Source organism: Ursus americanus, chromosome 1 (assembly GCF_024610735.1).
Source record: "Ursus americanus isolate L20-20 chromosome 1, mUrsAme1.1.p, whole genome shotgun sequence".
In the NCBI taxonomy this organism is placed as follows: Eukaryota; Metazoa; Chordata; class Mammalia; order Carnivora; family Ursidae; genus Ursus; species Ursus americanus.
This window is the reverse complement of record NC_142127.1, coordinates 53385406-53529584: the sequence shown is the minus strand read 5'-3', so window position 1 is coordinate 53529584 and position 144179 is coordinate 53385406. Positions and strand designations below refer to the sequence as shown.

General features: G+C 36.3%; 1 protein-coding gene and 1 long non-coding RNA gene across 2 annotated transcripts; one reads left to right on the top strand and one right to left on the bottom strand.

Annotated features, from left to right (window-relative positions):
• Positions 1 to 48728: 48728 nt before the first annotated feature.
• Positions 48729 to 113103, bottom strand: MTX2 (metaxin 2). Its single transcript, XM_045806164.2, has 10 exons — positions 112874 to 113103; positions 88374 to 88421; positions 87140 to 87186; positions 66093 to 66165; positions 62655 to 62731; positions 61294 to 61386; positions 60749 to 60787; positions 60231 to 60356; positions 59080 to 59156; positions 48729 to 49276 (listed from the first exon to the last, which is right to left on the bottom strand). The coding sequence occupies exons 1-10, from the start codon at positions 112911 to 112913 to the stop codon at positions 49093 to 49095; spliced, it is 804 nt and encodes a 267-aa protein (XP_045662120.1). The 5' UTR covers positions 112914 to 113103; the 3' UTR covers positions 48729 to 49092.
• Positions 113104 to 113177: 74 nt separating this feature from the next.
• On the top strand, positions 113178 to 129506 carry LOC123798017 (uncharacterized). Its single transcript, XR_015724209.1, has 3 exons — positions 113178 to 113276; positions 118239 to 118308; positions 127827 to 129506. It is a non-coding gene; the product is annotated as an uncharacterized LOC123798017 (long non-coding RNA).
• Positions 129507 to 144179: the final 14673 nt, after the last annotated feature.

Genomic DNA, 144179 nt, shown 5'->3' with positions numbered 1-144179 from the left:
GGATATGGGGAGAGATTTTACATTTCTGTATTTATGTGTACTACTTAGATCATCTTCAATCTTCTGTTTGATATACATAAAGAACACGGAACACCGTCTCCATAGGTAACTGTGCCTATGATGGGCACTCAGTTAAGGAAATTTAGAGACAATTCCTCTAGACACTATACCCAAGGCACAGCCTCGGCTGCCCCCAGAGCTGAGGGAGGGCTGACAGTGGTTGTTCTAAACCTTCGTCCATGGAGGAACCCCTTGAATGTTGCAGGGCCAGTCACCGCAACTCAAAGAACCCGACTGATGACGGCTCTACAGACTGGGTTTCGTTACTGCTTCCTGCTCTTTTGCCCTTCATTTAACAACAACAACAAAAAAAGCTACTGTGCATCGTTAACAATGGGACTCTAACATAGTACAAAGAGCTGGGTACTGTGCAAGTCTTTACTAGAAACTGTCACTGTAAAATCTCTATATTTGCGTTAGTGCAAAACAGAGCAACTCTGACACGATCGAGCTCCATTCAGCACCCTATTTCTTGTGATAGCAGAGCTTATCTCAGGAATAGAGAAATGCTTGCTATCAAAGTGGACATTTTTATTATCAACTTCAATCTGCTATTTTTGAAGAGCTATTTTTGTCTCCATACAAACAGGATATGGAGTACAACTTTCTTTTGTTGATTAAGTGCCAGTGTTTCCTCTTTTGAGTGCAAGTTGCCTGAATGGCTGGTTAGTGAAAAGGAGAATGGGGTGGCCTCTGAGAAACACAGAGTCGGTTTCTAAGCTTCAGAATGTTCAAAGGAAGAAAGAGTAACACAAACTACTAGTTAAGGATTTGAAAAAAGTACTTTTAAACACCTAAATGATTTAAAATTTCAGAGTAAGAAAGAATTTCCACACTCCAATAAAATATCCCTTCACTTTAAGGGATTCCAGTGGACATTGTATTTAAGCGGTTTAAACAGTTTTTGCTTTTAAAATGTTTACATACATGGGTACCTGGGTGGTTCAGTTAGTTAAGTGTCCAACTCTTGATTTCGGCTCAGGTCATGATCTCAGGGTCATAGGATTGAGACCCTAGTCAGGCTCCATGCTCAGTGGGGAGTCTGCCTGAGATTCTCTCTCACTCTCTCTTTGCCCCTCCCTATCCCCTCCCTGCTTATGCGCTTTCTCTAAAAATAAATCAATAAATCTTTAAAAAGTTTACATCCTCATAAGGTTTAAGATACCTAATTTTAAAGATAAAATGCCTGGCAAAGTCCTCCAAGTCTCAAAGAAAATGATCAATATGACCAACTGACCAATTTGCTTCATGTGTAGCAAGTATACTCTTTCTTCAAGGCCCTTTTTTCCTTCTTACTCAGGTGGCCAAACCCTGGCAGGTCCCACTGTTAAAATCTCTCATAAAATATCTCTTGGGGACCCTTATCATAATTGTATTTAAACAATTGTATACTTCTGGTTTTAAGAGTTTGTAGATTGACTTTTCTGTTTCCCCACATCCCATCTGAAAACACCATAAAACAATAGGAGAAACAAGAAACAGAAACACAAACTCCATCTCTGATGAGAGCGGGAGTCATCTGAAACCCCCAGCCACAATATGCACATGTGGAAAGCAGGTGAAAGGTCATAATTGACTTAAACAAGCGAAAAGTGAAAAGCTAAGTGCCCACAGAGAGACACACTGAGGAGAAGCCAGCCCAGCCAACAGAATCTCCAAACTGGGAAGGTCTCAGGAATGGGAAGCACCAGGGGCTGGGGAGTAGGAATTAAATGCCCCATGAAAGCAGAGCATTGGGCTGACATCAACAGCGCAGTTGTTCACTCCCTCCTCTATCTTGGATCCTCACCTTCACCCTGCAAGGCCAGGAGATGGGGAGTGTATTCTCTGGAGAAATGGAAACAGACTCAGGGACACAAGGCACAGCAGAAAGCAACGGAGAGATGGCCGTGACTGCTCATCTTCATATTAAACAGCGAGATGCCCGGCTCTTCTCCCACCTTCCTTCTAAAGGCAACAGTCAGATTTATACACCTTTAACAAAAGGTTATAGCCCCTTAATGGAAAGCCCCAGAGAACAGACCAATATGTAGTTATATCTGGGGGCTTGTCAATGAAAAAGGCAATTCACAGTCTGATTACTCTACAGTGACTCTCACCAGCTAAGTTTCTCACATACAGTGTCTCCAATCTTAAATATATGGCCCCCTATGTTCTCAGCAATTTTCCTTTAGGAATTTTTTCCTCAGAGAGCAGACAGACAAGTGGACAAAAAAATGCGTCTACAAAAAAAAACCTAGCGGAACATTACTTATAATAGTAACAAATTGGAAACCTGCATGTTTCCAACAATAGATGCCTGGTTAAATAAATGTTGTGACCATTAGAAAGGGTCAATATATGTATTGACAAAGAAAGATACTAAGGGCCTAGTGATAGTGATAAAAACCAGGTTTCAAACACTGTATGTTATAATTCCATTTATATAAATATGTTTATATATGCATAAAAACATGAAGGATATTTAAAAATAGGTCTCTCTAGAAGGCAGAATTATGAGACAGTTTTCATTTCTCTGCATTACTTGAATATTTTATCAAACTTATATAAGAAAACCAAAGACAATTCCTATTTAGAAAATAAAATGTTACAAATAATTTTAAATACGGCCCTTGATCTTAATTATAAACTTATAGCCAAGAAATACCAGACATTTGAGAAAATCCTCAAATATGCCAGACAGAAATGTAAACCAATAAACATGGTGGCGGGAAGAGAGAACCTCTAAGGTGAGGGAAACCTTGCAGGGAGCAGAAGAAAACAACCAAAAAAATACAATTAATGTCTTCAGGGGGAAAAGAGAAAATATTGCATTCATGACACAAGGTAAGGCTCTGAAAAGGGAACAATAAAGAAGGAAAAGCTTTAGAAAAGAAAAATAGGGCCACCAAAAGCAAAACTCCAGTAGAAGGACTAGAAGACAAAGTCAAGAAAATCTAAGGAAATAGACGAAGAAAGAAAAACATGAGAAAATTAGAGTATCAGTGTGGAACACTGCACAGCTGATCATTAGAACGGACAAAAAGAAAGAAGAGAAAATTCTCAAGTAAGATAAGAAACATTTCCAGAGCTGAAGTTTATAAATCTGAAAAGTGAAAGGCCTTCTGAGAGCCCTAGTATCATGAATGAAAAATGTCCACATTGGGGAATTTTGGAACACTAAGGATAAAGAGAAGACCCTAGTAGCTTCCAAAAGGGAGAGTGCTAGACTCGGACAGAGAAAGGATCAGGAGTGAGACGGCATCGGATGCTGGAGGGCTGGACTCAATCCCAGAGGACGATGGAACAAGGAAGAGCTCTTTCCGTTTAGAATTCCGTAACCAAATTATCATTCCAATGTGAGGGCAGAAGAAAGATCATGTAAGAGATGCAAAATATCAGAACGATTACCTCTTCCACCCCTCTTTATCAGGACCCTTTGTCGCACAAAACAAGTGAACAAAACAAGGAAGAGGAAAACCTGATTCAAGAAATTAGGGAATCCAACGTAGGCAAGAGGCCAAAGAAAATCCCAGGACACATGCCCCAGAGCAACTGGTTCAGATTAGAGCAAGAAGACCCAGAATCCAGGAAAGAGGTTTTCAAGGAGAAAAAGTCAGAGGGGCGGGTGTAGTGAGAACTTGACGATATTAGATAGATTAATTCTGAAGGAAATGGGACTGAGCAACTGTAAGAAAGGATGGAAAGACCTATAACTGGGTAGAAAGAAAACAAATCCAGTGACGGGCAAGGGACTGAGTAACTCCAGGGAATGTGAAGAGTTACATGATAGGAGAAATGTAATCACGGTACACTACAGACAACGATGCTGACCATCATAATTTTATAAATTCGGAAATGCTGATCTAACCGAAAATAATGGGGAAAGACTGGAGGGTGGTGTAAGCGAGCTAGGTCTTCAACAGTGATGAGTAAAATTGATGACTCAACAGAGAAAAGCATACACTTACTTAGAAATACGGAAGTCCTACCAGAAGAAACAAACCAAAGAGCAGAAGGTAGTTGAATGATGGGGACCAGAGCATTTCATTACATAGTAAATAAGACCATTCCTCTTCATGGAAGACTGTTATAGCTTTTACCTAAAGACGAACATCAGTCCTGATACTCTACTACAAAAATTCAGCCTTAATTCTATACTTTAAAAAGTAGACTATCACGTCTTTATTCAGCGTTTAATATCCAAAGGCAAAGAAATTCCTCCCATCCTGCCCCTTCATCACAGGCCTGCAAAGTCTTCTCCACCAAGATGAATTGGCTCAGACCAGACACTCTACTAGCCTGAATAAAATACAGATGTGCAACAGTCTCCAACTTGCATATGGATTTGTTGCAGAAATTCCTGGGTCAGTTAGTTGTCTGGAATATAGGAGTGTTTTTTCTTCCCCACCTCCACCCCATAAGACATGTTTTAGATGATTATTCTTCTCAGAATTCTGCATGGTAGCTTTCTAGAGTCAATGGGATGGGGGGAACCATAAGTCAGAGTAGGTTATTGTTAAGACTGAGCTTCTGTGTTGGATGGTGGGTTTATGGACACTTAGTATGAAATTATAGTATAAATCATAAAGTATAAATATGGTATAAATCATATAGTATAAACCATAAAATTATAATAAGTAAGCAATAAAACTAGGACCAGTGATAAAAGTATGTTATGAACCAAAAATTATCAGCCCATTTCTATGTACCTAAAGCCCAGTGGAGAGAAAAATATATTAGCCCCATATCTTGTTTAACTGATGATAGAACAGATGGCCCATTTGCCCAAATAGTCAGCAATTACATGCAATACATATTTATTTTTAATAATATTGTTCAGTATATTTTTTGGGGGTTGACTTTTTTTAATTTTTTTATTGGAGTATAGCTGATACACAAGGTTACATTAGTTTCAGGTGCATAGCATAGCGATTCAACCTCTCTATACTATGCCATGCTCACCACAAGCATAGCTACAATCTGTCACCAACCGTACAACGTTATAACACTTCCATTGACTGTGTTCCCTATGCTACACCTTTTATTCCTGTGACTTATTCATTCCATAACTGGAATCCTGTAGCTCCCACTGCCCTTTACCCATTATACCCAACCCCAAACCCCCTTCTTCTGGCAACCATCAGTTTGTTCTCTATATTTACAGGTCTGATTCTGTTTTTTGTTTGTTTACTCATTTGTTTTGTTTTTCAGAGTCAATAAATATTTATTAAACATCTCCTAAGGGGTAAGGCACAAGCAGTCCTCTGGTTATGGTAATCAAGACAGACATGGCCTGTGCCCTCTGGGCACTGAAGAATCACCCTTCTCTTTCAGAAATCAGAAATTATATTTAAATATATGGACCATTCCAAATGTGTTAAAAACATACACATAGAGTTCTTTTATGCATCCCATTGCTGGTCATCAAACAAAAACGAAAAGCAAAAATAAAATGGTTTAGAAAAAGGGTACTGGTTTTAGCTTGATTGTGGGTACTTGTGAGCAGCAGATTTAATTAGGAAAATGGAGAGTTCCAAGAAGATCCAAGCAGGGGCCTCTTCTGAGGTCCCAAGAGCTGATGATGCGAGTCCTTCCCCCACCCTTGACACAGACATCCTTAGTACTGCTTTAAGTTTATTAGTCAAGAGCAGAGGCATATTAGGTCACAGATATAATGAGTACATGTTAATACTGAGAAAGTAACTAAAGTCTCTAAATTCTCCTCAAAAAGCAATTTTCCCCATGATTTCTTTATTTTTTTCTCTCTCTTATACACCTTTTTTTTTCCAGAGTTTCTAATTCTCTCGAGTTGCTTTCTCTCATCCTGAAAGATGAAAAGATGGAGGCCAGAGACGTTAAGGAACTTGTCTGAGACCACACGGCTATAAAGCGATGGGTTTGATCCGAGCACTGTGGCTCCAGAGTCCGTGCTCTTAATTAGGACCCCATGTAACTCCTTGAGCCTGAGACACAAGGCCTAGTCTCTACCCTCCTAATTCCCGGGATAATCAAGCTGTTTTTCTATCAGAAGGCAGAGAGAGTGTGGGTGGGACAAGTACTTCAGATGAGCCGAGAAACTTGCCAGCCAAGCAGACGGACGGAAACTTAGAACAGCGATCAGGGAAGGAGAGTCCTGGGGGACAGGATCTTCACACAGTGAGAATCAGGTACTCCATGGCCGGAACAAGCACGGGGTTGGCCAGTGCTAGAGTCTCAGGTAGAGGAGGTGACTCCAGTCCTGGAGCCACTCACAAATAGGAAATAAACCCGAAGTGGAGGTTAAAGGCTGCCTGAACTGAGAAGCGGACACTCTGGCTATCTGTGGATGAAGCACTTTGGAAAATGAAGCCAAATCACTCTCATCAGAGAAGCATATAAATAGCATATACAGACCTTGGCTTCTTTTCAACTCAGTGAACGTTCATAAAGGCCATCTATGAGGAAAGCGTAACATTCGACAGAATGAATTAAGGAGCACGGCCCAGATTTTTCTCACCTCAGCGAGGTGTTTACATTTAACTTGACTGTGGGCTTGGTATGCATGAGACATTCAGTGGGGACCTCAGCCACCAAGGGCCCCTGAGAGCAGCCTGCAGCCACTGTCTGCAAACTGAGAGCAGCCGGGCTTCTCGGAAGCATCACCAGTTGGAGGGGAAAGAGATAAATAAAAGGGGGGAAAAACAGAGGAACCAAAGTTAGTCAAGATAAAAGAAATCCACAAAGGAAGGTCAGCCACTCTAAGAATAACGGTCCTGCAAAAACAAAACCAGGCCAAATATAATGTCTCCTACCTCAGCCAAAATCATCTGCCTTTGCAAGTCAGCGTGATGTTCTTGTATTTTTTTTCTCCTTTATTCCCTATAGGCTCTTCTAAGGTAGGCCATTCTCTGTGAGAAGATATATGTGAGCAAGGTTTCATTTGACATCTGTTTTCCAACTATTAAATCTGTGGTAGTTATTTTTAGAACAAAAGATAGTTTAAGAAATAATTAGGTGCCCATATGTGATACAGGCTACACAGCAGCAAATGTTCTTAGGATTATGTCTTAAAAATTCAAACTGAAAAGTAGAAAAAAAATAGTGTAGATTTGAAGTTTATCTAAAGGATCACTTTTTAAAAATTCAACAATATAATGTATCGGTACCTCAATTTCCCCATTTGCATACTGCACTGTTGTTTGCATAAAATGACTTCGCTGACCCCTCCCCGCCCCCAATCTGTGAGGCCAGCATGATCAGTTGGGTTTCCAGTAGTGGTGATGGATTTGCTCTGATCCACCCTCACCCTTTCTCCCGTTTCCGCCCATGATGAATGGGCACCATTACAAGATGGCGACTGGGGTTAGGAGTGCAGCCTAGAGGAGCTCATCCCCATGGGGGAATCAAAAGCTGGACCTTGGCCTCTTTTGTGTGGTTCTTTAACCTACTGAACTAATCAGCCACAGAAAAATAAGGATGCTTATCACTGACTTGCCAAATAGAAGTGCTATGAGAATATATTAAAAAAAAGAAGAAGAAAGGAGAGAGATCTTAGAAGCTTTGCTTCTATAGAAAACAGCTATTTAAATACCAACTAATATTATCATAAGTCAGAAACAGGCAATGGCAATAAAAGCTGTTTCTCTAAGTCAACAACTGGCTGGAGACTACATGTGTCTACAAAATGAGTTTCATAAGATCATGCTTATTTTAGAAACATCAATACTAAAACAGCAGTAACAGAAAGTGTTTTTCCCCTTAGTTTAAGCGCTGCTTGGATATGCATTATATCCAGCCAAGCAATAACTAAACAAATTCTTCTCTTAAATTTCCCCCAAGTTCAAGTATATGGCTTTGAGCACACCACAAGCTTTATAAAACAGCCTAGCTTTAAGTATGCAATAATCGCTCATTTCCTGGCCATTAATTCAGACATCATGCAATCACTCAAAGGCATCCATTTTCCTTTGCTGCTATTTTGGGGACTGCTGCCCTATTGTCATCCCTGCCTTAGACCCCTGCCTTAGTCGTCTTTTAATTAGAGCCAGCGAGAGCGACAGGCGGAGTCAGCCTGCTGAGGGTGATCCATCACATGGCTCTCTGCTCCCTGGCCTCCTAGATGACAGTTTATAAACAGGACATCTTGGGTATCAAGATAGCTGCTTAAGGAAACAGAAGAACAAATGGTGACCATCTTGTAAGTTACTTCCCTGAGATCAGTCTAGTCCAGGGCTGTATTTACTGACTCTGTATTTTGATGAAACATCCAAATAAACTTTACCAATGATGACTATTGGGAGAAGCTTTGTCTAATCTTGCCTTCAAACACACTGATGTCATAAGCTAACAGTTGTCCAAGGTGTTAACAAACATACTTCCAACTGAGCAACTGGGACTATTTTTAATGGATCTGCTTTTTAACCAAACCCTGGCTGTGTTAATCAACAGCAAAGGTACCAGTCCTGGAAAAGAAGAAAATAAAAATCCACACTCGATATTGGTAGGTTCTTTCACTGCCATTATAGAAATCACTACTTCTTAGCCCACAGAGATCTACTACTCAAAAGTAGTTTCCAGGTAAAACTAAAGGACTGACTTACGTCTGCTGACATCTGTTATCCCAGAGAGAAGACCTATAAGACCCAATGTTATATTAGGCTGTAATTCAACTCTACAACCCTGGGGTGAGCTGGTGCACGTTCTGGGTACTGGGTTAGACACCCAGCCCTGCACTGGAGAAGCTCACAGCTAGAGGGAGTGGTGCTGGTGAGGCTGAGGGGAACAGCATGACGTGTGCAGAACCAGCAGTGTACTGAGGACGATGCTAAGAGGCTAAGGCTAGAGCTGCACTGGCTAGATTTGAGGCAGCTCTTTCACATACTGTGGAGCGTGACCTTGGATGGTTTACTTAGCCTATCTGTATCTCAGTTTCATTGCTGTTTGATGTATTTCTTTCCAGTCCTCTGAGAGTGTGTGTTTTGTAATCTTACACACACAAGAGTTAAAATCTTAATTTTTGCATATTTAGATCTTATTTTATATGCTTAAGAGTATAACAAAAGCATTTTTCATGTCAATATTATTTCTCATGCCTGTATAAGAATACAACATACAAATATGCATTAACTTGCTGAACACCTATATTGTTTCCATTTTTCACTATAATAAATTATGATAAATATTTTTTCCTACCTTCCCAAAGAGCTTAATAGTACTGGATTGAAATATTCCATGAAAAATTTTAATACCTCAATAAAACTGTCTAAAACCCAATCGTTTAGGAGGTAATTATGCCATAACTATTTTATTCTTCTTTAGCTTGGTCATGTTCTATTCCATTTTTTAATAATAATGCAGATTTTACAAAGACTGTACAATAGAATCCAATTCAATATTAAACAATGAATGTTGATTTGACCTCCTACTGTATTTCCAGGCATTGATCTAGGCATTGAAGATAGAGCAGTGAACAAGAGAGACCAACCTCAGATGGTAACTACACTCGTGGTGAGCACACCGTAATATATAAACTTGCTGAATCACTATGTTGTACACTGGAAGCCAATAGCACATTGTGTGTCAACTTCTCTGTTAAAAAAAGAAAGAGAAAAAAAAGACAGACCGACCAACCTCAGTTTTCATGGAGTTTACCGCCTAACAGGGAAGACAGAAAAACAAATGCACAAGTAAACATAAAGTATGTCAGAAGCTGGTAAGCGCCATAGAGAAAAAGCTTTAGAGAGACAGGTCGGACCTACAGGTTGGGGAAGGTACTATTTTTTTAATAGAGTAGGCAGGGAATAACTCACTAAGAGATGATATTTGAGCAGAGATTGAAGGAAAAGAGGTGGGAAAGTGGTTCAGGCTGAGTAAACAAGAAAGAGCATGAAGGCCCACTGGCTGGAGACAAGGGCATGAAGGGAGTATGACAGGAGATGTGTTTCGAGAGGTAGCAGGGGCCAAATCATGTCTGGCCTAATAGGTCTTTGTAAAGACTTTGAGTTGAGTTGGTAGACACGAATTCCTAAAAGATGCTTTCATACACATTCTGAAAGTATCCACTTCTTTCTAAGAAATGACTCCTAAGATATGATTTGCTATGAGTTCTAGCTGATGTATTTTTATAGGACTTCTTCCCATTCTAATCCATCAATATATGTCCTATTGGACTCATTCTTATCCAAATGACTATTCATGAGCTCAAGATCTTTATTTTTGAAAGTTTTGTTGTTTTGTCAAGAAGAGAGATGTACAGTAGTCCCCATCCCTCCCTTACTTGCAGTCTCGCTTTCCTCAGTGTAAGATACTCATAGTCAACCACAGTCCAGAAGCAGATAATCCTTCTGATGAAAGGTCAGAGGGTCAAGAGTAGCCTAACACTACATCACAAGGCCTATGTCATTTACCTCACTTCATCTCATCGTGCAGGCATTTTACCATCTCATACCATCACATGAAGAAGGGTGAGTACAGTACAGCAAGGTATTTTGAAAGAGAGATACCACATTTGCTTAACTTTTATTACACTATGTTGTTATAATTGTTCTATGTTGTTATAATTGTTCTATTTTATTGTTGTTAATATCTTACTGTGCCTAATTTATAAATTACATTTTATCATAGGTATGTATGTATTTTTTAAAAATAGTATATATAGAGAGAGTTCAGTACTATCCACAGTTTCAGGTATCCACTGAGAAGGTCTTGGAATGTATCCTCTGTGGACAAGGGGGAAGGACTACTAAATAAAGGCAAAAAACGAAAAACAAGTAAAAGTAAACATTCTTCTGAGTCCAAAATTTGTTTCCATAGAGATCAGAATTGGGACTATCTGATGTTTTATAAGTGTTCTGCAAGAGAGCACAAAAGAAAGCTCCCAGAGTATAGACAACACTGAGATAGCTAAAATGTGAAGTGCTGATAGGAGCAAAGTACTAAGAGAATCTCCCAAAACTCTGTGATTTGATATAAAATTGAAAGATGAGAGTCAGCATTTAGAGAAGTCATGCAAAATGTTCCTATGAAACTCCACAGTCTGGGCTTTTAGTCTTGGCAAAGAGTTTAAGGGCTTCTCTTACACACACTGCCCCCTGCCATCTTCCTGCAAGCAAATAAGTGAATAAATGTGGATGGTATCAGAAAATATAACAAATAAACACTATTTCTTTCAATAAACATGTTCTGAACATAGACTGTGTGCAAAGCACTATGCGTGCTCTTGGAAATGCGAAGCTTCTGGTCTTACACAGTAACAACTTGGTGGAATGTGATGAATTCTCTCCTAGATGCACCAACATGAAGCTATATGGAAAAAGAACACACAGCCTAGAGGGCTGGGGTCAAGTAAGGTAAAAGAAGTGGTGGGAGTTAGTTGAATGTAGATGGCTGGAAAGGATTTGGTGTCCCAGGAAGAAAAAACTACAAGAGATAAGGCCCATGGGGAGGCTTTGGGGGTGTTGATGAAGCTGTTCAGAGTGGCTGGAATGCAGAGATGGAGAGATGGGATCTGGAAGTGATCAGGGGTGAGAGGTAAATACTTGCTCTTACCCTCTTGGGAACAATGGTACATCCACGTCTGGAAAAGTGTATACAATTCTGGCCTCATATTCAATATCCACGCATGACCAGAAGCTTAGATAAAAGGCAACTAAAATGATCGTGTGGGTGAAACATTTCTCATAGAAACAAATACTAAAAAAAATTGACTCCCTATCCAATAAAGGCTAAAAGGAAAAATGTACCAAAATCTATGAAATTAGATACATAATGAGTAGGATAACATGATGGGCTTGCTCCTCAAATCCCAGAGATCAAATTCTAGACAAAATCCAGCCAACCAGGGCATTTCATACATAAACCCTACCTAAAGTCAATGTCTCCTAAACTTGTTGATCATAAGGATTACCTGAGGAGCTTGTTAGCAATACAGATCCCTCATACAGACCTCATTGCACAGATCACCATCCCACCTCTCCTACCAGCCTCCTGAATCAGAATCTCCAAAAGATACACCTTGGGATTTGTATTTTAACAAATGTCTTGGGACTCCTGGGTGGCTTAGTTGGTTAAGCATCTAGCCTTTGGCTCAGGTCATGACCCCAGGGTCCTGGGATCAAGTCCTACATTGGGCTCCTTGCTCAGCAGGGAGCCTGCTTCTCCCTCTCCCCCAGCTTGTGCCCTCTCTCTCTCTCTGACAAATAAATAAATAAAGTCTTTAAAAAAATGTCTCAGGTGGTTCTTATGCTGTAGCAGATTTGGGAAACACTATTCTAAAAGTATAGACTGGAAATTCAGTATTAATTGCAAAAATTCTCTCACTTGGCCAGTGGTTCATCTCGAATATACAAATTAGCACTACGTTGGATAACTTGAATCCCCTTGAGCAATGGGACCAATGAAAAGTACAGAAGGTTCTTAATGATATGGGATGCTCCATGATGACTGGGGCTATTTGTGGATAGCTTAACTGACCCCAGATCTCACCAGCCTTACCAACCCTCTGGAGACCACAAAGGTCTAAGTAATAATATTTGACTGTGACTAGCTCAGTATCCCAAGGGCTTCTGTAAAATTTCAGCCTCCTTCAAAATGTCCTTTGTGGTTTCCTTAGGTTCTGCCCCTCGGAGAGAGTCCATTCAAAGTCTTCCTCTCAAGACTTATCATCGAAGCTGACAAGCCACAGGCCATTCAAGGGAACCACCACAGCTGCAGCTCCTGGTCCTCCTGTGTCCCTCTCCAGTCTCCCTCCAGATGCCCTTCTCTACAGCCCCATACCTTCCTTCAGCTTCCTGACCATAAGTGGCTGAGGAAGGGATTGGGACTTGCATTGCATCCCCACTCTGGGCTTTAAACTTACCCAGCACTATGCTGCTGCAAGGCAATCCCCCTAAAAAGGCATGATTTTCACCTTCTTGTCAAAAAATGGATTTTAACATTCATGGCTATCATTTTAAATAGCATCTCAAGTAGATAAAAGATTAAAAAAAACATATCTAGAATAGAAATGGTTTTGCCCAATTTCAGCTTGAGAGCATTTGAAATACTTAGTGTCCAAATCAATAAAATTATGGGGTTTCTGCCTCCTAGGAACCATTAAGAATGTCTTATCTTGGATTTGTATATGTTGCCAGCAGGTAGAAGACATACGAAGCTTAATAAATATGGTACGTGGGTGCTTCTATCACATACTCGCATTTCAATAGTCTGTGATAAGTGACTATGTCCTAAGTAAGAGCTCGATTAACTAGAATCACAAATACAACTGTTTCACACACCAAATCCAAAATCCCAAAGTTTTAGGACAAGGTTAATATTTTCATAAGTCTGAGTCAAACTCAATCCCTTGTATTTAGTCATTTCCCTGATTGCTAAAACCTTCAACAAAAGGCAGAGGAAAGATCACAAATCAATCAATGACAGATGTCGATTCACTATATGGGGACACTCACTCTGAAAAGTCTGGGAGGACCTCTTCTTGGATAAACATAGATGACCAAGAGAAGTTTTTTCCAGGCAAAAATTTCTCACATCCTAAACAAGTGCAACCATTATAACAATCATGTTTACAACTTAGTAAGTGTTGCCGGCCAAGACCAGAATCAGCTTCCGACAGCAAAGTGACTTCTTAAAAGAATTACATAACTGTCACAGGGACTAGAAGCCATCACCAGGCGAGGTCCTCCCATGCATAACCTGTTATTTTTAAAACACAAGTTGCCTTCATGAGACAGTGTACAGGCCTTTGATAATGGTAATTCTCCTGTTCAGATGCTTGCCCATGAATGGGATGTGCTCACTCTATCACTTCAGTTTCTCCATATAATTAAGGACTGGCAACTTATGATATGGACTCTTATTTGGAAAAGGGGATAGTTCTCGAAACATGTCAGCCTTAGCCATAGGCACCTATCAACCACTTTTCATTATTCAACATTTTGTATTACAAGACCCTTTCCAAAATAAATTATGAGCCAATATATTTGTTCATCTAGTATGTTTGTGGATCCTAGACATACATCAATGTTATTTTCTTATTTCCCCTTCAATTTACTGGATAATAGATCTTATGCTGAAATGCTTCTTTCAATTAAACCTGCAGTAGATCTAAAGATTCAGGATTGTAAGCTCATTATAATGGGAGTAACATAGGAGAACAATACCGTTGCTGGTGGCCCTGGATGCCCAGATATAAGGGGGGGGACTCCTCATAACAAGTTTCAAATTGAATCTTTGTGTTGAGCAGATTCAATTCCTCTGAAGGAGACAGAATCAGACATCAAAATCCAATAAAAGGAATACTGGCATGCAAAATCAGTAGTTGTGAAATATTTAACAAAAGCCAAATATTGAACTTAGATTTGGGGAGGAAGACTTTTGTTCCTAATGTGACCTGTTGGTGGTGAAATGGAAACACCCAGTCTCATATTGAGCCAGGAAACAGAAACTGTCCTTGTAATCCAGCTCAAAATAACTCCCTATGAACTGGGGGTAAGAGAAAGGCAAACATGCCAGGGGTGTCTTCATTCCCAGAATATTTTACATTATTATTTAATCATCCTCAAAGTTCTAAATGTGGAACAGGTAAGTTGTACCAGGGACTCTGGACAGAGACATCTGTCTGTAAAAACAAAATAAACATGTATTTTGGGCTTATTTTAGACATACTTCTGTGCTAAATATATAGATATGTAAATATGAATATTGTAAGAATGGTCTTTTTCCAAGAAGCCCAAGAACTAGGGTTGCCAGATTTAGCAAATCAAAATCCTGAACACCCATTAAATTTGAATTTCAGATAAATGATAAATAACTTTTTTAGTATAAGTATGTCCCATCACTACTTGGGGCACACTTATACTAAAAATATATTCATTCTTCAGCTGAGATTCAAATTTCACTGGACATCCTATACTTTACCTGGTAACCCTGCAAGCTCACTGTTAGAAAAGGAGATCACACTTGAGTCTATGGATAAGAAACGGAATTTGAACTAATTTACTTGGTTCAGTACTACTTGACACCATGAGTACTTAGGCAGAAAGCAGTAGATTTGGTACAAAAGAAAAACCTCAGTGATAATCTTGTTCTTGCTTAAAGTAGAAGGACATTGCATGCTATCATAATGCTTTTATTCTTGTTAAATTCCCTTGAGTTAATACAATACAAAACCTTAATACTTGGCACGTTGCAGTAGCCTTCCAAACAGGAAGACCACCACCTCTATGGGAATCTATATGCATTTCTAACAAGACCACAGTGACAAGGGACTAAGTATATACGTCAGTTATGTTTAAATTAAAGAAAGAAGGGAGTGTCAATGTGGCACTTACGCTTCGAGATGGGCAGACTTGGAGTGGGTTTATTTATTGTTTGGGGTTTAAGGTTTGGTGTGTCTGTGGATATGTGTGTGTTTGAGGGCTTCCCCCTTACAATCAGAAAAGCACTGACTGCCCTGATATAAACAGATTATTTCTTAAAGTCGGCAATAAAAAAATAAAATTATAGATATTTTGGGCAATGCAGAATACATATATCTCTTCTTATAAATATGTACCTATAAACGGCACAGAACACCTCTTACTAAGCATTGGTTTAAATTAAGAAATTAATTATAGTAAAAATACCAAGGTGACTCAAGATCAAAAATTATCATGCATAATTCATTTCCAAATACATGGGGTACCTTAGAGATTAAGGAAATTATTCAGCCATCTCCTATACTCTCGCGTATTCTGATGTTTTTTAGTATACATAGAATCCCATTCCTTCCCATTACACAACAGGAAATCAGAAACTGATTCCAAAATACAACTGAAATTGAACTTCTTTATTACACACGTTAGTTTCCCTCTATTTATCTAGAAATCATGTTAGCACAAGAATGTCGCCTGGCAGTAACTGACTCACCATAAGTGCTCAGGAAGTTGTATTAAATGAATGAATCAATGATTCCAGCAAGATTTGTCTGGAAAATAGTTCACATGGTACATACAATATGAAAAAGCGTTGAATGCCCTTTAGCATAGGTTTTATTGAGTAAGATTTGAAATGACTTTTTTGAAAAATCTATATAGTTGGAGTCTAAGAAAACTAACATCAGGCCCTAGCTTGGCTTTTGGCTCTAGTTCTAAGATCTCCAAAATTGTGTACTGGTTTTCTTGGCATCCAGGAAAGATTCCATTTGTGTCTATGGAAGGACAGCAGCAGATATTCCTGGATCTATTCACATCTTCAAGGAGACTGCCCATGAGGCTTACCTACTACTCTCTACTTTGCCAGCCTTTGTTTCAAATACCATTCTACCAAGAAGACAAATACATTCCTTATTTTTTCTAACATTCTAACTCCAAAGAAAATGAAATATAAATTTAGAGTTTCTTCATCAACACAATAATAATAAAACCAAGATCACAGCTTTAACCCCTAGATATGTCAATTGGCATGCTACAGAGAAAGACCAGGGCATGAAAATAAATTGTAGCCCTCCCTACTCACACCTGCATTAATGATGCCTTAATAAATGACAAGAGAACAATGAGACTTCTATGCATTTGACATTTAATCAGCTCAGCACCTATAGTGTAAGTATTATATGCTCATTTTACAATTGGAGAAACTGACTTCCCAAGGTCACATGACTAGGAAGCAGAAGTGATAAGATTTGAACTCAGGTCTGATTGATTCCAAAAGCTGCACTTTTGCTAAGGCATCGTGATGCCCTCCCCCCCCACTACACCAAGAGCAGATGACCTACAGCAGACCATTTCTGCTGTGGCTAGTCCATTTGGTACACATATGTGACTAAGACTCTATTGGGGATGTCTCTTCCTGTCTGAAAGGGCAGCAGACGATTCTGTTCTTTTACAGGATGAGAAATGTCAAAGTTTGGGCAAATTAGCTTTCACTAAAAACTGCAATGGGACACATAAAATCAGATTAGTACAAAAAGAATAAGATACATCATAATTTCTTTCATTGTTATTTTTGGATTTTTTGTTGTTTTTCATTTGTGCTTGCTGAAACATCAAGGTTAATGTCTTCGTTAGGTTCCAACTTCCCAAGTGACCTTTACCTAATTACCCTTCCATGTAACACCTGCTTCAGAAATATTGACCTTCAAAATGCTTCTGAAATGCAACTTTATCTATTGATCTGTACTTTCTGAACAAGTACCTCCCACTTGTCTTCCTCTCACTTCTGGAGTTAAACAAGTTGATTAAAGTTCATTTGAAAGAACAAACCAGTAATAGAAGGGAACTTTCTCTACCTGATAAAAAGAAGCTATGGAAAAAAAAAACAAAAAATGAAATAATTTCATGGAATGGTGAGCATCTGTGATCCTAATGTTGAGAATAAGGCAGTGATGTTTCATCTCACCATTTCTGTTCAACAGAGTACTAGAAGTCCAAGCCAGTACAATAAGGCAAGAAAAAAAGTAATAAGGGGCATACAGATGAGAAAGGAAAAAGTAAACTGTCTTTATTTGCAGATGTAATATGATCACATATGTAAAAAACTAATCTAATCTACAATAAACTATTAGTACTTATAAGTAAACTTAGCAAAGTTGCACAATACAAGAGAAATACACAAAACTTAAATATCTATATATTAACAACAAATAATTCCAAAATGAAATTTAAAAGCAATAGGTCAACATTATCAAAAACATGGAATTCCTAGGGATAAAGTTAACAAAACATAAGTAAGAACTATCCATTAAAAACTATAAAGTATTTTTGAGAAAAATTAAAGAAGACCTAAATAAATACTATGATAATTAGATGGAGGAAACAATATTGTTTAGATGTAAATTCTCCCTAAATTTAAAGAAATCCCAGCAAAAATCCCAGAAAGCTTTTGTGTGTACATGAACATTGACAAATGGATTCTAAAATTTACATAGAAATTGTATGGTGACTAACATAATATAATAAAAAAACATTAAAAAAAAAGAAAGAAATTCAAAGGACCTAGAATCACCTAAACTTTTTTGTTAAAGAAAAATAACACGGGAAGATGTACTCTGCCTGATTTCAAGACTTACTATAAAACTACAGTTACCACAACAGTGTGGTATTGGCATAAGAATAGACATACGGATTAATGGAACAGAATAAAATGTCTATAAACAAACAGATACATATGTGGTCAACTGACAACAAAAGTACCAAAGTAATTCAGTGTAGAAAGAACCATCTTTTCAACAGATGGGGCTACAAGAACTGGACATTCATATGTGGTAAAAAAATGGACTCTACAGAATTAAATGTGAAAGCTAAGACTTTCAAAAATCTTTGTGGCCTTGGGGTAAGGAAAGATGATTTTAAATGGGACACAGCACAAACCTAGAAAGAAAATAGTAATAAATTGTACTACACCAAAACTTACAATTTCTGCTCTTCCAACAATACTCTTTATAAAATTGAAAAAGCAAGCCATAGCCTGGAAAAAATATATTAACAATATTGACAAAAGACTTATAGCCAGGATTTTTTTTTTTAATGCACTCTTAGACCCCAATTAACATTGGGCAAAAGATTTAAACAGACACTTCATAACCAAAGACATACTGACTGGCCAGTAGGTCTACAAAAGAGGCCCAACATCACTGTCATCAGGGCAATGCAAAATAAAATCACAATGAGATACCACTAGTCATGCACTCAAACGGCTAAAATTTAAATAAGTGCCAACACCAAGTGATAGCAAAGATGAGGCGCAACTAAAATTCTCAAATACTGCGGGCAGGACTACCATATAGTACAACCACTTTGGAAAACATTTTGTGGTTACTATAAGGTTAAATATGCACTTACCATCAGCAATTCCACTCTTAGGTGTTTAGCCAAATGAAAACATACGTCCACACAAAAACTTATACATGATCAGAAATATTCATAATAGCATTTCTCAAAATAGCCAAACACCTAAAATAACACAAATATCTATCCAGATGTGAGTGGATAAACAAACTGTGGAATATCCTTACAACTTATAAAATGCATTTTAGAAAATGAACTGATCCATGTAACAACATGGATGAATCTCACATAGAATCTCAGTTCATATTAATTGAAAAAAGTCAAACACAGAAGTATATACATGTAATTCCATTTATATGAAATTCTAGAATAGGAAAAATTAATCTATAGAGATACAAAGCAAATTAGCGGTTGCCTGGGACCAGGAGTGGGGTAGGGAGTGAGGACTGACTACAACATGTCACGAAGAACTTTGAGGGATGTTGAAAGTATTCTGTATATTAATTTTGGTGGTAGTCACATGGATAAACACATTTTTCTAAATCTGAATACTGTACACCTAAAATTTACATTTACTATGTGTAAATTATACCTCAATAAAATTGATTTAATAACTAGATTGAGACATTACTTCTTACCTATCAGATTGGTAAAAATCAAAGAGTTAGAAAATATACTATGTTGAGGGGCGCCTGGGTGGCACAGCGGTTAAGCATCTGCCTTCGGCTCAGGGCGTGGTCCCGGCGTTGTGGGATCGAGCCCCACATCAGGCTCCTCCGCTATGAGCCTGCTTCTTCCTCTCCCACTCCCCCTGCTTGTGTTCCCTCTCTCGCTGGCTGTCTCTATTATCTCTGTCGAATAAATAAATAAAATCTTTAAAAAAAAAAAAAAGAAAATATACTATGTTGATGTGGAGGGAATAGAAACTCTCATATATTACTAGTGACAATGCAAAATTAGATCATCCATAGGGAATTTGCCAACAGTGACCAAATGACATAGGCATTTACTTTTAACTCATATATCTCACTTCTAGGAATCAATTCCAAAGATGTATTAGCAAAATTACGGAAAAAATATATACAGAATTTTTCATTAAAGTACTGTGTGTTCTGCAATAGAAAGCAGAACAATAGGAAAACACTAAGGACTATGATATATTCAGGACAGAGATGCAGGTCAGACTTTTCTGAATATGCCTCGTGTTTCAATTATGTTTGTGAATATACTTATATTATGTTTCCTACTTCCATTCACTGAATAATGATCAACCCAGTAGAAACGAGTATCTCAGTTGTGTTCTCTAAATACCATTTCCCATGAAAAAAAGCCAGAGTGCTTAAGAGAGACAGCTCATCCTAGGCCTGGGAAAGGAAACTGTATAAATGAATCACAATAAAGCCATATAAAAATTGGAAGCCACCAAATACTTCCCCAGTCAAAAGGATTCAGAGCCAAACTCGAGAACTTCCCACTGGCTAAAGACGGGAGCCTTTGAGCGTCAGTAAAGATTATAAATACATGGAGTGAACAAGTAAATTTTAAAGTCCTTTTGTTCATAATGGTCAACTAAAAAAAAAGTAGACTCATTGGTCATTGAAGACTGTTAGGGAATGAATTCATTAATTTGAAAACTGGTAAATAAAGAGAAAAAAAAATGCCATCAGCAAATCCAGACTGCAGAAAAAGCAGTAGGACAAATATCTAGTTTTTTCAACAACTAAATGTCAAGAAAAAATAAAGAGTTGGGAGAGTTCTCTAGAGATTACACAAGATTAAGTGACTCAACAACCTGAGAGCAATGTGTGCACCGTATTTAGATAATTTATTTGAACAAACATAATTTTTATAATACATTTTGTGAGACGACCAAGGAATAAGAACATTGTCTACATATTAGATGATACTAAGGTGTTATTGTCAATTTTGCTAAGTGTTATAACAGTGTTTAATAAGGTTTCAAGGGAGTCTTTATCATTTAGAAATATGTAGTATATTTAAAGGTGACAGATCATCCAGGATCAATACAATGACACACAGGAACAATGGGAATGGATGTATAGATGAAAGAAGATTGCCCATGAGTTCATTACTATTGAAGATGTGCAGTGGATACAGGGAGTTCATCATGTTATTCTCTCTAGATTTTTGCATGTTTAAAATTTGTCAAAATAAAAAAGTTTTTTTAAGCGCCAGTAAACAGTTGAAAGGAAAAGAGAAATCTGATCTGGGCATACGAACTAAAAATATATGTCACAAAGAAGAGAGATCAGACCTGGTGAAAGCTACAACTCAATGTAAAGAATTACATTCTAAAACTCAATCTATGCAAAAAGTTAACAGTAAGCTGATAGTTGATAAGTCCTGATTGGTGAAACATAAATAATCAATCCTATAATGAGGCCATGAGTCTCTGGAACCGCAAGATGAAAGCAGCACATGGACCACCAGGAAACATGTATCCACCCAGAGCAGAGACAGAAATGGGGGACTTCAGTCTGGACGGAATATCTAGCACAAAATAACAGAAGGACAATGAGGATCTGAAACCAGGAACAAAGCAACGGAATGAAGATGGTGCTATAAATTCTAGAGACCATTCATAGGAACAATTGATGGTACTTGATACTGAGATGAAAGAGAAAGAGGAGCCAAAGATGATTCAATTCAACTCAACAACTATTTACCAAACAGCTGTGTGCCTGACATGGCTTCAAAGACCTGGCAGTCTAATTGGAGAGAGAAATAATTTAAATAATTAACTATGAGGTATACAAATGTTTTATGGCAGAAACGAGCATGAAAGTTGTAAGAGAACATAGACTAAGGAGCAACTGAACAGATGGTGACATTAACTGAGATGGTGGGAATGCTGGAGGAAGAGCAGTTTAGAAAGGATTGCAGAGCGGCACCTGTGTGGCTCAGTCGGTTAGACGGCTGCCTTGGGCTCAGGTCAAGATCTCAGAGTCCTGGGATTGAGCCCCGTGTCAGGCTCCCTGCTCAGCGGGGAGTCTGCTTCTCCCTTTGCTCCTCTCCCTGCTTGGGCTGTCTCTCTCAAATAAATAAAATCTTTTAAAAATATATATTAAGAAAGGACTGTAGAATCTGAGGTGCTTACGGGGCATCCAATTGCCTGGGTCCAACAGAAGGTTAAAAGGAGGTCACATCAGCATAGAGACAACGACTTCTACAATAAATGGACTACTTAGGTTTGTTGGAAGACAGCAAAAATTGCCATCTTTACACTTTGGTCCTATAAACGCGACATTTTATTTTATCAGCATCTTCATCAAGTTTACATTTTTATGTATTTAAATCTTTCCTGAATGCTAAGTAAAGAATATTCCAATTTAATGCTACTATGAAGACTTCGTGAAATCATCTGAACCTAATGTCAAATTCTCTGGCACGCTGTTTAAGTGCATCATTTAAGATAGATTAAAGCAATTTATTTATAAATGCTTGCCTCACTGCACTTATCAGTATAGATATAAAATGGTATAGTGATAATGGCTGCCTTCGGTGAGAAAAAAATGCCACCTCAAAGAGGGAAATGCAATAAATCTTTGTTTCAAGGGCTGTGTACTGAGAGAGGGAGGGTAGAGGCAGCTCTGCTAATGTGACTAAACAGAGCTAACTCTTCCAAATGAAAACAAACCCTAGTTCCCTTTAGAAATCTTTGGGCTCAATTTCTGAAAGCCCTGTTTGGGAATTGATAGTTTTCTTGGAAACTCTGGGAAACTGAAAAACTCTCTAAGTTTCATTTATCACTTGGTCCAAATATGGGCAAGAGAACAATGACTCAGGAGTGCCTACATTTGCTCTGCATGGCGAATCTGTAAGACACAGTCTTCAACATCAGTTGGCATCAGGAACTCAGTAAGTACAATGTGTCGCGCGGCATTAAGTTCATACTACAGCAACCAGGACCGTGCGTCTACTTTTGAAGCACCATTTATAGTCATTTTCTTGGGTTGAGAAAGAAATCCAATAATACCACATATAAAATGAAAGGTCACCATGAGATATCACTGAACATTTGCATATTACCTTCTTAAATGTACTAGAAAACATAACAAAAATCCTCCCGATGGGCCATTTTCATCCTAAACACATTCTAGATATCTTTATAGCGAGAGACGCAAGTCAATATTCTCAAAAAAGAACCTCACCAACTTGACAAATGAACAGAAGTTGAATAATGGTGCAGATGGAGACGTTTATTTAACTACCACCTCACGGAGATACGGGATGGCAGACTGCCTCAAGTTCCCCATCCCACCGAAGGCGCGTTTTTATTTTTATCTAAGCAATGTGCATGATACAGTACATGACTAAACATAATCCAATTTGATTTGTGTTGCAGAGGCTCTCCAAAGAACAAATCTGTAAAATTACAGCATGTGAAAGCTTAACACAGTGATATAAAATGGCAGTGGCACGGCTCATATCTTAAACTGACAGACTGATGGTGATTATTGCAAGGACAATGCCCTGCATATGTCAAACGATTTGCAAATAATTTATGTCACCTTCTCCTCCATTATTGTTTTTGCAGAGGACATAAACTGTGTCACCAATATTAAACTGTCTGCAAAAAGAGCCGAGCTCAGCTTTCTCCTCTCTGAGAACGCAGAGCCATCTGCACCCAGACAAACATGCATATGGCCATCATTTGTCCAACATCTTACACAGTGTGAAGGTTTTTTACTTGAAATGCCAACCTGGGTGGCAGATGATGTATGTGTTTCCTCAGCCCTGTGATTACCAGGCCCGCGCCGCTGTGCCGCGCTCTCACCTCATCAGTTCCACAAGCTGCGCTCCGAGGTGTGTGAGGCATTTGCAGCAATATGGCTTCTGACACGCGGGGAGGCGGGCTGCTCTGGGGTGACTATCTGCCTCCAGATTTTGTTCCAATCAAGGGTCGAAGTCTGACCTGCAGAAATTAGTGCGGGGAGAGATTTAGGACTCAAAAACAGCGATTTGAAAACTGGAATGAATATATTTTGATAAAGGGGAAAGCAAAAGGCACTCTTGCCATCCCCTGGTTAACTGCTGTGCCAACTGCCTTCGAAATGGCGGGCGTTCTGTCCCCTGGGAAGAGAACATAGTGTAAGGTGTACTTGGTGTCATCAGTGGTAAACAGGAAGGGTTACACCTACAACTAGAAGGTGCAGTTAGTTGTAGGGATGTGCCATGACTACACACCAGAAGAAGTAGAGGGAGTTGTCATCCCTACGATGACATGACAAGGCAGCTCTTCTGAAGGTCTGGAGTTTTAGGAACACAGAAATAAGATTTTCTTTTATGTATATGCACGTCCCCACACACACAGGGTACAAGTGAGATCCTAAAACATAATTTCTAAACTATTAAGACAGGATTAATTAATTAACTTACTTACTTACTTATTTAACTTGTAAATGCTCTCCAGAATCCAGACATTTGATTCTTTTTTTTACTAGGATCCTCTGTTTTTATCAGGGAGGACGAGGGAGCAATAGAGAAGAACTAAAAAGTTTAAAGGTTGTCCCAAAGGGATCTGTTTAGACATCAAATAGTTTCTACAAAACCACACATTTTGATGAGTTAAGTGTAAATTCATCAGAAACATATGGATTTATTTTCCTATAAAATTCACATGGACATAAAATATCTCCCCAGCCCCCCTCTTTCAATGGCGGGTTGTGCATGGTTGGGGGGCGGGAGAACTAAACAAAGACATGTGATATTTAGTTCTTGTCCTCTATCATTTACCATATTTGGACATAACCAAAAAAATTTTCAAACATGGACTTTGAAAACTTGAGCAAAAATACCTAATTTTAATAAAAAGAAGTCATTCCTCAAAATTAATTTACAAAGCAAAAATCTATGTACTTACCAGAATGAAAAAATCCCACTTAGAACCAGTTAGTGCTTATGGGAGTAAGTGAAATAAAAGCTATCCAGGCCATCTTGGTAGTGACTCTGTAGGATACGATTTCCAGAAAATGAACACTCTCGATTGAAAAGAACAGCCAGTTAACAGAATTTCCATCAATATTTGCCACTTCTGATTACCTGTAATTCTTTCAATTAATGACAAGAGGGAAGAAAATGGAAACATACATATGTTAATAATAAAATGATAGAAAAACAAGCAAGATGGATTTTGTGAATTTACATTTGGGTAGTTTTTAAGATGTGGCCAGCAGCCCCCTAGGAACTTATTCTGACAAGTTTAATTTACATGTTTTAAAATGAGCATTGTCAAGGTTGCCAGAGCTAAATTACACCCAGTTTACCCCTCCTCCATCCCCAGGCTTTTTGTTCTCCTGTATCCTACAAATACCAAGGACATGGTAGCAAAGATCTCTCTTATGTATAGAAGATACTTTGGATGATTTGTTAAATTAGAATTGTAAAAATTAATGTCTTTTAAACAGCCTACTGGACATTGCCATTTGGATGCTCAACTCGACATGTCCAAAACTGGCTTCCAAACTGTCACTGTCTCGTGAATATGCTTCTCTAGCAACTGGGTTTTTTTCTGCCATTGAGGCTCCACAGTTTGTCACTACTTTTTCTTCCACCACATCTCATTAGCTATCAGCCCTGTAACCTTTTTCTCCCAAGTTTTTCTCCAGATTTGCCCCTCTATTTCCTTTTTCTTGGCAACCTTCCTAATCCAAGTACTCATTACCTCAACTTAAATTAATGAAAGGGGCTTTCATTTTTGTCTCCTAGCGACAGGAGGCATAGAACACATCATTTCCTTATCAGTCTTGCTCAAGAGCCAATTTAATCATAGCTTATCCTTCTCTTCAATAAAAATAACACTTTGGGTTTGTAGATTGCTTCATAATCCACAAAGCACTTTCACCTCACTTAATTTTTTTGATCATCACGCCAAACCTGTAAGGTGGACAGAACAGGTACTAACATTTCCATTTTGTAGATGAGGCAGATAAAACTTGGAGAGGGCATAACTTGCCCGAGACCACTTACACAGTCACCAGTTGAAGCCAGGAGTCCAACTCAAGGTTTCTGATGCCAAGCCCAGAGCAATTTCCATCACACCATACTGTCTAGGATGACTGCACGTTGCCTAAATGTCAAAATTGCTTAAGTGTGCTCAAGGCCATTTGTTACTTAGTCCAATTTTATACGTATAACTTCTTCACGGTTTTCCTACGAAACCCTTGATCCAACTACACTGATTTACCTACTATCCATGAATTTGCTCATACTGTAACCTTTTAATAAAAGTCTTCCCCTATTCAAAGTCTACCCTCCTACCTTTTAAAATGCAATTCAGTTTACCTTCTCCATGAAGCTTTCTACAACTATTCCATTAAATGTCAACAATTTTTCACAGGTTTAAACTTTGTCATTTTTGGAATACTTAATTATATATGACCTTCTGTCCCTTTTTAAATGGTTGCTTTTTTGCCTTCTCATTTAAATTTGCACACAGCTTTACCTTATCTACCCCTATAGATTATAATCTGCTAGAAAACACAGGCTGTGTCTGTCTTTGTATCTCCTTCAGAATGTAACAAATACAACACAAAAAATGTTCAGTAAATATTTGTGTAATTGAATTAAATTCATTTGGATTGAATTTTGTTAGTAGATAGCTTTTATATCTAGCCTTATTATTATAAGTATTATAGTAATACTTAGAAGTATCATAAGAATTATTATAATATTCCATATATAGGTATCTTGACTACCCTCTCTTAGATGCTTTCAATTTAATTTGATATATTTTTTAAAATTTTAGTTACTTTAAATACTATATATATTATTAATCATCATCAAATGAGGAGTTTAAAATAAAGTAACTTTTTTTCTTGGTGTCTTTTGGAAGTCAAGTTTTCATGTGACACATTATGCTCTGATTAGGTTTACACACAGATAGTATTCACTGACTCCTATTAGAAAACCATTTAAAACAACTTCTATAACAGAAATATGTCATTAATCCATAGTAATTATTGAATAAATTGTAAAGATTTGACAACATACCAAATGAAGCAGACATTTGCCTTCACTTTATTCCTTTATATATTTATTAGTCATCTTAAGATAGTTTCTGACACAAGCATAAATATGATAAAGTTCAGCATTTCAATTTGCCATTCAAGATAATTTTCTTTTCCTATTGTTTGAAAATGCAAATAACAATTTTTGTAAGTTTTTCTATACTTACTGAAATGATTCTTCTGAAAAGTCAATCATACTAATCTGGCCTTATTTGCATTTATTGGGTCCTTCTTACACCTTCAGAGTTCTAACATCAATTGTATACATAGAATAACATTTATTTTAACATAGGGTTCTCTCATCTACCTTCTTAAACATCTGCAGTATATTCATAATAGCTGTCGTAACATCATTGTGTCCTGATTCTGTTATCTGTGTCATTTCTGGGTCTGTTTCTACTGATTGATTTTTCTTCTTGTATTTTTTTGCATGCCTGGTAATCTTTTCTTGGATGCCAGACATTGTGAATTTTACATTACTGGGTGCTGGAGATTTTTATGTTCCTTAAATATTTTAAGGTTTTATTCTGGAATGAAGTTAAGTTACTTGGAATTAATTCAATTCTTTTGAGGCTTGCTTTGAAGCTTTCATAGGAAGGTCCACACAGCCTTCAGTCTAGACCTAATTTGGCCCTAATCCCCTTCTGAGGCAACACCCTCCTGAGGACCCCACTTCATGCCACGTGTATCAAGTGATCTTTCCACTCTTGACTGGTTGGAACACAAACTATTTCCAGCCCATCATGGCTCTAAAGATCATTCTGCTTATTCTTTCTCAATAGTTCCTTGAGTCTTGGTAGTTTCTTCTTACGCATGTGATGATCAACACTCAAGACCAGAACCAAACCTTTTATAGATCTCTCTGAGTTCTCCATGCAGGTGTCTCCTCTCTGGTACTCTGCTTTGTGTTTTTCTGGCCACCCTGGCCTTCTTGAGCTCTGAACTCTTGTCTTCTCAACTCAGGGAACCCAGTGGGCTCTGTTTGGGTTCCCCTCTTTTGTGCTGCAGCCTAGAAATGCTAAGCAGAAGCTGGGGCAACCGAAGGGCTCATTTTGCTTTCCTTCACTCAAAGATCACTATCCTGAACTGACTACCTCTTCATATCTGAAAACCATTGTTTCTTATATTTTATCTGCTTTTTTTTTTTAGTTGTTTAAGGCAGGAGAATAAATCCAGATCCTGTTACTCCTATACGCCTATGACTACAAGTGGAAGTTCTTAGTTCGCATTTGAAAAGTAAAGATTACCCTAGGATACAGAGGAAAAATGAGCTTTTCTTTTTTGGAACTGTCAAAAACAAAACAAACAGACAAATAAACAAACAAAAAACCAGAAAGGAAAGTTTACCCTTTCTAAAAGAAACCCTTCAGCAATAGTATTCAGTTCAGAGTAGAAAAAGTAAAATACATCAACTCTTTAGAGTAAAATCTTTGATTTATACAGGTTTGAGGAGGTAATTGAACATTTTAAAGGTGATTTACGTAACCTCTTCTGAAATCACTTTAATTTCTTAGCGGTCACAAAAAGCATTGTATTGAAATGACCTGATGTACTATTAAAATACAAGGTATTTTTCCCTTTGTGTTATTTGGTAGCAAAAAAAATAAAAAATAGTGTGACTGGCTATACAAATCTGTTCACAGTCAAAGGGAAAAAAGCAAAAAAGAAAGAATAAAATAAACAGAAAAATTGGACTGAGCAAGCTGGTACTTTTTTTTCTTTACATGCCCCACTTTGTATTGGTAAGACCAGATAATGAGTAGCACTTTTTCTTTGTAACAATTCATTAATCAGAGAAATGATCCTTGCTAGTGTTTAGATGTTTTACTTAATTTGGTACCTCTGGCCTGCTGCCCCACTAGTGCCAAAATTATTATTTCTCACCCAGCAGGTGATAAATAACAACTTCAGTCGTGATTAATACCACGAATCCTTCAACCTGACTAATGCAAAAAAACTTGAGACCTACAGAACAAGTGGGTGATAATTGTTGTGAGGACTGTTGGAGCTCCGCTCAGCCTGTGAGGAAAGAAATCCACAGGAAATGAAGCGTTTGCTAGCAGGCCAGCTGATCCTAAGAGGCTTCATTAAGCCCAACTCAGCGACATTCGCCATTTGAATACCAGTGCTAGGTTTTCTCCCTCCCAACACTAAGTTTTAAGTATCTTCAGAGAAAAGAAACCACTAACTCATTTTTCCATGCATTTAAATATTTATTGAATGGTTGAATGAATGGATGAATGAATAATAAATGAGAAAATAGAATTTTTGCCCAAGTACTCGACATTGTAATATGGGTCATTTGAGAGCTACATATGGTTATCTCTTGTCATTTCTCTAATAACGCAATTGTGCACAAATGTCGTTTTGTACAAACCCATAGCAAAATTACCATCCTCTGCTGGCAAAAAGAAAACCGTTAGCAGTGGCCAGTAACTAAAGCCACATGGTGCCATCAACTTGATTATTATCATTTAACACTAGATACCAAGGTAGTACACCAGTGGTTCTCAATTAGGCAGATGGTAAGGGAAATATGCATTGTTTGAAAACACTCCCACAATATTCCTTATCTCCTAATTGAGAAACTTGAGTGGTACTATATATTTTAAGTCACAAGTCAATGGATTCATAAGGGTAGTCAACCAGTTTAGTATGGCCTATAGACATATTTGTTTGGCAGGCAAGTTATTTTTTTTTATGTTATTTTAATGCTTTAGGTAGAGGGATGAATTCTCTAGTTTGGCACAGCCCCCACTATTCCCTATTGTCTTAATATCCAGTCTGTCTCATTCTATTCATTACAAGCCTGGCTTCTGAACTGAATTTGTCATTCCTGGCTAAATGGAGAAGTATTAAATAAAAACCGAGGGGAAAAAAAGCTAAAAAAATAACTTGGATCCACGATATGTGGCTAAATATATCCAGAGATTTTCAAGACTCACAAATTATATAAGCATCAATTTCTTCAGCTAAGAAATATTTTACTTCTGCCCTTATCTAAACAAGCAATGCCTGGCATGGTACCAAAACCACTTGAAAATTGCACAATGTTGGAAGTGATATGGAAACACAGAAGAGGGGACAGTAACCAAACCTAGATCTCAGGATGATTCTTAAGAATAGTCTTAACTAGGATTTGAAGTAAGTGGAGAAAGAATGAAACAGAACCCTCTTCCCTCATTAACATCTCATAATTTTTAATAAAAAGTTAAGAGAAGTAACTTAAATTGGAATCTAGAGTACTCATTTATCACTGATTATTCTCTATTGTGTTTGTTTTCTATGTGGTTTTGGGTTTCTCTATTGTATGTCCATTTCCTATTTTATTGATTTCCATTATTTAGTATTTCCTTCATAGTATTTATTAGGGGTTAATTGCTTTTTTCTTGATTCTAACGGTGGAAGCTGAGATCATTGATCATAAACTATTTTTCCTTTTCTAATATGAACATTTAAAGCTATAATTTTCCCTCTTGGCACAGCTTAAATTAAATCCCACAAATTTGGATATATTTTATTTTTAAATTTAAAATATTTTTTAATTTTCTTTATGATTTTGTTTCTGATCCTGGGTTATTTTGAAGTATGTTGTTTCATTTGCAAATATCAGGGGATCATCCCTGACCTAAATTCACTCAGTAACTCTTTGTTGACTATCTACAAGTTAAAAACAAGGAGGTACATTCTTGGAGAGAAGGAGTGGTAAATTAGGCAGCAGATCTTTATCGAGGCTACTTACATTGCACAGATCCTGCAAACTAAAGATTTTTATTAAGTAAGTAAAAATAAGCACTTTAGGGAATTGTAAACATCAAATCTTATTAGAACTTAACCCTCAAGAGTATTAGTCTAGTGATGAAATAAGAAGATGATACCAAGAGAAAGAACGTGCTTATTCAAGAACTTGACAAAATGCTTCCTGTGCTGTCCAATGAGAAGTGCAGCACTTCTAAATTCTCCAAGGGAGCAGACCGATAATGGATGCCTAATGTAATGTTATTGCTTTTAGTCGGAAAAAAACTTTTAACATCATATAGTCAAACGACTGGCAAGAAATGATACTGTGAGTCTACATTATATGTATGTGTTGTTATTGTTTACATAATTATGGACTTATATCCAGGAAGATATCATAATCTTTCAGTCTATTTAAAACATCAACTATTTATCATGATAAAAAACTAGACAGTTAGGGAGTGATCTTTCCTAGTGAGAAGACCGGATATTTTTTTAAAAAATCATTAATTGCCTTAATTTCATTATTAGCTTTGTCTTTTTACTTTGAGATGCCACGTATGGTCAATAATGAGACTTGCTTATGTGTTTTTCCTCATGGTATTTTCTTCTTGGTTTTCAGTTTCTCTGTTTGTTGTACTAGTTCTAAATATTCCTGTGATCACAACTTGCTTATTCCAACAGAAAAAAAAAAAAAAAAGGACCAACAATTCAAACTAAATACATATAACAAAACCCTAAAAATAGCAATATCCTTAATGTTTTGTTTTAAATTCTCTCTAGTTTTATAGGAATGACACGTTACACTGATGAAAGTATATTGCATCAAGTTCAGTAAGGCAACATTTCTGATTTAAAGAAAAAAACAGCATAAAATTATTAGTTTTAGTTTATAGTTCTTTTACACATTTTTAAAACAATTTTGTTAAGTTTAATTTGAAAGCCTAGGCAGTGAAAAACAATAAGGAGCTAATCCCCCAGAAACAACTTTTTGCCTGTGAATGGTATTTCTTTCAAATATATTATTAAACCAAAATGAAATAATTACATGTTGAACATTAACAAAATATACATGCAATATGGGAATGTAAGCTGTCCCCTCAGGAACATAATTTCAACTCAATAATTATTGAAAGTGCACATATTAAATACTTAGATATAAAAAACACAAAAATATGGAATAATATCTAATAAGTCAAACTTAGGACATTGATCTAATAGTCAGTAGAATCACCTAAGTTCATATTTCAGTATTTGACATATTTGGTAAGGTTTTCAAAATACTTAGTAAATAACAAAGTGTTTTTTAAAGTATAGTCTTTGACTATCTCACACTAATGGAAGAAGGCATGAGTCATGAGTGAAAAACATCATTTTTCAAATTAGAATAATACTTTCTCCTCCAACACAACCTTATCGGTAGGTAGGAGAGGATAAAATGAATACTATAGATCTTTAGTGTTTTTATAGGATGTGAATGCTGGAATGACATCACCAAGATGGTGACATAGGTTGTTCCTGCCTTCACTCCCCCTCACAAGAACAACTAACAACTATTCAAGAGCAAGACACCATTTGGGGTGCCTGGCTGGCTCAGTGGGTAGAGAATGTGACCCTTGATCTTGGGGTTGTGAGTTCAAGCCCCACGTTGGGCATAGAGTTTACTTTAAAAAAAGAACAAAAAAACAAACAAAAAACAAGACACAACAGAGAATCTAGAACATGGCGTAAGACCGAAGCACCCCAGCACCTCAGAGACCAAGACAGACTGCATTAGAAGAGTAAGAAAAGCAGCTACACACTGACCACTTCGCCCCTCCCCAGGGCAGCGCAGCACCACTCAGAGAGGTCTTTTCTGAGCCTGTGATTCCCCCATTGGGAAAAAAGAACCCAGGGGGAACAATCAGCACCTCCCCCACCACTGCATTGTGGGTCACTTTGTAGGCAACTCAACCCTGATCTTGCATCACAAGATTACAGAAGAATCTGCAGGGCCCGGCACCACTGGGGATCTGACTGTGACAGGGGAGAGGAGAGGGGCTTGCAACAACCAGCACACAGATCTTGGCAGACCAAGACCACCATATCAGCAGTGCCCAAGTCGTAATCCCAACCAGTGGCTTTCCTCATCTGTACAACAAAGTCAGGGCTCCACTCTGACCAGGGAGACTGAATGAGGTGCAGATCTGCCTATCCAGATCCTCAAACAAGGAGTTTTGCTGGCCCTAGAGCCCAGGTGTCCATGCCCAAGCATGGTGTCATAGCCCCACTTGCTGTGGAGTGTCTTCCAGTCCCATCTGACCAGAAGGGCTGGTGACAACTTCTGAAAGTTGTGCTGGTCCTGCAACACCCAAGCTCGGAGGCAGGCAGAGCCAACAGTTTGCAGAACAAAGCCAATGGTCCTGCTTGGTCAGGGACCTTGAGGTGTGGGTCAGCTTGAGTTGAGACAACATCAAAGCGCTTCACCAGTTTTAGAGCTATTTCTCCCACTCTGCCACTATTTCTAATCATAGCCCTGCTCATTGCTGAACAAAGCCTTCAGCTTCTCTGCTCAGGAAACCTAATCAGAGCACACAGGAAGCTGTGAGGCCCATTCAACAGCTCTGTGTACAAAGAATGCAGCCCATGGCTTCCCCTATCTTTAGAGCAAAACCAGTGGCCTCAGCTGACCAGAGAATTAAGTGCACACTCTAGACTGAACTGGGTCCCCAAAAAAGTTGTATTGATCCTCGGTCCTGTCCTGCTGCCCTGCCAGGGCAGGAAAGCTAATTCATAGCCCCATCTATTACTGACTGGTACCCAGCCCCGATCATCTAGTAAGCCCAACCAGAGAATCCAGGCAACCATGGAGCCCATCCTATAGCCTCACTTGGTTAGAGAACCAACAGCAGTCCAATCCAACTCTTCTCAGTCAGAGGCATACCCCCCTCCATCCCTGTCCTCAGAGCTCAAACAGCTGCCTCACCCACAAACAAATAATGGCAGGCCCCACCTGCCCAAGGACATTACCAGAAGACACACCTAGAAACCCAAAATGAGCTGAATGGCTAGGCTACCAAAGCAAACCTGTAAAGTCTGAAAGAGAAGCCTGATTACTCAAATGTGCAGAGAGCAATGTAAGGAATCAAGGATATGAAAAATCAAGTAAACATGACACCATCAAAGCAAATGAATAAATCTCCAATAACTGACCCTAAAGAAATAGAGACCTATGAACTGTCAGACAAATAATTCAGACTAATCATCTTAAGGAAGTTTAGTAAACTACAAGAAAAAAGAATTAAGAAAACAATACATGAACAAAACAGGAAGTTCAACAAGGAAATAACAACCATTAAAAAACAAAAACAAAAACAGACATCCTAGAGCTGAAAAACACAATAACTGAAGAACTGATAGTTACAAAAGTAGTCAACCATTCAGAAGAAAGAATCAGCGACCTGAAGAATAGGACACTGGAAAGTACCCGGTCAGAGAATCATAAGTTAAAAAGGATAAAAGAATGAAAGCCTATGGGTATTATGGGACTCAAGGAAAAGAAACAATATTTGCATTATGAAAATTCCAAAAAAGAGAAGAGAAGGGGACAGAAAGTATATTTAAAGAGACAAAGGCTGAAAACTTCCCAAACCTGGGGAAATGAACATCTAGACCCATGAGGCTAAAAGGACACAAAATAAGTTGAACCTCAGTAGGGTTACACAGAGATGCATTATAATTAAATTGTCAAGAGTCACAAAGAAAGAATTTTAAGAGCAGCAAAAGAGAGAAGTTATATACAAGGAACTCCCATAAGATTATTGGTGGATTTCTCAACAGAAACTTTTCAAGCCAGGAGAAATATTGTTCAGCCATAAAAATTGAGGAAATCCTACCATTTGCAACCACATGATTGGACCTTGAGGGCTTATGCTAAGTGAAATAAGTCAGAGAAAGACAAATTCTGTATGATTTCACTTATATGTGGAACCTAAAACAAAACAAAAACAAAAAACCAAAAAACCAAACCCATAGAAGAAAAGATAAGACTTGTGGTTACCTGAGGCAGAAGGTGGTCAGAAAGTACAAACTTCCAGTTATAAAAGAAACAAGTATTGTGGATATAATGTAGAACATGATGACTACAGCCAGAGCTGCTGTATGATACACAGGAAAGTTACTAAAAGAGTGGATCCTAAGAGTTCTCATCACAGGGAGAAATTTTGTATTCCTTTTTTTCTTTCTTTTTCCTTCTTTAATATATATGAAAAGACAGATATTACCTGAACTAACTGTGGTAATCATTTCACAACATATGTAAATCAAGCCATCATGCTATACACCTTAAACTAATACAGTGATATATTTCAGTTATTTCTCAATGACACTGGAAGTAAATAAATAAATACTAATGATGTGGGTAAATCAAAGTTTTATAATTTTATGAAGATTAATAATTATAATATAAACATATCTAGCATTCTGGCAACTACATATATTAGTTAATTGGCACTAAAATTCTTCATTCTAATTATAACTGCTTTTAATAGAAATAACCCTAAAGCAGTACAATATCCTAGAATACTTTGATTTATTCTGAGGAATTCAAATTATGCCAGATGCAATTTCACTGTTAGGTACGTTCTATTCCATTTTAATTATTTGAAAACTGATAATACATGTAACAAGAAAAGCTAGAGCTTACTATAATAACTAAAGTTACTATAACATTTCTGGACAAAATTTCAAATTGCGATTTAGTAAGATAAATATGGCATTTCTAATCAGTGAATTCATAAAATGGTATTAGGACAACAGCCTAGCCATTTGCATAAACAAGTAAATAAATAAATATATAAACAAACAATAAAGCCAAGTCCTTAACTCTCTCATCTCTTGCCTCACAATTTCTGGACAGACCACAAGAAGCACACAGATCAGAAAGCCATAATGAAAGAGAATGATACAACTCAACACAATTAAAATTTTTAAATTTACTTCTGGAGAAAATAAAGTCAAAAACAAATGGCTAAATGAGGACAAATACCCACAATACCTATGAAAACAATGGGTTAATTTATCTATGATACAAAGATCACATGTCACATAAATCAGTAAGAAAAGAAAAAATCCAACTGGCAACAGACAAAACCAGAGATTACAAATAACCAATAAATATATGACAATGTTTAACCTCACTTGTATAATTGGAGATACAAAATCAAAGAGTAATGAGATAATATTTTTCACTTAGATTGGCAGATATGTTTCACAGTAAAAGGTTTATGGGAATTAAATTGATATGACTTAGCTATGTGGACCTTGAACAAATTTCTTAATCTCTCTGTACCTCCTTAGTTTTCTCATCTTGAAAAAAGGTGATGATACTATATCACAGGGTTGTGAAGAATAAATTATTTAATATCTGTAAGGAGCTTAGAACAGTGCCTCATACACTGTAAGCACTATATGTCTTCATTAAATAAATACATTTTAAAAATTCAGACTTTATTTTTTGGAGCAGTTTAGGTTCACAGCAAAGTTGAGGATAAAGTACAAAGATTTCTCATATACTCCCTACCCTCACATATGCATAGTCATTGTCAACATCCCCCAGCAGAGTGGTGCGTTTGTTACAACTGACAAACCCACACTAAAGACACATAATCACTCAAAGCATTACAGTTCACTTTGGTACTGTACATTCGATGAGTCTGGACAAATGTAAATACACTTTTTAGAAGGTTAATTTGGCAATACATACTTTTCAGATTTATCAAAAGCAAGAGGCACATACTCTTTGACAGAAAATTTCCACTATTAGGAATTTACCCTTCAGAAATATTACATAAACACGTAAAGATATATGTTCAAGCATGTAACTTATATACACCGTAAGCCACCAAAATCTCTTAATGGCACATCTTCATATAATGAAATGTTATGGAACCACTGAACATGTGTACACATCTCCTTCTACCCTATAGCCTTAAAATGTCAAAAAAGATATAGTTTTAAAATATATATATTCATAACAACAACGGAAAGCAAGAAAAAATGTTCCCAGAAGGCCAGAATTCTGAAGAATTCCTGATTAAAAAATAATGCTCATGGCATTAGATCTATCTAGAAATAATTTTGGAAGAAACCAAAGCTCCAAATGATAGCAGAAGGTTATCACAAAAAAAAAAATGAGTCTAAGGGAATTCCATCGGTCAGTGGCACCTTATATAAAGTGCAGGAAGGGATGTATTCAAGTGATTAACTAGAAAAATGAATTCTGAGAAGCCAGGCTGATGGAGCTCTTCTCCATCTCCAGCTTTTGCTAAGAATAAGAAGCAAATGTTGGTTGAATAGTAGTATTTGCTCCCAGGATGATGTAGTGAGCACAGATCTGGGATCACAGAGACAGCAAAGTGCACAAGGAACAACTAATCCCAAGAATGAGAAACAACACACTCACAAGACAAACTGCCACCAAACTAAATTTAGAAGTATATCATGAAAAATGAGAAGAAACAGAAAAGGTTATATTACTAGCATCCACAAAGAAATGTGTAACAATTCTCAAATCCAAAGAAAGATAAGCAGACAACCAAGAACTGTCACATAAAGAAAACCAACCCCATGAGAAAGACTCCAAATTCAAAAGAGAAACTATCATCCAAAAAGAGTGATTTATGCAACCAAAGATAAGTTTAAAATAAGATCTTCAGAGACTCAAGAGAATACTGTTATCTGTGAAACAAAAATAAATAGAAATCTTGGAAATTAAAAATACTCTTATTTGGATAGCAGCTTCTGCTGAGATAAGAGTAATAGAAACCAGATTCATCCGCCAACCTGAAATACCTAAAAATCCAGACAAAAACATGTAACAATGGTTTCAAGACACTGGGTATCAGGAAACAAAGGATAGTGATCCCTAAGGGATAAGAAACAAAGTGATTCCCCTGATTGTCTTGGGTTTCCAGGATAGGGCACAGGGAAGAGGAACCCAAGCAGAGCCTGGCAGACTCCCTAAATTGAGGAGGTAGAGGGGAGAGTCCAGGGAGACAAAGGCAGAGTTTGCAGGGTAGAATAGTAGAGAGGAAATAGAACTCCAGGGATCTGCAGAGGATCCCCCTTGAATATTCAGCAGGATACTGATCAGTGCACATGTATGAGGAAACTATTTGGGGTTGAGGCCAGGAAAACACAAGGAGAGGATTAGAGGGAGCAGTACTCAGAAATCATACAAGGGTAAGGAGAGTGCCTATTCCCACCATTGAGATTTTAAAATTTTATAATTCACAAAATGTTAGTGTATTTAGAAAGGTCTTGTCTCAGAAGAGAAAATAATTAGCCCTAGACTAAATACTGTTCATCTCATGTCTGACAAATATTAAAAAGAAGACCTAAAAGGATCAAACCATTTCCAAGTAATTTAATTGCTTCCTAGAACAAAGCGGGAGAATAGTCAAAGGAATACAAAAATTTGCATGTCCCCAAAAGATAAAATTCGTAATATTTGGCATCAAATGAAAAGTTATCAGGCATGCAAAGAAGCAGAAAGATAAAACCTATAATAAAGAAAAAAATCAGTCTATATGTAGCAAAACAAAATGTGCATGAAGTACACAAAAGAAAATCTAAATAAATGGAGAGATTTACCATGTTTTAAGAGAGGACACTCAGTATTTTTAAAATGTCAATTCCCATCTAATTAATCTGCAAATAAAAAGGTCTTTTATTTTTATTTAGCATTAACTTAGAGGTGCTGGTTACCATAATATGTCAAGAAAAAGAAACAAAAACTTAAAAGAAACAAAACTGCCATTTCCTGGGAATTATATTCTTTGGTCCATAGAAAACCAAAATGATCCTTAGAAAGATCATTAGAATAAGAAGGTTCAGGGGTGCCTGGTTAGCTTAGTCTGTTCAACATCTACCTTCAGGGGCTCCTGGGTGGCTCAAGCGTTAAGTGGCTGCCTTGGGCTCAGATCCTGATCCCAGGGTCCTGGGACTGAGTCCTGTATCGGGCTCCCTGCTCAGCAGGAACCCTGCTTCTCCCTCTCCCACTCCCCCTGCTTGTGTTCCCTCTCTCACTGTCTGTCAGATGAATAAATAAAATCTTTAAAAACTTCTACCTTCAGCTCAGGTCACAATCTCCAGGTCCTGCTATGGAGCCCTGTGGCTGCCTCCGGCTTTCTCTCCCTTTCCCTCTACCCCTCCTCCCCCCATGCACTCTCTTTCTCAAATAAATAAATAAAATCTTAAAAAAAAAAAAAAGAATAAGTAGGTTCAACAGGATTACTGGATAGATTTCACACAAAAGTCAAAAACATTTCTTTATACTAACAATTTAAAATTTTAATTATTTATAATAGCTAAAAATAGAAAAAGTGAGCAAATAGCAACAAAATCAACAAACAAGATGGACTTCTATGGAGAAAAACTTCATTGAAGGACATTAAAGAAACATATGGAAGCATGACACATTCATGAATATAAATACACAATTTTGAAAGGTAGTGATTCTTCCCAAAATAACCCATTCAAAGTAAAGCCAATCAAAATCCAATTTTTTAGCTTTTGGTGGAATTTTAAAAGTTGATTCTAAAATTTGCATGTAAGTGCATAGATCCAACTTCAATTCCTGAAGACAAAGAATAAGATGGGATATTTGCCTTATCATATGTCAAACGTGGTATATACTACAGTAATTACGAGCATTTGATTTTGTTGCAAAATAGGACAGTCAACTTAATAAACCAATGTAACAGGATAGCCAAGAAACAATTCTATGTGCAATGGGATAGGTAATAATTGAGATTACATTATCAGCCAAAAAAACTCAGACCAGTCAAGAAGATCAATAAACAGTGCTGGGAAAATTAGTTACCCATTTTGAGAAAAGAATGAAATTAAATAGCTACCTCATACCGTTAAAAAAAAAAAAAAGATATTCCAGGTACACTAAGAACTTTAATATGAGAGGCAAAACTTGTATAAGAAAATGTTGAGGAGTGGCTTTATAACCTCAAAGTTGATGAATATGGTGGATTGATGCTCAATACCCATTACACCATTCTTTTAGGGTGCCTTCCTCTCCTGCAGAAGCCAGAAAGTTAAAACTTGTATTTTCCAGACTCCTTTACAAACAGGGCTCTAGATGTTATTTACGTTCATTCATTCAGATGCGTTTGTGAAAGATTTGAAAAGTGAAAGTAAGGTGCAAGGTACAATTCTGTTTCTCTAGCAAGTGTTTTCATAAAGGTGGTTTTTTCTGTAGCAGCATCAGCAGAGGTCCCGATAATCTAGTCATTAGCTTTGTGAGGTTAAGAAGCCGGGTGTGGGCATCCACTTCGCCAATGCATATGCCAGCAGGCATTGTCTGACTCTTGCTCATTGCTGCAGCATGGCAACGGTGTCCCAATCATGGCAGCTTTCTGGTCACAGCAGTGATGGAAGGGTTGCATGGTTTCCTGATTGTAGGAGGCAGGAGCATCACTGGTGACTGAGTTCTGTGGAATCGTTCCTGAAAGTACAACCTAGAGCGTTTCTTCAGTATGCTAAAACATTCTGTAAGCCATTAATATCCTGTAATAAATTCCTTCTTGCTTAAACCACCTAGAGTAAATTCTAGTGGGATTTTGTTTAGTTTTGCTTCTTAATATTTTGGAAGATTTGTTCATTAATATAGTCATCATAAATTGTCATCAAAATACCCTGTGAGGAACACAGGAGCCAAGTAAGCAGAGTTTAGGACAATTCTTCATGCCAACCAGTACCTGAAGAACTTGATTTTTTTCCTTTACTTCCACAGAGGTGTGCTATGCAGGTGAAAATTTTATCTTTCTCAACATACCTGATTTCCCATTGTCTTCCTCTACAAATTTCAATGAAAAGTAAAGTGAATGTGCTTAGGCATTACACAAAGTGTTCTTTGCCTATATTACTTTTACATATGGTTTTTTAAAGTCTCCCCTAGGTTAATAAAGTAGGCGAAACTTACAAGGGAAACACTAAAATACAAAGAAATATTTTACTCAACACCACACAATGCATTTAGTTCCCAGTTATGGACTCTATGACACTGAGATCCACCATAACCATATTGGTTCTCAAGACTGTGTCCATCTGACAGGTTAAAATACAGAAAATAAGGCAGCCTCAAGGCCTTAGGGGTCATTTCCCATGGAAAACAAAAGGCCTTCTTATCCTCACAAATGATGGGACACTAAAACTGACTCCTGAATTATACATAAGGACTCAGAAGGGTTTCCTTTTTTATAAACAAGGCAAAAAACTTCAAATCATAAAGAAAAAGACTGACCAACACTTCAACTATATAAAACTTAAGAACTTCTATACATACCACAAACTAGGAGTAAATATTTGTAGCACTTATGACCAAGTAGGCATTAATATCTATAATACAAATAGGACTCCCATAAATTACTAAGAACAGGCAAACAACCCAAAGAAAAACAGGCAAAGCCAACGTAAGCAGTCATATCACAAAAAAAAAGAAAAAAAGAAAAAAAGCACTGGCCTACAAATATATAAATTTATACTAAGTCCATTGGTAATCTTGAAAATACAAATTATAGAAGTGCCTGAGTGGCTCAGTTTGTTAAGCGACTGCCTTCGGCTCAGGTCATGATCCCAGGCTCCTGGGTTCGAGCCCTGCATTGGCCTCCCTGCTCAGCGGGGTGCCTGTTTCTTCCTCTCCATCTGCCTGCAGCTCCCCCTGCTTGTGCTCTCTCTCTCTGTCAAATAAATAAATAAAATCTTAAAATTAAAAAAAAAAAAGAAAATACAAATTATAACCATATTTTTAAAAAGTGTCTAATAGTTCCAAATGCTGGCAAAGAGAGAAGTATAAACTGCAAACTGGCACAAATATTTATGAAAACAATTTGGAATTACCTAGTAAAGTTAAGTATACACATACTTGACAACACAGAAATTGGACTCCTAAGTATATGCCCTGGAAAAATTGTTGCACATTTATACCAGGACATATGTACAGGATTGTTCACAAACAACATTTTTTATAACAGCAAAACTCTGGACACAACCAAAATGTCAACTGACAAGAGAACAGAGAAATCAAATGTTACATTTGCATATAAAAGAATACTGTATAATTAACCACTGCTAAATGGATGAAATAGAAAATGTAATACTGTGTGAAAGAAGCAAAACACAGAACAATACATATACTATGGTTCCATTTATAGAAAGATCAAAAGCAAAAAAATTAAATCATGGGGATGATTGACACAAAATTCAGGCAACCTCCAGTGGTAGGGTAAAGAGCTGGGATTAGGCGAAAATAGTGTCATACAGAGGTCTTCAAGATACTAGTAAATGTTCTATTTTTAAATTTAGGTGTGGGGGTGCCTGGGTGGCTTAGTTGGTTAAGCCCCTACCTTAGGCTCAAGTCATGATCCCAGGGTCCTGGGATGGAGTCCCCACATAAGGCTCCCTACTCACTGGGGAGCCTGCTTCTCCCTCTCCCGCTGCTTGTGCTCTCGTGCTTTCTCTCTGTCAAATAAATAAATAAAATCTTTTAAAAAAACCAAATAACTGCCTTTTAAAAATAAATAAATAAATAAATAAATAAATAAATAAATAAATAAATAAATAAATAAATAAATCTATCTATCTATCTAGGTGTGGATATGATCTACATAGCAACAGTAATTAGAAAAAAGAACGCATTTGTATATTTGTATCTTAAAAAGCAAACTTCTATGAACTTATGTACAACATACATTAAGTAAATAAAGCAAATAAAAAAGAATGGGATTATAGACTGCCCTCAGTTGGTAGCATTCGAGGCAAGGAAGTGGTTCATAGGTACATGGGAGTTTTTATTGTTTTCTCTCTTTTTTGCATGTTTAAAATTTTACATAATAAAACCTCTTTGAGAATAAGCACTTTTGTTTTTTTTTTAAGATTTTATTTATTTATTTGACAGAGACAGCCAGCGAGAGAGGGAACACAAGCAGGGGGAGTGGGAGAGGAAGAAGCAGGCTCCCAGCGGAGCCTGACATGGGGCTCGATCCCAGAACGCCAGGATCACGCCCTGAGCGCGAAGGCAGACACTTAACGACTGAGCCACCCAGGCGCCCCAAGAATAAGCACTTTTGATTCTAAATGAGCATTTCTTATCTCAAGATTAAAAAGCAGCCTAGATTTCCAGATTTCCATTTTTATTTTATTTTTATATATTTTTTAAATTTTTTATAGTAATATTTTTTATTATATTATGTTAGTCACCATACAGTACATCCCTAGTTTTTGATGTAAAGTTCGATGATTCATTACTTGCATATAACACCCCAGTGCACCATGCAATACGTGCCCTCCTTACTACCCATCACCAGACTATCCCATTCCCCCACCCCCTCCCCTCTGAAGCCCTCAGTTTGTTTCTCAGAGTCCATAGTCTCTCATGCTTCATTCCCCCTTCTGATTACCCCCCTTTCTTTATCCCTTTCTTCTCCTACCAATCTTCCTAGTTCTTATGTTCCATAGATGAGAGAAACCATATGATAATTGTCTTTCTCTGCTTGACTTATTTCACTTAGCATTATCTCCTCCAGATTTCCATTTTTAGAATGTAGAAAGCTGAAAAGAGCATTGCTCCCATCCTTAGAATAATGATGAACAGACAATCTACAAATTCACCCCAGCTCTTGACCAGCAGAGAGCTGAGGTTGCAGGGCCAACTGACCCAGTCTAAGAAGAAAAGATACACAAGCATTTGTTCACTTTAAAAATACTGGTCAACGGTAAGAACTTAGCTAAAATTTCTAATTAATTGTTAAAAGCTGAGTGTGGCCTCACAAAAGAGTATTAAAACCTTTGGGGCCAAAGACAAGAGTAATTCACATTCATTCACAGGCTCTTGTCCACGGACCTCACAGAAGTTTACCAAAAAAAACTGAAGACATGGTGGGAATCTAAGAAAGTGTCCCTTGTGGTCCCTTAGAGAGGAGAACAGCAGTAGTTTCAGTAAAGGCACAAAACCCCCACCTGGATCCTTCCCCCCTATTTCTCACATGGAACAAATGGTGACAAACAAAAGCAATTGTATATCCATATGCAAAAAAACCCTAATTTAGACTCTTTAATCATTCCACTAAAATTAACTCAATATAGATCACAGAATTTAATGATATAAGAGCTAAAACAATAAAACTTCTAAAAGAAAACACAGAAGACAATCTTTAAGACTTTGCATTAGGTAAAAATTTCTTAGATATGACAACAAAAGCATAATCCATAGAAGAAAAATGTGATAAACTGGACTTCATCAAAATTAAAAATTTCTGCTTTTCTAAATCCACCACTGAGAAAATGAAAAGTCAAGTCATAGACTGGGAGTAAAGCAGTATACATTATTTGAACATAGGCTCTGATTAAAGATATATCTTGTAAACCCTATAACCAGTATAAAAAATTTTAATGTATAAATAATAAGCCAACAGTAGAGATAAAATGGCCTCATTAAAAACAAACTCAATCTGAAAGAAGAGTTAAAGAAACATGGAATAAGTAGAACAAATAAAAAGTACCTGGCAAGATGATATATTTGAATCCACCTACATCAATAATTACTTTAAATGTTAACACATTAAACACATCAATTAAAAGACAGAAATTCTCAGGTTATCCAAGATCCAATTCTAAGCTGTTTATAAGAAAAACATTTTAAATAAAAGGATATAAATAGGCTACAAGTAAAATGATAAAAATAAACAGACCTTGCAAATATTAATCTAAAGAAATATAGAGTAGCTGTATCAAATAAATAACTAAATTAACTGAAATAACTAAGTATCAGACAAAAAACTTTAGCGCAAGGAACATTACCCGAAATAAGGAAGGATAGTACACATCAATAAAGGGATCAATTTTCCAAGAAGAAATAATATCCTTAAATATCTATATACACCTAACAAAAGATCTTCAAAATGCATGAAGAAAATCTAATAGAAATGGAAGGAGTAAAAAAAAAAAAAAAAAAAAAAAATTTTACACTCCTCTCAGTAATGTAGAACAAGTTGCAGAAAATCAATAAGGACATAAAAGACCTGAACAATAGTATCAACCAAATTAGATTAACAACATTTATAGAATACTGTTATCCCATAATAGCAAAATACACTCTTTTCGACTGCACACTTATCACAAATTCAGTTACCATAATTTGATAAACATTCACCAAGATAAACTCTATTCTGGACCATAACACAAATTTTAACAAACTTAAAAGAAATGAAATATAAAGTATGTCCTAGAAATATAACAGAATTAAACTAGAAGTCAATAATAGAATGATATCTGGAAAATCCTCAAATATTTTCAAATAAAAGAATATACTTATAAATAATCCATGAGTCAAAGAGTAAATCACACGGGAATTAGAAAGTATTTCAAACTGAATGAAAATAAAAGCACAACACCTCAGATTTCCCTTCAAGCAATACTTAGAGGAAAATATATCGTATTAAAAGCTATATTAGACAAGAAACTTTTCAAGTCAGTCTAAGCTTCCACATCAAACTATAAAATGTAGAACAAGTAGGGGCACCTGGCTGGCTCAGTTGGTAGAGCATGCAGCTCTTGATCTTGGGGTCGTGAATCTGAGCCCCATCTTCAGTGTGGGTATTACTTAAATAAGCTTTAAAAAAATATAGAGCAAGTAGAAGAAAGGAAATAATAAGGACAAAGAAGAAACTGAGAGCAACAAAGTACACATAAAAATTAGGGAAACCAAAAACTGGATTTCTGGAAAAACAATCAATCAAATTGATAAATCTCTAACCAGACTAAGAAAAAGAGAAGACAAAAATTACAAATATGAAGGAGGAAAGAAGGGACATCACTACAGATGCTACAGACATTAAAAGGGTAGTAAAATAACAAGAATAACTCTATGGCCATAAATTCAACAACATGGATAAAATTAAGTTCCTTGGAAAGGAACACACCAAAGCTCACTCAAGAGGAAACACATAACCTAAAAAGTCCTAAATCTACTAAATAAGTTAAAATTTTAAGTTTAAAATCTTCCAACAAAGAAATCTCTAGGCCTAGACACCTGCATTGGTAAATACCAAACATTTAAGAAAGAAATAATACCAACGTAAACTCTTCTAAGAGGAAGGAATACTTCCTGACCCATTTAATGAGGCCAGCATTAACCTGACACCAAAGCCAAAGCATTACAAGATAACTGGAGACCAACATTTCTCATGAATATAGACACAAAAAAATCCTTAACAAAATCTAGGAAATCACATCCTATGGGATTTATCCCAGGAAACTAAAGCCAATTCAACATTTGAAAATCAATTAATTTAACTCTTCCTTTCCACACACTAAAGAAAAAAAATATGATCATCTCAATGGGTACAGAAAAGACCTTTGATAAAATATACCATTCATTCATGATTTAAACTTACATACACAAAATCTGTACAAACTAGAAACAGAAAAGAACTTTCTCAACCTAATAAAGGACATCCAAAAAAGCCTATAATCACACTTAATAGTGGACTGAATAATTCCTCCCTAAGATCATGAATAAGGCAAAGACGTCCATTCTCATTACTCCTGTTCAGCACTGTACTAGAAGTCCTAGTCAGTGCTGTAGACGAAACAAATAAAGAAAACAATACAAGCAAAAGGCATATGGATTAGAAAGAATTAAATAAAACCATTCCTATTCACAGAACACAGGATTGTCAAAGTAGAAAATCCCGAAGAATCTACTACAGTTTTATCACAAATTCAATTACTGTAATTTGACAAAAACATAAGGAAACAAACAAAAACCCCCAAAGCTGTAATCTAACCCCAACTCTTAGGAACTTAAAAACAGATTAGAAAAATATTTATATTAGTCTAGATATAATCAATCTTTTCAATATTTCCTTTTAAGACTCAATAAAATATATAAATTAGTTCATAAGAAACAACTGGTTATAATACTTGAAAACAATGTTAAGTTCAAAAAAGTTATTTTTACTTTAGAATACAGTATCTTGAAATATCTCAATGTACAGCTACATTTTACTCAACCTCATTAAATGACAATCATACAAAACAGTAAGAAAAATACTACTATCTGTTCATCAAGAAAGTATCAAGATGGGGGCACGTGGGTGGCTCAGTCTGTTAAGCGGCTGCCTTCATGGGCTCAAGTCATGGCCCAGGACCCTGGGATCAGACCCCCATGTCAGGCTCCTGCTCAGTGGGGAGTCTGCTTCTCCCTCTCCCTCTGCTCCTGCTCTGCTCTAAGTAAATAAATAAAATCTTAAAAAAAAAAAAGTATCAAGATGTATTAAGTGATTCTCTCAGATTGACATTTTATATTACTACTTTTCCTGGATTGGGGCTCCTAAAGAATTAATACAATGTCTACTTGTCCAATAGTCAAGTCAATTAAAAAGTAACAAGTTGGACTTCTAAAGGGTTTCATAGAGGATATATTAAACCAAATAATGCACATCATTCAGAAGTCATCAAATGACACTGTAGACTGTATCCATCTTGAGACTTTCTCACTACTCATGATTTAAATTTTAATTTAAATAAAGGATCATGCTAGTTATTCTCAAATTCAGTACACCCATTAAGTACCTTGGCAGTAAAACAACATTTAACTTTTTAGACAGCAAACTAGCTTTTCAGTGATCATTTTTAGCTACTATGAATTGGGTCTGTGGGCCCAAATTTAAAAGATAAAAGGAGGTAACTGAATCACCATAATGGGATAATCAAGGTTTCTACTTTCTGATGCATTGTTTTGATGTTGATTCACTCAACACTCGAGAAAAACAAGGCCTCCCAGAGTGATCCACAGATCAAGTAAGTCTTAAGGAGGAGTAAATAACTCAACTTGGAATAAATAACCATAGTCTCCCAATGTTCCTCATTTTAAAATAAGAACACAGTCAGTAGTAAAGATAAAAATACCACAACTATTTTGATGGAATATCTTAATATCAAAAAACTCAAAGAAAAAAGTCTAGATTTTATTTACTGAAGTACAAATGGTTTTGGTTCAATTAAATGTTACGATAAAAACAAATATACAAAAACATATACCAAAATAAAAAAAAAACACCATCATAAAAATTCTGCAAAAACACAGGTAACTTGGGATTTTTTATTTTAATAATACGCATTACAAAACTAACTAGTTTAGGAAAGCTATAAATAGCACCATAGTCCAAAGAGAGTACCCAAAGTTTATGTGGGATTTAGACTAAGGAGAACCTAATATATCCCTTACATGGTATAAATCTATAATCTTAACAAAAAAAAATAAAGTGTAATGTTCACTAAAAGCCAAACAGATGCCAGACTGCCTGTGTTTGAATTCCAACTCTGTGACCTTGGGGAGGCATTATGCTTTCTACCATTCTCTCCTCTGTAAACTGGGAATAATATCCTTCATAGTGTTTTAGTAAGGATTAAATGAGGTAAAAATGCCTGGTATTACATAAAAAGAACACATAAAAGTACCATTATTCTAGGGGCGCCTGGGGGGCACAGCGGTTAAGCGTCTGCCTTCGGCTCAGGGCGTGATCCCGGCTTTCTGGGATCGAGCCCCACATCAGGCTCCTCCGCTATGAGCCTGCTTCTTCCTCTCCCACGCCCCCTGCTTGTGTTCCCTCTCTCGCTGGCTGTCTCTATCTCTGTCGAATAAATAAAATCTTTAAAAAAAAAAAAAAGTACCATTATTCTAGATATTTTCAAAAAATGACATGATTTTCACATCTCTTTACAGCATCCTTGGTTTTATACAAAATATTAATAATTTGAAACGGGACAAAACCTATAATCCTTAGTGCTTATATACAAATTCCTGTTGATACCACTGTGAAAACTGTACTCTCTTCCCCGTAAGAGGAATAAAATACTATTAAAATATTCTTGACTCAAGAAAATAAGGTCCCTGAAACTATCCCTTTACCAAATATAAAAATATAGCTGCTCTGATGAAATGTTTACAAATTCAATTAGGTTTAGATATGAAGAATGCTCTTAAATGGTAATCTGCTCCAGGATTTAATTGCTTTGCAATTATTTACATTTTCTAAGTGCATACTTGTTAAGAACATTTTTCCCATGCCCAGGTTCACCATGTATGTATTAAAGTCATCTTAAAAGTATGGAACACAAATTACTTGCCTTAGAAAAGACAGTTTATTCCATGTACAAAAAAGCTCAGAGTAGCTTTCAGAAAGATCAAGGAAGTAAATACACCAGCCATACAGTTCTTTGAGCTTTATTTTTATATGCATACATTTCAAGAAAACAAAAATTTCAAGATATTGAGTACAACATATCAAATGAAATCATTCAGAATTATTTTAATTAACAGTATAAAGTACATGTATAGGATGTATTATATAATTTATTCTGAGGTTTCAAAAAGCAGTGTTTTTGGTTTTAAAATTCTGATACCATTATTTACTTTAACTTTCAAGTAACGTATTTCAAGTTAAATTTTTTTAAAAAATAATGACTAAATTAAGACATTATCTCTAAGATGATCTGATAGATGAGCTGCCTTTACCACGATCTTCAAAATAGTGCTGTTCAATTCTTCTACAGAAAGCAAGGAGGTTGCTATAGTTTTTCACCTTCTCAGAAAGTTCATCATTGGTCAACTGTGTGGTAAGAATGGTATACAAATGGCCAAATACCAGTGCATCTAGTTCAGTAGGCCTAAAACAAAAGTAGAAATTAAAGTAACATGAATAGCATTTAATTTGTATGGCAGAATATACACTACTTTTTTAAACATTTTATTCATCTATTTAAAAGAAAAAGTCACATAAGAGATTAAGTCCTACCTCAACTTGATAGAATTTATTTTGTTTTCACTTGGAGTTTCTGTTTTAAGATATGAAAAAAAAAACCTTTTAAATTATAATTTGCTAGTTGTGTAACTTGCTTTTTAAAGTAATAATGTGTTAAAATAATATTGGTGCAACTGATCATATTCATTTTACTCATTCATTTATCCACTAAATGAATACAGCAGGTCTCCAATGTGCCAGGAACTGTGCTAGATGATAGAGATGTAATAACACAAAAGACATTCTAAGACATGGACCCAGAACATAAATTACAACACAGTTTAGTAAGTGTTTTAAAAAAAGCATAAACAAAATGGTATCAAAGCACAGAGGATTTCACTGTGGTGCTGGGACATGACACCTGATTACCCAATCATATGATTTAATTTTAACTTTACCACTTTTAAAATAATTTAGCTTTTTTTTTTTAAAGATTCATTTATTTATTTTGAGACCGGGGGTTGGAGGGTGGGCAAATGGAGAGGAGAGAATCTCAAGCACACTGCCCGATAAGCTCAGAGCCCCATGTGGAGCTCAGTCTCAGGACCCATGAGATCATGACCTGAGCTGAAATCAAGAGTTGGACCCTTAACGAACTGAGCCACCCAGAAGCCCCAATAATTTAGCTTTCAGAAGGAGAAATAAAGATGTCTTCAACAAAAATTTTCTAGAGCTTTTTTCCCTTTAATTATGTATTAGTAACAAAAAACTGAAATTTATCTACCTTACTACTAATGGTCTATAGATGAAGCATCACCAAACTACATTATATTAAAATAATTGCCAATAGTTTTAAAATATTACTGAAGGGAAAAAATATCACCATAATTATGAACTAATTATTGCTGTCAGTCCCATAGTGATAAAGTTTTGAAAAATATGTGTTAGCCTACCTAAATGTGAAAGTACGTTTCAGTAATCCGGTTTGGAAGCATAGATTCGGGGGTCCATCAGATCTATGTCTGAATCCTAACTCTGCCACTTACTTACTAGCTATGTGGTCTTGATCACTGATGATGAATGACCTCATGCTGTTGCATGGTTTTAAATACCTCTTTGTGCCACTAATTCCCCCATATTTATCTCCAATCCCAGTCCCTCCCCTAAAGTCAAGAATCATAAATTTGAATGCCTACATACCGTCTCTACTTGAATGCTGATTAAGCATCTCAAACTTGCTCATCCCATATTCCCAAAATAAAAGGCACCATTATCCACTCAGCCAAAAATCTCACGTTTACTCTTCAGTCTTCGCTTTCTCTTACCCTCTCATTTACATCAGCAAGTGTTGTGAGACAGGACCGCCAAATATGTCCTGATTACTACTTTCCATTATCATCTACTCTGAGCCACCATCATCTCGCACCGAGACCACTAGAATAGCCTCCTAACATGCCTTCCTGCTTCTATTTATTGTCCACATAGTAGCCAGAGTGATTTTTTTACAATGTCACCTGACCATACCACTCCAAGCATAAACTATTCTAATGAATATCCATTCCACTTACACTAAAATGTCAAGCTCCTTACCTGAAGCATAGAAAGCCTAGATGACCTGGCCCCCGCTTTTCCCTTCAGTCTCATCTCATACCACTGTCAACACACAACCAATACTGGCCTTGCCTCCTCCATTTGAACATAACAAACTCAAGCCAATCTTAGGGCCTTGATCCAATTATTCCTGCTGCCTGGCACACTCTTCCCTTGACTTCACATTGCTGGCTCCTTCTGGTTTTTCAGAACAAGGCTTAAATGTCACATCTGAATACCCAAACTAAAGTGGACATGCAGTCACTTACTACCATGTGATCTTATTTGAATTCTCCAAGTAGCACTTAATATTATCTAATATTTGCTGTTAATTGTCTGTCTCCCTCTACCAAGATCTTCTCTAGTTTCCTGCTATGTCCCCAATACTTAGAACAATGCCTAAGACAAAGTAGTGTCCTTAATAAATGTTTTGAGTGAATCAACAAAAAGGTGATGCATTTCTCATGCCACACTATACCTGTGTCTACTTAACTGTTTCCCCTCATTATACTCTAAGCTCTTTAGAGGTGACACTACATACATCTTTTATATCCCCACTTCTTAGAAAAGGATGAAAGGAACTGAATTGGCATTTGCTGAATGCAAACAGAGAGAAAGCATCCTGCCTGAGGTATGTAGGATATTTAAGTTTTCAATAGTAGTTACTCACATTCTTTCAAAGCCTTCCCCTTTTTTTGACACATTCGTGATGAATTATTAATCAAAGTCAGATGTGCAGTCAATGGTCATGTTTAAGAGGGTAGCCAACAGGATAGTTTAAAAAAATCACAAGTGTCCTTGGACTAAATAGCACCATGAATAATATCATTACAAATGAAGAATCAATAACAAATGATTATGTGAAAAGAACCAGGGATGTAGAAGGTGGATAAATGTAGAGGCACTTTGTGAGAAGTAATACAAACACTAACTCTTCCATATCCCTAAGCATATTTCTTAAAAGGTGTACCTTACCTCACCAATTTAGGATTTATTTTTTTCCTAATTCTTGTGCAGGGTTAACTACTCTTTGCTTCTTGAATTAGATCATTAAAAAAGTGAATTTATTTCCTGATGCAACGTCCAGTGATAATAGATGGACATCCTTTATCAATAAATGGAGGATCTGAAGGAGTTCAAGTATAAGTGTATATTCAAACTACAGTGGTCTAGAAGTAACTCTAAAGTGATCAAAATGTTACTTGCTGCAAACACACATCCATGTAACTCAAAAGGTGCTGAATTATATGGGTAATGAGCATATAGCAATTGATCTCACATTACATAAAGACAGCAACTTGGTGGCAAGTTACTTTAGAACACCTCACAGGAAGTAGAATACAATATACTAAATCAAATGAAACACACATACATAATTTCTAATGCATATTTTTTGCAATCCTTACAAATTTCAGCAATTACTTATATTAATTTATATATATATATATATGACATATATAAATAACCAATTTCTTCTTTTTAAAAAGTACACTTGTGGTAGTGGTTCCACAACTGCATACCGTTACTAAAACTTAGAGCTATAAACATAAAAGTGTCAATTTTACCATATGTAAATACCATAATAAACCTGATTTTTTAAAAAAAGCAATAAACTCAGAAAAATATTTGCAATTCATTTGAGACAAGAACAACAACAAAAAAAAACACACTTTGCCCAATATTTGTACTGAATTGTTTAATCAAGCCAAGATCTTGATGAACATCCAGTTTTAATTACCTTTCCTGTACCATATAAAGGGAGAACAACATTTCCACCCTTATGCTTACTAAGTAGTGGTCTGTAATTTGAATACCGATAGCGACTCTCCTCCTAAGACTTTTAACATCTTTCATATATATATTACATCTATCTTTATAGACCTTTCATAGAAAAATATTCCAGGATCATAAATATATTTTTAAGATCCTAAGAAATGTGTTGCCTTATCTTGCATTATCATTCTTTCCACATATCCACTGGTTATTACTATTCTTTTCTTCCCTAGTTTTACTGAGAAATAATTGACATGCATCATTGTATAAGTTTAAGGTATACAAGCATGGTGGTGTGATTTACATATATTATGAAATGATATACCAAAAGGTCCAGCTAATATATCCATTGGTTATCTACTATTCTTTCATTTGAATATCAAAATAAAAATACTGTAAAATGTGAATGTTTTCCTAATCTTTCCCATTTAGAATTTTTCTATACTCAATTTTGCTTTCTTTATTATGATTGCATATTTCTTTCTTTCTGATACCTTTTATAGTCAGTATAGTTTCAAAAACATTACTTTTGTCTCAGTGTTCAGTAATTTTTCTTTCCCTTACACTATTACCTTGCCATGTCTTCATACTACTAGGAGTAATCTACATATTCCCTCTTTATATACCAACCATTGATCTTAGGACTGTCATTCAAGTTTGTAAATCAAGCCCCTTGCCATCAACCTTTTTTATATTTTGCCTTTGAAATTTGGAGCAATTTCCCCTTAATTTTCTCAAGTGGTGATGTTTAAAATTATTATTATTAAAGTTTCATTGACATGCAATGTTAGATTAGCTTCAGATGTAGAACATATTGATTCAACAATTCTATACATTACTCAATGCTCACCACAATAACTACAGAAACCATACATTACAATATTATTGACTATATTCCCTATGCTCTACTTTTCATTTCCATGACTCATAACTAGAAGTTTGCACCTCTTAATCACCTTTATCTATTTTGCTTATCCCTCCTACCCACCTCCCTTCTAGTAACTGCCAGTTTGTTTTATTTGTCTATTTTTTTAATTTGTTCATTTGTTTTGTTTTTTAGATTCCAAATGTAAGTAAAATCATATCGTCTTTCTTTGTCTGACTTATTTCATTTGGCATAATACCTTCTAGGTCAATTCATGTTGTTGCAAATGGCAAGATCTCATTCCTTATGATTAATATTCCATATTATATGCACATATATTATAGAGAATTATATATTTCATATATGTGTGCGCCCGTTTCTGTGTGTGTGTGTATACTTTATCCATTCACCTATTGATAGACACTTGGCTTGCTTCTATTTCTTGGCTATTATAAATAATGCTTCAATAAACATAGGGGTGCATATATTTTTTTCAAATTAGTGTTTTCATTTTCTTTGGGAAAATACCTGGTAGTAAAATTACTGTATCATATTTCTATTTTTAATTTTTTGAGGAAACTCCATACTGTTTTCCACAGTGGCTGTACCAATTTACATTCCCACCAGTATTGCACAATTTCTCTATCCTCACCAACTTTTTATTTATTGATAATAGCCATTCTGACTGGTGAAGTGATATCTCATTCTAGTTTTGATTTGCATCTCCCTGATGATTAGTGATGTGGAGCATCTCTCCATGTGTCTGTTGGCCAGCTGTGTGTCTTTGGAAAAGTATCTATTCAGGTCCTCTGCCCATTTTTAATCAGAATGGTTTTCTGATGTTGAGCTGTAGGAGTTCTTCATATACTTTCTATATTGGCCCCTTATCAGATGTATCATTTGCAAATATCTTCTTCCATTCAGTAGGTTGCCTTTTTATTTTGTTGTAGTTCCAAGTATATTTTTGCTTTTGTTTCCCTTGCCTGAGGAGACATACCCATAAATATGTTGCTAAGACTGATGTCTAAAGCATTCCTGCCTATGTTTTTTTTTTAGGTTTATGGTTTCAGATCTCACATTCAGGTCTTTAATCCATTTTGAATATATAGAAATCCATTTTGAATATATAGAAAGGTGATGAGAAAGGGGTCCAGTTTCATTCTTGTATATGTGGCTGTCCAGTTTACCCAACACCATTTATTGAAAAGACTATCCTTTTCTCCATTGTATAATTTTTGCCTCCTTTGTCATAGATTTATTGACCATGTATGAGTTTATTTCTGGACTTTCTATCCTGTTCCATTGATCTATGTATCTGATTTGGTACCAATACCATACTGTTTTGATGATTATAGATTAGTAGTATATCTTGAAACCTGGGATTATGATACTTCCAGCTTTGTTCTTCTTTCTCAAGATTGCTTTGGCTATTCGAGGTTTTTTTGTGGTTCCATACATACTTTGGATATATTTGTTCTAGTTCTGTGAGAAGTGTCATTGGTGTTTTGATAGGGATTGCATTCAATCTGTAGATTACTTTGAGTAGTATGGACATTTTAACAGTATTAATTCTTCAAATTCATGAGCATGCTATATCTTTCCATTCGTGTCATACTAAATTTCTTTCATCAATGTCTTATAGTTTTCATAGTATAGGTCTTTCACTTCTCTGGTTAAATTTATTCCCTGGTATTTTTATTCTTTTTGATGCAATTGTAAATGAGATTGTTTTCTTAATCTCTCTGTTCGTCTGTTAGTGCATAGAAATGCAACAGATTTCTATATATTAATTTTGTATCCTACAACTTTACTGAATTAACTTATGAGCTCTAATAGTTTTCTGATGGAGTCTTTAGGATTTTCTACATACAGAATCATGTCATCTGCAAATAGTGAGTTTTACTTCTTCCTTAACAATCTGGATGCCGAATTAATTCTTTAATTAATGCCTTTAATTCTTACCTGATTGCTGTGGTTAAGACTTTCAGTACTATGTTGAATAAAAGTGGTAGGAATGGATATTCTTGCCTCGTTCCTACTTTTAAAGGAAAAACTTCTAGTTTTTCACCACTGAATATGTTAAATGGATTTTTCCTATATGGCATTTATTATGTTGAGGTATGTTCCCTCTATGCCCACTTTGTGGAGAGATGTCATATTTTGTTAAATGCCTTTTCTGAATCTATTGAGATGATCATATGGTTTTTATCCTTCCTCATTAATGTGATATATCATACTGATTGATTTGAGAACAGTGAACCACCCTTGCATCCATGGAATAAATTCCACTTAATCTCGGGGTGCCTGGGCAGTTCAGTCGGTCAAACGTCCACTCTTGATTTTCAGCTCAGGTCATGATCTTGGGTCGAGAGATCAAGCCCCAAGTTAGCTCCACACTCAGCAGGGAGTCTGCTTGAGATTTTCTCTCTCCCTCTCCTTTTGCCCCTCCCCCTGCTCACATGTGCACACGCTCTCTCTAAAACAAATCTTTAGAAAAATAAAGTAAATCCCACTTAATCTTGGTGAATGATTCTTTTAATATACTACTGAATTCAGTTTGCTAATATTTTGTTGAGTATTTTTGCATCGATGCTCATCACAGGTACTAGCCTAGTCGTCTTTTTTTGTAGTATCTTTGCCTGGTTTTGGCCTTATAGAATGAATTTGGAAGTTTTCCTTCCTCTTCTGTATTTTGGAACAGCTTAAAAAGAATAGGTATTAACTCTTCTTTAAATGTCTGGTAGAATTCACCTGTGAAACCGTCTGGTCTTAGACTTTTGTTTGTTGGGAGTGTTCTGACTACTGATTCAATTTCTCAACTGGTAATTTCTTTATTAAATAAACCTCAGTAAAATCCAATTCTTCCCTGAAATTTTTCATCTTAAGATTCCCATGTATAATTTTTGCAGCATTTCTTCAATACCATTTCCCATCAGTATATGAGGGTAATTTTACCATTTAATAGTTTATATAGAACTCCTTCTTTTTCAAATGTAACTCCTCTTCCAATTTCCCAATTAAAGCTACTTTTAACCAACTCTTACTGATCCTCTGCTGACAGGTAGGTTTTGTTTAGAAAACATACAGACCTGCAAGGAGCTCATAAATCCTTTATAACGGTATAATTCATTCTATCCTGACTACACGTAGGGGAAAAAAGGTAACATAAAAATAACACCTTAAGAAAAGTTTTACTTTTTCATTCCAAGTCCATGCTCACCATATGAAAAAGAACAAATGACCTAGTAGCCTTTGGATAGGTGTCTTTAACAGATATCACGTTAGTAAGACAGCTTGTATACAACAGGAAATACAGATTTTGTCTTAGTTGCATTTCAGAAATATGACTTAAATATTTAAAAGCTACCAACCAACACTAGATATTATAAAAGATAACAAAGGCCACCAGAGTTAGTATCTATCTCGTGTTATTTCTAATTTCTTTCAATTTCACTTTCCTAAATTTTTCTTTCCACCATTTATCTTCTTTGTCCTCTTTTACCAATTCCTATTCTTGCTGCAGGATCTCTCTCACCTACCCATTCCCCTTCTCCCATCAAGTAAAACTACTGAGTTTCTTTCATGAATCCTTTCAACATCCCCAGGAGGTTTGCTAGGAGAAAAATTTATTCTATTTTAGAGGGTGAGGGGAGGGTACACAAGGAAATAAAGTAACCTGCCAACGTCTGGTATACACTAGAGCCAAGAACAGTATTCAGGGCCACTGACCTGAAATTCAATATTACATTATCTAGACTTAAGCCAGTGCTCTATTCACTAAACTACAGTAACTCACAAAGTAATGATTCCTGACAGATAAGAGTGAAAAAAATTTTATCACATCGAAGTGAAAATACAAATGACTTTTTCCTAATTACAGTCTACTACTAATTAGACAATGGGGTAAAACTAAAATTAAAAATGAAATCTAAAAAAAATGAAATATATTTTTTAATCATTAGGGGAAAATGTTTATGTAAGTCTCATACAAGGTATAATTATTTCAGAAACCTACATCTTAACATCCATTAAACAGTTCCTCCATAGCAAATCTTTGGTTTTGTGCTTTTTCTAAATTTTGAGTTTTTCATGATGAGCTTAAATATAATTGTACCCTTATAAAAAAAAATATGTTTTGATATTTCCACTAAATCACATGCTGAATGATATCTGGTTATGAATGAAGTCTTTGACACCGAGTTTAAATGAGGAAAATAAGTCAGATATATTCTCCTGACCTCCCAAGAAGACAGCATACATAACAAAACTAACTCCTAACACATAATGATGCACTTCAAACAATAAAACACACCTCTTCTGGCCTTTTCAAGACCTAAGAATTCCTATATCAGCAAGAAAAGGAACTACGTGGTACCAATATGTAGATACATTTCTTCTGTGTGTTAGAGACTAAAAAAATAGACTCTGCATAGCGAACATCACTAGAAATAGGAACATAACTGGAGAAGCTTTACCTACCAGGATTTCCTGGTTTGAATTCTATGACCTTTGTGCTACAGAGATCAAAAGACCCCAAATTTCAGTTATATGTAGTATACATTAATATAACAAATACTTCCAAGCTATCATCATTGTTATTTTTGCTACTAGTATTAGCATCTCCATCAAAAGATATATGATATGGCTACAGAAGATGAATGCCTATAAAGATATAATAATAGCAAACACACCTTTTAAAAAATTATCAATCTAAAAAGCAAAAATTTTTATTACAGAGCCAAGAAAAGCCTAGAATTTCTAAGTAAAACATTAAGATTAAAATGCTAATTTAAGCCCATCTTAAACTGGATCACAGGATGATTCTAATACATTAAAACTGTTAACTTTTTTTAAAAAGGGGGAAATTCATTCTTTGCCTATGTTAGATATTCTTTTCCAGGTTACAAAATAATTCTGTCTTAATGAAACATGTATTCAATTTAGATATCTGTACATATATAATCTATAATCTATACCCTTCATATTAATTTCTGTGAGTACAAATATTTTCATTAACTTTTAAAAGATAAGTTTATAATAGTGCTTGTCCATCCAACCAAATTTTTAATTGTTTAGTTTTATTCATTTTTCTGGTCCCCAGGGTATCACCCTGTATGAACTAGTATGGTTATACTTCATGTTTTAACAGTATTTTGCGAATGTAGAATTTTGTTAAGATGATGCAGTTCCATACTAGCACCACCAACTACCTCTAGTAGTACCTCTATCACATCATAAAATAATGACTGGTTTACATGTCTGCCCTTAAGACAAAGTTTTAATTTTAGAACTGCATTTTAGAAATGTTAGTATCCCAGAGTCTAGAGCTGTGCCTGATAACCAAGAAGTACGACGTAAATGTTTAATGAGGGCGAAAATGAAAAATAAAACAAAATCTTTTCACAAGTATTTCTTGATAAAACAATTCCTCTATGGTAAAATAAGCTTGTAACCTAACAATACAGAAAAGAAACCAACTAAAAATAGATAAAATTTCTTACTGCTTATTGAAGAAATATGGTTGTGTTCCCAGTCTTTGAGAAAGCGCTTGACAGCACTGGTCTACATCTTCTAAGACCTAACATAGGCAACAGATCCAAAGGAAAATATTTAAGTTAGCAAAACAATAAAACGTGTCTAAAACTTAATTTGTATCACAGTTTATAACAAAACTGTAAATTGAGGTAACCTTTTATCATATATTTAAATCAGACTATAGAACACATATAGGACATAAGTAATACTTCCTATATAATAGGAAGAAAATTTGAGAGCAACTTCCTTTAAACAGAAGTACATTTAAAAGTTACTTATGACGATTACTATTAAGAAAGTTTCAAAACTCCACGCCCTACAAAAATGTTTTCCTGAATCCGTAGATTCAAATGACTTTACATGTATAAAAAAAATCTGCTTCATAAAGATGACACTGCTGACCCACCACAAGTAAAAGCATTTGAGTTGTTTTCCCAGTAGTGGAGATGGATTTTTTTATTCAATCCCTTTTCATTTACCCAATCCCCCATGTGGCCAATGGCACACATCAGTAAACTGGCTGGCTAGGACTACGAGTACCTTGGAAAAGAGACATTATTAGTTTAATGACTGAATTAGTTCAATCTCATGACCTTGAAAAGCTATGTATTTTTTAAATTTTGCTATTTCAGTAAATTTAAGACCAAAGAAAAATAGATATATTAAGAGTTGTATTTAACAGGGTTTTTTTAAAGCCCTAATGCTGCAGATCTATATTTATTGACATAAAAAAGACGTCCACAATGTATTGGTGAATGGAAAAAAATTAGATTACAGAGTGCCAGGTACAATATGATCCCATTTAAGGAAAATGTTATTCAGAGACATCTAGAAGAATGTTCTCCAAACAGTTAGCAGTGAAAAATTCTAGGTGGTAGGATTTCAAGCAATTTCTATTTCCTTTTTCAAATTTTCTGTATTATATAGTTTGTTTTACAATAAGCACGTGTGATTTTTATAAAAAACCACTTCATGTCAGAAAAAAATAAAAGCAAATGTTTTCTTAATATTTTTATTATGTTGAGATTTTTAAAGACTATCAATACAAAAAAAACGAATTCTTAACGCATTAAAGTTGAAGAGAACTTCAACTTCAATCTGAATTATCTGAATTCACCTGGTCCAGAGTCTTGTTACCCCATCCAATAGCTTTCATCTTACGTTTGACTTCCCACTGTTTCTGATAGGCCAAAATATGATTCAGAGGCCAAGGGTAGGGAGATCCATATCTGGCATGAGTGATCTAGAGCAGAAAGATTTTGTGACAAACATGATTCTTTCTAAAAACAAAGCCTGTTTTTACAAACAGAATTCTTAGGAAAATATATTTTCAGAACACAAGTACAGCAATCTAAAAAAAAAAAAAAATACATAGCTTGCAATCTAAAAAATTAAAATTTCAAGCCATTCCCTTTAAAAATATATAAACTTTTATGTACTTTGCAACCAGTTATATCAAACAATGACACATAGCTTCCCTAAAATGTATGTGCAAGCAAAATTAAAGTAAGTGAAAAACTATATCACTAATGGTATAAACCACAATGTTTCATTTATGAGCAGGGACTTACGATTCTGAGCAAAAGTGTTTTCTCATTAAATTTTAATTAAGATAAATGCTGCAGAACCACTCACCTCCCCTACTGTAGTTTCATCACACCACTGAAGATACAACTAGGAACAAAAGAACAGTCACTAAAACTTTAGAATACCAAAGAGAAAATGGATAAAGAAAATTATTTCTTGCCATGGTAATTTTTTATAAGCCAACTTTATAAAAGTCACATATATGAGAGTTTTCCCTCCTCTGACTAATGTTGTTATACAGCACTATTAAATTTAATTAATGGTAATACTTAATAAAAGTATTTCTTATTCACACAGTAGTACATCTCTAAATACCATTAAAGTATTTTACAGAAATTATTTAAGTAAACCTCCCAAGGCCAAAGTCAAATAATGAGTGGGTAAGAATCACTCCTTTTTACAAATAGAAAAACTAGATCTGAAAACGTTAGACAACTTGTTCAAACATAATAACCAAATAATTTTAGTAACCACCCCAGCCAGAATTGCTTGACTATATTCCTATTTCTCAATAACTGTAAAATAACCCATAAGAAAGATGATCTTTTATGAGAGGAAAGTTTCTTTTCAAGGCCTATTATCTTCTATTGTACCTCCGCAGTCAACAGCATATTGTTGACTAATTCCATGTAGGCTTTCATTTCTGCTTTTTGGACTTCATCCAGCCCATCACTAAGAGAATGGCCCTAAAGGGAATTTAAAAAAATTTAAAAGAGCATCATATTAAATGGACAAAAACTTTCAGTTATCTTACTACGAAGTGAATATAAATGTTTTTACTACATCAATGTTTTTACTATAAATGTCTAATAAATTTCTAAAATATCTCGTAAAATTATGTATGAAAAAATGGTTAATAATCTATCACTACAAAATATTAATTAATATGTATATGCCATTTTAAAATGTATCTTTCAATGGACAGAATTCCATTATCAATTATTTCACAAAAGAAGAAAACAGAATGGTCAGTAAACCTTGTTTTTTTTAAGAGACTAACCTTATTAGTAATAAAATAAATGCCAAAAGATTGACATGTGTTGCTTATAAAGTGGTCAAAGGTGGAAGAAAATGTTAGTAAATGTATAGGGAAATAGACACTAATTTTAAAATTCTAATATACTATAATAATGAGTAGATACATAAACTGGTGTAACCCTTTAGTTCAATCCAGCCATCTGTGGCGAGATTTTAAAAATGCATACCCTTTAATATTGCAGTATCACTCTTAGGAATTTATCCTGAGGAGATAATCTGACAAGTGTACTAAGGTGTCTGTAGAACAATATTTATCTTAACACTCAGTAAGAGCCAAAAACTGACAACTATTGGCATGTCCACCAATAAAGGCTTAAGTAAAAAAAATTATAATACATCCATATAATAAAATACTATATAACAACTTGAAAGGATGATATATTTCTATAGTCATTAACATGGAAGAATTCCCAAACATACTGATGATTTTAAAAGGCAGGCTGCAAAATAGCACAAAACAGTATGATCTATATTTTCTGTATATGCAAGGAGAAAAGTCTGGAAGGATGTTCCCCAAAATGTTAATGGGGGTTGTCTTTTATAACTATTAAAACCTAAACCGAATTCAAATGTATATATTAATACACTCAACTTCTAAATATATCCTATATCTCCCTTCTCAAAGGTTAACCTGACATTTTATAACAACATAAGTTTTCATTTATGACCAAAACTCTCGTAAGTGTAAGTTAGAAAATTATCTACCATTTTGTAAAGATCAAATTACATCTTTTGCCATTGATTTACATTGTGGGGAAAAAAACCTTACACTTCAGAAATATTTCTCCACTAGTTTATATTGGCATTTTATAAAACCAGGTTAAAATCAGTATTAATGTTAAGACACACTAAAGAATGATGAATGACTTATTTAAGACTAACTGTGATCAAATGTATTTAATATCTTTTTTATTACCTTGGCTTTAACGAATTGGACAATTGGACCAAGTTCTGATACTACTTGATTTCCTACATGAATAAAAGGTACTTTACCTGTGGAGGGGGGAAAAAATGTAATTAATACAAAAACAGAATGTGTTTTATTAATATACTCATTTCATAACCCTATAACTTTTGAAAATTATAATTCAATGTGTACATTAAATTCTATAAACTTTAAAACAAAGATTACTGACTGATTTTAAAAGAAAAAGGAGATTCATTTCTAGAGTTCTCACTTGTATATAATAACTGATCACAATATTCCCTTTTCAGAACACTAACAAATCGCTATATAATATAGCAGTAAATACTAATTATTGAAATTACATGAACCAAGGCAGAACACTGGTTCATAAACACTGACAGATTTGAAAGAAATGTAATGGAACTTTCTCTTAAGAGTACAATGAATCAATCTATATTTTAAACTACATTTAAGAATATGACCTCTTTTTTACATCTACTTTTAAATCTCAGATACCCATTAAATTCAATATTTTAAGCACATAATGGTACAATAAATGTCTTGGGCTCAAAAAAAATCAGGAATTAAGAGAATTAGCAATCTTTGAAGATACGCTAGTTTATGAATTATAATACAAAGTATGTTCCCAGACACACTTGGGGGGAAAAAAGTAAGTAGTATGCTTATAAAAACTGGCTTCTCTAAATAAATGTCACATTAAAAAAGTAGTATTTTATTTTTTATAAATACTAATAGTTGATGAAATTATCCCAGAGATGATAACAAAATAGTCTCCAAATAGCAATATTTCACCCCAAAAGCTAGAGGATGAAACTTGTTATCAGACCTAGTTCAAAAAGAGTTCACACTAACAACAGGGTTCTTCATGGTCCTTTTCAACAGATTCACTCCTCTCTGTCTCACCCAGCCCAAGGTTAATGGATGAGGTGCCTAACACCAACAAAAGCTTCATCTACATCCATAGGATAACACGCATTACAAAAGGCAGGCAGGCCTTCAGGGAAACAACAACTCAATAGATATATTTAGAAGACATTTCCATGTTACCAATATAAAAACACTGAATTCCACATTCCTTTCTTCCACTGCTTTATAAATCTTGCAAAAAACAAAAGAATTTATCTGGGTATTAGGTCATACTGTTTTTTATCTTGAGATAAAATCTTTGTAAATACTCTAATGCTAGAAATAGTACAGGTCCTCTGAGATAAAATGATCTGAGAATGAAAACTATGTGTGGATAAATGCCTAGACTGAAGGCTATTTTCAGGTTGTAACATTTTGAAAGGAAAGTATATTTCTCATTTTCAATATCCAGTTTGGCATTCTTGGAAGGAGTTCATATTTTCTTTTTTAAAAAATACTTTCAGTATTGTAGATTCTGAAGCAGGAAAGCAGTGTGGGTAGTCAACTTGAGTACTCATGTATCCTTAAATATAAAGAAAAATGTAAAAATCAAGGCAACAAATTAGAAGTAAATAATGTTTTTGTCACTCGCCTGACTTAAAGTGGAGCCAATGTGATATCCTTATTATTGCAGGTATCAAGCAAAAGCATGGTGAAACATTTATTCTCTGGCACCAATCAAAAATCATTTAAAAATAACAAACTGAGGGCCCTCTTTCTTATTTTAGACAGAATAATCATTTTTAGAACTTAAAGGAAGCAAGAAGAAAGCAAGCAAGTTTGTGTATTCAGAAAACATTAGAAATAAAAAGAGCCCCAAATACAATCTAATCCAACCACCACATATTACAGATGAAGTCACTAAAGCTCAAAAAAGAGAAGTGAAATCTCCCAAGGAAACTGTCAATATGTGACAAGGTCACAGAAGTAGAAACTTCCTAACTCTTAGCCAAGAGTGACTTGATTTCTGACTACTCCACAATATTCTCTGCTGTAAAAATATACAACAAGATCAAGCAAACAAATAAAACATTTCCCTGACACCCCAAATCATACGATAAAAGAGAATAATACTAGAGTTATGATGAAATTTAAATAAATGCCTTAATAGAAAGTGCCATTTTCATCTACCTACAAGAGACTCCTCCTACGAATGTACGTATGTATGTGTGTGTGTGTGTGTGTCCTATAGCCTCTATTATCTGTCTTTCATAGAGTCTATAAGAAGATATCTACCTGGGTGGTACTTACTATAGTCATTTGAGGAAACAGGTGGGGGTGAACTCTATAGCTTATCTTCATTTGCCAAAGATATCAACTTTAGTATTAGATTATTAACTTTTTTATATGTATAGCTACACTCTTTTTGTATGACTACATAAAGGAAAAAGATGGACAGAACCCAATATAACTCATCTCATCAAAATTCAGAAAGCTTATAAAACCCACATTCAAAATTAACAGAAAATGAGTCAATTAATGGCCTTCAACAACCTAAAATATGTCTATGTTTACAAGTCTAAAATTCTTTCATGGAGATGTTTTCAAATGTATATTCATAAATCTGTAAGTGTAGATGTATTAGTGTAGAATTTTCAGTGTGTATGAAGGTTGTCTTCACAGCTTTTGACAATTATTACCACCTTTAAGAACCTAAGATAAAAAGAAAAAAAATGTTTTACACAAATCATTTCTAAGTTATCTTCAGAGTGAGGAGATAAATGTCTCCCTTAAAAGCAATGTAACGCATTTATCCCAATCATTTATACTCAATGGATGTACCCATAAAGGAGTGATTCTGTGTTATTATTACACCAGCAGAACCATAATTATAATCCATACCAATTCTAGTTAACATTTATTTATCAGCTTTGTGGCGCTCTATTTCTATATTAAAAATTATCTGAACCGTATTTATTTAAAACTTTACCTTAATCTACTAATACATAACACACAGAAAAAGCAATACTGATTATAAAAAATAGAAGAAAGGCTAAAATCTTAGTAAGTATCTTATAATTTGTTGAAATAAAAATTTTTAAAAAAAGAAATAATTAGAAACCAAAAGCATTCAAAGATGAACTTAACATCTTTGACAAGTAAATTTAATTATTCCACAATCTCTCTTCTTCCCTCTGTATAATAGGAGAACATAGTTTAGAGAAATGTGTTTAATAATGAATGGATTCATTAATATCAAAATTTGTTTTCTGAAGTGGAAATGGTCCTATGTAAATAAGCCTGGGGATATCTGAGATTATGTATTTTCTTAATATTTACTACTTTAAAAATTTTCTGTAACTTTCCAGTAACCAACTATGAGCATAGAACTGAAATGGATAGCCATGTCCACCCAAAGACTATCAAGTTTACAACTGTTACTTTACAAAACCATGGGAAAATTCTTCAAAGGGTATACAAACAAACAAAAATAGGCCTTTTAAAATTGTAGGTACAAACTGGACTATCACTATAATTTTGTCAACATAGAATATTAACAGAGAATTTTTAAAAACTTACCAGATGGAGACATATATTCTGCATTTGCCCTACAAACCACTTTGATAGGCAGATTACACATTTGCAAAAAGGCCTGAAATTCAAGAGAAGTATAGTTAGCCTAGTGAAAGTACATATATATATATATTTGAACACAACCTTTTATTTATTTATTTTCTAAACTTACGTAATAGCTCATATAGTAACACTTCACTGGAAAAGAATGAAACAATTTAAAGTGAAAGATCTGTATTCCAAACAAAGATCTGATTTTCAGTACTAAAAAAAATCAATATAACTTAGACACCAGTAAACGTATGACACTTAAAGCATTTATACACTCTGCAGAAAACAAAAGTCAATTATCTACACTTATTTTACCACATTTTTTTGTGTAAGCCAATGTACTATACATTGGTTTAATTTTCTTTAATGATGACTAAAGTCCAAATTTTATGAGGTATTGCTTAATTCTACTACTCTTTAGAGGATCTTCACCTTTCTTGACTTCGAGAAAAACTCTCAAAATGTTATTCTTCTACTTCCAAGTTCTCTCCTATAATACTCAGTATTCTAACATGTAGCTTTTATGCTCAGTAATTCACTTTTTAAAGACATAAGTTGTTGATTTGCACTTTGTTATAGTAACAAAAATCTCAAAAGCAACTTAAATGTTTAACAGTAAGGAACAAGTAAATCATTTATGGTGAATCCAAATCATGGAATGTTATGCAATCCCTTTTAAAAACCCTGAAGGCCAATGGGCCTTACAGTCTGGGCCACTGCTAGAAGTTTCTTTAAAAGGAAGGGCTATGGCCTCTCCTCCTCTTTTTTTCCTTCCTGCTCACTAGACAATGAAAAGGATGACTATAGCCACAGCAGTCAAACTGAACCATGAGACAGAAGCTGAGAGCTGAGGATGGCAGACCAACAAGAGTAATGAAGCCTGGTTCCTCGAGAATCATGGAGTCACCGAACCTGGATCACCTGGACTTATAAGAAGAAATCAACTTCTATCTTTTTAAGTCTCTGCTATTTTGGGTTTTCTGTAACTCATCGCCAAACTGAATTCTAACTAACTCACCAACAATTACTGTTTCTAGCTTTAAACACCACCTCAACCAACCAAAAGTTGATTCTTCTGTGTCTAAGTGTACACTGTCCTCTAAACACTATAACCTGTGCGCCCAGATTATAACAATGATAGTGAACTACTTACTTGACTGACCCACAAGTATAGACTAGGATCAAAATCACGTGGAAGGCTTATTAAAACACAGAATCCTAGGAATGAAAGAATTAGAGACAAGAAGTATCAGCAGTTCTTTCAAGAAGAACGGATAAGAAAAAGAAGGAAGGGATTAGAAGGGTCTTCCTTCTATTACATATGTATCTGTACCCGATGATGAAGAAAGGTTGAACTTGTTAAAACATAAACAGAAAAGAAAAAAACACAGCGGAAGCACACTGAAATGACAAAAAACAGGTAGAATCACAGGCATACAAGATCCATGAGAAGGTAAAAAGGGACTAAGAGCATAGGTACAGGTATCTGGTCTTCTGTCAGGAAACAGGACACTTTTCCAAATAACGCAAGAGGTGGGTGCAGTCAGTAATAACTGCGAGCTGATAAGCAAGACGGACAAGAAAATGAGAGAATGTTCACATTCTATGAAATGGGAGAAGAAATCATCTTCTGAGAATGAAGGAATAAAAGGGGATTGAGGCCTTCAGAGAAGAACAAAAAGAATCTGAAAGAACTACTTAATATTATCTTCTCAAATGTCTGAATAATATTCTCTTGTTAGTTAACAATTATACGATTATAAAAATAGTAAATACTGTATATTTTGCTAAACTAAATATGCAGTGGTAACTGCATTAATCACTATTCCAAAAAGCTATATTTCACTAAAAAAAGATTAAGCAAAGTGAAAATGTTCTGCAATCACAGCCACGTTTCCAGTCCTGTGAATTTTTCATTTTTACTAAAATGTAACTGATTGCATCTTGACCAATGTAGCAACACTCAACTCACCACAGACCTCAACTGATGGCATAATTTTAGTTAGCCAAAGATTAATTTTACAACATTTACTACAATTACTCTTCACTCTTGATTTGAAAGAAATTTTATGTATTAACCTGCAGTTCACAAAGAAGTCTGATGTCACAAACACAATATTTTCATTCAAACATTAAAAATGCAAAACAGAGCACTACTGTGACTGTCTTTGAGAATATAAAAAAGTTAAATCCAAACCAGGCTTCGATTCAAACAGTATTTCTCCTTTCTTTTGCAGGATGGAAGAAAATTCCTGAGAGGTTCCAAAATAATAATTTCAACTTTCACTTTCCGTCTCTCATCAGCCCCCAAATAAAATAGCATGATACACCAACCTAAAACACATTTTATTTTCAATTCTGAAGTTGAAGTCTTCATATTTTTATTCTTATGTAAATCCAAAGAAAAAATGTAGTTCTAATTATAATAAATAAGTTTAGGATAACTCCGCTAACTCCTATTCTTCAGTGGGATATTTTATTCCAAACTAATTCACACGATGAACAATATAAAAGAATTTGCACCCAAAACTTTGCACATACTATCAGAATCTAGAACTGTGCTGTCCAATATGGTAGTCACCAGTCACCTGTGGTTATTTAACTTAAATTTAAATAAATTAAAATTCAGGGGCGCCTGGGTGGCACAGCGGTTAAAGCGTCTGCCTTTGGCTCAGGGAGTGATCCCGGCGTTCCAGGATCGAGCCCCACGTCAGGCTCCTCCTCTATGAGCCTGCTTCTTCCTCTCCCACTCCCCCTGCTTGTGTTCCCTCTCTCGCTGGCTGTCTCTATCTCTGTCAAATAAATAAATAAAATCTTTAAAAAAAAAATAAAAAATAAAAAATAAATAAAATAAAATTCAATACAATTTTTAATTCCGTTTCCCAGTCACACTAGCCATATTTCAAGTGCTCTATAGCCACATGTGGCTAACGGCTACCGTGTTTATTGGACAATACAAATAACAGTACATTTACATCATCACAGGTAGTTCTACTAGACAACATGGATCTATAGCAATGGTAATCAGTGCATAAAAGACATCTAACAAGAGAGGCTGACATCATCTGAAAGTCATCAGGCTAGATATTATAAAAGTAATCTGTACAGTATTAGAGTGTCCGCAAACTCTGCAAGTGATCAACTTTTGATGACAGTGACACACTAAGCACCACAATATTTTCAATTTTAAAAAGAACTAATATAGGGCTTACTCTGCTGAGCAACTCCAACTGATAAAATGGTCAGACAAATTTATTAACATGTGAAAACTAACAACTTAAGAATGAATAAATTAAAACGAGAGTCAATACATTCATTCTTTGAATGGTAAGAAATTTTTTAAACACACATACATACACATAAAACATAGTACCCACTACCTGAAATTTAGTAAGCTTAATGTAGTTTCAACATATTGAATAAACTAATGAAATTCATAACATCAAAAAAACTCAGTGAAGTGATATTGATACACTTTTTAATTTCCTTTAAAAAAAACAAAAGAGTAATACCAGATCATGGATAACTAGTTAAACATGAAGAACTGAAGTTACACACTTATCTCTGCAATCTTTCAAAAATTCTACTAAAATAAGGGCGCCTAGATGGCTCAGTCAGTTGAGCATCCGACCCTTAATTTCGGCCTAAGTCATGGTCTTGGGGTCATGAGATCGAGCCCCACATTGGGCTCTGCATTCCTCAGGGAGTCTCTTTAAGATTCTCTCTTACGCTGCCTCTGCCCCCCCACTCACACACACATTTCTCTTTCTCTCTCTCTCAAATACATAAATCTTATTAAAAAAAAACAAAAACAAAAACCTCCACTAAAGTAACAGTGAAGAAACAGAAAACTGATAAACCCAGAATGACACAAAGACGGGGAGAGGTGACCAAAGCAGACCAGAGATGTCTGCCCATTTCTGTCAGATGGAGAGCAGACTTAGCAGGGCAGAGGAAGCTGAAATCTAAGAGTATGCAGAGGGAAAAAAATCAATGCACCCAAATCACAGAAACTAGGAGATTCCACAACTGGAGGTACCAAGTACTACAGAAGGCGGAGGTGAGGTAAAGGACTAAAAATAGGAGGAGTGGCTGAAAGTCTGTATAAGCATCACACAACTAGCCCACCCCCAATCTGGCAGGAGACTGAGGTTCATTTTCTGAAGAAATGGAACCAGAGAGACTCCTGACTCAAGTCTCAAACATAGCAGAGGGCACTGGGGGGAGGAGGAGTCACACTGAAAAGAGAAAGGTTAAGGGAGAGTGCACACATTGACTGAAGAGACCCACAGCACCCCTCTCCCTCTCAGCTCCCAAACAATGACAACCAAATTAAGTCCCTCTAAGATAAGAGAGATAACTATAGAAAAGCCATACAAATGCTGATAGTCTGGATAGGGGTGGGGGAGGGTGAGACAGTAGCCAACAAAAATAGCAGCTCATCGTGCAATCAGCCTACAGCAAAGCCTACATGTCAAAAAGTCCTGCATCTCCCCATCAGTTTTTTAGTGCCTCACTCTTAAATATAAATGGTTATAGCACAGACCAACAGATATTTGAGGAAAGCCTCGAACATAAAATTTAGGCCAAAATAAGCCACAAAAAAGGAAGTGACAGGAAAGAAAAATTGCAGAAAAGAGACAACTTCAAAGAAAAATTATAATGGTTAATATTTATTGAGCACTGACTACCATGTGCCAGGTACTTGCATAAGAGCTTTGCCCAAGAGGTAGGTACAATAAATATGCCTATTTTAAAATGGGAACACACAAATATACAAAGAGTTTAAGGGATCTGATCACGGCATGTAAGAAGGAAGAAAGGAAAGGAAGGAGGAAAGAAGGGAGAGAAGAAAGGAGAGAAAGGAAGAAAGGAAAGAAAAGAAAGGGGAAAAAGAAAAATGAAAAGTGAAGCATACAAAGGACTGAGCAAATAGATGACATTCATGTCTCAATAGTAACTCTGAAAGCTTTATGGTAATACAAGGCCTTCAAAATACTAAGAAAAAAATCTTGCCAACTAAGATTCTACATGTGGCCAAGGTATTGGTCAAGTGTAAAGAAAGAATAAAAATAGGGGTGCCTGGGTGGCACAGCGGTTAAGCATTTGCCTTCGGCTCAGGGCGTGATCCCAGCGGTCCGGGATCGAGCCCCACATCAGGCTCCTCCGCTGTGAGCCTGCTTCTTCCTCTCCCACTCCCCCTGCTTGTGTTCCCTCTCTCCCTGGCTGTCTCTATCTCTGTCGAATAAATAAATAAAATCTTTAAAAAAAAAAAGAAAGAAAGAAAGAAAGAAAGAAAGAAAGAAAGAAAGAAAGAAAGAATAAAAATAGTATCATCTAAACAAGGTCTTTAAATTTTTATTTCCCTTCTCAGGAAGCTAAGGAAAAATGTGCTGCACAAAATAAAAATAATAAATATATATATATATATATTATATATAATAATATAGTATATATTATTATATATACTATATAAAAATATATATTATATATAATATAATATAAAAATAATAAACCAAGAAAAAAAAAGAATATGGGATCCAGAGAATAAGGGATCCAACATAAAAGAAAAGCAAAAAGAATTCGCTGGATGATGAATAGCAGTCATAAGAAAACAGCTCTGATGCCAGCAGAGAAAAGAACTATTCCAATTAGAGTAGAAGGAACATAAGTTTCAAAGGTAGTATTTCTGAGAAAAAAGAAAAAAAAGAATCTGATGTATTTGAGCATTGTGAGGGAAAGCATTATAGTTCAGTTAGAGTTTAGGAGAGAACACCACCCAAATGAATTAAATAAAGCAATTACTAACCTGAGGGGGGAAATCATACAGAAAGAATATGTTCATAGAACACTGAGCTACTCAACTGAGATCAATATTTACATTCTAATTATAATATAAATACTAAGTATTAGTATTAACTTAACAAAAAAAGTGAGAACACGATGGGGAAGATGAGGAAGGAGAAAAAAGTGAGTTGTAAGCGGGGAATTTCATAGTGTAATTCAATAGATACTTTAAAATTTTTAAATGAAATAGTAACACAAGTATCTTAAAAATACAGAGGTAAATACCTGGAAAAATAATATAGCTAAAAGAATTGAAAGTTGGTTGTCTGTGGGTATCCAGATTTGAGGATGGGGTAAGGGTGGGACAGCAGACTCTGTGTGTGTGTGTGTGTGTGTGTGTGTGTGTGAGACAAGCCTTTCATACACATTACAAGTGGGAGTGTAAATTAATCCAACCACCTTGAAACTGTTTGGTAATTACTACTAAGCATATGCCTACCCTATCAGCCAACAATTCCATTCCCAGAAATACACCCCCCCCCCGCAAAAAAAGGGCATGTAGTCATTAACTTACATGTACAGCAATGCTCATAGCAGTCTGATCCATAATCATCAAATACTGGGAACAATTCAAATGTCTATTAATAAGGTAGCAAATTTGATTCTAAAATTCCTAACTCCGAGCTAAAAAGGATATACAATGTCACCAACCATTATTATGAGGAAGGAAAAAAGTAAATACAAAAGGATTATATATTTTTCTGTTCTCTGAATTCTTTAGAAAGAGCATTCACTGAGAACTTTTTTTTTTTTTAAAGATTTTATTTATTTATTTGACAGAGATAGAGACAGCCAGCGAGAGAGGGAACACAAGCAGGGGGAGTGGGAGAGGAAGAAGCAGACTCATAGCGGAGGAGCCTGATGTGGGGCTCGATCCCACAACGCCGGGATCACGCCCTGAGCCGAAGGCAGACGCTCAACCACTGTGCCACCCAGGCGCCCCTCACTGAGAACTTTTAAATCAGAGAAATTCTAGAAACAATCCCAGAAGATGACACCTACAAAATTCCATGAAGATTCTAAATTCTATTTCTTCGGTAATTACTTCTGAATCATATCTTCTGGGAACCATGGCTCAGATTTTTTTGTAAAGAATGATTTTGAAAAATACAATATATTTTATTTGCACATAAGTGAAAGCAAAAGCAAAAGTATAAAGAACAAGAACTATGTTACCAGCCAATTCGATCCTTACAAAAATACCTTAAATCCTAAATTCAAAAGTTGTTATTGTGAATAATAATGCCACTGCTTTGATTAGATTATAAAACTAGCAGTTTAAATGTTGGGAAAACCCTTTCAAATGTTGTAGATAACAGAATATCAGGAATACAGACAGGGATCCTATACATCTTTCAGTAACATGAGGGCAAGCTTCTGATGCTTCTTGCTTCTCCTTTCAGATACCTGTCCTCTAAAACTAGCATTTACTACTGTAATTCCCAGTTATGTGCCAGATAATGATTATCAGCTCAATGAATGAATGAACAAACATGAAAATCTGAAAATACATCAAATCACAAAACGAAGACTAAAGAAGTCTAAAACTCAGTAAATCTTCTAGTTCTAATCCTATGTGAATTTCTTTAATGAAGCAACAGAAACTTCTGATAATAAAAACATTTTTTAAAAGACTGCTTAGTCAAAATTCAAAACCCAAAATTTATACTCAACCAGTGGCTGGAGTATAAATCAATGCAATCTTTTTCAAGGTTAGTTTGGCAACAGCTACAAAAATCCTAAATGTACATATCCTTTGACCCCACAATTGTACTGCTTGAAGTATATGAACATATCTGCATAAAATTTTATAAGATATATGTAATGATATTCATGCCTAAGCCCTACTTGTAGTATACTTGTAATATTATAATAACAGTAGCCTAATGTTCATCAATAAGAGACTGATTCTATAAACTGCAGTGAATCCATCAATGAAATATTTGCAGTCTTCAAAAGAGAATGGGGTCACTCAGTCCTCAACTGAACTTCTCATACTAAACTCCAAAAGACATTTCTCATCTGGAATCTTCTGTAAGGGCTACTGAATGACATGAGACAACACAGGCCAAATGCAGAACTGCTCTTTGTGTTATTTTTCTTCTAAAGCCCTGGAGCAAAAGATTAAAAACATTAAAACACAACTCAATAAGGCCTGAAAAAGGCTAATTTATTTGGTCCAATGCATAGCTTCTTGTGAACTAACTCGATAGGCAAACACAACTCTGATTATCTAGAAGAATGAATGGAAAGCATTTATGCATTCATCCACATACTTGATACAGATTTACTAAGCAGGTACTATGTATCACGACTGTTCTAGACACTGAGCATAGAGCAGTGAACATAAAATCTAGGCCTTCATGGAGTTTACATTCCAGTGGAGACAGACGATAAGCAAATAAGCTAGAAATTATGTATGGTGATCCCTGCTACTTAGAAATACAAAGCAGTCTGAAGGTCCTGCTCTTATATGTAGAGTGGTCAGATAAGGGCCCACCAGTAAGGTAACATTTTGAGCATAAACCTGAAGAAAGTTAGGGAGTAAGCCATGTATAATCTAAGAGAAGAGCAGTCCAGGTTCAAAGGAGCTGATGCAGTCTTATGCTTCAACTGGTGTGTCTGAGGAACAAGACCAGTCTGACAGTACAGATTAAGGAAGTGAGTGGTTAAGAGATGACATCAAAGATGACCAGGAAATCATGCAGGACTTACAGATAATTTTAAGGATTCTGACCTTTACTTTGAGTGAGATGAACAATCATACGAAGGTGTTGAGCTGAAGACTGCTAGAATCTGACTAACATTTTAAAGGATTACAAGCAGCTATACAGAGATTAAACTGTAGAGAGTAGAAGAACAGAAGCAGAAGCACTAGTTAAAAGGATTCTGCAACAATCCAGGCAAGAAATGATGGTGGCCTGAATCAAGACAAGAGTGCTGAAGGGAAAAAGAAGTCAGATTCTGGCTGTATTTTTAAGCTAGGGCCAAAAGGTTTTGCTGACAACTGGATGTGAATATTGGAAAAAGAGGACTTCAAAGAAGGCTCAAAGTTTCTGACATAAACAACTAGAATGGTGGAACCGCCATTTACCAAAATAGGAAAAACTGTGGGATGAGCAGGTTTGGGTGGGAAGAGGGAGACTTGGGAGTCTTTAAGATGGACTTTAATATCACTTGGCAGACAACTCAGCTCTCTTTTCAAAGACCTGGTCCCTAAGGCACAGTTATATGCTTTGAAACCATATAAGCAATTCTACTCAAATGTTGAGAAGCCCAACCTTAAAGGCCATCCCCATTTCTTTTGTGGAAAAGGTGACAAAAGTACCTACAAATCAGTATAATTTTTGTCAATATTTTCCTGCAAGTATGGTAATACTGAGGTGTTAAGAAAAGGGTAGAACTGTAATTATTATGCAGAATAAAAACACAACCAAGAAGAGTTGTTATCTTTGATCTCTACTGTCCCCTGCATCTATGGCCCACCAAGTTTAAAAACTGAAAAGTCAATTTCCAAAACATAAAAAGAACTGACATAAGTTAACACCCAAAAAAACTCCAAATAATCTGGTTAAAAAGTGAGCAGAAGGGGATGTCGGGGTGGCTCACTCGGTTAAGTGTCTGACTCAATTTTGGTTCAGGTCATGATCTCAGGGTCGTCAGACTGAGCCCCACCTTGGGCTCTGCACCCCGCAGGGAGTCTGCTTGGGATTCTCTCCATCTCCCTCTCCCCTGCTTGTGTAGACACCTGCGCAGGCACGCGTGCACACTCTCTCTTTCTCTCTCTCTAAAATAAATAAATAAATAAATCTTAAAAAAAAAAAAAAAAGTGAGCAAAGGACCTGAACAGATATTTTTCCAAAGATGACATAAAAATGGTCAACAGACACATGAAAAGAGGCTCAACATCACTAATCATCAGGGAAATGTAAATCAAAACCACAATGAGATTTATCACCTTAACACTTGTCAGAATGACTCGTATCAGAAAGACAAGAAATAAAAAGTCTTGGTGAGGATGTGGAGAAAAGGGAACCCTCACGTACTGTTGGTAAGAATGAAAACTGGTGCAACCACTATGCACAACAGCATGGAGGTTCCTCAAAAAATTAAAAACAGAAATACCATATGATCCGGTATATTCCATTCCTGGACATTTATCTGAAGAAAACAAAAACACTAATTCAAAAAGATATCTGTACACCTATGTTCACCTATTTCAAAAGAAAGCTGACTTCGCTTATTACCCTTTAGCACCTCCTTAAGAGAAAAAGGTAATTAATTTCCTTTATTATCAAAACAGTAAAACTGTGCGTAAGATTTTTAAAAATCCCTAAATAGATATTAAAAGGATAAATAAGAGAACATAACCAAAAGTACTTTTTAAAAGAATAATAAGGTAAAGAGTAAATAATATGATTCCTATGATCGCAGTATATACCTTATATAAAATCTTTTAAACAAGGCAAAAACAAGTGAATAAAAACGTTTTGGTATTAACATAAACTTATACTTTATGAATAATTTTTCAAAGTCACACATACTGATGAAACTGATATATGAACTGATAAAAGGCCTCCAGACTGTAAGCTCTCTTAGCACACACTGACCACGTCTATCTTGTTTACTACTTTATCCTCAGCATACTATAGGCTCTCATGTAACATTTGCTCAATGACTAAGCCATAGATATTCACAATAATAAATGAAAACATACCTAAATTTGTAGAAAACTAGTAAGCTACGACAAAGATTCATATTTTGTTATTTTATGGAACCAAAGCCCACTGCATGAAAAAGTTAGATGTAACTGCTGTTAAATTCAGAGTTATTTTTAAAAATCAATAAAATGACAAATACATCGATAAGGAGATAATGTTTTAGAAAAATGGTAACAGGAATTTAACTTAAAAAATTATCAGAAACCACAATTCAATGAGCATAAATAGCTTTAAATAGAGCAAATTTGCTATCAAAACATGAAATGCTATTGAGAGCACATATGAGACAGATCACATCAGAGAACAGATCTCCCTTAACACAACTCTCACCTGATAACTATTTTTGGAATATCTGACTCAACTTTAGATACATCAACACCTGACAGCTGTAGAAAAAAAATCAAGTTCAGAAAGAAAGCCACAAAAAAAGATAAGCAGAATAGGACAAGATACAAGCTCTCCCTGTTAGAATTAAATATAAATAAAAGTAAGTTGTAAGGTCAATATTAAGTATAAGGAGCTATAAAACAGTCAAAGGCACAGAGAATAATTCCTATAACCCAAGAAGCTAAAGCAACACCAGTCAAATACTTGGCACTCAGTAATGAACAGTTTGGGAGTAAAAAAAGGAAACTACTTTTTTCAGCTCCTATAATGAGTGTTTTATTATTTACAGATAAATATTCCCAACTGAGAAAAATAACAACAAAAAAAGCTCCAACAAATTTTAAATTCTTAGGATAAGCTAAATGGCTTAGGATAAGCAGATGGCAAGGATATAAAATGTATTCATTTTGATAAACTAATAGTAACTGAATACTGGATCATTTACCAATAAACAGCACCAACTATCTTCTTTCCTCTTCTTCATGCCAAAAACAAAATGAACATTTACTTGTCTTACAAGTTAAATACATAAGAATGCTCTTTGCATTTAAGCAATAAAATCAACATTGCTTGCCAATAAAAATATAAAAATACAAAATTTTAAAGAATTCTTGAATGTTTAAAAGATTAAGTACCTTACACAGCTTAATACTGTGGAATTTAAGTGACTACAAACATAGCTTCTAAATGTATGGAGATCCCATTAACAAAGTTATCCAAATTCTAGGTAGGGAACAAGCTATTTTCAGTCTAACCATGTAAAGCTATCCTTAGAGAGCAGACCTTGGGTTTTCCTCTTTAGGACAAAGCTTCGATTCATTTCATAATTAAATTTGAAATATTTCACATAAGAATTCACTAAGGACTGTTCTAAAGCAAGCAATACTATTCTCAGGGCACAAAATGAAAATGGTTCTGAATTTTAATTCATATCTTATTTTACCAGGACACAAAAGAAAATCTGTGACGACAACCAAAGAATTATTTTCCACCTTACTGAAGAAGCATGTTTTAAAATTAAAAACCATGAACAAATCTACCTACAAAATGATTCATTTTTTATATCAAACAGCTGCAGACCCTGTAATTGAAATAATGTATCTAAGGTTACAAATGAAAAGTGTTAGGTATCATTCTTGAAGTGACAGATTAAGTTCTAAGTTCCTAATCCAGTTAAAGTAATAGCCATATTTGTAGTTTAACATAAATTAAGACCTTAATTATATTTGTGACTATTTTAAACAAAATAACAAATTCCTTTGTACCTGAGAATGTAATTTATAGCAAAGCCAGGTTCATTTTCCAAACCAATCTATTTCACACTGCAGAAGTACTCTGGTATAATGGTGTAATGTAATTCTTGTTGTGGAATGTTGAAAGAGTAGATACACTAAGAGCACAGAAGAGGTTTGAAGATAAATGAAGATGCTATTCATTCAAGGGTAATTTCATCTTAGAACTATATGAAAGATGTTTCGTTCACACAGGCTAGTGTATGGCCTCAAATTTAAGTGTATTTTCAGCTCAAATATAATGCTGCTAGATCGATTATGCTGATACTATATATCTAATAATGAAGAATTCTAGCCCTTTGCTGTTTAAAAAATAGACTGTCATTTTTTCATCTTACTGCTATGTCTTCATTGTTCTGTTTAACAGCAACAAATTTTAAAATCCTGCTCGCTATTTACTTTTTAAACAGAAAAGTCTATGGTTGATATTCTAACTTGCAATCTCTCTTGACTGCAGGAAAGTACATTTTTTCTAAGTTAAATAGGTACTTATGTTAGCAAACCATCATCTTACAAAACTATTTTATTTCACTATTTACTAAAAATGACAACTTTTTTTTTTATAATGATTTTTTATTATATTATGTTAGTCACCATACGGTACATCCCCGGTTTTCGATGTAAGGCTCGATGATTCATTAGTTGTGTATAACACCCAGTGCACCATGCAATATGTGCCCTCCTTACTACCCATCACCGGCCTATCCCATTCCCCCACCCCCCTCCCCTCTGTAGCCCTCAGTTTGTTTCTCATAGTCCATAGTCTCTCATGTTTCATTCCCCCTTCTGATTACCCCCCCATTTCTTTATCCCTTTCTTCCCCTACTGATCATTCTAGTTCTTATGTTCCATAGATGAGAGAAATCATATGATAGTTGTCTTTCTCTGCTTGACTTATTTCACTTAGCATTATCTCCTCCAGTGCCGTCCATGTTGTAGCAAATGTTGAGAACTCGTTCTTTCTGATTGCTGAGTAATATTCCATTGTATATATGGACAACTTCTTAATCCAGTCATCTGTTGCAGGGCATCTCGGCTCCTTCCACGATTTAGCTATTGTGGACATTGCTGCTATGAACATTGGTGTGCATATGGCCCTTCTCTTCACTACGTCTGTATCTTTGGGGTAAACACCCAGTAGTGCAATGGCTGGATCACAGGGTAGCTCAATTTTTAACTTTTTAAGGGACCTCCACACTGTTTTCCAGAGTGGCTGTACCAACTTGCATTCCCACCAACAATGTAGGAGGGATCCCCTTTCTCCACATCCTCTCCAACAATTGTTATTTCTTGCCTTGTCCATTTTTGCCATAAAAATGACAACGTTAATAGCCACCTTATTCTATTCTGAATATGCTTCATTTCACAAATCCTTTAAGACTAATTTAAATGCTCTGTATATACCATACATACCATTTATGTTGAGGAATTCATATTAATACTGAAAATGTTTTTAATCTGTTTGTAATTTAAATTCAGTTTTAATTATCTCAATATAAATTATCTTTTCTGAAGATCATATTTTATATATTTAAATCCTTCCAAGTTTTATAAGCACAAATCACCAAAATACTTTTTTTTTTTAAGATTTTATTTATTTATTCGACAGAGATAGAGACAGCCAGTGAGAGAGGGAACACAAGCAGGGGGAGTGGGAGAGGAAGAAGCAGGCTCACAGCAGAAGAGCCTGATGTGGGGCTCGATCCCATAACGCAGGGATCACGCCCTGAGCCGAAGGCAAATGCTTAACCGCTGTGCCACCCAGGCGCCCCCATCACCAAAATACTTTAATACTGCTGGTATATAAAAGGTGATACAAGACATTCAATCTGAAGAATGAAACTGAAGTTTAAACTCAGTGATATCAAGAAAAAAATCCTACAGCCTCCATTTTTCTCATTTTACTAAAATATTGAAAAGGATTTTACAAGTCCCCTTATGTAATAAATGTGCCCTAAATTCTCTCTACCTCTAAGCTTTTCTTTCCTTCTTTTAATCCTGAAAGTAAATACAAAAGCTTCATTTTATAGAGGATGATCAAAATGGAGGGATGAACAAACTTCAAAAAACTTTTACGCTCTATGAAACTTTAAGTTACATCATTTTAAAAATGTTTTTCATAAAACAGTATTCTCTTAATTCTCTATTAGAACATATACACTGGTGGCATCCTACCTGTATTTTTATCAGGTTTGAACAGACACTTAGAAAAACTGCATACAACCATGAACAACTTGTTTAAAGAAAAAAATGTATCTAACCACACTGAAAATTCAAATCACTTCCTCTACAATTGTCAAGGTAAGCTGTCCGCAGCAGCCATCTGAATGACCTGACATCTTACAGGGGATGTATTTTCATAATCACTGTTATTTCTCCAATGGCACAATTGACTCGCAGTCCAAAGGAGAGAGATACTCCTCTCTCCTGCTCTTCCCAATCACTACAGGAGGATATTATCATTTAACTCCTAATTAATATGTCTACCTAAAAGGCATCATTTGCTAAAAGGAAAAAGCAAGGGTCAGCTAACAATTTATCAGCAGATCTGAATGTAAGTATTCATGGCCCAGAATTAATAGGCCCATAAAAATGCTGACTTTTTTAAATGATACAACATATTCCACAGAAAAAAAAATAGTTTTTTTGTTGTCTGCCCTTTCATTTTTAGAGACAGAGTATTCATTCACAAAAAAGTAGGGGGAAATGAGAATATTAAGTAAAATAGTGATATTTCCCTTAATCTGAGCTTAAATGTTACTCTTACTGGAAGTGAATATAAAAACTGAGTAAGTAAAAAGTAACATTCTCTTTTATGCAGCATTCTATTAATGATCATCAGTTTGAGACTATCTCCTAAAATAAATTCAAGCTTTTACAAAAGATTAAGCCATACAAAAAGGGAAAATAGGTTTCTTTTTAATTGGCTTCCTATAAAAAACAACATCCTTTCTAAAACTTACAAAGTAACAATTTTATTATATACATTCATAAAATATGTATACAGGCACTAATTCAACATTCAACATCATCTTGTATTTCTATTGCTTTCATTTTTTTCAAAAGAATTTCTCATTTATTATTTAACTTGAGCTTCACAATAACTGATAATATAGGTAAGACTGCCTTTATCACATTTCAGAGATCCAAAAGCTGAGACACGTTTATCTTTCACATCTTAAAGTAATCTATAAATTGTAAGATATAATTTGCTAGGAAATGTCAGAAATGATTTTGAATTAAATGTCCACTTGTTTTTAAACAAAAATTCAAAGATCTGTGTCTCTGGACTGAACTGATACGCAACAAAGTGTTACAAGCATGAATTCTTGACTCTAGACTCCCTGGGTTTGCATTCCATCTCGGCCAAGCTACCACCCGTGTAAGTCTGAGCCACTTGCTTAACCTCTCCACTTTAACTTACTAATTTGTAAAATGGGAATACTACTACCCACCTCCTAGAGTTGCTGTGTGTGAAAATTATCTATGACATGTAAGGTACATTTAACAAGACCTGGCACATGGAGTAAGTGCTGTGTACATTTTAGCTTCAGTTACTATTGTTGTTCTTACTAACATTACCTGCAGAATGCGGATTATAACACCACCTACCCCTTAAGTTGTCTTAAGGATTAAATGAGTTAATAAGAATTAGGGGCTCAGCACAGTGATGAGCACATGGTAGGTACTCAACCATTATTGTTGTTACTGTCTATTTACCTCCACATTCTGTGGGCTCTATGACCTTGGGCAAAGCTCTCTTTAGTTCCAGTTTCCACATCTCTAAAATGAGGTTCATAATAGTCCCTTCCACCATGGTTATGATAAGGATTGTATGAGATACTTCACATAAACGTTCTCAATAGAATGCCTTAAACAATAAAAGTAGTCAATAAAAACTCACTTTTAAAACAAATCTTATTCAGCATTTTTTTAAAAAATACTTTGAACTAAAATATTCAACATTAACTTTTAGGTATGGCATGAATGAATTCAAAAATTAACAATGTTCACACAAATCTAAATATGTCCCCCCCAAAAAAAATTTTTTTAAGATTTTATTTATTTGAGAGAGAGAGCACGCAAGCTAGGGGAGGAGCAGAGGTGGAGGGAGAGAGACAAGCCGACTCCCACACTGAGTGCAGAGCCCGACACAAGGCTCCATCCCAGGACCCCAAGATCATGACGTGAGCCGAAATCAAGAGTCGGACACTTAACTGACTGAGCCACCCAGGCACCCCTCCAAAAAAATTCTTAAACCTAACATTTATTTTAATTACTTCAGTGTGTTTAGGCATTATAAAGCCTGCAAGCTTCCATTCCTCCTGCTACACTGATTATCCACACTTCTGTCAATGAATAGGAGAGAAGAAAATAATAATCAACACTCCTTGCATATTTACATTGGGCCAAGTACTTTTCTAAGTACTTTATATATATTAACACATCCAATCCTCATGACATCTAATAAAATAGCTTCTATTATATCTCCGTTTTACGGATGAGGAACAAAGAGTAATGCCTAAGGTACACGGTATTTGGAAGAGACCAACTCCCATTTCACTTGTGGAAGGTGCGAGAAAAGACAGCATATACCAAATCAGTAAAGTCATAAACTTCTTCAAGAAAATAAGACATTTTACTCGGAAAAACTGAAGGGGAGTTCATATATATTTGCTCATATTGTATTTCTAGACATGCGCTTTTCAGTACAAGAGCCATGTGGCTAGCACAAATTGAGACGCGCTCTAAGTGTAAAATACACATCAGATTTTGAACCTAATATAGAAAAAGTAAAACATCCCATTAATAAATTTTGTACTGATCACATGTTAAAATAATAACTTTTGGATAAACTGGGTTAAATAAAACATGATTAAAATTCATTTCATCTGTTTCTCTTTACGTTTTTTAATGGGACTACTACAAAATTTGTAACTACATATGAGGCCAACATTATATACATTATATACCTATTGGACAGTGGTTCAGGTTTAGGAGGTAAGAGACTAGTAACAGAGAATTATTTTTTTTTAATTTAAAAAATAACAGATTTATTGACATATAATTTATATACCATACAATTCATATTATTAATGTGTTCAGTTCAATTTTTAGTATATTCATAAAATTGTTCAACTATCACCACTGTCTAATTTTAGAACATATTCATCACCTCAAAAAGAAACCCTGTACCCATTAACTGTTATTCCCAATACTTCTCACTTCCTATTTCTACCTCTCCCCAGCTCCTGGCAAGCACTAATATACTTTCTCTCTCGGTGGATTTGCCTGTTCAGTAACAGAGAATTATTATCAAAGTTCTTTTCCCAATTACACACCCGCACAGATTGATTACATATGTACGCACATCCTGCTACACATGTGCACACACACCCTACTCATGAGAACCACAGGAACATGCTACACTAATACTTCATTACATTCAACATACAAGATTGTTATATGACTAAACAAACATTTCAGGTAATACCAATACTTTGTGGATGAGGGGGGAAAAGCAAATCTACGAGGAAATAACAGCCATGGGAAAAAAATTTATTTTCTTTTAAACTGAAATCATAAGGGTTCCTTTAATCAAAAAAGATCTAACCACTTAGTTCCAGGAATATAATAAATGCCAAGTCTATGTGGTAGGTAAAATTTAAATTTCCTGATGGCTTAACTGGCAGACTATTAAAATATCTGATGCTTGATATCTGGTATCTTCTAGAAAATATATCCAGTTTATGGATACCTGTCACATTGTTTTGATCAATTTTACACATTTAACTGATTCTTCTAAACGGATACTGGTCCACTATATAGAAGAAAATTACTCCATAAAGTTTACATCAGATATCTGGAAAAGTCACATTTATAGTCATGGCTACTATCAGCTGTCAAGTCAAAGAATATTGAAGAAAACTAAGAATTTTTAATATATGCTGGTTAATTTATCATCTAAGTGACATATGTAGGATAACAAAAAAATTGAAATGGTTAAGCAAATTCTGCATTTTAAAAGATTCTTTTTTTTCTGGTTTTATTGTTAATTACAACTATGATTTGAGAAGCTATGGTGAGACAGTAAATTAATAGGAACCATAAAAACAGAGTTGCTAAATAAATTACTAAGATTTCTTTTTTCTTCCCTTCCCCAGACTACTTAAAACATTATTTTTTTTTAATGGTAACATACCGGTATCTTGGTTTGTACTGAAAACTAATTCATTCCAGGGCTTCTCAACATTGACACTATTTACCTTTGGGGCTGGGTAATTCTTTGTTGTGGAGGGACTGCCCTGTGCACTGTAAGCCGTTTAGCAGCATCCCTGGCATTTACCCAGTAGATGCCAACAGCACCCTCCCCAACAGTTATGACAACGAGAAATGTCTAAACACTGTCAAATGTCTTCTGTCGGGTAGAAATCTCCTTCAGTTAAGAACCACTGCTCTATTCCTTCTCAAAATACCTTTCTACTTGGTGAAAATTAGGGTCTTTTCACAGGGGACCCCCAAATAGCTTCAGCAAGATCAGTAAACCCCCTGAACCCATATGCAGAATTGCTTAGGTATGTGTCTATTTGTGTGTGGGCGCTGGAATGTTTTCTGGAGAAATGTTGTCCAGTTTTCACGAGGTCCTAAGTTATCCCAAAAATGGCAATTAAAAAAGGGTTAAGAATTACTGCTTCAACAAAAATATTCACGGTGTTATGAAGCTATTTTTTCAAAAGATAAACACTGAAAATACTATTTTATACACAGTAAATTAATTTGCTTGTGCTTTCAGTTATCAGGCAAAATTGCTTTTACCACACTTATAAACCTTTCACTCAACATTTACCGAGTACATCTGGTATGCTATCTGCTCTGTTATTAGTATCTGAAAGCTAAATTTAAATTCACCCTCACCTAAAAAAAGAAAAAAAATGATTAATAGCAGTATAAAGTCCACATTTATTGCATATAATCAACTGAGAACTTCTGCTTCTCAAAAGTTAACATAAGGGAAAAAATACACTAGTTATAATAGTAGTATCTAAAGATAAAATAAGGGGGGCGCCTGAGTGGCTCAGTTGGTTAAACATCTGCCTTCAGCTCAGGTCATGATCTCAGGGTCCTGGGATCAAGTCACACAACAGGCTATCTGCTCAGTGGGGAGTCTGCTTCTCCCTCTCCCTCTCTCTTTGTGCTCTCCCTCTCTCTCTCTCTCTCAAATAAATAAAATCTTTAAAAATAAAGATAAAACAAAGGTAAATAAATAAAATATATGTAATTACATTTTTGGTAAAAAGATTTAAAATATATCTAAAAGAAAGAAACTTAAAGATACCCATAGATACTCATATGAATAAATTATTGTCCAAATACATTTCTTTCCATCTTTTCCTTCTTTCCCTACCTTAATGAAAGCAAAGATATACTTAATGACATGCTATCAGACACAGAAACTAAATGCAGAGAATATCAAGTTGAATAAAAAAATGTGAGATGACCAAGTGCTTACCATCATGCCTAGAACACAGCAAAAGCTCACAGGCTTCTCTCCTGCCTTTCTTTCTGTCCTCCAGAAGCTCATAGTCCCATCTCCAAAAATGCCATATGTCTTAGGTTTCTAAGTTATCTTTTAGTGCTGCACAATAAAATCCTCTTTGTGATTCAAACTATGTAAGCTAACTAAATAAATAACAGCTAAATATGCAAAACGTTTGAATAATTTTAATTCTATAATCTCCGGTAAATATTTCTCTCCCTTTCTCTTAAGTAAATTGTGGTGTATTCGTACAGTGGGAAAACATACATCAATAAAAATGAGTAAATCAGAGGTATATCTATCAATATGGGCAAACATAAAAAACAAAGTCAGTACCAAAAAAAACAAACAACATACACAATTTGTTAAATTTACATGAATTAAAAAACCAATCTTTAATACTAGTTATTTTTGTTCCCTTTTTATGTATGCATAAGTTATCTATAGTCCCATCATATGATAAGCAAATTCAGGATAATGAAAAAGAAAGGAGAGGGAAACAGAATTGGTGAAGGTTATATAGAGCCCTTTAGCAGTATCTGTAAGGGTTTGGGTTTTTTTTAAGTTTTTATTTTAATTCCAGTTAGTTAATATACAGTGTTATATTTGTTTTTAAAGCAAAAAATCCGTAAGTATTCTATTCTTCCTGTGGTGCAGTTTGAAGTTTACAGGACCACTAACCTTTTTTGGATTACACAACTATGATATTCAATGTGAGGAGCTATTGCATTCAATAAGTGGTTTGGGAATAAGAGACACTAATGTAATCAATAAATATACAAGGAATAGCTAGAGAAGAGTATGTCTGCTTCAAGATTAACAAATGGATTAGGCTAGAATGAGCACAGTGAAAGAATGATGCTTAAAAATATGTGGTAAATAAATCTTTACAAATAAGTTAGAAAATAATTGTGTCCAAAAATGAACGTATCACCACAAATAATCAATACCATCATATCTAGCCAAAAGCTAAACTACTAAGAGAATATATCTAGCATATAAGTGATTTTTATCAAAAGAATGAAGACTTTTATTTTATATACTGACAACAATTTACTGAAAATATTACATAATAAAATTATACCTCACAGAAGAGATATCATATTGATAATGGTAAATCACACAGAAAAATTATACATACAACATTACAGACTGCCCAGAGAGGGAATAAACAGTTGCAACTCAAAGTGAAAATTATTACATTATTTACATATTTACCTGCACAGCAAGAGAAGCTGCATTGTCAGAAAGCAAAATTTGCTCCCCTGTGGAAATACAATGAAATCTGAGTCAAAAGTAAGATTGCTAAACAAGCAAAATATACTTATAAATATTTTTATTTTAAAACATTATTCCTATTTTTAAAAATAAAAGGTACAGCCTTTCACCAAAGTAACTATGAAGTTCTAGATCATACTTATTGTATAATCATAGTTTTGATTACCACAATATGTACATAACATAGACTATTTCCTCTAAAACTATTTGATCTTTTTTCGCATTTTATCAACAATACTTAATTAAAATCACTCACTTAAAAACAAATTCATTTTTCAACTTTTCAAGAAATACTATTCCTCTTCTTTCCGTTAAAATTAAGTAAAATAGTATGGGCTCAAACCCCTCTAGTTAGAAGTAAAAGCATTCAAAATCATATAAAACCAGCCTGCAGTTAATATTGCACAGTGTGTCTAGGTCTGTCACACAAAAGAAAGATGACAAGTTTGCTGCAATAAAAATTCCATGCTTAGAAGACTAGGGCTGCTGCCTATTAGTCTTCATTACTTTGCAGTCTTCTGACAACTGCAGCAGGCTGCTGAGCCCCAAATGGGGTCCATAATGTGATCTGATGATATATGAAGAGCTGCTAAAGGGAGCCTGAACCATCCTAGCCTATACATTTTAACAGTTCCTTTTTACTGAGAGCCCACTTTACCACAGGACTTCAAAAATCTGCTGCGTCAGCTATGGGTGCAGTAAATCTGCCAACTGCTCCTGCAACCACATCATTTTACACTGCCTACAGCAGCCAATGTAATGAGTCAATAATAAACTAAGGACCTTATAGGCCATGAATAGTTGGTTTACACTGGCAGATACAAGTTTAGGCAAAATCTCTTAGACAAATTATACAAGAGAATCCCTTCTTTATGTTCTCTCAGAAGTAAATGATATTACTAAGGGGTTGTGTTTTTTTGGTAACAAATTTTTTTTTAGGATTTTATTTATATACTTGAGACACAAACCGAGAGCATGAGCGGGAAGGGGGGGCTAAGGGAGAGAGAGAAGAAAGCCGACTTCCCACTGAGCAGGGAGTCTGATGCAGGCCTCCATCCCAGGACACTGAGATCCATGACCTGAGCCAAAGGCAAATGCTTAACTGACTGAGCCACCCAGGTGCCCCTAGATACATTTTGATATGTAGCCATTTTTAACGTGAACAAGTACCTACCTTTCAGTTGCTGATATAAGGTAGCATTTTCAGGCCAAGGCTCTGCAGCTGTGGAAACAAGGCAGTGATAATTAGGTACATAGGGCAAAAACATACCAACAACCAAATTAATAAGCACAAACATTTGCCTAGAGCATTTAATTAAAGTCAATTGCAAAGGTTACCTTAAATATGGCAACTAATCATACTACCTTAGGTTGCATGGTATCCTGTATAAGAGGATTAGATAATTTCTTTTAAGTGCATGTTTGGTTTATTATTTGGTAGGGAATAGTGTTGTTATTGTTGTTCTTTTAAGTGCATGTTTGGTTTATTATTTGGTAGGGAATAGTGTTGTTATTGTTGTTGTTGTTGTTGTTATTGTTTTGACAGAAGAGGTGGAAGACATCTTGCCCAATCAAAAGTGAAAATTTAAAAACTAAAACAGCCTATATGCTACTCTTCCTTTAGCTTCCAAACACAGACATTCCAAAATGTTACTTATAAGATACTTAATTTGGGGGTGCCTGGCTGGCTCAGTCAGAAGAGCATGTGATTCTTGATCTCAGGGTTGTAAATTCAAGCTCCACACTGGTGCACAGATTACTTAAATAAATAAATCTTAAAAAAATAAAATACTGAATTTGATTCACTATCAAAAAAATAGTGAAACAATATATTTTACTATAAACTTTATTAACAAAGTCAATTTTCAAACAGGTTAACACTATATTAAAGAATCAAATATATCTCTTTCAGGCTATGCATCTTTCCTTCTAAGCTGGTAGTATTTAAACATACAGAAGAAGCCTGTTGTATTATAGAACATTCCATTACCTTGAACCCATAACCACCACTTCACAAAAACAAAGTGGAATAGCATTATGAAGCATTAAGTACCTACAATGTAAATAAAGTTAGTAAAACTAATTTTAGGCCTGAAGCCAGGTTTAACCGTAACTCAACCTCGCATTAAGATTCACTAAACAGTCCAGGGAGTGGAGGGGAGGAACCCTTTAATTTGCTTTTACTCATACTTCAGAATGAAAAGGAAAAAGGTCATATTTTTATGAATGCTACTTTTGGTTTGGCTTGGGCTACATAAAATTAGACTCATATTTAGGGATAATACCATGAAAACCTTGAGCAAATAATGCACCATACATAATTTTGTATCCTGTTGCTCATAATATTATACATATATATAAAAGTTACTGAATTTCAACTCACATACCAAAAAGGCAGTAAAACTAAATATTTATTGTATGTTACTGTAAATGCTTAACAGAGTAGAATTTCCATAAGAACCCAATTAACCTGTGTAACATAGTTTTTAAAATAAAAGTCAAGGAAACAAAAACAAGCTGACATCAGCAAATTACTAAGAAATAACATTTTAGGATAAACTGTATGGTCAGCACACCTATACCTTTTACATCTGTATGAGAAACAGTACGATAAGGTTCATTCGTTATAAGATCCCACATCACTGAAGATACAATGATTTTTAAAAAGATTCAATTATATGCATCTAAATCTAATTAAAGCAATAAAGCATAAAAGTAAAATTTACAAAAATTTCAAAGATATTGAAACTAAATTTCTTGAGGGCACAGATACGTACCATCTGTATATGCTACCCTGTTCTGTGTTTTGCATATGTTAACTGTGTGTAGAAAGAAAGACGGGATATTTGATTAAACCTACTACTCTGTTCCCTAAACATTCTGGCTAATCAAAGTTTTACTCAACTTAATATATTGAACTATGTTAAAGCAATGGGATGTTCTAATTAAATATTCTGGTAATTTCAACTTATGGTTAGCTAGGTCTTATATGTACTAGACATGGATTACAAGTTTTCAAAACAATGGAATAACATATACTTAGCATTAAGCATATGCTCCATATAATTTAAGTATTCTCTGATTAATCAGAAGCTACTTTACTACTCAGCAATATCGCAGAGTTCTCATATGAGCAGCGATTTATGTGTTCCAAGTAAAAGTTAATTTATTACCACCACCACGGATTCTCCGGATCTAATACAACAACATATGTGAAAGTAAAGAAATCTTGAGACCTGTTACCTGATTACAAATAAAAATAAGGAAGTTGCCTAGGAATACTAAAATTCCTGTTATTAACAAGAATCTAGGGGCGCCTGGGTGGCTCAGTCGTTAAGCGTCTGCCTTCGGCTCAGGTCATGATCCCAGCGTTCTGGGATCAAGCCCCGCATCGGGCTCCTTGCTCGGCAGGAAGCCTGCTTCTCCCTCTCCCACTCCCCCTGCTTGTGTTCCCTCTCTTGCTGCCTCTCTGTCAAATAAATAAATAAAATCTTCAAAAAAAAAAAAAAAAGAATCTAAAGATGGAAACTGGGGTGAAGGGGTATGTTTTCCTTGACCCAGAATACAAAATATATCCCAACCTAGAAAATACTGTTGAAAATAAATTCTCAGAAAGTAACTCTGACAAAACATCTGATGTTATCTTCACAAATAGAACCTATCATTTAAAAAGAGAAGGCAAGAAGGTTGTTATAACCCTATAGATATATGTCCGTTTAGCAGCATGGCATTCCAGTGTATCCATGGACCAGGAGTCAAGAAATGGTACAGTATGCAAGGAATGATCAACTACCTATCTCACCCATGAGCAGCTCAAAGTATACAAACATCACTGATTTAAGTGCATCGCCTACATGAACCAGCTCAAATAATTACATTTTAAACATGACATGGGAGAAGAAACAGCTAGAGTGTTATACGATAGAGTGCCAAAAGTGAAAATCCTAAGTTGTGTGGCATGGCAATGGATCTACAAACCAACCATGCAAGTATCTTTCTAGGAAATGAACTCTATTAACTGCCTTCATAAGTAAATCCATGAATCATGAACACTGTTATCCACACATGACCAAGAACAATGCCTATTTCTTGGTTTGGATAATATTAATTGAAGTTTTCTTTACTGAGAACGCTATTACATGAAAGACACAGTCCAAAAATGCAACTGCTTCCTTATTCCTCTGTCCCAAGGTTAGGCAAGTCAATATCCACCTCTTGCTCCTGACCGTGTGAAAAAGACAGGGAGATTAAGAATTTATAATTATAGTGCTAACAACAGACCTTAAAAATCTGTAGCATTTAAAAAGAAACATCTTAAACAATAATAAAACATTTTTCTCTTACTAGTTTTACTTCCATTGACCTAAAATGTTTTAGACCATAAACTAATTCAATAGTGAATAAAATTCCATGACTCTTCTACTCTATTTTCAATTTCTACCACCAAAAACACTCCCAGTGTGAGGTGCCTTTTTAAGCTTGCCTTTGGCAAAGATCGGCCTTAGAACACATATAGAAGGTGAAACTCAAAGCTTCTGAAAAAAAGTTTGCTAGGAAATGGTAACTGAAAGAGACTGTTGTGCAATGCCATCAAGGTGCAAGACGCTGGTATCATTAGCACATCAAAAGTAAACTTTATGGCTCCCACACATCAACAGCTGGTGTGGCTCTTAGAATAAAGATCAGATTCCTCAATGTGGCCTTACACATTACCCTCTCTACCTCTCTGGCCTTCTGGCCTCATCGTAACTCCTCTCCGCCTACTCTACACTCCAGTCACGCTGGCCTTCAGCCAGTTTCTGCATGCACCATGTTCCTGCCCCGGAGATTCATTTGTGCTGTATCCTCTGCCCTGGACCATATCTTCCACTCCTACTGTGTCTCCGCTCAAACAGGCTGAGATGTTGGGCTGGCTTCCTGGACGTGCTACCTGAGCAACCGCACAGGGCCGTGCTTAGAAGGGCTCCGCACTTGGTTTCATGTTCTGCCGTTAGTCTTGGAATTTTTTTTTTCTTGGTTTTATTTATTTGGGAGAGAGAGAGAGCATGAGAGGGGGGAGGGTCAGAGGGAGAAGCAGACTCCCCACTGAGCAGGGAGCCTGGTGCGGGACTTGATCCCAGGACTCCAGGATCATGACCTGTGCCGAAGGCAGTTGCTCAACGAACTGAGCCACCCAGGCGCCCCAACCTTGGAATTTTTTTGAACAAAGGGCCTCATGTTATCATTTTGCACTGGACCCTACACATTCTGTAGCCAGTCCTGTCCTCAGGGAAGCCTTTATTGACCCTCCCTGAATAGTTCAAACACTCTCTTTACAAGCTTGACAGCACGCACTGTCCTTTGTACCACTTACCACAGACAGCAGTTCAGACTGATCTGAGGACTATCTGATTGTTTACCTCCCCTAATAGAACATAAACACCATGAATCCAGTGTTTATTTCTGATCTTTGCTTACCACTTCATCCCCAGAACTTAGTACCTAATCAGTAAATGTTGAATAAATGTTTTTATTATTACCACTATCAGTACTGTTATTATTCTGTACTGTTTAGGCTAACAATGCAGCAAAGATAAGGAAATTACACAACATGGCCGAAAAAGGGAAACTTGACCAGGAAAACCTTAATACTACAACAAATAATACAAATATAAAAATATCAAACAGCTGCCTAAATAGTTGGCAGAATCTAATTCCATACATTTACCTCTGCACTGACCATAAACCTGAAAATGCTTCTTTGTTTCCTACCAAATGTACAGTTGCCAATTGATATTACTGTTACAGCCCTTCTAAGACTAACCCAAGGCCCTCAATTATCTGACATGTCACCTCAGTACTCCCCTTTCTACAGCCTACAACTCTAACCCAGGCACCACCACTTCTTAAAATCTAACGTCCCCGTCAGGCCCAAATAGATTCAGAAATCATATGGTCAGTACTCCTAAGCTAACAAATCATGCATATTATAAAGCATACATTAAAACATAAAATAGTGTCAAAAAATAAATTGAAGTCCAAGCTTCAATACTTTCTTCCCATACACCCCACTCCACTTTGAAAAACACTGCTCTCATTAAATAACTACTTATTTGACATTTTAGCAGAGAACCCAGCTGTTCACATACCCTTGAACAAAGATGAGTCCTCCTCTATTCTAGTGAAATCATCTTTTTTGATTATGAGAAAAGGCTGGAAAAAACACACACAAATTAATGGGGGCTGGGGGGAGAGTACAACAAGACCCTCCCATCCTACCAGAGTACCTAAAATTTCCCCTACATACTTATTTCCTCACCTTTGTGACTTTGTTCAACTTCTTCCCCTCTGTCCAGAATACTCCCTGCACCACCACACACCCAAATCCTATACCTTTTTCAACACCAAGGTTAAATGACGCCTACATCAAGGCTTTTGAACTGAACAAACTTAATTTCTCTTTTATCTATACTGTCCATAGCAGTTTGTACTTGTCTTATATCATATATTACTTTCTACTCTATTCTGTCAATATCTTATCTCTCTTTCTAAGCAGTAAGTCCCTAGAATGTGAAAAATCCTATGGTCCTGAGATTATTTATTAAAGACTTGATTTCTCAATTGCTCCAAACTGAATGTGGCATTTACAGTAATATAAGCTAAAATATGAAATACAAATTAAGCTAGATTTAATTTCTTGTATAAGTATCATTTAAAGCTAACATCTTTATTTCAAGAGTTTCAAAGAGTTTCAAACTCAAAGAGTTTCAGAAACTCCTAATAAGAAACTACTATATACCATTTTCATAACACAGCAATAACTTACTCTAAGGTACTTAGTGGACCCACATTAATTCATTATCTCAAATTAGAATGACTTCTTATTCCTTAGCAAAAGACCCATGAAAGTTTTTATTATTTTTATAAAGAAAAAAGATATTCCTATTTTATAGATATAAATAAAAGAACATCTAGAAATCAAGCAAATATCAGAGCACCTCATAGCTAAGTTTCTATGCAACAAACTTTGTTGAAAGTCTTTTACCAATTTTCCAATTCTGCAGAGGCAAAATTGTCATAGTTATTTTACATTTAGTGTCTTTTTTACCAGAAGCAACAGAGACACTTCCTAAAGTTTCAGTCTTTGGTGGAATGGGAGTTTTTTTATCCAAATGAGTGCTCTTAAATTTTTCAAAGACACTTTCTCCACTCCTGTAAGTATTTATGTTGGAGAAGAACAAAGTTTAAAAAAAAGAGAGAGGGGGCGCCTGAATGGCTCAGTCGGTTAAGCGTCCCACTCTTGGTTTCAGCTCAGATCATGATCTCATGGGTTGTGAGATCGAGCCCCACATGGGGCTCTGCACTCTGCAGGGAGTCTGCTTGAAGGTTCTCTTCCCCTGCCCTTCCCCTTACTGGTGTGTATATGCTATCTCTCTCTCTGAGACAAGTGGATAAATCTTTTTTTTTAAATAAAATAAATAAAATTTTAAAAGAGAGAGAGGATACATACTCTAGCACTTTTGAAAGCTGTAAATAAAATAAAAGGATAAATAAATAAATGTTAGAAATGCACACAGAGTAAAACAATACCCACAGCCCCCCAAAATACATATTTGCTTCTCATTTATTATCTTTAAGGTACCCACTATTTTTCAGCTTTATCAACCAATACAATATAACAACAAAAAATCTACTACTAGTCCCTTATAACTTATAGAGAAGTAACTACTGGCCCATAAATTCACATATATATATGCTTACGTCTCTTACACATGCTACATTTTACCTGCAATATTTTCTCAAGTATCAAGTTGGGTCATTCTAGGGGAAGATAATCTATCTATGCGATTAAATACAGAGTATTCCACAGTATGAAAGTGCTATGACCTAATAAACAAGTCTAATTCCAAAGTCTATTTCTTGATGATCTAATCTAAGAGACAAGAGAAGGGCCATGGAAAGAAGTGCCCTCTTTTGTTGTTTTTTAAGTTCGGCATTCTTAATGCACAACATGACTCTTCTGGCATATGAATGTAGGTGAAGACATAATTTGTAGAATAATAGGCACTAATATTACATGCTGCTTCAGTACTGTCATATTTCCAATCCATCAAATTGATTAATGCTATAATAACTCTACACAACCCTATCATTTGTGCACTAATGAAGTCAAACCCAGTTTATCCTTAGGCAACTAGATTCCAAAAGCTCATAGACGTCATCTCTTCAGCTTCCTAAAACTATTTAGACAGTGTTATACAAAAGGAGTAAGAAACATGTATAACCTATCTCCAAATTTGGCTGGCTTTCTACCAAAGGTATAAATGCAAATACTACTGAGATAACAAAATATTAAAAAAGCATTTGGCAGCTCACAAACATGGACAAGTTACTGCAGGACACAAAGAGAAAAGAAGGAAGTAAGTTTACTAGTTTGACATAATTACTATGCTGATGATCTCCGTGATATCAACACAGACACCTATCAAGTTTTAGGTAGTTATGATATAAAGCTTTCATTTAAAATAGATTTCTAAGATGTTTAGACTTTCAGTATGATGGCATGGGATTTTACCAAAACTAGAATTTTAAGAACTATGTCTTAGATTTAAAACAATTCAACCTGCAGACTACAGTACAATTCAAAGTAACACCGTATCCGAGAAAATACTGATCAAGAAGTATTAAACAGCAATGTCCCTGAGCTACTGTTTCACAGGGGATGCTTAAAGATATTACACAGAATGTATAAGCAGGAAGTGACTATTTCCACAAAAGGAGTTTAAAACCATTCTCCCATCACCTCAATAGGCAGAGATCAATGTTCATGTCAGAAAACAGCTCCTGTTGGAGAAATGAAGTACAGTGTCATGGTGCCACTTCCATTAACCTAAAAACACTGGCAGGTAAGCATCCTGTAACATGGTGGTAAGGCTAGTACTGTCCTAGTCCATCCGGGCTGCAATAACAAAATACCACAGACTTTCTCACAGTTCTGGAGGCTGGAAGTTCAAGATCAGGATGCCAGCATGGTCAGGTTCTGGTGAAGGTCCTCTTCTGAGTCTCTGACTTCTGTTCTCACATGGTGTAAGGGGCTAAGGAACACTCTGGGATCCCTTTTATAGGGGCAATTAAAATGACCCAAAGTGAGGGTACAGGAATGAATGGTAGAGCAGAATTACTATGCAAGACAAATGAGTTCTAATAACCTGCCATTCAGAAAGCAGAGGACAGAAAGCAAACAAACTGAAATTTCAAGAAAACTAGTAGATGGCAGAACCACCCCCTTCACAATGTTAGGCCTCAAATGAAACTAAAAAATAATGAGACTCTATCTCCTTCTGGTCAAACTCTACATAAACTTCTACATAGGTAGATAATGATAATGGTGATGACAGTGGTAACAGCTAAGATTCCCCAAGACTCATAAATCTTATATCCAGAATACATAAAAAACTATTACAACTCAGTAATTAAAGACAAATAACACAATTTTTAATGGGCATAAGATTTGAACAGACTTTTCTCCAAAGGAGATGTATGAATAACCAACAAGCACATGAAAACATACTCAATATCATTAGTAATTAGAGAAATATAAGTCAAAACCACAATAATGAGATACTACTTCACACGCACAGAACGGCTATCATCAACAAAACAGAAAATAAAAAATGTTTAAAAGATGTAGAGAATTTGGGGGGCGCCTAGGTGGCTCAGTCATTAAGCGTCTGCCTTTGGCTCAGGGAGTGATCCCAGAGTCCTGGGATCGAGCCCCACATCGGGGTCCTCCGCTGGGAGCCTGCTTCTTCCTCTCCCACTCTCCCTGCCTGTGTTCCCTCTCTTGCTGGCTGTCTCTCTCTGTGTCAAATAAATAAATCTTTAAAATAAAAAAAAAATTTTTTTTTTAATTTTCTGCACAGCCAAGGAAACAGTCAAAAAAACTAAGAGGCAGCCCACGGAATGGGAGAAGATATTTGCAAATGACACTACAGATAAAAGACTGGTATCCAAGATCTACAAAGAACTTCTCAAACTCAATACACGAGAAACAAACAAACAAATCAAAAAAATGGGCAGAAGATATGAACAGACACTTTTCCAATGAAGACATACAAATGGCTAACAGACACATGAAAAAATGTTCAAAATCATTAGCCATCAGGGAAATTCAAATCAAAATCATACTAAGATACCACCTTACGCCAATTAGAATGGCAAAAATAGACAAGGCAAGAAACAACAATTGTTGGAGAGGATGTGGAGAAAGGGGATCCCTCTTACATTGTTGGTGGGAATGCAAGTTGGTACAGCCACTCTGGAAAACAGTGTGGAGGTCCCTTAAAAAGTTAAAAATTGAGCTACCCTATGATCCAGCCATTGCCCTACTGGGTGTTTACCCCAAAGATACAGATGTAGTGAAGAGAAGGGCCATATGCACCCCAATGTTCATAGCAGCATTGTCCACAATAACTAAGTCGTGGAAGGAGCCGAGATGCCCTTCAACAGATGACTGGATTAAGAAGATGTGGTCCATATATACAATGGAATATTACTCAGCTATCAAAAAGAACGAGTTCTCAACATTTGCTGCAACATGGACGGCACTGGAGGAGATAATGCTAAGTGAAATAAGTCAAGCAGAGAAAGACAATTATCATATGGTTTCTCTCATTTATGGAACATAAGAACTAGGAAGATCGGTAGGAGAAGAGAGGGATAAAGAAAGGGGGGGTAATTAGAGGGGGGAATGAAGCATGAGAGACTATGGACTCTGAGAAACAAACTGAGGGCTTCCGAGGGGAGGGGAGTGGGGGAATGGGATAGGCTGGTGATAGGTAGTGAGAAGGGCACGTATTCCATTGTGCACTGGGTGTTGTACGCAACTGGTGAATCATCGAACTTTGCATCAAAAGCCAGGGATGTGCTGTATGGTGATTAACATAATATAATTTTAAAAATATGGTTATAAAATAAATAAATAAAAATTAAAAATAAAAATGTTTTTCTATTAAAAAATTTTTTAAAAAAAAGATGTAGAGAATTTGGAACTCACACAATGCTGGTAGGAATATAAAAAGTTTGGCAGTTTCTTAAAATGTTAAACACAGAATTACCATATGACTCAGCAATTCTACTTCTAGGTATTCACCCAGGAGAAATGGAAAAAAACATATATCCATGAAAACTTGTACATGAATGTTCACACCAGCATTTCTAACAATAGCCAAAAAGTGGAAAAACCCAAAAGACCAACTACTGATGAATGAACAAAATGTGGTACAACCATACAATAGAAGAGCATCTGGCAATGAAAAGAACCAAGTATTGATACATGCTGTAACAGGGATGAACTTCAAAAGCATTATGCCCAGTGAAAGAAGCCAGTCACTAATGAAAACAAATTGTATTATTCCATTTATATGGAATGTTCCGAATAGGCAAATCTACAAAGATAGAAAGTAGATTAACAGTTGTTAGTCACATAGAAAGTGACTGGAAATGGGCAAGAGATTTCTTTTTGGAGTGATGGAAATGTTCTACAATTTGTGGTAATAATCACAACTCTGTAAATACCCTAAGAAATTGCTGAATTGTATACTTTAAAAGCGTATGTAAAACTATACCTCAATAAAGTTGAGGGAAATAGAAAATTTAAACACTCTTACTGTGTTTATTGTGCACTTAAGTGCTTGATATGTTAACTATCTCACAACTTCATGAGGTAGACACTATTATTATTATTATCCCTATTTTACAGTAAGAAAACTGAGGCACAAGTATAAGTAATTTGCTCAAAGTCACAGTGTTTTAGTAAGTAACGAGAGCCAGGGTTTGACCCCAGGGAGTTTGGCTCCAGTCAGTGAACACACAGCTCTATCAGCCCACAAATAAACACTCTTGCGTAATAATTATTAGAATGAAAGCAATTATAATCATCCTACAACAGTGGTTCTCAACCCTTAGTAATCATCATCTGTGGAACTTCATAAAATTATGTATTTCCACCAAACCCTAGACTCTGAAATTCCAATACCGTAGAAATGAGGACCAAGAATCCAAACATGCCACAAGCACTCCCAGTATATCTGATGCAGATGGTCTGTAAATACCACAAAAAAAGACTGTCCCTTGGACACAGAATACACCTGATATGATTAAATTCTTTTCACCTGTTTCATTCACTTGCCTCAGAGAATGTGGTAGTGAGGACCTGTGTGGTTTAATTTATTCAAGAAGATTTTTGTCCATCTCATTCTACTTAAATGTTTGCACGTATGGCTTAAAGCCATGCTTTAAAACATGCCTTAGTGACATGTTGCAATTTTATAGTGTTCCAGGGTAAGGCTTTAAGATTAATGAATGGAGGCCTCACTTATTTTGGAACCAAAGTGGTTAAATGATAGTTTTTCCATTAGAGGTAATCAATAAGGAAAGTAAAATTAAGTTAGTCATTATGAAGCTTGAACATGAGCCATCTAAATCGGTCTATGTGAAACTGGAGATCAATTTCAAAATGGCACTCAAGGATCAATTTCATAAAACTAACAAACTTCTGGAGGTTAACAAGGGTCAAGAAAACTAATTCCCAGCATCAACAAGCCAATAACTGAGGCTAAAGGAATACAAGTTAAATGTAAAACCTTTCATTCTTTCTTAGTAAGAACACGTCATCTTCTCAAATAGTCATGTTTAGACTTTGTCACATGATAAAAATAATCGGCCGTTTTTCATTAATTTCCAATAAAAAGCAGGCCAACTACATGATAATGAATAGATATGAACCTGGTAGCCAGGACTCAAAATCTGAATTCTCTTTTAAAAAATGGTAATCTGAAATTTATAAAGAAGAAACACTGACACCATGTCTGAACTTTTCTCAGAAATGGAGATGAATATGAGATCAATAGCAGAACTATACAAAAACAGCTGGTTATGATGAAAAGTGCAATTTCTGGCCAAAAAAACCCACAAAAACACAAGAGAAGACAAAACAGCCGCACACAAGTTATCAGACCTCAACAATGTTAACAATGTTAATATTCAAGGTGTGTAATAGTTCTCCAAATCTAATCCTTGAAAATTGAAAATAGATGTCTCTCAAACTAAGGAGCAATTCTCCCCCTACTCTAAATCAGACGCAATCACTGTAGTAACAGCACCTATGTTTTTAAGTATCTACTATGTACTAAACTACTCTCAGTACTCTACATACACTCAGTCACATCAAGGTAGGTGACCATTCCTTTCCAACCCCCTTCCATTCCTCCTCTCCCACTCCTCCCAGCTCGCCATGAAACAAATGATCCTACAGAGTATTTATTGTGTCGTTACACCTTCTAAAATCTCGGCAAAACTGCAAGATTCCCCAAGAACAAAAACAAAAAAAACAAGAAACAAGATAACATAGCCCAACCATCACAGAATCCCTTCATGAATAAGAGCACAGAAGTAGAAAATCCTCAGAGACATAGGAAAAATACATATTAAAGGCATTTAACTGAACAAACATAGGTTTTTATAAACTACTAGACTACCAAAATATGATAAAAAGACAAATATGAATATAAAACTCTCATTGCTCTCTAGGATCTAACTTTGTTGAGTGGGTAAGGGGGAATAGCACACAGATGGGTTTGCAGGGAGAAGCACAGATGACTAAGATATATATAACGACTTAGAATACAACAAGTGAGGGAAACCTGAATGGCTTAGTCGGTTAGGGATTCTTGGTTTCAGCTCAGGTCATGATCTCAGGGTCCTGAGATCAAGCCCCACAACGGGCTCCATGCTCAGCTCAGAGTCAGCTTGTCTCTCCCCCTCCCCCTCGCTGCGTGTGCGCATACATGCTCTCTCTCTTTCCCCCCCCAAAATAAATTAAATCTTTTTTAAAAAATTTAAAATACACTAAGTGAATACGGGTGGTATAGGGAAAAACATACGTATTAAAGTCAGACATATCTGAGTTCCCCTCCCAACTCTACAGCTTATTATCTGAGTAATCTTGACCAAGTTGCTTAACCTATTCTTGCCTCAACTACTTCATCTGTAAAAAGGGAAAATATTACCTCCCTTGTAACGTTGTTGGAAGAATAAAATCTGATAAATCATGTAAGTGCCTTATACAGTCTCTAGCTTACAGAATATATCAATATTTACTATTAACAGAAGTGTCAGACCAAAAGTACATATTCTGCCCGAGGAAGACAAGAAAGAATTCACAAGAAGAGATAAAATCTGAACTGGGTCCAATATAATCAGAAGTGTGCCAGACAGAAGGTGAGGGGCAGGGAGAGGAGTTGAGATGTTTACTAAAAATCTAACACCCAATTCAGTTTGAGAAGGGAAAAAACACGCTCAGTAAAGACTTCCTAAATTACCATTTGTATTAAACAATACACCACTTTATATCGAAACCATCCATTCCAATGGATGTGTCCTACATAAGAATTAAGTTTATCAAAAGCAAGAATTGTTTTTACTTTTCTAGGTAACTCAGCACCCAGCAGAGGACCTAGTTGCAAATTAGGTACTCAACCTACAAATAAATATATTCTGTAGGAAATCAAGCAGGTCTTTTGCTATCTAAAGCCTGAAAGATGCCTGACAGCAAAAAATTGCTGTAATTCTGGAAATAAACCATCAAAGCAAATTAAGGAATGATAAAATCTCAATAATATTTACAAATTCAACAGTGGAAACTCATAAATTCACTTTCTCTCCAAATTGTTTAATGGTTCCTAACAAGAGGTGCACAGCCCAATCACCTATGGAGTGTTTTAAAAATATACTTGCCCTCAAGCTGCCCTCAACCTTCACATTTAACAGGCCTTTGGTGAGAAAAAAGGGAACATGTGTTGCAAGTGCGTGCATGAGGTTTGAGAAACGCCATGCAATACAAGCCTGGCTTGTTTTAGAGAGCCCCACAGATAACTGACTGTAATGTGCAATAACACCTTACCACCTTTACACAGCATTCTACCTACACCATCCACCTCTCATCCACCCCCATCTTGTTTTAGAACCTATATGAATGGGACTAGCCCGTTCCCAGATCTAATTAAAACAGACTCAGCTGACCCCTCTGCACCAGTATATTACCACCTTGTCCACTGTGGCATATTACGTTCTTAAAAATGGCCACAACAGTATAACCTGTCCTACAAGCTCTTCTAGAACCTCACCAAGACCCCACCTATCCCATCTACCCATCAAGAGGTAAAGTTAAATCCCCTCCCCTTTGATCTGGGCAGACTTCTAACTCTGTTGTAACCGACAGAATATGGCAGAAGTGATGCTTCAAAATTTCCAAGGCAAGGTCATAAAAGGTAATGCATCTTCTCCTTCGGTAGCTTGAACACACGCCTTTGGAGCATTGAGCAAAATGTCTAACTACTCTGAAGCTCCCACGCTCCAAGGAAGCCAGGCCACATGGAAAGGCCATGTATAAAATATTCCAGAAGACAACCACAGCTGAGTTCCTTGTCAGCAATTCTTAGGCACGTGAGTGAAGAGGCTTCCAGATGTTTCCAGCCCTCAAATGTTGGATCCCTAGCCTTTGAGTCTTTCCAGATGAAGACCCAGACATTGTGAGGTAGAAACAAGCCATCTCACCTGTGATGTCTGAATTGACCCACAGGATCCATGAACATAATAAAACGGCTGCTTTACATCCCTAAGTTGTGGTGTGATTTGTATACTACAATAGTAACTGAACAGTTACAGTTTTAATAGTTACTCTTAGTTACAGATCTATCATTAAAGACAGAATTAAGTATCAATCCATCTGAATGAAGCCTCAGAACTCCACCTAAATCAGTTACCAAACTGACTCCTGACCATGCTACATTTATAAATTCCATTTACTGCTTCAGGCATAGATTTTGACATTTCTATCCTCCCTCTAGTCAGTGCCATTTTATTAACGCATTACTTGAAATTTACCTTCCTGAAATTTCACTCTCCAACTTCCTGACCACATCACCACTCCTTGACCTCCAGTCCCCAGAATTTGGAACCCAGTGACTACAATGGCTTACTTCCATCAGAAACTCTGGTCTGTCGGCAGTTGCTACATCATTCAGGAAATGAGAAAAAAAAGAATCCAAGAGAAAAATGATGTAATTATGCTAGCTAAACTCAAAGCTTACTATAATCTTTTTATAAGAAGCAGACCAGTAAAGCCATTTACCTATAATACAAAGATAATCCAAAACAGTGAATAATGAAACATACTTTATATGTGTCTTTAAACTGCACTCTATCATTTCTAAAACATTATCTCCCTTTCAAAATATTTAATATTAAAATTACTTTACCTTCTCTGAACAGTCACAAAATGACAATATGGGGAAATCAGTACAAGTATATATGGCAAGGAGTAATCTGTTTGAAAAGAAAATACATCAAGAATAATTCACAATCTTGGGGTGCCCATGTGGCTCAGGTCATGATCTCGGGGACCTGGGATCCAGCCCTGGGTCGGGCTCCCCGCTCAGTGGGGAGTCTACATCTCCCTTTCCCTCTACCCTTCCCCCCACCTGCTTGCGCTTGTTTTCTCTCTGTCTCTCTCTCAAGTAAATAAAATCTTTTAAAAAAATTCACAATCTCAAAAAAAAAATAATTCACAATCTCAACTAAAAAATAAATACAAATTACCACATAGTTAACATTATATAACCAGTTCTCATCCACTAGCCAAACTAAAGTGTTAAACGGATGAATAGTAAAAATTAAATTATAACAATGTCTAATGAAAAAAAAAGTAGCTTTTACTTTTACAGTCTTATTAACATTTAATCTTTTTTTAATTTATAAAATAAAAAAATCAGAAGCTTATTATTCATGATGCCAAAACATTCCCCTATAATGTAAAGACTAATAATCAAAAGAAAAGGATGTTAACAAAAGGCCAGATCATTAAAGCATCAGCTGCCAATATTAGCTTACAGAAAAAAATGCTGGAGAAATTATGGCCCTCTTCCCATCTAACAAATGATACAATTTATTTGTATGAAGTTCTAGTCAGTGCTCTAGTTTATCAGGTAATAGAATAGGACATGGGGGCAATTCCATGACAATATTTAAGGATGCTATATCCCCTGGGATAAATTTACCCAACAAACTTTCTTGAAAATCCAAATGCAGATTAAGTCATGATGAAACTTCTTTGGTTTATAAAAGTTCTTAAAGATAAAAATATATAATCAGCACAAAAACATAGTTAAGTGTATAAGCACAATGAAACGCCTTTTACGGTTTCTATTTTGCTAACGCAGTTACAGTTAATGGGAATTGCCATGACAAAATGATTGTTTTTATGAAAAGAACCCTCTTTATCACTAACCAATCAAATTTCATTTTTATTACTGATGTAGAAAAGTTCAAAACCATGATTCATTTATACAGCATACAAAAATAAGTGTTCAAGAACAGAGGATCATTTACAAAGCAATAAAAAATTAAAACGTGCATTGCTCTTACTGGCAAGGCAAATACTTCTACACATTTGCTGAATATTATAATTTCTGTCTTTGAACAAAAAATGAGAAGCCTGAATTTAATATCTCATCTCCATTCGGTATCTTCAGTCCATCTGATAACTGCTTATCAAGAAATTTCAAAAATGTTTGAAAAATGTTAAAAAGTTTGATGATATTTTCTTTCAATTTTCACTCAGGGAAGGCTTGAGCTAACGTTAATAACTCAAGTCTTCACAGAAAAAAGACTAGCAAATCTTTATGGGGTAACCCGTCATCAAATCTTTTAAATAAAAAACTAAAAATCATGTAATTTCAGAGCATGGAATGTTAATAAAGCATACAAGAAAATTAAAACTCACATTATGATTAACTATGGACTACTGTAGGATCAGAAACTTTCAACTGATCTTCACATCATATCAAAGTTTTCTAAAAGGCAATGAAACATTGCCTCTGAGAATTTGGTTTCCAACCTATTCATGAATATAAGTGTATTTTGCCTCCACTCTGAAGTAGAACCTATTTTGTCTTTGCTTTTCCATCTGCCCTCTCAATTCCCCTTCACTCGTGCCAGGTGATAAGCACTATAGTATGAGACTATTCACATGACTCATATAAATGAAAGAAGATTCTCTGAAATGTGATGGCCAGTTCAGTAACTTCCCAATAATTCCTCAATGCCTACCTCAATCTCGGAGAATTCTCAGAATACTAAGCAAAACTAACGATGTATCCTTTTTTCAAGAACAAAAGAATTGAACGCATTGTATTTTAATTATCTGCTACAATCATCATCATTAGATAGTCAGGCATGCAGATATAGAGCTTTGAGTATCAGATATAATAGCTCTGACTATCACTTTCTGCATTCTCAATAAACCTTGTGAGCAATAGCATCACTTTTATTTTACAAAGGACTTTTAAACTATGTTTTCCACTTCTTTGAGCTTCTAGTACCCTTCCAAACTGCTTTTTAAAGCCCACATTTCCGGGGTGCCTGGCTGGCTCAATCTGTTAAATGTCTGACTCTTAATTTCAGCTCAGGTCATGATCTCAGGATTGTGAGACTGAGCCCCAAGCCCGGCTCTGTGCTAAACGCGAGGCTGCTTAAGATTCTCTCTCTCTCTCTCTCCCCCTTTCCCTCTGCCCCGCCCTCCCCCACCCCATGCTCGCTCTTAAATAAAATTCTCTCTCTCTCTCTCTCAAAAATAAATAAATAAAGTCCACATTTCCTGGTACTTACGTGGAATAGAGATGAAACAGAAAATATTTTACTGATGATATAAAAATAAAATGTTGTAAACATGCCTCTCCTGATAATACTTACTTTCAAGATGCTTACATATGGGTTCCATGGAACCCATAAAACTCTTTTCCAGATCATAATATAAATTAATGCTACTGCTAGAATGAAGTTATTAATAAATTTAAATAATTAAGCACCCACATGCCCACAATGAGATAAATGAAATATTGCAAGTCTTTTTTTATCCTTTATATAGTTTACTGAGCTTCTAAATAAAGAACAGAACAGATACTGTACTGATTTCAAAAGATTAATAATTACAGTATGAAATTAACTGATATGCTTAAAATATAGCAAGGCTGTGGTGAAGTAATAAGGTCATTCAGAAAGATGGTATAGGGTTACTAGAAATAAAGACACTCTGGACAACATGCTGTCCAATACAGCAAAAGAGTAACTTAAAAATATAACATCCTCAAAGGCACTCGGGCAATAAAAGTGGTAACAGAAACTACTATGTACCACTGTAAACTAGATGTTTGATATGTTATAAAATATTTTACCCCTTTTACAAATAAGGAAACCGTGGCCTGGGACAGTCTGCCCAAAATCACAGAGCAAGAGGCAGAGAGCTGAACTTAGAACTCAGTTCTGTCTTACTCCTAAGGCCCGGTTCCTAACCTTTATATTCTGTTACCGAAGAAGCTTCAATTTCCTCATCTATAAAACAAGAATAATATCTATCAAACAGGATCAAATTGTTAATATTAGCAATTATGTATCTAAATCATCCAGAACAGTGGCTCAAAAAGGGATGCTTACTCTTATTATCAGTAACTAGATAATTACCAGCTAAGTTTCCTTTTTTTAAGATTTTATTTTATTTGACTGAGAGAGAGACGGCCAGCGAGAGAGGGAACACAAGCAGGGGGAGTGGGAGAGGAAGAAGCAGGCTCCCTGCGGAGGAGCCCGATACAGGGCTCCATCCCAGGACCCTGGGATCACGCCCTGAGCTGAAGGCAGACGCTTAACCACTGCACCACCCAGGCGCCCCACCAGCTAAGTTTTTAAGGCCAAAACGTCTTGGCAATGTCTAATAAACAGACTGCCACTCCATCAGAGGCAAAATCTGGTAAAAGAGAAAAACTGACAGGCAAACAGCTAACGATATTAATGAACACTTATGGAGTGCTTACGGTGTGTCGGACACAAGGCTAAGCATTATTATCTTTTCTCATCATCTTTAAAAAAGATAAAATTATCTTTGCCATTTTGCAAATAAAAAACCTAAGGCTTAAAAAGGCAAGTAATTTGCCCAAGGTCACACATTTAGTAAGTAGTCATGTCTGATGTACTCCAAAGTCCATCGGAAGTGTAAAAGCAAGGTGAAAGAAATGACTGATACGGCACCAGGCTGACTCAGTCTGTGGAGCATATGACTCCCTTGACCTCAGGGGCTGGAAGTTCGAGCCCCACGTTGGGTGTAGAGAACACTTAAAAATAAAATCTTAAAAAAAAAAAAAAAGTGATTGACACTAAAAGTGACTGACACTGTGGGAGATTTCTGCTGTTCAGTGCTCAGCACCTCTCTCTCCTTTTGTGTGCATTTGATGGCTCTGTGGAGTCCTTAAGCCTGGAGCCACTTCTAGCACAGGGATAAGCAAGGGAGTCAAGGTTTGTCCATCACAGTACTCCATCCTTTTGGCTACAGTGGCTGCTCCAAATGTGCTCACACAACCCAAATGGGGATACTCAACTCTCCCCTAGGATATATACCCCAGTGACAGTAAAAAATTAAAAAGAAAAATAAAAACTTCATAATGTGGAAAATCTTACCATTAAAAAAAAAACACCAATCAAATGAGAATTTAAAATACATAGGCTGTTATAAAAGATTTTGAAAATGATTCAATATCCAGGATTATTTTTATCCCTCTTCCAAAGTTCTAAATCAAGGATATCATCATCTAAAGATCCAAGCTATTAATTCAAAAATTAAAAATTAAGAAAATTCAGAATTAAAATTCAAAATAATTTATCCTTTCTTTCCGTATTATTAAATAACAAGAACAATTCAAAATCTTTTTCCACTTTAAGAAATTTATCCAAAGAAACTACTCAGTAGATCCACAATTATGTCTATGAAAGCACTGTTCACATCAGAGAAAAATAATATATACCAGTGACGGCTTTAGGATACATCAACTTGGCTAGACTGAACTACAGTTGCCAGAGTTCCCTTTCTACTGTTTCTGATTACAGTGAGCTACAAGGGACATTCTCTAGCAGGCTCTGGGAGGACAAAAGAGAAGCAACAGCCATTTTGTAGCATACAAACACCTTCTCCCCATTATCCAAACACTAATTTAGGTGCTGCTGTGAAGGGATTTTGCTGATACAAATTAAGTCCCCAATCAGTTGACTTTACATTCATCTAAAGGGAGATTATCCTGGGTGTGCCTGATCTAATCTTTTGGAAGTCTTTTAACAGAGGGCCTAAGAGTTCATACACTGCAAGCAGCACCTGCTGCATATGCCTTTTCTTCCTCCTGGAGCTCCCCTTCCTGGCTGCCTACTTTGTGGACATGGTCCTTGGTTGGCCAACCCCCACAACAGCACAAGCCAATTCCCTGTGTGTGTGTGTGTGTGTGTGTGTGTGTATGTGCGCGCGCATGCATGCATGTGTAGAGACACAAATACAAAGCTAGAGCTAGAGCCAAAGCTAGAGCCTAGAGATCAAGGTCCTACAGTTTCTGCTTCTCTGGTTGAATTAATCTAACACACTAAATAACCACAAAAACGAGACTAGATAAGTAAACTATGATTTCTTCATTGAAATACTGTGTAACCACTGAAAATGATGATATGTAATGAAATACTGTGTAACCACTGAAAATGATGATATGTAATTCCATTTGCAGACAAGGAAACATCTCAATGTTATACGACAAAATAGGTTACAAAAAAGTATGTACGTTTTGTATTATTTATGTGTTGGTTTTTTTTTTAATTTAGGGGCAGAGAACAAGATAGCTCTGCTCACCAAAGTTTTAATGATGACGGCGAAACTTTAAAGTCTAAATCTGGGTGTTATGATTTTAGGCGATTGTTATTTTCTTCTTCAGATCCTTTTGGATTACCTCATTGTCTACAATGGCCATGTACCATAATTATTATCAGAAAAAAAAAAAGAGAGAAAAAGAACCAGTTCTCATTTGGCCGGAAAAAATGTAAGAGAGACTAACAGGTTAAAATGTGCCCAGTCTTAAGGGACAAACAAGAGTTAACCAAGCAAAGTGGGCATTTCAGGCACAGTACAGTATGTGCCAAAGATGAACTCTACAAATAGTTTAGAAAGGTAAGAATTTAAGAGAGACAAGAGATGAGGCTGAAGAGATGGACTAACTTATGGCGGGTCTTATATGCCATATGACAGTCCCGAACTAATGAAGATGTTAAAACAAGAGGAGTCACATTTGCATTTTAGGAAAATAACAATAAAATAATATAAGCAAAACCCCACTGAGGCTGCAGTGCGGAGACTATATGGGAAGGAGGCCATACTAGAAACACGGAAACCAATTCAGACACTACCAAGGTAATCCAAGTGAGAAATGATGAAGTCCTGAACTCAGGTAATAGCAGTGGAGATAAAGAAAGTAAGCCACTAAAGTACAGTAAGGATTAAAAACTGGGGGAGTTTGGTGGAGAATACACTGATAGTAAAGAGACAAAATTGGTTCACTTAACCTGGGGAGTTCAGAGAAGTCTTCCAAAAAGATGCCTTAAGAATAAGGCTCTCAAGAATATTACAGATAGATGCAAGACGCCTTTAAACGTTTCCAAAAGAAATACCAGTGTGTTGGCTCACACCCACTGAAAGGAAGAATAATAAGCAAACACTAAAAATGAGAGCATTCATCCAAGAAAACAGATTCACAGTTACTTATTATATTTATAATAGGACTATATAGATATGTATCTCTAATCTCTTGAGGTTGACCTCTTCCAAGAAAATCAAATTACTTCCAGAAATAAAATACTCCGCATAGTTGCTTGATCTGACTCACACTTATAAGTCACTTATAAGTCAAACATAATGTTCCATATAAATTAATTATTTTAGCCACCCCTTATTTCACTGCTTGCCCAAATACAATCTTTTAAATTTTTTAAATTACAATCGTTTAAACTACACAAGTAAAATATTCTCACTATAACAATTCAAACTATTCAGAAATGTAGTTCCTCTACCCTCCACCAACTCCCTATCCTTATTACTCTGAAATTACTGGTTAAAATGAGTTGAACAGGGGCGCCTGGGTGGCACAGCGGTTAAGCGTCTGCCTTCGGCTCAGGGCGTGATCCTGGTGTTATGGGATCGAGCCCCACATCAGGCTCCTCCGCTATGAGCCTGCTTCTTCCTCTCCCACTCCCCCTGCTTGTGTTCCCTCTCTCGCTGGCTGTCTCTATCTCTGTCAAATAAATAAATAAAATCTTTCAAAAAAAAAAAATGAGTTGAACATTCTATGTTTTTCTTTGCTTACATAAACATATACAGGTTTGTATAGGGTTTATTTAACAACAATGGGTTCATACAGTATATATATTATCCTATAACTTGTTTTTACTTAGGATAATCATAAATTTCAAGCCAATATATTTAACAGGTATATCTCTTCATTTCTATTATTTGTAATAATGTGGGCATACCATAATTTTACATATATTGAGGACATTTCTGGTTTTTTGCTATTAAAATTTATGCTATAATGAATACTGCTATATATTGCTTTAAATAATGGTACTTATATTTCTATCAGATAAATTCCCTGAAAAGTTTCTGGGTCAAAGGATAGCATTTTAATCAATATTGCTATATTAAGTTCTCAAAAACTAATAATAATTTACAGACTCATTAATAGTCTGAGGGCAGATGTTTTCCCCCACACCCTTGTCAGTTCTAGAAATTATATTCATTTTTGCCCATTTGACTAAATGGAAAACTTTATCTACTTTTAGTGACAGCATCTTTTCATATGCTCATTGTCTATTTGCATTTCCCCATTTGTGAATTGCCTGTTCCTATCCTTTACTCTTGATCCTGTTTTCTTTTTCACTAATTTTTGTAGAAACTTATGTGTTTATCATATAAATCTTTTTAAATTTTTCTGCAATCAAATCTGCCAATTTTTTCTCCCAGGGATTTTGGATTCTGTGTCTTGCTTAGCCCTCCTCTGCTACCCGAGATTACTGAAACTATCTCCTATATTTTCTCCTAATTATTTTATTACAATTTGGTTTTTGTCCTTATTTTACATTTAGATCTTTAATTCATTTGGAATTTATTCTTGTGGTGTATGACTTAGGAGTTGTCCCAACACCATTTATTGAATTATTCATCTTTAAATCCCTCCTTCTAGAGTAATAGATTAGAAATAGCTAAGATGGCACACAAATGAAATTCCTAGGAATTCTTAAATTTCACTAACTGAAACAAAGTTCCAAACTTATCAAAAGTTTATTAAAAGAGATTTATCATTTTTTCTTTAGAAGAAATCACACTTTGGGACATAATGTATACAGTATACCAGAATCAGCACATAATGGTGAAATAGTTGATTTTTTTTAACATAGCAGAAATGGAAATTAAATCAATGAGCTAACTTTTTTTTTAAAGATTTTATTTATTTATTTGACAGAGAGAGACAGCCAGCGAGAGAGGGAACACAAGCAGGGGGAGTGGGAGAGGAAGAAGCAGGCTCCTAGCAGATGAGCCTGACATGGGGCTCGATCCCCGAAAGCCGGGATCACGCCCTGAGCCGAAGGCAGACGCTTCATGACTGCGCCACCCAGGCGCCCCTGAGCTAACTTTTAACATAAACAGTAAAAATAGAAATAGTCATTGTTTGAAATCTCAAGCTTATTCATTGATTCAAGTCACAAATATTTATTGAGCACCAACTAACAGGTGTTCAGGATATAATGTGGGCCAAAACAAGTAGATTCCTACTTTCATGAAGCCTGTAATCTAGTGAGAGCTTCTCTCTCCTCCAGAAACAATGTATTTAAATGAAAAAAGAAAAAAAGAAATGTATGTTCACACAAATGCAATGCAATGAAAAACATTTTGGCAAATTTTATGACACATTCAGTACTTTCCATTTCCAAAATACTACTTCATTTCAAATGTACCTATTTATCCTGGTAACTGTCTCTTTACTCATGTTGAAAATACTGCTAGGAAATTAAGATTAACTCCATTTAAAGATCAGCTATTACCCCTCGACCTACACCTACAATACCTATGTCTAGTCTCACTTCCTCAACAGTATTTAATTTCTTTCACTATGGTAAATAAGAACCTCGAAAACAGAAATCTATTTACATCAGCCACGTTCAGTCCATCAAATCAAAGGTGTTTCTAAAAAGTATATGTAGACCGAAAGACTTTTCGGTGAATCCTAGAGATTTAGCAAATGACAATACTGTATTGCTTGGAGAGGAAGCAAGAACTTCGGTGGCCGTTAAATGGCATCAGGCAACAAGGGCAACTCATTAGTGACAATCACCTTAAACTTCAGATCTCACGACCGAGGCTACCCCCACTCTCAGACTGAAGCCTTATTAATACCTGGCCCTTGTGGCCACGCCCCCCAAACCAACCCACAGCCTCCTCCACGCACCCTAGCCCCTCCGGACCCAACCCGGAGCTGCACAAAGTACGCCCACGAGAAGGAAGACGGTATTACTGCCCCTGCGGTGTGACCTTGGCTAAGTGTCTCCCCCTCAGTTTTCTCATTCGTGAGATGAGGCTGGTACTCCATGCCCGCCTGTATCCCCAGGTCTGGGTGCAGCACCTAATGCCACAAAAGGCAAAGCTGCAGCCCTAAACCCCACGCTGCTCCCCGCCACTGCCCCGCGCCGCCCCCGCCTCCACCCGCAGCCCGAGGCCAGGCGCGCTACCTGCGATCTGCGAGACGAAGGCTTCCGCCACTAGAGACATGTCTGCTGGGCGGCCCTGCGCCCGCGGTTTCTACTCCCCACGGCCCTCAGCGTCTTCTTCTGAAACCCCGGCGTCTCCTGCTGCTACCAAGCGTGATCCCGGCTCGGGGCTCGGACTCGCACAGCCCACCCAGGCGCCCGTGGAGGCGGTGAAGACCCCAAGGTTACCGCCAGGCCTGGCCGGGAACTTCCGGCGCGGCTGACAGTGGAGGGAGAGCACTTCCGCCAGCGCCACCACCGCGCTCCTCCCCCAGTCCGAGTTCCCGAGTCCCAATCTCCTCCCGGCCGCCCGGCGTCCGGGGGCGGGGTGCCTGCTTCCCGAGCGCTCTAGGCTCCGCAGAAAGAGAGATCCTGGAGGTTTTCAGTATCCTTTCTGTAAGCGAGAATTTTCTAAGCAAGTTATGATTTTTTTCTTTTTTAAGAATTATTTCTTTATGCGAGAGCGCGAGCGAGAGCGCGAGCGGGGGTAGGGGCAGACTCCCTGCTGCGGGGCCAGCGCGGGGCGCAGAGCTGGATCTCACAACCCTGAGATCATGACCTCAGTGGGGTGCTGAACAGACTGAGCCACCCAGGCGCCCCCGCAAGTAATGTTTTTAAGCGCACCATACCAGTTCCTTTAAAAAATGTATACAGCATTCCATTTCATGTCAACTTCTCAACAACCAAGAAGTCAATATTGTTATCGCCATTTTATGGATAAGGAAACAGGCTTAGAGAGTTTAAACTGCCTGCTCAGGGAGTATGATGGGGCCCAGATTCAAATACATGTTGCATTTCCTCTGTTTCACTAGACTGCTAGCTCGAAAAGTCCATGACAGACATTAGTGTTTATTCCGTTATTCAAACGTGCTTGCCAGAGAGGAGGCATGAGCAGCTCCTAAGCTGAGAGGTAGTGTGCCCGTCAATTCTGGACACCTGAAAAGAGGCTCATCTTGTAGAATGAGATAAGTTTCACACACTTCTCCCTTTTGGGGGGTGAGAGGGGAGGAAGAGGAGGAGACATTAAATCCATAAGTGACTTTTTATACAGTTTATACAAGCATATAATTAAAGAAACATCAGGGTATGTTACAGATTTAGAAGCATAAAATATTACAAGTGCAACTGACTTCAGAGATCATCTGGTGAGCCAAGGCCCCCTTTCACTGATGAGAAATTCATAACAGACTACCACAAACTAAAGGGCTTAAAACAACAGAAATTTGTTCTATCCCAATTTTAGAAGTTGGAAGTCCAAAGTCAAGGTGTCCACAGGGCCATGCTTTCTCTCAATACGAAAAATCTTTTTCCTGACTCTTTGTAGCTTCTGGAGGTGCCAGCAATCTTTGGCCTTCCTTGGTTTATAGACCCATCAACTCAAGTCTCTGGTTTCATCATCACATGGCAGAGTATGTTTGTATCCAAATTTCCCTCTTCTTAATAAGGACACCAGTCATTGAATTAGAGGCTACCCTAATCTGGCATGACCTCATCTTAACTGATTTTATCTGCAAAGACTATTTCCAAATAAGCTCACATTCACAGGTACCAGAGATTACAAACTTGAACATAACTTTTTTTTTCTTTTTGGGATGGGGGGGACACAATTCTACCCACCACACTAAATAATAAGTTTTTTGAAGGATAAATCATTAATATTTGCATCACCTTTGCAACTAGGAAACTTGTTCAACTAAATTTAAATTTACCCAAAAATGTACATGAACATAAATACAGCAATGTTTTAAGAAACAGTATCTTCTCACTGGCTGAGATTCAGAGTTGAAATAATACGTTTTTCTTCTTTGTGCTGAGGGAGATAACACTGATGGTAAAGAATATGCTGTGCCCAGTTTCTTCCTCCTTATCCCATGAATAATACTGACCAAGAAAAATTAACTGTTCCAGAATATGGGGAGTCAATTGAAAAAAAAAGCTTTCAATTCCTATCTGCTTCTCTGCACAGTGAACTAGTATAACTTGTGAAAGTGAAGATCTGTCACCTGTTCTAGTTCTGTTACCAAGTTTGGTTTGTCACTTTTTAAAAGCTGGAATAAAATTTTTGACTACTTTTCGACACTTGCAGGTTTTTTTTTTTAAGATTTCTCCGTATCATAGAGATTATGTGGGAACCTGAACCAAAGGCCTTAGAATTCCACCAGAAAATCCAAAATCCAACAAATCCAAAGGGCAAAGGTGAGCCCCAAAGTAGGAGAACAGCAAGATCCAGGGACTGGGCATACATGTAAGAGAAACAGAGCAAGATTAGAGGCAAAGGAGAATGTGCCCTCAAAATTTCAGTTAGGTGTCTATGTTTGATGCATAGCACATTGACGAACTGGGCTGGCTCAAAGGTACTGGCTCGGGACTGACACCAACCCTATTCTAGCAAGCTTTTGAGAAAGAAACAGGGATCTGCTGGGGGCACTGTCTGTACTCAACCCTTTCATCATTGTAGCTGGGGAAACAGACTCATCAGCACCATATGGATTCACTTTTTCTCCCTGACTGATGGTTCCTTTGCTTCCCACACAGGCTAATTTAGACTGGAAAGAACCTATAATGTGGGAGGTCTTTATTACTAAAAATTAGATCCAATAAAATGCAGATGTCCTGATGGTATCCACAAACAAGCTGTCTTTGAATAAATAACCAACTGGAGTAAATGTTTTTATGCATCTGTATAAGAACAACTAGCAGATTTAAAACTGAAGATCTGTTTAAGATCACAATTAAGGAAAATACAAGAAAACAAGCCACTGGAATTTTTAAGGATGAGGTTATAAAACAAAAGTGCTAGGGAATCCATATGTTACTAAAAGGGTAATCACACAATTATTTAAAATAAAATATTAATGCATGATGTGAACATTGCCCTAATAAAATCCGTTTTCTTGCAAAACTGTTCTATCATGAAAATGTTTTCATGTCTCTAATCTAGATTTTATATTACTATATTAAATAGGAAATACAGAGCTATCATGATGAATATATACTTTATTAACATTAAAATACTAAGGCATTTTATTTGCATTTCATTTTTCTCTGACAGAATGTTAACATTTTAAATGTAAATATTTTCTTTTTTGAAAAATGCCTGCAAGATAAAATTTAGGCTGAGATTCCTTCAAAATTATACTATTTACTTGACAATGATAAGATAAATTCAGGCCTTTTTTATCAAATTAGTCTCCCGCTTCCCACCCCCATCAACAGAATTAATTATGGATAATTCAATCAATCCAAATAAAGTGTGAATACCATTAAAAACACTAAGGTAACCATGTTATGCCCTGGAGCTTTTTTCTTTATCTGTTAACAGTTTTTACTTCTTTAAAAATAATGGAATTGTAGACAACTACAAGCGATCTAATATATGGGGTTTGCAAAGATATTTTTTAAAGGATACAGAAATGTGGCAACCATTTGTCCTCACATCTCTCAACTCCTCTTTCATCCATTTTGTTTAATTCCTAAGACATCATGATCGACCCAGAACTAAGTTCTTATCATTTTCTCACTTTCTGATCCCACCCTCTTGTATTTTAGGCTAGCACACCCTCAAATGAACTGCAGGCATATTGACTACAACACTACACTTTGGGAAATATCTACGCTATCGATTATAGTGGGCCTGAATTCTTCTAATATTGACTGGTTTTCAACAGTAATTAAAATGCTAAATTTCCAAAATATTCTGCCAAATTAGGCACTTCCATAGCTTTATGTTATTATTGGGAGCTGAGTCTTTTAACTATATCTAGCAAGGGTGATTTTCACGGGTGGTTGAAAAATGTCTTATCTACTGTTCCAGGAACTGAATTAGGACTTTCCTCGTTGCAAGTTATAAAGACACAATTAAACCTAGCTAAGCAAGTTGAAGTATTGCCTTGTAGTGGTAGAAAATATTCCAGAGTAGTTCACAAAATTGAATGGAGAGTTCTAGAAACCAGGGTGTCAGCTCTCTGTCTCTCCTTCTACCTCTCATTTCTGTTCAGCTTTATTCTTTCTCCCTGAAAACACACCTTCTCCCAGCTGGCAGGAAAAATAGCTGCCCATAGCACCAGCTTAACATCTTCTTAGCTTGGCAGCCCCAACTTCCACAAATTAATCCCAGGGAAGAATTATGATTGTTTGGATGTTGTCACCTTTGAATGAAACACTTTGTCCAAGTGAATAGGTTCACTGATCAAGCCGGCAAGGGAGGTATAGGATCTGTTATGAAGGAAAAATGAGAGAAAAGATACAAGGCAGCCAATATCATAGTACCACAGTCCACAAGAAGAATCAAGCGTGCTATAGTGGGGCTACCGCTTGTTTTAAAACTACAAAAGTCATTTAAGCTCTTTAATATTTTTATTTCCATAAAGCGGCTAATGTAATGATGCCTTAACTACAGCCCCTGGGGTGGGGGAAGAGGAGAGAAATTCAGATGATCGTGTTAACTAAGAGGAAAAGCTAAGGATGCCTTCAACAGAATTATTATATTTATTTATGTAGCAATTTATTATATTACTAAATGTAATGAGCTAACTCAACCCTAAATCACTATAGCAGTAAACTTACAGTTTTTCAAAAAAAACAAAAACCCACACACAATTGTCTCCTCCCGTGGCGTATATACTGCCCTTCGAGAGCTAGCTAACAAGGATATGTACTTTCCGAAGCTATAAATAATATGTGTGAATAAAACAACATGGAAAACATGAATGATGCTATGTTAAGTAAAAAGAACAGAATTAGAAATGTACTTTATTGTGAATACAACTACATAAAAACATGTATATGAAAAAAATTTCTCAAATGTGATAAAACTTTGATACAATAGGGTAGGATTTTCTTTTTTTTTTTTTCTTTTTGCTGTTTTTTAAACTCTCTGTAACATTCTTATGCCACTTTAACCATTGGGGGAAAAAAGTGTTTTTATCACCCTCTATAGAACTTCTTTAAAGGTGACTAATACGGCAAGTGCTCTGACCTGTCTATGTCTAGCCTTGCATAATATAGGCCTTATTAGCCTTAATTATACTGCCAAGAACTTATCTTAGACCAGTTCCGTGTTCTATAGCAGAGATTCACTTCCATAGTAATAGTGAGAGAAAAACACATGCAGATAGAACCGCATCCAAAATACCTTATTTTTGTATAAGTCCTTATGTAAGACCGTGTACAGATAGGCAAGCATATCTCGTTGTGTGACTACCATTGTTTAATACTGAATGATGTGTGATGAAAACTGGCAAATTTTGTAGATCAGCAGTAGACAGTCTTGTTTTTGTTGATCAATTGGCATTGGTTTTAAACTTTATCAGAGTTGTCATATTTTACCTTATAACCCTACACAAAGCTGAAGAGTTGGCGATGGTGATTAAGAAACCTCAAGCAAGAGTGTCTACAACATGAGTGTCGAAAACAAGGTAAAGAGATGGGCCTAAGACAACAGAAATTTGAAAGCACTCCTGAGCACTTGGAGTCACTTTGAGAAAGGTTCCCATGATGGAGAACTAGGTCACCTCTGATATAATGTGATCATCTTGAAGATTGCGCCCAATGACACGACCACCAGTATTTTCCTTGCCTTCTTTTCAAATTAGAATCCATCTTAGAGAATGAGATTCATTTCACTCATTCATTCATTCATCAGGTAATTATTGGACCATATTTTGCAATGCTGGGCCCTCACCTAAATCTTGGATATATTATAGTGATCAAAATTCAGTGTCTGCTCTGAATTACAATCCAGTTGGAAAGATGGTTAGGCAAACAAGCCATTTAGACACAGTGTAACAAGTGCTATGAAAGAATGTCTGTATAAGGGTGCCTGGGTGGCTCAGTTCTTTTAGCAGCTGCTTTCAGCTCACGTCATGATATCAGGGTCCTGGGATTGAGCTCCGTGTTGGGTCCATGCTCAACAGGGAGCCTGCTTCTACCTCTCCCTCTGCCCCCCGCCCCGCTTGTGTGCTCCCTCTCTCTCAAATAAATAAATAAAATCTTAAAAAAAAAAAGAGTGTGTGCACCCATTTAGTCATAAGCAATGTTACCTAAGAAATGTTTCAAGCTGTCATGTTGCCATAGCTACCACAACTCTTCAGTATAAGTGAAATGCCCTTGCCAGGCTACCAAATTTAAATATATGAAAAATAACTTCTTGGGCTGGTGTGAAGTATACCTTCAGTAATCCAAAAGCTTGCCAACTATCTTACACAAAACTTTGGCACATGTTTAAATCTTACAGTCTTTAAGGGGCACAACATCCTTTTTTCATGGCAATTTTTAATTTTTTCCTTTCTAGATAAAATGAGAACATTTCACTATATAATTCCTCAAAATTAAAAGCAACCATCTTAAGCTGTTGCTCAGGTCAAATTTCAGTGTGAAATATTTGGTAACTTGCCAGCTTCCTTCTTTTTCAACAGTATCCCAGAAACTCAAATGGAATAGAAACAACTAATATTGGGTAGCATCACCTCTTGCCAATCACAGCAATGGTTTCCATTTTGTCTCTGGAAAGTTTTTTATAAGTGACTGAATATTTCTGTCTTCACTGTTGAACCCAGTCATTCACATGAACCCACATGAATTTTATCTAGATCTTCTATTTAGATTTTTGGGGGAATTTTTAAATTTAAATTCAATCAATTAACATATCTTGTATTGTTAGTTTCAGAGGTAGAGGTCAGTGATTCATCAGTCTTATGTAACACCCAGTGCTCATTACATCGCGTGCCCTCCTTAATGCCCATCATGCAGTTACCCCATCCTCCCATCCCCCTTCCCTCCAGCAGCCCTCAGTTCCTATGATTAAGAGTCTCTTATGGTTTGTCTCCCTCTCTGATTTCATTTTGTCTTATTTTTAACTCTCTTCCCCTATGATCCTCTGTTTTGTTTCTTAAATTCCACATATGAGTGAGATCATATGATAATTCTTTCTCTGATTGACTTATTTCGCTTAGCATAATACCCTCAATTCCATCCACATCACTGCAAATGGCAAGACTTCTTTTTTTTTTGATGGCTGAGTACTATACCATTCTCTGTGTGTGTGTGTATATATATATCTACATATATATACATATATTTCTACACACATGTGTGTAGATATATATATGTATGTGTGTGTATGTATACACCACCTCTTCTTTATCCATTCATCTGTCAGTGGACATCTGGGCTCCTTCCATCCTTTGGCTATTGTGGACACTGCTGCTGTAATCATTGGAGTGCAGGTGCCTCTTTGGATCACTACATTTGTATCTTTGGTGTAGATACCCAGTAGTGCAATTAGTCGTAGGGTAGCTCTATTTTCAGCTATTTGAGGAAACTTCATACTGTTTTCCAGAGTTGCTGCACCAGCTTGCATTCCCACCAACAGCGTAGAGGGTTCCCCTTTCTCCGCATCCTTGCCAACATCTGTTGTTTCCTGAGTTGTTAATTTTAGCCATTTTGACTGGTATGAGGTGGTATTTTATTGTGGTTTTGATTTGTATTTCCCTGATGCCAAGTGATGTGGAGCATTTTTTCATGTGTCTGTTGGCCATTTGTATGTTTTCTTTGGAGAAATGTCTGTTCATGTCTTCTGCCCATTTCTTGACTAGATTCTTTGTTCTTTGGGTGTTGAGGTTGGTAAGTTCTTTATAGATTTTGGATATTAGCCCTTTATCTGATATGTCATTTGCAAATATCTTCTCCCATTCTGTAGGTTGTCTTTTGGTTTTGTCGACTATTTCCTTTGCTGTGCAAAAGATTTTATCTTGATGAAGTCCCAATAGTTCATTTTTGCCTTTTTTTCCCTTCCCTTTTTAGATGTGTCTAGCAAGAAGTTGCTGTGGCCAAGGTCACAGAGGTTGCTGCCTGTGTTCTCCTCTAGGAGTTTGATGGATTCCTATCTCACATTTAGGTCTTTCATCCATTTTGAATCTATTTTTGTGTATGGTGTAAGGAAATGGTCCAGTTTCATTCTTCTGCATGTAGCTGTCCAATTTTCCCCATACCATTTGTTGAAGAGACTGTCTTTTTTTCTACTGAATATTCTTTCCTGCTTTATCGAAGATTAGTTGATCATAGTGTTGAGGGTCCATTTCTGGGTTCTGTAATCTGTTCCATTGGTCTATGTGTCTGTTTTTGTGCCAGTACCATACTGTCTTGCTGATTACAGCTCTGTAATAGAGCTTAAAGTCTGGAATTGTGATGCCTCCAGCTTTGGTTTTCTTTTTCAACATTCCTTTGGCTACTGAGGGTCTTTTCTGGTTCCATACAAATTTTAGGATATTTGTTCCAGCTCTGTGAAAAAAGTTGATGGTATTTTGATAGGGATTGCTTTGAATGTATAGATTGCTTTAAGCAGTGTAGATATTTTAACAATATTTATTCTTCCAATCCATGAGCATGGAACGTTTTTCCATTTCTTCGTGTCTTCCTCAATTTCTTTCAAGAGTGTCCTATAGTTTTCTGAGTACAGATTCTTTGCCTCTTTGGTTAGGTTTATTCCTAGGTATCTTATTGTTTTTGGTGCAATTGTAAATGGGATCAACCCCTTAATTTCTCTTTCTTCTGCCTCATTGTTAGTGTATAGAAATGCAACTGATTTCTGTGCATATCCTGCCACTTTGCTCAATTCCTGTATTAGTTCTATCAATTTGGGGTGGAGTCTCTTGGGTTTTCCACATAGACTATCATGTCATCTGCGAAGAGTGAGAGTTTGACTTCTTTGCCGATTTGGATGCCATTTATTTTTTTGTTGTTGTTGTCTGATTGCTGATGCTAGGATTTCTAGTACTATGTTGAACAGCAGTGGTGGGAGTGGACATCCCTGCCATGTTCCTGACCTTAGGGGAAAAGCTCCCAGTTTTTCCCCATTGAGAATGATATTCACTGTAGGCCTTTCATAGATGGCTTTTATGATCCTGAGGTATGTTTCCTCTATCCCTACACTGTGAAGAGTTTTAATCAGGAAAGGATGCTGTTCTTTGTCAAATGCTTTTCCTGTATCTATTGAGAGGATCATAAGGTTCTTGTTCTTTCTTTTACTAATGTAGTGTATCACATTGATTGATTTGTGAATGTTGAACCACCCTTGCAGCCCAGGAATAAATCTCACTTGGTTGTGGTGAATAATCTTTTTAATGTACTATTGGATCCTATTGGCTAGTATCTTGGTGAGATCTTCTATTTAGTTTTGTCTGTATTTTACTGTTAGTAGAGAACCTAATTCCAAGTATAAAAATCACCAAGAACATCTGCCTCTGCTTTGTTCGAAGTTGTATTACTTTTTAAGATTTTATTAATTTATTTGAGACAGAGAGAGAGTACACAAGTGGGGGGGGAGGGACAGAGGGACCAACAGACTCCTCTCTGAGCTTGGAGCCGATCCACAGATTCAATCCTAGGATCCTGAGATCACGACCTGAGCTGAAGTCAGACGCTTAACCAACCGAGCCACTCAGGTCCCCCCACTAGTAGTGTCATCAGGCTGCTCTTCCAATTCAGGAAAAAGAGATATTGCATGTGGAGCACTCAAAGTACATTAGTTGTATGTAGACTGCAACCGAAGTATCAGAAACTCAAATAAGAAGGCCTTTCACTAGCTTAAGGAAGGATGAGAGAGGGGCACCAGCGGGGAGCCTGCTTCTCCCTCTCCCTCTGCCTGCTGCTCCCTGCTTGTGCTCTCACTCTCTGTCAAATAAATAGATAAAATCTTAGAAGGAAGGAAGGAAGGAAGGAAGGAAGGAAGGAAGGAAGGAAGGAAGGAAGGAATTCAGTGTCTCCACACAGGATGCCCTCATCCAGTTTTCTCCAGAGGATTTATAGCCAGACTGAGAGAAGAGAACCCCCTATCTGAGAGAAGAGAGCCTGCCTATATGACGTATCTACAGAAGTGTCGTTACACACATACTTAAACACAAATAGGAAAAACAAAGTATCTCAGTACAGTAAAATGAGATGAAGATAGAGTGAGCAAAGATGATACCTAAAAGAATAAATTTTAGGGTTGCCTGGGTGGCTCTGCTGGTTGATTGACTGACTCCTGGTCTTAGCTCGGGTCTTGATCTCAGGGTTGTGGGTTTGGGCCCCGTGTTGGGCTCCACACTGGCATGGAGCCCACCTAAAAAAAAAAAAAAAAGTAAATTTTAAAGATAATAATAAAAATTTACTTTGATATCTAATAACAATTTAAATGATCATGGCTGTAGGGCTAAATTAAAGGAAAACATAAAAAAATAACAAAATAGACTGTGCAAATTTTAGTGCAGTTATATGAGGAATCTAATCACCAATAACCATAAATAAACCACATCTACATGTATCCATGTAGAAGACTTCAGAAATAATGCTGATTCTGAAAAACTGAAAAAGAATATTTACATATGGAGGGTGGGGGAGTGGGCTGGGGGGTGGGCTGGCAGGCGGGCAGTCAGCCAGCCAGCCATTAAGAGAAATAATCTAAAAGGCCCAATAGAGGATTGGTTAAATAAATGGAAGAAACATAAATTGAGTATGATCTTTTTAAAAAGATGAGGTAGAGATCAATGATATTTAATTTTTTTATAAATTTCAAAAGAAATGAAATATTCCACTTACCTCTAAACATACTTAAAAAGTCCAAGATACAACAGGTGAAAGAATACAGAATATTCATTTTTTGTAAAATTAAACATAAATGTTAGTAAATGAACAAGTGTAAAACTTTATAGCAGAAAAACTAGATAATGTCTAAAATGAGGTAGGAGCAAGTACTCAAGAAATAACGATATAAGCACATTATTTAATGAAATAGAAGTAAATGCCAGAGAAAAACTATAGGAGTTGTAAGTGATTGCTCTAAGGAGTGAAAAACAGGGGTAGAGGAACCAAGCACCTTAAAAATCCTGGGCCTTGGGGCTCCTGGGTGGCACAGCGGTTGGGCGTCTGCCTTCGGCTCAGGGCATGATCCTGGCGTTATGGGATCGAGCCCCACATCAGGCTCCTCCGCTAGGAGCCTGCTTCTTCGTCTCCCACTCCCCCTGCTTGTGTTCCCTCTCTCGCTGGCTGTCTCTATCTCTGTCGAGTAAATAAATAAAATCTTAAAAAAAAAAAAATCCTGGGCCTTTTAATTGATTTTTAAAACCACAAAGATGCATTATTTGAAATAAAAATTAAATGTAAAAAAAAAAACAATAAATAAATAAATAAATAAATAAATAAATAAATAAATAAAGGTCATATAAGTAGCCTATATGTTTTTCTTATGATAAACTATCAATGTTTCTTTCCACTTTTATTTAATGCCCTTTATTTTGTTGAAATATATGATTACAGATGACATAAGGCTTTTTAAAAAAGAATAGCATATTGGAAAACACTTTAAGCTTACCAGCCCCGACAATCTTATGGTAGTAAGAAAGCATATCAAGGAAAGTGTAAGTCAGATTAAAATGCATTATAATAGGCTTAAAAGTAAAATTAATATCATAACCTTCCCAGTAATTTTAAATCAGTTTGTGAGTTTTAAAGTATGTACTCCTAATAGCTGAAGTTGTGTCCTGTCTTACTTAATTGCTCTAACTTTTTTTGAATAATTTTAATCTTATAGAAAAGTGCCAAAAATTGTACAGTTCCCATTTACCCTTCACTCAGTTTTCCCTAATATCTATATCTGCCAGTAAAATATAATTTTTTATTTTACGTACACACAAAGTTGAATTTGCAAATGTAATGTATTTGTGTTTGTAAAACATATGTGTATTTGTAAATATAAACTATAACATAGTAAAGTTACTGAAACCAAGAAATTAACATTGATGTGACACAATTAACCAATCTCCATACCATATACTAATTTATCCAGTTTTCCCCCTAACTTCCTTTTTCTAATTCAGGCTCCCCCAATGCATTTAGTTGTCATGTTTCTAGTCTCATCCAATACATGACAGTTTCCCTGCTTTTATTTTTCCTTTGTCTTCCATGACTTTGACACTTTTGAAAAATACTGTTCAGTTGTTTTGTAGAATGTTTCTCAATCTGGGTTTCTCTGATATTTCCATGATAAATTGACGTTATACATTTTTGGTAAAAGTACCTCGGAAGCAGTGTTGTGCTTTTTTCAGTATATCATATCAGGGTTCAAGTCAATATATCTTGTTACTGGTCATGTTAAATTTGATCCCTTGGTTAAGGTAGAATCTGTGACTTTACTGTACAGTTACATTTTTCTTTGTAAGTAAGAAGTACATTGTAAGAGATACTTTGAGATTCTGCGATCTTGTCTCTGATCATACTTTTGTCCACGAATTTTACTATCTGTTGATGAGTCTTGCCTACAACAATTTTTACTTCGGTGTTTACCTGATGGTGATTTTCTATTTTTATTGTTCTTTCTACATTCATTGATTAGAATCCTACTGAAAGGAAGAGCTGTGCCTTCTCCACTTCTATTTATTTATTTATTTATTTGTTTATTTATTTATTTATTTATTCATTCAAGTATTTATTTCAGTATGGATTCATGGATATTTATTTTATTCTCTTGGTTGTAATCCCAAACTGTCATTGTTTATTTTCTTGCTCAAATTTCCACAGACTTGGTTATTGGTAAATTGTTCAAGTTGATTCCTGTGTCTTTTCAAAATACTTCTATCATTTTTTGAGCATTTCCTTATTTTCTGGCACTAGAAGTTGTTCCAGGTGCATTTTGTATTTTCTCTGCCCTAGCCATGGAATCAACCATTTTCCAAAAAATTCTGGTTTCTTTTAGTGGAGAATGATATTTAGAAACCAAGATCTGGTTGCTAGATATGCCCAATGCTACTGGGTTGTCATTGCTTCCAGGCCCACTCAGTAAACAAAGATAGGAAATACATGTGCACGTAGTAACACACGCACACACATCTATATTTATTTCCAAACTATCCATCTCTGTGTGTATGTATATGTTTTATATGCATATATATGTTTATATATATATAACCATGTTTCATATGAATACCTTCATGCATACACACATACAAATATATATATATACATATATATATGAATAAAACCATGAGTTCATACTAATACCTTCACTTTTAATCCAATACCATGAAATTCATTCTAGGTTTTCCCCCTTTTATTATTTGTAACAATACAAATATGTTCTTTCTCTGACAGGAAGAAACCTGGTTCTCATTATCCATAATATATTTTCTTATTTGTTCAATTACAGTATACACATAAAGTAGTTTCAGAATTGCAAGCTCATATCCCCCGTGAGAAAAAAGAAGAGTACAGTATTTCCGTGCAGGATTTGGGGCTTTAGCCTTACAGTTTACGGTCAAAAACTGTTGTCCAAGGTTAGTTAGGTTAGTTCTTTTCTTCCCCACCTACTTCAGTGCAATTATGTTGTTCATTTAATTCATTTAATAATACACTTAAGTGCATTTATTACTTTTCATGTTTAAGGGTCTCCCCAAGTCCTGGATGATTTTACTTCCTTATTTTGCAGGGAGCAGGGGGAGCATGTGAAACATTACCATGGTTCTGAGTCAAAGCAATATAAAAAGGCATACACAGATAAGTGTCACTCCTCCTCATTCTTACTGCACGTTGTTTCACCCACTCACACTCACTCCCTGGAGGTAACTGATCTCATCTGGTTTACCCTTTCTGCATTTCTTTTGCACAAATAAGCAGATAAATGTTTATTTTCTTAAAATCTCCTTCCTTTTAACATGAGGGGATTTATCTTCTTTGGTGTCTTTCTTTTCTCATACTTCTCGAACGTTATGCTGGATATTCTTGCCTGTTTATTTTTCCACAAAAACTTTAGTATCAATATATATAGCTCCACTAAAAAAAAAAAAAAAAGCCTTGTTGATATTTTTTTTTTTGGAATTGCATTAAATCTATAAATTGACTTAAAGACATCTTTATAATGTTGACTCATTCTATCCAAGAATAGATGACGTCTTTCCATTTGTTCAAGTCTACATTTTTGGCTTCCAGGAGTGTTTTAAATTTTTCACATCTAGGTTTTACACATTTATTATTATGTATATTTCTGAGTACTTCATCTTTTTATTGCTACTAATATGGGGCTTTCTCTACCTATATGAACTGTAACTGGTTATTTTTTGTGTATGTGCACCAAAAGGGGTACATATTGTGGGAAGACAAGCGTAGGCATATTGAACTTGAGGTAACAGCAGAATATACAAGGGAAATGTTCTGGAGGCATTTTGAAATGCAGGACTAGAGCTAGGAGAGATATTAGGGGTTGATTTTTTTAATCTATATGGGTGGTGATTGAAACCAGAAGGTAGAATGTGATCCCAAAGGAAGAGAGTTACTAAAAAAATAAAAATAAAATAAAGAACTGCAAGTTGAGGCCTGAATGTTGGAGAACACTCAGGTTTAGGACGCATAGAGGAGGTAGAAGGAACGTCAGAATAAGGGAAGTCACAAAACCAACAAAGAAGAAAGATCCAAAGAGTAAAAGTGGGCCTCTGTGGCAGAAGCTACAAAGACAATGAAGCCTAAGCAAATGCCATTAGATCCAGGTACTTAGTGTTTTCCAAAGCTTGGTCCCCAGCATTCTAGTTCCTTCAAGATAATAATATGTATTCTTCAAAAAAACGATATGGAAAAAAAATGTTATTGAGATCAGAAAGTTTGGAAAGCACTGCTGAATCCAAATTAAATAGGTTTCTTTGCTATGGGACTTCTTAGAATTATTAACATGCTCCTAGGAATTCTGAGTTTCCATAATAGAGAGTGGTATGCAGATTTCTACACCTGTTTTCCAACTAACCTACAGTGTCCTTAAGCAATCTTTTTTTTTTTCCAAAAGAATTTTTCAAGATGAGCTGCATCTTGGAATATACTTTGGAAATTTTAGAGCACACTGTAAACCAATTTTCCCTAGCCTCCTCTCTGCCCTCAAAGTCAAACACAATCTAGGAATTTTATTTCTATTTTTCAGGAAACAGAACTTTCTAACTCTGGAAGATTGCCACGAAGTACTGCTCGTGTTGTCACACCACAGCCACAGCTGAACAGCACACTGAAAGCCACTCCAAAGCAGGTGCCCAGAGCTGGAGACAGCAGGAGGGTGCGCTGAGGAAGAGGGGGTTCTGCTGAGGGCAGGGGGAAGCAAGGAACCATTCCAGTCAAAAGGCCCAGGAGTTTCTGGAAACTCACAAGCAATCTGGCAACACAGTTCCCAAGAGGTCTGACCCAGGAGGGTCAGAAAGACTCAGTTGTTCTCAGAAGCAAATCCCCAACCCTGGGAATCCAGAAGCTGCAGGCTCTTTCCAGAAGTGAGCAGCTCCTGCCAGTGTCCTTCCAGACTAAGCCTGTAAGTGGGCAACAACATGGTAGGCAGGGTGAGGACAGGGCTGACTGGGATTCTATTTCTCAAATAGAAAACATCCTAAATATTCCAATATTCTAAATGAAATTATAAATTGAAAATTTTAAATGAAAAGTCACTGCTCAAGAAATACATTGTCAGCATAGGAGAAAGCACGTCTCTCAATAAACACATTAACAGAAATTATAGTGACAGTGGAAGACAGCAAAGAGTTGGATGGATTTATCATAAATCTGTTCATTGAAATGTAGCATTCATTTAAAAAGAAGTCATGTGCAAAAAGAAATCTTTTGCATGATATTTTGTAGTAAAGTAAAAGGCATGGCAATTGCTTGATTATCCAATACTAATGCAAGATTCTTAATTGTTTTTAAGGCCTAAAGGCATTGCACAGTCTGGAGATAAGTGGGTATATAAATACAGTCAGCTGGATCGGTGCCTGCCTCACGGAACTTCACCCAACTTCAGGTCCTAAATTTGCTCCACTTGTGAGCCAGTCCGAACCAAGCCTGGTAGCATATTGGAAACCCCATTCCCATCAGCAAGTAGGGTCTGGAATGAGTCTTGTTATTCTAACCCTGGTATCCCGGGCACCCGTACTTACTTGACTTCCATCTTCTCTGCCCCCTCTCTTCTTTGTGCGTGCCTAACCTGCATTACGGGACTTCTTTCCCAGTTTATTTGGTAACCCAGTTTTCTCCTAGATATATCTGTCCTAAATTCAAGCCCTTTTGACTGGGATCTTGACAGTCACCCTAGTCTTTGTCAGTAGCTAACCTCGACAACTCCCCGACACCATCACTACCCCTACACTCTACCTGACTGCTGGGGTCTTGCTTCCAACCGGACAGAAATCTCACAACCACTGTTCTTTCACCATTTGACTTAAATTATCACTGCCTCATGGAGATCCCTGCCCCAAGGCCGCACCCCAAATATCTGATATTTTTAGCATAGGCTCTAATTGAAGAGGATGAAAGTTCCTATCAGTTCGCTGGACATCATGATTTGGAATGCTGACAACTCCTAACCATCAGTCTTAGCCCTGCTTAGGCCCAAATAGCTCCCCTTTCTCAGCAATCTGCCCAGAATGAGGCCCCAAAATACTTTTTAAAAAATGTTAGTAACTGGGGCACCTGGGTGGCTCAGCCGTTAAGAGTCTGCCTTCGGCTCAGATCATGATCCCAGGGTCCTGGGATCAAGCCCCGCATCGGGCTCCCTGCTCAGCGGGAAGCCTGCTTCTCCCTCTCACACTCCCCTTGCTTGTGTTCCCTCTCTCGCTGTCTCTTTCTGTCAAATAAATAAATAAAATCTTTTAAAAAAATGTTAGTAACTTGTTCTTTTCTTATGTTCTTAATTTCTTCTTTGGAGTCCACAGTTGTATAAATCAGATATTTTGTAATATCTAACCAATGCTTCCATTAATTGAAGTTCTTGGGGTCTAATCATGCCATATGATGTATTTGCTGACCTTCACTCATAGTAGATTATTTCCTGTGTATTCTATAATTTTAGTCTGTGAGGCTTCCTCCGTGGGAATTATGTGCCACTATGATTAAAGGCATACCCTTCCAGAAGACTTTTTCATTTGCTTCTACCAAGAACTCTAGGAGTAGTACCAGTCTAGCCTAGACCTCATGGGGGTGGGGGGCGTTGATTTCTCAGTTTAGGAGAGTTCCTGAGCCTCTACAGATAGTGTAAATGCAAACAACAAATCCATATGAGGACTTGTGATTACACACTTAAAGTGGATATGATTTCAGTCCACCTAGAATACAGGTGAAAAGTTCCTGGTTGCCTCCTTGTGTTGGTAGAGATTTTTGCTAGCTTGCCCTTTCTCTGAGGGCACAATCCTTGAGGGCTTTAGCATTGTGGGGGTGTCCAACGTGACCCTGGCTCAAAGCCTCTCGTGTTCTTGCACGGGATAATAAACGCCAGGTTTGTGTTAACAAGACCAAGAAACTCTCCAGGGAAGTCATAACATCATCTTTCGCCACGCCGTTTTGAGTCGCAATTCAGTCTTCACTTTTGGTGTATGGGGATGCTTTATTTTACCCTGATTTCCAACTGTTTTATAATGAGAGACTTTTTCAGTTTGTCTAATCCATGATTTTGCTGAAAATAGAAGCCTTTTTTACAATGAAAGTTCAACTGGTTACTGTATCAGTATAATTATATATCATTATATGATTTTTATATAAACAAAAACTACCTTCAAGAAAAATAATACAAGGCCTTGCAATGATGTCTTTGAGAGAATCTCTCTCTGAAGTTTATGTATTTGTTATAAATCAGAAATCCTGGAAAATAATTTCTGCTCTGTGAAATAACAAAATATCATTCGTTTCCTGTTATCTTTTTCCATGTTCTCGGTATATCCACTGCCACTCTGGGTTAGACCATTATCTCATGCCAGGATTTATGAAATAGATTCTCAGTTAATTTTCACATTTCCAGTCTCTCTCGGCTCCAAATCATGCCACCAATTAATCTTCCTAAAAATGCTGCTCTTGCAGTAACATTCTTTCTACATATCTCTGATACTTCTCCACACAACTTAGACAGTTACTCACTATCCCTCTTGACCCCCTGTAATTCTTGCTTTTGTTCATAATTTTTCTCTCATCTAGAAGGCCCTTCTTCCTTTTCTCTGCCTTCCCAACTCCTGCCCACTCTTAAAAGTTCTGTATAAATGCTCCATCTTGAAAGGTTCTCTCATTTACCCCCCTGGAAGCAATCTTGCCCTCCTTAGACACTGTTGGTGTCTAGCACCTGAAATAGTCATTTAGCATTTATCATACAGAACAGTGAATCCTCGGTTTTCAAACAAGTGTGTTCCAAAAGTATTTTTGTAAATTGGCTGCTTAAAACACTGCATTCAGTTTCCCTCAGAAGTCAGATTGTAACTACTGGTTAGATTTTGAAGGTAGCTCTCAGAATTCTATTCAGCCCCTGAGGAAACTGAACCAAGGTACCAACAGTAACAATCCAAGAATCTGTAGGTCAAATTTTATGCTATCTAGAAAAAGCAAAAGATGAATATTAATTTATCTCTCCCTTTTGAAAAAGCAATAATGTCCACTCTTAGGTAAATTTCTACTTAATTTAATAAATATTTATTGGACGATTACTAAGTGCCAGGTACTGTAGAAATACAGTGATCAAGACAGACACATCCCTTGGCCTCCCAACAGTCTCATCCCTACCCCCTTCACGTATGCCGTCTTCCCCCATCTCAACGTGCCCTTCTTCCAGGCCCAAAGTTCCTGACCCGGTGACTTGATTGTCAGAAGTAGGCCATTCACCAGCGTGGGAATTACCAGAGAAAGGACGGGCTTGGTTTCACTTGCGTTGGAGTTTTTTTGATGGCCAGCTTTTTGTGATAGTAGTGACAATGAAAGTGGTTTCTGCTATTGTTATATTTTGTTTGGAGGGAGATGGTGTGTTGGGGAGAAAAGATGATGTGTTCTTTTGGGACTTAAAGTTTGGCATGCTATGGGACACCATGAAGAGATCTGTAGCGTGAAAAAGAAAGGAGATACTGTCTTGGAGTTTATGGGGATAAGAAGTGACCCGGACCTGAGCTAGGGGTTTAGATTTGTCAGCGATTCATTCTCATCGTAAGTCTGAGTAAGATCACTTTTGTAAGTATAGGTTGCTTGGAGGTTTATTTTTTAAAGTGCTAAAATGGCAGTATGCTCTTGTATTTTATTGTGTTTTTTTCCTCGAGGGGATTTTATAACAGCAACTAGTCTGCTCCCTTAGGGCTAGAACCTTTCCAATCTAGCTTTATGCCTCATAAAGATTCGCATACTATATGGATTCAATAAATATTTGCCGATTGTTCCACCGTGTCCGTGTTAGATTCGAAGACACGTCAATAATTTCCCTAGGGTTAATAAGAGTAATTGTAAACAGTTGGATAGTCTGATGTACCACAGGCTGGCTAAATATAGCAATAATAACTACCACATTTTCTAAAATAACAGCTAAGTTGCTATACACAATTTGGGATTAAAGACCATTAAATAATAATACAATTCTCTCCAGTCGGAATGGCCTGCTCATTTTTCGAAGACAGGCATTGAATGTTCCTGCTCCCGTGTTTCTGATGCCTCCATTTATCCCACCTTGAAAGACCCTGTCACTTTTTCCCACAGGTCCACCTTCTTCTACCTTGTCAACCTTTCTCAAGTCCTGTCTGTAAAGGCCTTCCTAAACTCTCTGTCCCTGGGTTATCATTACCACCCAATACACATCACCCTGTTTCCTCAATTTTATCCATGTAGCCTATCTTCCCGGCCAGACTGAGGAGGAGTCTTTTTAACTTTTTGGTATCCTCTTGCCTAGTCCAGTATGGTAAAATAATAGGTACCCCAGAACTCATTTTTGTTGATGATGTTTGAGGGAAGATAGGCACCAAATAAGTCATAGGATCATAGAATATTAGAATCTGAAGGAAACTTTGGGAATTCTGTGATGCCAGCCTAACACCTAATAAACATTGTGCACTTGTCCTCAAATTGACCACATAAGCTAATTGGAGTTTCCCAACTAGGGTTCCCCAGACAAGTGCTAAAATGAGGTCCTCTGATGATGAGCCAGGTCAAAACAACAACAACAACAACAAACAAACAAACCAGTCTAACCCAACTTTCCTATTTTGGAAATGAAAAAACATAGTTCCAAAAAGCTGAAATTAATTTTCTGAGGTTGCGCAACTGGCTAGTGATAGAATCTAGAAACCTAGTTTACTGACCCCTGAAGGTTTTGCATAATGCCAAAGTATTTGGAGACTGGTACCTTAGCTATATTACCTATATAAAGGACATACATACTTAACAACTTTCCCTTTCTGCTTTTGATAATGATATTTTGAGTTCAAAATCTATTGAATAATTGAACTAGAGAGTGATTGGATAAAAATAGTCTTTTGAATTAACCAAAATAACTTTGGACTTAAAAATGTTCTCCGTGGTTATTACCACTGAAGCTTGACTCCAAATGGAGTAAAGTAGGAGAAAGCTTCCAGAATGAAACTGCTTCCACTATTTTATCCTTGTCACCAATTCCACAGGGCAAGGATGCGGTGAATTACTAAATCCTCCAAAATACTTCTATAATGTAATATGGCTTTTTTGGTGTTGTGAAATTACCATGCTTCGTCGTTTTTTTTTTAAGTAGGCTCCATGCCCAGCATGGAGCCCAACATGGGGCTTGAACTAATGACCCTGAGATCAAGGCCTGAGCTGAGATCAAAAGTCAGACACTTAACCAACTGAGCCACCGAAGCACCCCTACTATGCATAATTTATTTTGAACATTCTAGACAGAATTCAACCAATAGTCTTAAAATATAGGAAATTCTAAAAATAGAGTATGCCATAACATGGTCAATACCTCAAAAAGAGAGTTTACTAAGTAAATAAGCATATTTAGCTTCCATTGCATCCTCTCCAAAGTCTGCAATGGGAGTAATCAATGCGGAAATTTAAAAAGAAACTATTCATTTCATATCTATGCTTATAAAAAATTGGGGGTATCCCCATCGAACATATGCAAAAATCGTCAACAAAATATTAGCAAACTGAATTCAACAATACATTAAAAGGATCATGAAGGGTAAAAATCATGTGATCATCTCAACAGATGAAGAAAAAACATTTGACAAAATACAACATCCATTTATGATAAAAACTCTCAACAAAGTAGGAATAGAGGGAATGTATTTCAACAAAATAAAAGTCGTATATGACAAGCCCACAGCTAATATCACACTCAAAAGTGAAAAAACAGAAAGGTTTTCCTCTAAGATCAAGAACAAAATAAGGGTGTGCAGCCTTGCCACTTTTATTCAACATAGTATTGGAAGTCCCAGACAGAACAATTAGGCATTAAAAAGAAATAAAAGGCATCCAAATTGGAAAGGAAGAAGTAAAACTCACACCATTTGCAGACAATATGATTTTATATATCGAAAACCTTAAAGACTCTACCAAGAACTACTAGACCTAAGAAATTCAGTAAAGTTACTGAGTACAAAATCAAGATCACAGAAATTATTGTGTTTCTATGCAATAACAACAAACTATTAGAAAGAGAAATGCAGAAAACAACCCCATTTACAATTGCGTCAGAAAGAATAAGTAACAAAAAGAGAAAGAAAGAGCGAAAGAAAGAAAGAAAGAAAGAAAGAAAGAAAGAAAGAAAGAAAGAAAGAATAAAATACCTATAAATAAATTTAACCAAGAAGGTAAAAGACTTGTACATTGAAAAATGTAAGACAGTGATTAAAGAAATTGAAGACACAAATGGGAAGGTAATCCATGCTCACGGATTGGAAGAATTAATATTGTTACCCAAAGTAATCTATAGATTCATTGTAATCCCTATCAAAATTCCAATCATATTTCTCACAAAAAGAGAACAAAGAATCCTAAAATTTGCATAGAACCATAAAAGATACTGCTTAACCAAAGCAATCTTGAAAACAAGAACAAAGCTGGAAGCATCACACTCCCTGATTTCAAACGATATTACAAAGCTACAGTATAGTAATCAAAACAGAGTTGTATTGGCATAAAAACAGACACATAGATCAATGGAACAGAAAAGAGAGCCCAGAAATAAACCCACAAATACATGATCAATTAATTTATGACAAAAGAGCCAAAAATATACAATGGGCAAGAGACTCTCCAAAAATGGTGTTCGGAAAACTGGACAGCCACACGCAAAGGAATAAAATTGAACCACTATCTTACATCATACACAAAAATTAACTCAAAATGGATTAAACACTTGAATTTAAGACCTGAAACTACAAAACTCCTAGGAGAAAACATAAGCGGTAAGCTCCTTGACATGGGTCTTAGAGATGATTTTTTGAATGTGACTCCAAGGGCAAAGGCAAAAAAAGCAAAAATAAGAAATGAAACTACATCAACTAGAAGGCTTCTGCACAGCAAAGGAAACAATCAACAAAAATTAAAAAGGCAACCTACCAACTGGAAGAAGATATTTTCAAATCATATATCTGATAAGGGGTTAAAATCTGAAATATATAAAGAACTTATACAACTCCGTAACAATTAAAAAAGTGATCTGATTAAAAAATGAGCAGAGGATCGAATAGACATTTTTTCGGGGAAGACATCTAGCTGGCCAACAGACACGTGAAAAGATGCTCAGCATCACCAATCATCAAAACCACAATGAGATATTATCTCACACCAGTCAGAACGGCCATTATCAAAAAGACAAGAAATAATGAGAGTTACAAAGATGTGGAGAAAAAGGAACCCTTGTGCACTGTTAGTGGAAATGTAAATTGGTGCAGCCACCATGGAAAACAGTATGGAGTTTCCTCAAAAAGATAAAAATAGAACTGCCATATTATCCAGCAATTCCACTTTGGGGTACTTATCCAAAGAAAAGAAAACACTAATTCGAGAAGAGGTATGCATCCATACGTTCATTGCAGCATTATTACGAAAGCCAAGATATAGAAACAACCTAAGTGTCCACCGATGGATGAATGGATAAAGAAGATATGATATATACACGTGTATGGTATATGTTCAAATGTGTGTAGATATATATATGTATACATACACACACATACACACAATGGAATATTACTCAGCCATGAAAAAATTTTTTGCCATTTGCAACAATATGGATGGACCTTCAGAGTATTGTACTAAGTGAAATAAGTCAGATAGAGAAAGCCAAATACCGTATGATTTCACTTATACGTGGAATGTGAAAACAAAACAAATGAATAAAGAACACAAAATCAAGCTCATAGATCCAGAGAACAGATTGGTGGTTGCCAGAGGGGAGTTGGGTTGGGGAATGGGCAAAATGGGTGAGGTGGGTCAAGAGCTGCAGACTTTCAGTTATAAAATAAGTAAGTCATAGGATGTCATGTAAAGCATGGTGACTATAGCCAATAACATGGTATTGCATATTTGAAAAAGTTACTAAGAGAGTAAATGTTAGAAGTTCTCATCACAAGTAAAAGAATCTGTAACTACGTAAGGGGATGGATGGCGACTAGACTTAACTACGCTGATCATAGTAGTGACTATACAAATACCAAATCATCGTATACACTCACAATTAATATAATATTATCTCAATTACCCTCCGGGGGAAAAAAAGATTTTTCTACCTCAATAAGACAAAAGTACCATTTAATAGAAGAATTCATTTTCTTGCTCTTTCCCTTCCCCCATCCTTTGACAATAAAAAAAGAGAAAAACAAATTTTACTTTTCAGACAATTTATTCAGTCTTGCTATGGTTCTATCTCCAGGGATTAGATTTACATTTTGAAAAAACACCGTGAGGTACAAATGTGCGTACTCTACCCAGCCAGCATATCGTAAGATACTCTATAATAACATCTGGGAATATTAGACTTTGCCTTCACTGGCAACCCAGTTGGCATCTTGAATTTATAGTGCAGATGTTTTATACTGATGTGTTTTGGAAATATTTGAAGTATTCTCAAGACAGTATTCTGAGGTTTCTGCAGTGGTCCACTTTAGTCTTTTGAAGTTCTCTATACAATAGGAGACATACATTGATTTTCCAAAACACGCTTTGGTGGGAATAAAAAAAGAAGAAAAGTTCAAGTTGCCATTATACAAAGCTTCCCTGAGTAGTCTGGACCTAATTCCTTTTTGGCACTGTTGTGTTGGCCGTCAGTGAGCTTTATGATACCCATCTGATAAAACCGTTCCTGTTGCCAGACTGCTTTGTGGAATCTAAATCATTTTAATGCCTCATATTTACGAAACACTCATATTTCTAAAGTACAGATATGAAATTTTCATTTTACCTCTGGGCACATCGTATTTTGGTTGTGCACTAACCAGGGGGTGATGCCCGGATGGCAATTATCGTCTGCGTGCGAGGAGGCGGCGGATAAATCCGACGTGTAATCATGAGTCCTTCCGCCGTGTTGCCGATGGACACAGTTCTTCCATTCAAGGCCTCGGCCGCTTCTCGTGGAGCTCGCTCCTGTTCACACCACCAGTTTCTCACCTTGAGCACGGTCTGGCTTATGTTTAAAAGGAGCTGCCTTTCAAACCATAAGAAATGCTGGACTGTGGGGAACAAACTGAGGGTTGCTGGAGGGGTGGCTGGTGGGGGGAAACGGTAATTGGGTGATGGGCATTAAGGAGGGCGCTGGTGGTTATACGCAACCGATGAATCACTAAATTCTACCTCTGAGACTAGTAAAAAATAAAGTAAAAGGAGCAGCCTTCAACCATCTGTTGCTAGTGCTGACCAGGAGTCCACCACTGTGCCACATGCTTAAAACGTGGACTTTGTAACTTTCTAAAGCGGAGTTTACATCTTCCCCATGCCAGTGTAATGGAGTTAGCACATAGAAAGCACCGAGACTTTGGAGACACGTATGCTCGGATATAATGCCTAGCTCCGTTATTTACTAGCCCTGTGGCTTTGGGTAAGAACGCTTTGGGGCTCCCAGTTTTCCTTCTTCCAAGATGGAGGCAGTACTTTCATGATTAGGCTTCAGTGAGGATTAAATTAGAGGAGGTGAATGGAACACTTTCCACAGTGTCAGACCCCTATGAGGGTCTCTGAATTGACATTCTCTGAACTGACTTGGATTAGCAAGTATTAAAATGCACACTGCTTCAATTCCTTTTTTTAATTTTCATAGTAAAAAATACATAGTACAAAATTTACCATGTTAACCATTTTAAATACAGTTCAGTGGCATGGAGTACATTCACACCGTTGTATAACCACCACCGCCATCCGTCTCCAGAACTTTTCCATCTTCCCAAACTGAAACTCTGCACCCATTCAACACTAACTCTTCTGTCTCCCCCAGGACCCTGGCAACCACCATTCTACTTTCCGTGTCTCTGACTTTGACTATTCCAGGTATCTCATATAAGTGGATTTGTATAATATTTGTCCCTTTTTCTTCGACTCTTATAAAATTAACTATTTGGGACGTCGCTCTTGATTTCCTTGTGTTGGCATTAAATTATTGATTTAACGCTTCCATGTGTATATTGCATTCGAGGTGTTACGGTCTAACCCAAGGCACCTATGTGTAAAGGTATCTTAACTATCCTTCCAACGGGATATTGGACTGTATGATGGTGATGATGATGTATCCTTCCGCTCTTGTCGCCCCTGCTTCCTTCTTCTTGCCCTCCGGAAGTCATTTCATTGTTAGCCACTTCCTTTCATTCTCAGCCTCCTCACAAAATCTGACTCACCTCTGGCGTATGGAGAACTTGGAGACTCTCTGTGCCCCAGCCACCCCACTACAGCCCTGCAGAGTGGAGGCTGCTCATTTTCCACCCCTTACCGTCAATGAGCCCAGAGGCAACCTTGGCATTCTCCTAATATTTCTGTTTTAAAAAAACTTTACTCTTTGATCTTTATGCAAAAACTGTTCCTCATTTGGGTCTCCTGTAAACTGAGAGGGCTGCACTGTGAGTAGCGCTGCTCTAAATGATTACTTTGTACCTTCTCCTCCCTCCTCAAACCTCTCCTATTTTCCCGCCCTTCCTCCTGTGAACTGACGATTTTGCTTCACTGAGACACGTGAAGGAATCAGAAGGGAATCCCACAAGCTCTTATCATCACGTCTACTCACCTGCCTCTACCTGCGCCCACATACAGCATCCTTTCTCATATTACTATATGGGTGAAGTGCCATACTTCTAGAAAAGACCAATCCTTTCAATGTACACTAGGGTCATGCCGCCTCAACTCAGGGATGGGGCTCTGGCAAGTCTCCCCCTCCCTTTTGCGTCATGACTCCCTCTTCCCCTCTCTACTCTGTCATTCACATCAGCATATAATCATGCTGTTATTTCTCCCACCTTAGAAACCTCTTGGCCTTCTCTCCCTGTCCAGCTACACACTTGACTTCTCTGTCCCTTTCTGCAAAACTCCTTGAATTGGTTGTTTATACCAGCCATATTTAATGTCTTTGCCCTATTCTCTCTTGGACCCACTTTAGGCAGATTCTCACCTTCACCTGCTGCATTAAATCCGCTCTCTTTCTAAGGTCACCAATGCTTTCACATTTCCAAATTAGCATTCATTTCTCAGCCCTCGGTTTCCTTGACCCATTGGCAACATTTGACAGTTAATGGTTCTGTTCCTTGAAACATTTTCTTCTGTCTTCTAGGGTACCATTCTAGTTTGCTTTTCCTCCAAATTTTCTGGCTTTTCCTTTTCCATTTCCTTTGGTGCTTTGCTGACCTGGAAATGTTGGAGTATCCAATCCTTCGACCTCTCCTCTTCTCTGTCTACACTTATCCCCTCCATGATTACATGCAATTTTATGACTTTAAGTACCATCAATAGGCTGATGAACCTCAAGTTCTCTGAACCTCTCCCCTGAATCTCACTCAGATTTCCTATTTGTCTTCTCCCATTGGTATCTAATGAGCACCTGAGCGTCTCAAACTGAACATGTCTAAGCACAGCTCCAGATATCCCCCTCTGTCCCCAAATGCTTTCTCAGTCCTCTCCACTTTAGTTAATAGCTACTCACAGTGTAGTCTGGGGACCAGTGTTTTTTCACAAAGTCTTTGTTATCTGTCCGTGAAAAGACAAGTATAGGAATTAGGGGTAAGTGTGTAGAAGCTTTTATAGCAATGGAATGGAATAATTTTATGACTGCTAAGCTTAATGATAAAAATTGGGGGCTTGCATTTTGTATGTCTTTGTTTTATTTCATTTTTCTTATAACTCATTTAAGTTGTATTTTACAAAAGTATTATTCGAAAATAGATTTAAAATGATAAGAAGTTGACCCTTCACCCAGATAGAGAAACACTTGTTTAGAGAGTGGGAGAGACCGGACAAAGCAAATAGGGTATAACTGCTGGGAAGCATTATGTCAATAGTCATGAATTTAAAACACAGTCAACAGAGTTGCTTTTGTCTAGTCTTATTCAACTGTACAGATAATTTTTTTATTGGTTGGAGAGTTGGATTTAAGCAGGGTTTTGGTTTCTCCAGGTGAGTAAAGAGAGAAGGGATAAGAGAGTTGGGGTATAGCAAGGAATCGATTACAAAGAGCGACCATAGGGTTTGCCAAAACTCAACAAATGTGAAATTTAGATTTATGCATTCCTTTGTATGTGAATTTTACATCAAAAGAAGAAAACTGTAAACAAATATTGAACTCCGTGATATGCGTGCTGAAAAATGTAGGAAGAAAGTAGGGATGCCTGTAATTTACTTTGAAATGCACTTTTTAAACTGCTGGAGGAATGGTTAGAGGGGTAAATACGTGAAAACCTGAATATTAGAATTTAAGTGATAGAGATATGGGTGGTCACTATAATTTCTTTCTATTTTGCTATTTGTTTGAAAATTGTCATAAATGTTGGAAAAATATTGCCTTGAATATGTTTATGATCATTTCATGTTCCCAGACAGATTATTAGCTCCTAAAGGACAGAAAAAGTTATGCCCAGAATGTTATCTACTCCATGCTTCTTTTCTTCACAGAAGAGGAAACTGAGTCCCTAAGATGCTGAAAGCCTTCATCAAGATGAGACGGCCAGTTAGGGGCATATGTGACTCCTACTAAGTTTCTTCCTAGTACACAAGGAGCACGTAGAGTCCACAACTCACCCCTGCAAGATCCACGGGAGAGCTTCTGAAATGCCCATAAAACGCCAAAAGCTAAATATTAACTCTTGACTATATGTCCAAATGTGCATTTTCTAAGGAGAAAATTCATAGCTTCCAAAATATCTTAAATAGTTTATGACTCAAGAGAGATTACTCTCTCTTTAAAAGGGCAAATTTTATTTTCATCTGCATTCCTTGGAAGTACAGAACACAGCGTTAAGACATTCAAGAAATATTTTTAAACCGATAGTGTTTTTCTGCTGATAATCAGTGTTAAATTGATAATATTTTAAACCGATGAGTGATAGTGGTGTTTAAGAAGGTTTTTGTAATTCCAAGATTGTAAAGGCGTTTATAATTTAGGACACTCAAGCACTTTATAGTGTTTAATTAGTATTGAGCTTACTGCCTAGTGACCCTCATAAGCCTGGCTAAATCTGATAAGAGATTTCTTTTTCTTTTTTTCTTTTTTTTTTTTCCTACTTCTTTGACATTCCCAGATTGCTGTATTGTTTAGCAAAATCCATCCAAAGCTTTCCATTGTTGCTTTCCAGTAAAATACGTTATTATACAACATCCTTCGAGTTTGGGCTGTAAGTTATCTTGCCGTTGTGTGTGGGATGAGGAAGAAGTTGCCTTTGGGCGTAGAGTTAGGCTTGTGTGTTCTCCCCTAGTCCTCTGCGTTGCCCTGCGTTGGAGGAAAGCCACCTGCCCGAGCTTCAGCTTCTTCGCCTATAAACTCAGTACCTCCTCCAGTATGCCACAAGGTGTTGTCTGTATTTATTTTTGAAACAATCAAGTATAAGTATACAGTACAAGTAAGTATATAGTATAAATTATATACTATTATATTTGGTCAAGGGAAATATATATGTATATTATAGATTTTATATGCATAGTTTTTATACTTCAAGAGAGCCAAGATTCTGTAAATTACTAAATAAATGAATGACTAGGCGAGTTTCTTCTAACATGAGGGGGAAAATATTCCTCATTTCATATAAGCATCTTTCCAGAGTGTCTCTCCCATCTAGCTGTACCTGCATTTGCCATCCTCTATTTTCCTTGTCCCCAACTCAGTCAACACCTACCTTGGTCTTCTAAAGGCCACATTTGTTAAGTAAATATCATAAAAGCTCATCAACACTGACCGCAACAGGTTTCTCCTGAATGTCCCAAGGATAAGCTGAACACATAGGTCAGTGTTGCTGAAACTGGACTGCCTGTAAACCTGCTTGGGCTGTCAAAAGAAAGAGAAGAAGCATTGTGCAGGAAGTAAAACAGTCAATGAGACAAATTAAAGGAAATAAAGAATTCTGGTATGAATTGAACTGACAAGCTCAAGAACAAAATGATAAAGACCTTTCATCACGTCAGAAAGTCCATAATGTTGTGTAAGTATAAGGACTAGAAAACGTTAATAAAAAACCTTACCCAATTACATAAAGAGACAAAATGAACTGCCAAAACTTCAGAAAGGTCAGCTCTATCATACACGTATCTGTACTGAATGCTCATACTGAGGACTAATTGCAAGTTTAAGAAAGAATTTGCATCGCTAAGAAAGAATGATCTTTTTATTGAGGCAGATGATTGCAAACCTGGAAGGCTCTTGGCCTTTGTAATAGCAGGAGAACGTGCCTAGGCTAGCCCGCTATAGATTGAGACCAAAGAACAGATGAGCCACCGCACCGGAGGACATTCTGGATCAGACAACTAAGTTGCCCAATTAATGTGGAAGTCCTAGCTGGATCCAGAAAAAATCAACCAATCAAGCTCAGCCAAGAGGAGCAGAATTGCCCAGCCAACCCACGGCTCAGTCCTACATGGATAATATCCCCTGGGGGTGGGAGACAGGGCAAAGTGGGGGGACCAGTGAAGAGTCTACTGCAATATGCTCTAATGACAGCCCCTAAACTAGGATCAGTGCTAACATCACAAAAAGAGAGACAAGAGACATTCTGTGCCACTCATGAGGTAGTCTTCCCAAACAATGGCAACTGCTCTAAGCATCCAGATCTAACTTCTAATTTACAAAAAATTCAGGGGACAGAAAACATGTTAATAACAGAAATGCGTCTGTAAAATCCAAGCTATGGAAAACTCTATGGGATAAAATACCTTGCTCCTTCAATAAAAAAAGAATAAGAGAAAAATAGGGAGTGGGTAATCTTTGGGCTAAAAGACAGTCAATAATTTATACATGAGACAACCGGAAGAACACATTTATGAGCCTATCAGAGAAATTTTAGTAATAATTAAATATTTAATAATATTAAGGAATCCTTGGGGATTTTTTTAGATGTGATAATGTTATCGCGGGTTTTTGTTTTTTTTTTTTTTAGTTCTTACGGCGATACATACTGAAATATTTATGGAAGAAAAGATATGATATCTGGCTTTGTGCCAAAATAATTCAATGAGATGAGGGAGTGGGTGGGGTATAAACAAAACAAGATTGTACATGAATTGACCATTGCTGAAGCTGGTTGCTGAATACATGGGGGGCTCATTTCTTCTACCTTTGTGTATGTTCAAACTTCTCCATTTAAAAAGATGTTTTAAAATTATGAAAGAATATCATTTACGTACACCATGTGACAGGAAAAGTTTCACGGATACTGCTCTTTGTCATGATTGACAATTAAGCCCTACTATTGCAAAAAGCCCTTCTCCCTTTGTAGATGCTTGTTCCTCTGGAGACCCTCAATGACATTGTGTTAATGCAAGGATCCCCCTGGGCCAAGAGTGGCTCCAACCAACTGAAGAATGAAATGAAATCCTGATAGAGACACATACGCCCAATGTATGCCTGTAGACCGCAGTACGTGTTTTAGTGCATACTCACTGAATGACTACCTTTTTTAACAAGCCAGTCTTAAAATTATTAAAATAAAATCACGCTCATGGTAAAAAATATCCAAATAGTACAGAAGATGAAGAAAAGGTGAAAAGTAAAATTCTTTCTCTCAACATCAGTCTCATTAGATAGAACCACCTAATTAACACACCGAGAGTCCTTCCTGAGATGCTCAATGCATAATCACACGTGTGGTTGTATAGCTGTGTGGGTGCGTGTATGTGTGTTTGGGAAAGTTATTGTTAAAGACTATTTGAGGGGCGCCTGGGTGGCGCAGTCGTTAAGCGTCTGCCTTCGGCTCAGGGCGTGATCCCAGCGTTATGAGATCGAGCCCCACATGAGGCTCCTCCGCTGGGAGCCTGCTTCTTCCTCTCCCACTCCCCCTGCTTGTGTTCCCTCTCTCGCTGGCTGTCTCTATCTCTGTCAAATAAATAAATAAAATCTTAAAAA

Coding starts and splice junctions, on each gene's coding strand:
- MTX2 (XM_045806164.2), bottom strand. CDS start 112,913: ATGTCTCTAGTGGCGGAAGCCTTCGTCTCGCAGATCGCAG. Junction 88,422..112,873: donor CTTCGTCTCGCAGATCGCAG/GTAGCGCGCCTG, acceptor TTGTTTCCACAG/CTGCAGAGCCTTGGCCTGAA. Junction 61,387..62,654: donor TCCAATTCGTTAAAGCCAAG/GTAATAAAAAAG, acceptor AATTCCCTTTAG/GGCCATTCTCTTAGTGATGG.